Genomic DNA, 144,179 nt, shown 5'->3' with positions numbered 1-144,179 from the left:
TCTTTCACTGTGCTTATCATGTTTCACAGTGCCTTATCATGTTGGCCATGGTGAAACTACCAAGGTGAGAATTTCAAGTAGGTAGGAATATATAGGGATTAAAAAACTCAATGGAGAGACAAATATTTGAATCACTAAATTTAGAAATAAAGTCGGTAAAGGAATTTTTGGATGAACAGTGTGGCCCTATAAAATCATCCTTTATCCCAGATTTTCCTCTAAAGTAAATAGTTATAATCACAAATGATAAGGATTATTGAGATATAATGGTTATTGAGATATTTTTTTCAATGTTTTAATTTATTTTTTTTCGCCAAACTTGACAGTTGATCATCAGAGAGTTGATTTCTTCGGATTAATTTCAGAATTCTTTGTCATTTTATGGTTTTGAATCTCTAGGATTTAGCAACTATTTTCTTTAAATTGTGTCATATTATTTTGTATGAAGAAACATTTCACCATTTGGAGACCTTTTCCTCATAGAATTCTGTGAGTTAAATTCCACTGATCATTTTTTTCCTCAAATTATCTTTGTAACTTATATAGAATATTAGTCAAAATATTTGCTCAGAAAATAGAGTTTTGCAAAGGAGAAACACTAAAACTTTAAGTACCACAGATCAGCCTAACTTAAAACAATGACCTAATGTAATTATTTAAGAAAGAGTGTAAAAATATTTTAAAAGGATAGGATTGGTAGGAAAATTTCTATTAAGTCTAAGGTTTCTCTCTAATATATTTTCCTTATAATACAGGCATCACAATTCCTGATTTCAAACTTTATTACAAAGCTATAGTAATTGAAACAGTACTGGCATAAAAATGGTTACATAGACCAATGGAACAGAATTGAGAGCCCAGAAATACCCACACTTATAAGGTCAACTAATATTTGACAAGGGTGCCAATAATATTCACTGGGTCAAGGTTAGCATCTTCAATAACTGGTGTTGGGAAAACTGGACAACTACATGCAGAAGTGTGAAATCGGACCTCTATCTTATATCATTTACAAAAATCAACTCAAAGTGCATTAAAGACTTAAATGGGAGACCTGAAATCGTAAAACCCCTTAGAAGAAAACAGAAAAAAAGCTCCTTGACATTGGTCATGGCAATGATTTTTTGGATATGACACTGAAAACACAAGCAACAAAATAAAAACTAAGTGGAGCTACATCAAACTAAAAAGCTTCTGCATAGCAAAAGAAACAATCATCAGAATAAAAAGAATGGGAGAAAATATTTGCAAACCATCTGTCTGATAAGGGGTTAATATCCTAACGTACCTAAAGGAACGCATAGAATTCAACTAGATAAAAACCAAATGGTCTGATTAAAAAATGGGTGAAGGACTTGAATAGACTTCTTTTCCAAAGAAGACATATGAATGGCCAAACAGGTACATGAAAAGATGCTCAGCATCACTAATCATCAGGGAAATGCAAATCAAAATCATGAGGTATCACCTCACACATGTTAGAATGGCTATTATCAAAAAGACAAAAGTTAACAAATGTTGGTGAAGCTGTGGAGAAAAGGGGACCCTTGTGCACTGTTGGTGGGAATGTAAATTGGTGCAGCCACTATGGAAAACGATATGGAGGTTCCTCAAGAAATTAAAAATAGAACTACCATATGATCCAGCAGTTCCACTTCTGGATATATATCTGAAGGAAGTGGAGTCAGGATCTCAAAGAAATACCTGCACTCCCATGTTCACTGCAGCATTGTTCACAGTAGCCAAGATATGGAAACAACCTAAGTGTCCATTAACAAATGAATGGATAAAGAAAATATGATGGAATATCATTCACCTATATAAAAAAGGAAATTTTGCCTCTTGTGACAACATAGATGGACCTCGAGGACATTATGTTAAGTAAAATGTCAGACAGAGAAAGACAAACATTGTATGTTCTCACTTACATGTGAAATCTAAAAAAGCTGAACTCGGAAATAGAGAGTAGGACGCTTGTCGCCAAGGGCTGGGGGTGGGGTGAGGAAAATGGGAACGATGTCAGTCAAAGGGTACAAACTCCCAGTTACAAGATCAATAAGTTCAAGGGATCTAATGTATAGCATGGTGACTATAATCAACAACACTGTATTATGTATTTGAAAGTTAAGAGAGGAAATCTTAAATGTCATCACCACACTCGTGCACACAGAGAGACAATTATACGAGGGGACGGAGGTGTTAACTAACCTTACTGTGGTATCATTTTGTAATATATACATGTGTTAAATCATCACATTGTATACCTCAAAAGCTTACATAAGTTGTATGTCAATGTCTCAACAAAGCTGGAAAAAATATTTCTCCATTCCCTGGTTAAGTATCATCTACATGTACCTTAGTGCTATCTCTGCATAATATAGGTCTGATACTGAAAGGTTTTTCAGTATCAGTCTGATACTGAAGGGTTTAAAAAAAACCCTTCAGTGGTAGCTTATTGCCTGGGTCTTCACGTTTTTGATTGTGTACTCCATCAGTAAAAATTCTGAATATGGACCCAACTTGTGTCTTTTTCTTTATAAATTACACACACACACAGACACACACACACATACACACATTACACTCAACAAACACTCAAAATTAAAAAGGATGAGAAAATATAAATACAAATAGATGTTCTGGTTTTTTCCTGAATTGGTTTGCATATGCTCTGGAGTGAGTGCACCCCACTTTGGAGACTACTTGTCTAGAAGATAAAATGCAAATTCTTTGGTGGAGAACACAAGACCCTTACAGACTGGCACCAGTATCCAGTTATCTTCCACACTTCCTGCACCCGCTTGGTGCTTTACACATTGGACTGCATACCATGTTTTCCTTGTTTGCTTCTTTTGTGCATGATGAGTTCTTATTTGTCCTTAGACTAAAATGTCACCTTTTTTTAAAGATCTCTTGACAATCTCTCCTTTTTTCTTGCTCTAGTGTGTGTTGTCCATACCTTTATTATAGCACATAGTGTTATCTAAGACGGTTTATAGTGTGTGGGTCATTCCTTGAGAACAGGGACCTTGACTTACTTATCTTCCATTCCAGCTCTAAGCAGACAGAACAGCTTAAGAAATATTTACAGAGCTTCGTATTATGTGTGAGGGCCTGTGCTGGGTGCTATGAGAGTGTATGAGATGAACAAACATGATTTCTGCCTCCAAGGAGTTTATAAGTAAAATGTACCTTGAAGGAAATATTTCTTAATTACTGTCCAAGGGAAGTCTAAATATTTCTCTAACAATTAGGAAAGTTAGAGGACATATTTTTAATTTATATGTTCTAGAGAGCCAGTGGTATATGATTAATGTATTCGAGAGGATGAGTGATAGTATTTTTAGAAAGGAATTTCAAAAACGAACAGTCTGGGCATACTTTCCCATATCCTGTTTACTTCAGGCGGCTGTACTGACAGATGTCCTCAGGCGGCTGTACTGACAGATGTCCTCAGGCAGTGATCGAAATATAAACAAAATAAGGCAGGTAAATGTGAACAGTTTTTCGTCATGTTTATGTGAGAGCGTGCACTCAATTATTTTTATAGCAGAGTTTAAATTTCCTCAGTGCTTTTCAACCTAACAATTGAGTAATTATTGTAATGTACCCACAGACACATGGGAATTATAACTATTTTAACTAATGCATGGCAATTGAATGAAGTGATTTGTCCAAGATTAGTGAGAGCCACTATTACAATTCAGATTTATTGCCTTTTCTAGAATTCAAACCCGAGGATGGTACTTCTTCATAATTTTCTTGATTTTCTACATCTCCTGTGTTACCCTTGCATCTTAAAACTCTTAAAAGTTTTGAGTACAATTTGGCTTAGTCTTGGAAGTCATTTCAATGATAGGTATATGATATGTAAAGTTAGTTGCTGATTATAAATTATATGGCATTTTCTTTGTCAGTTTCCTTTCACTGTTTTGCTATAGAGAAGCTGAAAAAGCAGTCACTTAAAAAAGAGATATAAGTAATTTTGCCTCTGTGAAAAGCCTGGAAAAGACAGATACGTAAAATTTAAATATACTGAAAAATTTAGAAGATATGTCGTAGTTTTATCTCTTCAACTTCAGGGAATTTAAAATACATCAATTTTTGCAAATGTTGTGAATTATCAGTGAAGCAGATAGTGAATCAACTGGGAAAATCGCACAAGAAGAAGAAGAAACAGGATGACCTTCAGAACTAAGCTAAAACTGCGTGCAAAGCAACTCAAAATTGAATGACTCAGGCAGATTAGAAGATTAAGGTTCAAATCTGTTCTTCTAACTAGTACGTGAAGCCACAGTGCTGTTGAGTCAGTCCTCCTGATAATCCCTCTCGGTCAGAATTCTCTCCACATATCCGTTCCTATTTCCTGACTAATGAAGGATATACTGGCTTAGAAACGTTGTTGTTTTATAACAGAAAAAATAATCTGAGATAATGGGATCTGGATAGTAGAAAGTGTTACAACATCACTATAACTATAACACAGAAGCAACTTATTTTTCTGATGGTTGTATTCCTAAAAGTTTTATATAAATTCAACCATATTTAAGATGACACATGAGAGTTTGCTGCTTTTTAGAGAAGCTATGATCAATCCTTTTGTAGAGGGATAGCTGAATTTTCATTCTTTAGGTTTTTTTTTTTTTTTTTTGGCTGCGTTGGGTCTTTGTTGCTGTGCGTGGGCTTTCTCTAGTTGCAGCAAGCGGGGGCTACTCTTCATTGAGGTGTGTGGGATTCTCATTGCAGTGGCTTCTCTTGTTGCAGAACACGGGCTCTAGGTGCGTGGGCTTCAGTAGTTGCGGCTTGTGGACTCAGTAGTTGTGACTCGTGGGCTTAGTTGCTCCGTGGCATGTAGGATCTTCCCAGACCAGGGCTTGAACCACTGTCCCCTGCATCGGCAGGTGGATTCTTAAACACTGCGCCACCAGGGAAGTCCCAGGTATTCTTCTTTTTAGATGTTGGGGGTAGGAGTTTATTAATTAATTAATTTATTTTTGCTGTGTTGGGTCTTCGTTTCTGTGCGAGGGCTTTCTCTAGTTGTGGCAAGCGGGGGCCACTCTCTATCACGGCCTCTCTCTATCACGGCTTCTCTTGTCGCGGAGCACAGGCTCCAGACGCGCAGGCTCAATAGTTGTGGCTCACGGGCCTAGTTGCTCCGCGGCATGTGGGATCTTCCCAGACCAGGGCTCGAACTCGTGTCCCCTGCATTAGCAGGCAGATTCTCAACCACTGCGCCACCAGAGAAACCCCCAGGTATTCTTTTTAATAGGACACATTTATAGTTGTTTTCTGTACCAGTAATTTAAGTAAAAAGAAAAATGCAGTTATGTTGGGCTTATCTTTCTAATTGAGTTCCTCAGGAATAAAAATCGCAATCTTACAACTCACTAGTTAGAATGCTAATAAAACACAATATTAAAATTTAATCCTTTCTGTGTTTAAAAAATTCCATCAGAACTGGTTACATCAGTTGGTGAGGTGTTACCAGTCTCCGTCAATAGACCCCTTTTGGTTTGTCTACAAACAAGCAAGCACCAAAGGACAAAAATCCAAACAACTAAAGCAAAACTGAAACTCAGAGTTTTAGTGATTGATTAATCCCTCCAACTCCAAGTAAAAACCAACATCAAGATACATAATTAATAATGCTATGTAGTGACATCCTTACATATAAGTGAAAGCAGTCAAAGTAGGTCACAGTTTTAACTTACAAGATGTGGCTATAAAATAACGAGATTGTATGAAGAAATGGCTCTTACTAGAGTTTTACAAAGAAAGTTCCAAAAGTATTTTGAGGGATAGAGAATTGGAGAAAAGGCATTTAATCTGTTAAAACTTGTGTTCTCTTTTACATTAATTTGTGTTTATTTGAAAAAAAAATCCCAATAGTCTATTGTTTTATTGTCTCTCAAGTAGCCAAGCTGACAGCTAAGCCACAGTGATGTCCGCAGAGGTGGACCCCATACAACGCTTTCTGTGGAGAAGAGTATCAGTGAGTTGATAGGAAGACACGGTCTTTTATTGGGACTGCAAGGTGGAGCTGTGGGGAGGAATAATCTGAGGGAGAAGAGATGATCAGATTAAGGTCAAAAACTAAGGTTATTAACCTCCTAGAATATCTCTGCACCAACAGTGCTTGTGTGCTGCAACTTATGTGGTAACCCCCCCCCCCATTACCACTTTGATCCAATGTAATAGGATACACTGGACTCAGTACCTGTTATGTGTCAGGCACCATGGTTAGCACTGATGCATATTATTTAATCCTGAAAGCATCTATAGGTCTAGGTATCATTATTCTCACTTCATAACTAAGGAAACCTGAACTCAGAGAGAGTGACATTGCTTAAGCACAAAGATTAGAATGTCTCTGTTGCCTGTCTGGGCCTGACCCGGCTCAGCTTTCAAGATCAAGGGTGTTCGGGGTGGTATGGTTGTAGAGAGAATGTATGTCTGTCTTACTCCAAATCCCATGTTCTTTCCATGCTGCTATCCAGTAGATCACCTATGTAATTCTTCATTCACAGGGTGCTAAAGTTTTCTTGGCTTGGGTGTTAGTGCATTATCTGAACCCACCATCAATGGGAAGGGTCTGAGGATGAGGGGTAATTGGTGTGCTAGAGAGTGCATAGGGTTAGCACTGAGGAGGCCAGATTCCATCAAGTCCAAGGGGCTGGCAAAGGGAACTCCAAGAGGGTTAGAAGGCAGGTAGACACAGGATGCCAAAAAACAAGGATAAAAGAGCTTTTGATGACATTTCGTCTTAAAACACAACAAATGGCCCGGGAAGGACAATTTTGAAAACAAAACTCAGTCTGCACTTGGCGGGCTGTCCAAAAGTGGTGCACGTTTGGACTGGGGTAGGGTTCCTGGCTGCTGACCTCATTACTTCTGAGAGCTTTCATTGTGTTTCAGTCATCGTTTTCCTTATTGGCATTTTCTGATTACTTAGGCATAGGAATGAGTAAATAAAATGCTTTGATGCAGGTTTAAAAAAATGAACGCTATCCTACCTTTGTAAAGCTTGGAAGAGACTTTCAAGGCTAGCTTCAGTTGTGTCTGAGTCATTGTTGGCTTTTTTCTGATTACTTAAGCAAGGGAATGTATAAATTGAGTGCTATGATGCAGGTTTAAGGAAATTACTCTACTTTTGCATTAGACTGCCAATACATTAAGCTTGAAAATGAATTCCAGTTACTGCTTAGCTAAGACTCAGTCGTCCCCATACAGTCCCCCTTCATGGCTGTGCAGCAGGTAGTCCTAAACTGAAAACCCAGCCTACGTTCTAATCTACTTTGTTATGCCCTTTGGTCATGAGGGAAACAGATCAGAACGATCCTTAAAAAACATTTCAAAGTACATGCCTTAGAATAAACGTTTCTTTATGAAAAATTTCAAACATGCATGAAAGTAGAGAGAATAGAATAATAAACTACTATTGACAATTGATTCTGATGATTATCAGTATTTTGCCATGTTTGTTTCATCTATCTCCCATTCAACTAACTTGTGTCACCCTGGTCCCCCCCTTACTCCATAGCCATCGCCAGACTATTCTAAACCAATTACCAGACATCATTTCATACATTTCAGGTAAAAGGTTAAAAAATGATGATGCTGGGACTTCCCTGGTGGTGCAGTGGTTAAGAATCTGCCTGCCAATGCACAGGACACGAGTTTGAGCCCTGGTCCGGGAAGATCCCACATGCCACGGAGCAACTAAGCCCGTGTGCCACGACTACTGAGCCTGCATGCCACAACTACTGAAGCCCACGTGCGTAGAGCCCGTGATCCACAACAAGAGAAGCCACTGCAATGAGAAGCCTGCACACCACAATGAAGACCCAATGTGGTCAAAAATAAATAAATTTATTGAAAAAACCCCCCAAAACCAAAACAAACAAAAAAACCATTAAAAAAAATAATGATGCCATTATCACACCAAAAGCACAGTATTCTAATAATAATATCATCTAATACTCATCCATATATAAATTCTCCCAGTTGTCTTTTTCCCAAATAGGTTAAACTAAAATTGGCTGTCTCCATAGATCAATGGCACAGAATAGAGAGCCCGCAGATAAATTCACGTACCTATGGTCAGTTAATCTAAGACAAAGGAAGCAAGAATATACAGTGGGGAAAAGACAGTCTCTTCAACAAGTGGTGCTGGGAAAGCTGGACAGCTACATGGAAATCAATGAAATTAGAACACTCCCTCACACCATATACAAAAATAAACTCAAGCTTGTTTAAAGACATAAATGTAACACATGACTCCATAAAACTCCTAGAAGAGAACAGAGGCAGAACACTCATTGACATAAATTGTAGCAATATTTTTTTGGATCAGTTTCCCAAGGCAACCGCCCCCCCCAAAATAAACAAATGGGATCTAATCAAAGTTAAGCTTTTGCACAGCAAAGGAAACCATAAACAAGATGAAACAACCTAATGGAGTGGGAGAAAATATTTGCAAACGACGCAACAGACAAGGGGTTAAGATCCAAAATATACAAAGAACTCATACAGCTCAATATCAAAAAACCAAACAACCCAATCACAAAATAGGCAGAAGACCTAAATAGACATTTTTCCAAAGAAGACATACAGATGGCCAACAGGTACATGAAAAGACGCTCATCATTATTAATTATTAGAAAAACGCAAATCAAAACTACAATGAGGTATCACCTCACACCAATCAGCATGGCTATCATCAAAAAGTCTACAAATAATATGGGACTTCCCTGGCGGTCCAGTGGTTAGGACTCTGCACTTTCACTGCCATGGGCCCAAGTTCAATCCTTGGTCAGGGAACTAAGATCCCACAAGCTGTGCAGTGCAGCCAAAAAAAAAAATGCTTTTACTTAAAAAAAATTAAAAAAGAACAAAATAATGCCATTTGCAGCAACATGGATGGACCTAGAGATTGTCATATTGAGTGACGTAAGCCAGACAGAGGAAGACAAATATCATATGATATTGCTTATATGTGGCATCTTAAAAAATGGTACAAATGAACCTATTTACAAAATAGAAATAGAGTCACAGATGTAGAAAACAAACTATGGTTACCAAGGGGGTGGGGGTGGGGCAGGGATAAATTGGGAGATTGGGATTGAAACATACATACTACCATATATAAAATAGATAATCAACCAGGACCTACTGTATAGCACAGGGAACTCTACTCAATACTCTGTAAAGACCTACATGGGAATAGAATCTAAAATTGCTGGTGGATCCAGCAATTCCACCCAGATATATATGGGTATATAACTGAAAAAAACAAAAACTCTATTTAGAAAAGATACATGCACCTGAGTGTTCATAGCAGCACTATTTACAATAGCCAAGACACGGAAGCAACCTAAGTGCCCATCAACAGACAATTGGCTTAAGAATATGTGGCATATACGTATATACATATACGTATATGCCACATATATATTCCATTATATATAATGGAATATTACTCAGCCATATGTAAGAATGAAATATTGCCGTTTGCCGCAACATGGATGGACCCAGAGAATATTGTGGTTAGTGAAATAAGTCAGACAGAGAAAGACAAACACTGTATCACTTATATCACTTATATGTGGAATCTTAAAAAAATAATACAAATGAAGCTATAAACAAAATAGAAACAGACTCACGGACATAGAAAACGAACATCGTTACCAAACAGGATTGGGGTGGAGAGGTGGGGAGGGACAAATTAGGAGTATGGGATTAACAAATATAAACTATCATACATAAAATCAAGGCTTTACTGTATAGCACAGGGAATTACACCCCATATCTTGTAATAACCTATAATGGAATATATAATTTACAAAAAAGTACACTGAGTTACTATGTTGTACACCTGAAACTAACACAATATTGTAAATTAACGATACTTAAATAAAAAAATTAAGAACACAAACAAGGGGTGTTCTTTGTTAAAGAAACCAGACCATTTATGTTGTAGAATCTTCACATTCTGACAGAATCATGATGTGTGAAGTACATGCCTTTTGGATATAGGTTTAGTTTCATCTTCATGTTTGAAAGAGAACACACACAAAAGATCCTATTGGATGGAAAGACCTTAAGATTCTACTATATTTTACATACGGACAGTTCAATTTAATGTTTTAAAATATAATGCCTACAAGGGATAGACAGGCATTATGTTCTCTTGGAATCCCTCACACATTTCAGATGACAGTTTTCTTTTTGTATAATTTATCTGATTTTATATTAACTGCTAGGGTTAAAAAAACCTCTGGCCAATGCAGAGTTAAGGCTTTTCAATTCTTTTCAGTGGTGTCTGTTTCTAGGACTTTTAGTGCAGGTCAAAAGACGTTTTGAAAATATAATTTTCTAAAAATGCTTTAGGCCCAGTATCCATTTTGGAGAAGCCATGTTGTAGCTCTCTTCAGGAATAATGAGAACTCAAGGGAAATGTCTGATTTACAATAGATTTAAGGGGGTTCTATCAAAGCATCTTACTTTCTGGCTTACAGTTGATGTCTTGGCCATGATATTTCCTGTCCCTTGAAGCAACAATGTCTCTTGACAAATAGAATTTTTTTTAAGTGAAGGGTCTGCAACCCTATGGCTTATTACTCCTTAATTTCTGTGTTTTAAATGGTAATGTGGAAGGTATTGTCAGTGTTGTTGGTGATCTTTGGACCTATGTACATAACAGATTGAAAATTGAGTTATTAAGGAGCAGATTTCTTGTGTTTTTTAAAAATACACATTTTATTTGTTTGGAAGCAACAAACTACTTTAAAAAATAAAGATTTCATTTAGTGAAGACCATAAAACATAATGCATATTGTTATCACTAAACTTCCCGTGTCGTATGTATTTTTGGAGATTGACAATTTTTTATCGAGATGTATTTCTGGAAACTATCCTTCAGTCTAGGCAAAACTGCTCGTGCTGTTCAGACCCACTCCTACACATAAGGGGGTCTCTTAAGTTCTTTACCCCGTTTCAAATGAGGGAATCAGTGCAGTCTGCTGTCTCCTAACCAGGGTTGATGTATATTAATTAATTAATTAACGATTTAATCATTCAGACCCTGCATAAGTTCAAAATGTTATGAAAATAGTGCCAAAGCATTTAGTACAGATAAATACTTGGGACTTTAGTGTTGTCTAAGGAAACTCTGCATTTCTATAACTGGATCCTTACTTGGGAGTGAATGGAATTGCTGGAGATAGTTTCAGGTGTCCTGAGGTAACAAGATCACACTAGCAATTATCTCCTCAAACTTTAGAAACCTTTAAAACTTTCTGACAGGAGCTGGGGAAAGGCAGAGAAAATATAAATCTTTTCCTTTCTAATAGTTCATTATAAACCCAACATGTGTGAAAACCAACAATCTGGGTCACCTGAAAATAGACTTTGGAAACTCACTAGCATTTCATTTTATTTTCCATAGTAATCAATGGAACAACAGATGTTAGTTTCTGGATATGGCTCTAACTGTAGATTTTTGATGTATTCTTCTTGGCTTTTTAAAAAGGTTGTAGTGAGCTTACAATAATTTACAACTGATATTTTTATCCCCTGTAGAATGCGATTAACAGCTGTCTTCAATTTTATAGCTACTACAGTTTATTCTGTGCTAGGTTCTTTTTCTCATTTAATCCTTATGGCCCCCCTCCAAGGTATTATATCCACTTGACAGACAAGGATCTTGAGGCTTGGAGATGTAAACAATTTACTCAAGGATATAGATGGTGTAGGGGATCTTGACCAATTCACAAGTTTTTATTCAAACTTTAAATAACATACAACATGGCAACATTCCTGGAGCATTGTAGTGTGCCAGGAATGTTTATTTGCTTCCTTTCTTTCCCCCTTAGATCATGGAGAGGAGAGACGCCCCCTTAATGTGCATTTTCCTCTTCCACTCTTTTTTTTTTTTTTTTGCGGTATGCGGTTCTCTCACTGTTGTGGCCTCTCCCGTTGCGGAGCACAGGCTTCGGACGCGCAGGCTCAGCGGCCATGGCTCACGGGCCCAGCCGCTCCGCGGCATGTGGGTTCTTCCCGGACCGGGGCACGAACCCGTGTCCCCTGCATCGGCAGGCGGACCCTCAACCACTGCGCCACCAGGGAAGCCCCAAGCTGAGGCTTTTGATGGTCCATTTCTATGAAGTTTAAGCAAGTGACATTGAAACACTTGTCTTAGGTACACTCTTAATTATAACAAATATAAGAATTACATTTCTTATCTTTTCATAAGAATTTTCATCAGTAATTTTTTTGCCATTGTCACTTTGTAACAGGAACGTTTACTTTCCTCGCCTCCTTGGTTTGACCCAGAAAGCATTTACTCTGAGGCACAGAAAAAGATGAGGTCATACTATTCAGATCATGTGGTGATACCAGTAACACGTTGCATCAATTGTTATGACCATTAGGTGGCAGGCTGATGCAGAATGACATCGCCCTGGGAAACTGGACAGTACTCAATGTCTGTCTGGCTTCTTCTCTGGCCAGAGGGGCAAGTAGGCTTTTCCTGGATTCAGAATGCAAGCTGGATGAATTCAAGCCTCTGTCGCCTTATGAACCTATCACCCCAATTACCATTCCTCCTCATTTCTGCTTTTAGGCCTTCAAACACAAAAGACTAAGCGTCCTATTCCAGGTAAAAGAGTTATTTCCATACTATCGTGATGTGACCCTAGGGCCCTCTTAAATAGACATCTAGAACTCAGAGGGGTCACACTCTAAAATTTTGAGTCCTGTAAAGAAAACTTAAAAAACACCAAAGAGGGCTTCCCTGGTGGCGCAGTGGTTCAGAGTCCGCCTGCCGATGCAGGGGACACGGGTTCATGCCCCGGTCCGGGAAGATCCCACATGCCGCGGAGTGGCTGGGCCCGTGAGCCATGGCCGCTGAGCCTGCGCGTCCGGAGCCTGTGCTCCGCAACGGGAGAGGCCACAGCAGTGGGAGGCCCGTGTACCGCAAAAAACAAAACAAAACAAAACAAAAACAAAAAACACCAAAGAGGACTTCCTTAGTGGTGCAGTGGTTAAGAATCTGCCTGCCAATTTAGGGGACAAGGGTTCGAGCCCTGGTCCGGGAAGATCCCACATGCCACGGAGCAACTAAGCCCATGCGACACAACTACTGAGCCTGTGCTCTAGAGCCCGTGAGCCACAACTACTGAGCCCACGCGCCACAACTACTGAGCCCACGCGCCACAACTACTGAGCCCACGAGCCACAACTACTGAAGCCTGCACGCCTAGAGCTCATGCTCCACAACAAAGAGAAGCCACCGCAGTGAGAAGTCTGCGCACCGCAACGAAGAGTAGCCCCCGCTCGCTGCAACTAGAGAAAGCCCGCGCGCAGCAACGAAGACCCAATGCAGTCAAAATAAATAAATAAATTTATAAACAAACAACAACAAAAAACACCAAAGAACCCAGAAGTGGTGATGGGAATTTACAAAAAAAAGGGTTTATTAACTACAGTCCCTGGAGAGACATAACTCGACAAAATTACCTCCTTTTTCAGTGGTTATGAGAAGTCAAAAAGTTTCAGTCTAAATTGGCATTCAGGGCTCCACCGCTGGTGGGGATCCAGGTCTTTTCTCTCTCATTGTACTCTTTCCTGCTCTGAAGTGGTAGTGCCTACTGGCGCTCAGTGTCTCAACCAAAACAAAGCAACTCTGTCCCCATGTTTCTTCAGATTTGACAAAATCTAGTTTTTGCTCAAACCTGTCTGCATTAAATGACCTCCACGGGAGTGATGTTTTTGTCTGGTTCAGTTACTGCCTCTGATGCCTGAGTTACTCCAGACCCCGTGCTACCTTCCCCACTCCACCTCAGCTCCGTTTTCAGACCCTACATGTGGCTCTAGTGCTAGCACGTCCCCTGGGGTGTTCCAGCTTGTATCCTTGCTCAGAATTCCAGCTCTGCTTTGTTAATCCTATCACCACATTACTGATCAGGCTCTACTACTAGCACCTGAACTTCTTGCCTATACTATCCTAAACCTGTTTCAAGGCTCTGATGCTGTCACCATCAAGTCAGTTAAACGCTACTTTTTCATGTCCCTGTGGTTGCTTGATGGAAACTAATTATAATTGTCCCTCAGTTCCATTGGGGATTGGTTCCAGGCACCCCCATATCAAAATCTGGGGATGCCCTTATATAAAATGGCATAGTATTTGCATATAACCTATGTACATCCGCCCTTATATACATTAAATCACTCCTAGATTACTTACAATACCCAATACAATGTAAATATTATGTACATAGTTGTAAATACAATGTACTTCCTATTAAGTAGTTGCCAGTTCCTGGCAAATTCATGTTTTGTGTTTTGGAACTTTCTGGAAAATTTTTTTCCAGTATTTTCAATCTGTGGTTGGTTGAATATGTGGGTGCAGAACTTGCAGATATGGAGGGCCAACTTAAAAATACTTTTTAAAATTGAAATATAGTTGATTTACCATGTTGTGTTAGTTTCAGGTGTAGGGGGAACAACTTTTAATAGAAAATTCAAGAGATTCTCCAGAAGACTCTTGGAACTAGTAAGAGTTTTGCAGGGTTGGTGAATCCAAGATCAACATACAAAAGTTAATTGTATTTTTTATACCGTCAGGAATGCATTAGATAATGCAATTTATTATTTAAAATTTTTTTTCACATCTTTATTGGAGTATAATTGCTTTACAATGTTGTGTTAGTTTCCGCTGTACAACAAAGTGAATCAGCTATATGCATACCTATATCCCCATATCCCCTCCCTCTTGAGCCTCCCTCCCACCCTCCCTATCCCACCCCTCTAGGTGGTCACAAAGCACTGAGCTGATCTCCCCGTGCTATGCAGCAGCTGCCCACTAGCCAACCATTTCACATTTGGGAGTGTATATATGTTAATGCTACTCTCTCACTTTGTCCCAGCTTCCCCTTCCTCCCCTGTGTCCTCAAGTCTGTCCTCTACGTCTGTGTCTTTATTCCTGCCCTGTCACTAGGTTCATCAGTACAGTTCTTTTAGATTCCATATATATGCGTTAACATACGATATTTGTTTTTCTCTTTCTGACTTACTTCACTCTGTATGACAGACTCTAGGTCCATCCACCTCATTACAAATGACTCAATTTCGTTCCACTTTATAGCTGAGTAATATTCCATTGTATACATGTGCCACATCTTCTTTATCTATTCATCTGCCGATGGACATTTAGGTTGCTTCCATGTCCTGGTTATTGTAAACAGTGCTGCAATGAACATTGTGGTACATGTATCTTTTTGAATTACGGTTTTCTCAGGGTATATGCCCAGTAGTGGGATTGCTGGGTCATATGGTAGCTCTATTTTAGGTTTTTTAAGGAAACGGCCTACTGTTCTCCACAGTGGCTGTATCAACTTACATTCCCACCAACAGTGCGAGAGGGTTCCCTTTTCTTTACACTCTCTCCAGCATTTATTGTTTCTAGATTTTTTGATGATGGCTATTCTGACCAGTGTGAGGTGATACCTCATTTCCATAATATTGATTCTTCCAATCCAGGAGCATGGTATATCTCTCTAACTGTTTATGTCATCTTTGATTTCTTTCACCAGTATTTTATAGTTTTCTGAGTACAGGTTTTTTGCCTCCTTAGGTAGGTTTATTCCTAGGTATTTTATTCTTTTTGTTGCGATGGTAAATGGGACTGTTTCCTTAATTTCTCTTTCTGATCTTTTGTTCTTAGTGTATAGGAATGCAAGGGATTTCTGTGCATTAATTTTGTATCCTGAAGGAAAACTTGAAGGGTATCCTGAAACCGTACCAAATTCATAGATTAGTTCTAGTAGTTTTCTGGTGGCACCTTTAAGATTTTCTACGTGTAGTATCAAGTCATCAGCAAACAGTTATGGTTTTACTTCTTCTTTTCCAATTTGTATTCCTTTTATTTCATTTTCTTCTCTGATTGCCGTGACTAGGACTTCCAAAACTATGTCGAATAATAGTGGTGAGAGTGGACATCCTTGTCTTGTTCCTGATCTTAGAGGAAATGCTTTCAGTTTTTCAGCATTGAGAATGATGTTTGCTGTATATGGCCTTTATTATGTTGAGGTAGGTTCCCTCTAAGCCCACTTTGTGGAGAGTTTTTATCATAAATGGGTGTTGAATTTTATTATTATTTATAGTAAAATATACATAACATAAAATTTGCCACTTTAACCACTTTTAAGTGTACAGTCCTGTGGCATTAAATACTTTCATACTGTTGTGTAACCATCACCACCATCCATCTCTAAAAGTTTTGAATCTTCTCAAACTGAAACTCCCTACCCATTAAACAATAAATCTCCATGCCCCACTCTCCCCAGCCCCTGGCAACCACCAGTAAAATGTACTTTCTATCTCTATGAATTTGACTACTCTGGGTACCTCAAATAAGTGGAATCACACAATATTTGTCCTGTTGTGACTTGTTTATTCCACTTAGCATAATGCTGCCAAGGTTCAAACATGTTGCAGCACATGTCAGAATTTCCTTTCTGAATAATATCCCAGTTGTACAAATATGTCACATTTTGTTTATCCATTAATTCATCAAGGAACACTTACATTGCATTCCCCTTTTGGCTATTATGAATAAGGTTTCTACGAACAAGGGTGTACAAATATATGTTTGAGTCCTTGCTTTCAGTTGTTTTGGGTGTGTACCCAAACGTGGAATTGCTGAATCATATGGTAATTCTATGTTTAATTTTTTGAGGAACTGCCATGCAGCTTTTCACCATGGCTGCACCATTTAACATTCCTACCAGCAATACACAAGAGTTTCAATTTCTCCACACCCTTTCTAATGCTTATTATTTTCTGTGGTTTATTTATTTGATAATAGCTATCCTAATGGGTCTGAATTGGTTCCTGTATTATTATTATTATTTTTTTGCGGTATGCAGGCCTCTCACTGTTGTGGCCTCTTCCGTTGCGGAGCACAGTCTCTGGACGCGCAGGCTCAATGGCCCAGCCGCTCCACAGCATGTGGGATCTTCCTGGACCGGGGCACGAACCCGTGTCCCCTGCATCGGCAGGCAGACTCTCAACCACTGTGCCACCAGGGAAGCCCCTCCTGTATTGTTTTGAAGCAAATCCCAGACATCATAAATTTTACCCACAATTATTTCAGTATGTGTCTCTAAAAGATAAAAACCCTTTCAAAAAGTATAACTCCAGCCTAAAGAATTAATAAAAATTATTTAATATCATCAAACACCCAATCAGCATGCACAATTTCAACTGTTTAGAAATGGAACAATCCAGGGTTCTGTTTGGATCAGGAGCCAACAATGCTACTAATTGTTGTCTTTTAAGTCTCTTTAAACCTATAGTTTCAGACACGGTCCCCCCGCTGCAGTGTTGGTACAGCCATGTCTCACAAGGAACTCTGGTCTTCAAGTGCTGGGGTCAAGGCCTCTGCACGCAGTACCCTGTGGACAAGTGAAACTACACTAAGCACAAAGGAAAAGAAAGAAAGGCTGGGGATGAGGCTTGAGCTCCTGTGGTGGGAACGCTTAGTCCAAGCCACTGGACTAGCAGAGAACTTCAGGCCCCAGGGAATATTAATGTGTGAGCTCTCCTCGTCTCTGCACCAAGACCCGACTCCACCCAACTGCCTGCAAATTCTAGTGCTGGACGCCTTCGGCCAAACAAGCAGTGAGACAGGAACACAGCTCCACCCATCAAAAAAAATTAGATGACCAAATATATGGTAGAGATGAAGGAGCAAGGTAGAAACCCAAAGGACTAAATAAATGGAGAGGAAATAAGCAACCTACCAGAAAAAATTCAGAGTAATGATAGTAAAGATGATCAAAAATCTCGGAAATCAAATGGAGGCACAGATTGAGAAAATACAAGAAATGTTTAACAAAGACCCAGAAGAACTAAAGAACAAACAACCAGTGATGAACAACACAATAACTGAAATGAAAAATGCAGTTGAAGGAATCAGTAGCAGAATAACTGAGGCAGAAGATAAGTGACCTGGAAGACAGAATGGTGGAATTCACTGCCGTGGAACAGAATAAAGAAATAGGAATGAAAATAAATGAGGACTGTGTCAGAGACCTCTGGGACAACATTAAATGTGCCAACATTCAAATTATAAGGGTCCCAGAAGAAGAAGAGAAACAAAAAGGGTCTGAGAAAACATTTGAAGAGATTATAGTCGAAAACTTCTCTAACATGGGAAAGGCAATAGCCACCCAAGTCCAGGAAGCACAGAAAGTCCCATACGGGATAAACCCAAGGAGAAACATGCTGAGACACATATTAATCAAACTAACAGAAATTAAATTCAAAGAAAAAATATTAAAAGCAGCAAGGGAAAAGCAAAAAATAACACACAGCAGAATCCCCATAAGGTTATCAGCTGATTTTTCAGCAAAACTCTGCAGGCTAGAAGGGAGTGGCAGGATATATTTAAAGTGATGAAAGGGAAAAACCTACCACCAGGATTACTCTACCCAGCAAGGATCTCATTCAGATTTGACGGAGAAATCAAAAGCTTTACAGACAAGCGAAAGCTATGAGAATTCAGTACCACAAACCAGCATTACAACAAATGCTAAAGGAACTTCTCTCAGTGGGAAACACGAGAGAAGAAAAAGACCCACAAAACAAACCCAAAACAATTAAGACAATGGTAATAGGAACATACATATTGATAATCAACTTGAATGTAAATGGATTAAATGCTCCAACCAAAAGACACAGACTGGCTGAATGGATACAAAAACAAGACCTGTATATATGCTGTCTACAAGAGACCCACTTCAGACCTAGGGACGCATACAGACTGAAAGTGAGGGGGTGGAAAAAGATGTTCCATGCAAATGGAAATCATAAGAAATCTGGAGTAGCAATAGTCATATCAGATAAAATAGACTTTAAAATAAAGAATGTTACAAGAGACAAGGAAGAACACTGCATAATGATCAAGGAATCAATCCAAGAAGATGAAATAACAATTATAAATATTTATGCACCCAATATGGGAGCACCTCAATACATAAGGCAAATGCTAACAGCCATAAAAGGGGAAATTGACAGTAACACAATAATAGTGGGGGATTTTAACATCCCACTTACACCAATGGACAGATCATCCAGACAGAAAATAAATAAGGAAACACAAGCTTTAAATGACACAATAGACCAGGTAGACTTAATTGATATTTATAGGACATTCTACCTGAAAGCAGCAGAATACACTTTTTTTCTCAAGTGCACACGGAACATTCTCCTGGATAGATCACATCCTGGGTCACAAATCAATCCTTGGAAAATTTAAGAAAATTGAAGTCATATCAAGCAACTTTTCCAACAACAACACCATGAGATTAATTACAGGAAAAAAAAAAAACTGTAAAAAACACAAACACATGGACGCTAAACAGTGCACTACTAAATAACCAAGAAATCACTCAAGAAATCAAACAGGAAATAAAGAAATACATAGAAACAAATGACAGTGAAAACACAACAACCCAAAACCTATGAGACGCAGCAAAAGCAGTTCTAAGAGGGAAGTTTATAGCAATTCAATCTCACCTCAAGAAACAAGAAAAATCTTAAATAAACAATCTAACATTGTACCTAAAGCAACTAGAGAAAGAAGAACAACAACAATGGAAACCCAAAGTTAGTGGAAGAAAAGAAGTCATAAAGATCAGAACAGAAATAAATGAAATAGAAATGAAGAAAACAATAGCAAAGATCAATACAACTAAAAGTTAGTTCTTTGAGAAGATAAAGAAAATTGATAAACCTTTAGCCAGATTCATCAAGAAAAAATGGAGAGGATTCAAATCAATAAAATTAGAAATGAAAAAGGAGAAATTACAAACATCACCACAGAAATACAAAGGATCATAAGAGATTACTACAAGCAACTATATGCCAATAAAATGGACAACCTGGAAGAAATGGGCAAATTGAACCAGGAAGAAATAGAAAATATGAACAGACAAACCACAAGTAATGAAATTGAAACTGTAATTAAAAATCTTCCAACAAACAAAAGTCCAGGACCAGATGGCTTCACAGGCAAATTCTATCAAACATTTAGAGAAATGCTAACACCTATCCTTCTCAAACTCTTCCAAAAAACTGCAGATCGAGGAACACTCCCAAACTTGTTCTATGAGGCCACCATCACCCTGATACCAAAACCAGACAAAGATATCCCCCCAAAAGAAAAATTACAGACCAATATCATTGATAAATATAGATGCAAAAATCCTCAACAAAATACTAGCAAACAGAATCCAACAACATATTAAAAGGATCATACACCATGATCAAGTGGGATTTATCCCAGTATATACACAAGTCAATCAATGTGATTCACCATATTAACAAACTAAAGAATAAAATCCATATGATCATATGAAAAGATGCAGAAAAAGAGTTTGACAAAAGTCAACACCCATTTATGATAAAACCTCTCCAGAAAGTGGGCATAGAAGGAACCTACCTCAACAAAATAAAGGCCTTATATGACAGACCAACAGCAAACATCATTTTCAATGGTGAAAAACTGAACACATTTCCTCTAAGATCAGGAACTAGACAAGGATGTCCATTCTCTCCACTATTATTCAACATAGCTCTGGAAGTCCTAGCCACGGCAAGCAGAGAAGAAAAAGAAATAAAAGGAATACAAATTGGAAAAGAAGAAGTAAAACCATAACTGTTTGCAGATGACATGATACTATTTGTAGAAAATCTTAAAGATGCCACCAGAAAACTATTAGAGCTAATCTATGAATCTGGTAAAGTTGCAGGATTCAAAATTAACGCACAGAAATCTCTTGCATTCCTATACACTAACAGCAAAAGATCAGAAACAGAAATTAAGGAAACACCATTTACAATTGCAACAAAAAGAATGAAATACCTAGGAATAAACCTACTTAAGGAGGCAAAAGACCTGTACTCAGAAAATTATAAAACACTCATGAAAGAAATCAAAGATGACACAATCAGATGGAGAGATATACTGTGTTGTTGGATTGGAAGAATAAATATTGTGAAAATGATTATACTACCCAAAGCAATCTACAGATTCAACGCAATCCCTATCAAATTACCAATGCCATTTTTCACAGAATTAGAACAAAAATTTTATAATTTGTATGGAAACACAAAATAGCCCAAATAGCAAAAGCAATCTTGAGAAAGAAAAAACAGAGCTGGAGGAATCTGGCTCCCAGACTTCAGACTGTACCACAAAGCTACAGTAATCAAGATAGTATGGTACTGGCACTAACACAGAAATATAGATCAACGGAACAGGATAGAGAGCCCAGAGATAAACCCACACATCTATGGTCATCTAATCTATGAAAAAGGAGGCAAGAATATAAAATGGAGAAAAGACTGTCTCTTCAACAAGTGGTGCTGGGAAAACTGTACAGCTACATGTAAAAGAATGAAATTAGAACACTCCCTTACACCATACACAAAAAATAAACTCAAAATGGATTAAAGACCTAAATGTAAGGCTAGACAGTATAAAACTCTTAGAGGAAAACACAGGCAGAACACACTATGACATAAATCACAGCAAGATCCTTTTTGACCCACCTCCTAGAGTAATGGAAATAAAAACAAAAATAAACAATTGGGACCTAATGAAACTTAAAAGCTTTTGCACAGCAAAGGAAACCATAAACAAGATGAAAAGAAAACCCTCAGAAAGGGAGAAAATATTTGCAAACTGACAAAGCAAAGCAACTGACAAAGGATTAATCTCTAAAATATACAAGCAGCTCAGGTAGCCCAATATCAAAAAAACAAACAACCCAACCCAAAAATGGGCAGAAGACCTAAACAGACATTTATCCAAAGAAGACATACATATATATGGTCAAGAGGCACATGAAAAGATGCTCAACATCACTAATTATTGGAGAAATGCAAATCAAAACTACAATGAGGTATCACTTCACACTGGTCAGAATGGCCATTATCACGAAATCTAGAAACAATAAAGCTGGAGAGGGTGTGGAGCTAAGGGAACCCTCTTGCATTGTTTGTGGGAATGTAAACTGATACAGCCACTGTGGAGAAAAGTATGGAGTCTCCTTAAAAAACTAAAAATAGAACAAGCATATGACCCAGCAATCCCACTAGTGGGCATATACCCTGAGAAAACCATAATTCACAAAGAGACATGTACCAAAATGTTCATTGCAGCTCTATTTACAATAGCCAGGTTATGGAAATGACCTCCATGTCCATCGACAGATGAATGGATAAAGAAGATGTGGCACATATATACAATGGAATATTACTCAGCCATAAAAAGGAAAGAAATTGGGTCATTTGTAGAGATGTGGGTGGACCCAGAGTCTCTCATACACAGTGAAGTAGGTCAGAAAGAAGAAAACAAATATCATATATTAACGCATATATGTGAAATCTAGAAAAATGGTGGAGATGAACCTATTTGCAAGGCAGGAATAGAGATGAAGATGTAGAAAATGGATGTGTAGATACAGGGGTTGAAGGGAGGTTGGGATGAATTGGGAGATCAGGATTGACACATATACACTCCCATGTGTAAAATTGATATCTAGTGGGGACCAGCTGTATAGCACAGGGAGCTCAGCTTGGTCCTCTGTGATGACCTAGATGGGTGGGGTGGGGGGTGTGGTGGGACGGAGGTCCAAGAGGGAGGGGATATATGTGTACATATAGCTGATTCACTTCGTTGTACAGCAGAAACTAACACAACATTGTAAAGCAATTATAACCCAATTTAAAGAAAAAATACCTGTAGTTTCTTTCACTTCTCCTTATTTTTCCTTGCAATTTAGTTGTTGAAGAAATTTGGTTGTTGGATAAAGTATTCCACAGTCTAGATTTTGCTAATACATCCCTGTGGTATTTAATATGCATTTATTAATTTCCTTGCATTTTTTTTGTCCTTTTATTTTTTTTCCTATACTGTATTTCCTTGCAATTTTTTAAATTAAAAAAATTTTTTATTTTGCAGTATGTGGGCCTCTCACTGTTGTGGCCTCTCCTGTTGTGGAGCACAGGCTCCGGACGTGCTCCGCGGCATGTGGGATCTTCCTGGACCGGGGCATGAACCCGTGTCCCCTGCATCGGCAGGCGGACTCTCAACCACTGCGCCACCAGGGAAGCCCTCCTTGCAAATTTGAATCAGATTCAGGTTCAGTCTTTTAGGTGGTTCTGGGTTCTTCTCTAAGGAGACTTAGAGTATCTGTATGTTTCCTAGCAGTCCTTTATGATCATTGTTTCGGTCTGCATAACCCAATATGGTAGTCACATGTTGCTATTTAAATTTAAGCTAATTCAAATGAAATAATAACAAATTCAGTGTCTTGGATGTACTGACCACATGTCCAGTACTCAACAGCCTCATGTTGCCCATGGCTACTGTATTAGGGTGGATATGGAACACTTCCATCCTTACAGAAAGTTCTATTGGGCAGCACTGGTCTAGATCTATTAATTCACCAAGGGTTGTGATATGGTGCTATTCTGATTCTAACATTTATTTTACATTTTACTAGCTGGAAAACTTCTAAAAAGAGAAATTTCCCCGTACCTACTATTTGCTTACCAGTGATACAGTTCATGTAGGAAAGACAGGATAGAGTTGAATACTTTCCCTTTAACGAGATTGATTCTATCAGTTATAAATAAGTAAACCATGCTTACGTCAACATTATATAATTATTGTTCACTAGAGAGCCAACTAATGAATTATGGTTACACTTCCATTTCTATCTATTTTAAAAAAACATTTGTTCATTTATTTACTGTTGGCTGTGTTGGGTCTTCGTTGCTGTCCGCAGGCTTTTTCTAGTTGCGGCGAGCGGGGGCTACTCTTCGTTGTGATGCGTGGGCTTCTCATTGCGGTGGCTTCTCTTGTTGTGTAGCACGGGCTCTAGGCGCACGGGCTTCAGTAGTTGTGGCACACGAGCTCAGTAGTTGTGGGTCACGGGCTCTAGAGCGCAGGCTCAGGAGTTGTGGCTTGCGGGCTCTAGAGCCCAGGCTCAGTAGTTGTGACGCATGGGTTCAGTTGCCCTGCAGCATGTGGGATCTTCCCGGACCAGAGCTCGAACCCATGTCCCCTGCATTGGCAGGCGGATTCTTAACCACTGCACCACCAAGGAAGTCCCTTTTTTTAATCTATCTATTTAGTTTTCTTTTCTCTAGAGTTTCTAAATTTCCTTCCCTTCATTACACAATTTTATATTACCATAGTCTCAAGTTTCTCCCCCAGTTTTCCATTACATTTATCTTTTCTACTAAGGTCCTTTTTTCTCTTCGAGGCCTTATTCCTGGAATTCTTCCTGTTGGAACATTGGCAGGCGGATTCTTAACCACTGCACCACCAAGGAAGTCCCTTTTTAAAATCTATTTATTTTTCTTTTCTCTAGAGTTTCTAAATTTCCTTCCCTTCATTATACAATTTTATATCACCATAGTCTCAATTTTCTCCCCCAGTTTTCCATTACATTTATCTTTTCTACTAAGGTCCTTTTTTCCCCTTGAGGCCTTATTCCTGGAATTCTTCCTGTTGGAACTTCTGTCTTCATTGCTCTCTGGGGTTATATATACTTTTTCCTGAATCTCATGTCTTCCTTTTTCTTGGATTATTTCATTTGTTTGCTAAATATGTCCTCCAAAAGTAACTTCCTGAAAAGAGTTTGTTGAAGGCAAAGTTTCTGAGCCATTCCATTTCTGAAAACATTTTAATTCTATCGTCATTCTTGTTTGATAATTTAGTTGGACAGAGAATTCTAATTTTAAATTTTGGACACTCATACAGAAAGTTAAGGACAAGCCTTGTTATTATTATTCCTAGTTAATTTCAGTATCATTCCTTGTCTTCCAGTGGACAGGGGTTTCCTCTGTTCTGGGTAAAAAAGATTCTGGTGTTCTGTGCAGGACTCTGTCTAAATAGGTCTCAAATAGATGATAAATTTAAGTAGACGTTCATTTCATACATAATATTTCTGAAATTTTATACAGTTTGAATGTGTAAAAAATCAAACAACAGACTTGAGGATACGGACTGTGCTCTAAATCAGCAAGTAATGTTTCTCTCAATGCTTCTCCCAAAACCAGCCTCACTGATCTGAGAACAGAGGGTGGAAAAGAGGCACGAATAACGTTCAAAGATACTTGAGGGATTTTATATACTCTTTTGCAGACAGGGTAAGTTTGTTTTCCGTTAGATGAGGGATAATTGCTTCATGTTGGGGAAAGCATGATTTTTCTGTTTTTTGTTGACGTTAAGTATGGTTAAAAGGGGTATATACAGAGGCCTAGTTGATGACGCATGGACTTTGGTAGCTTTGTACTGTGCCGACTTATCTAAGATGAAGCTAAATGTCCTAGAATTCCCCTCCCTGTATGGTTATGAGTTAGTGTTGGCCACAAGAGATACTTTATATGAATTTGGAAGCCAGCAGTGAAACCGAAGTCATATTTTTCACTCTCTGAAGGTCAGTGCAGGGCTCTAGGCGTTGGCCACTAGCCCAGATTGCTGCTGCTGTGTTAGTTGACTTGTGGGTGTGGGGCGGCAGTGGGTCCCGTAGCCCCTCCAGTTCTCAGGGGATCTCCTCCTTGAGCTTTTCTGAATGCTGGGCTAAGTGCATATGCAGCCGGCTTCTCCTGCAGGTTGCCCATGACGTCCGAGTTGGAGGTGTTAATAGAGACATGGGTTCCATGTCTCTTGCCCTCATGCTTCCTTGTTCTGGTCCACATGTAGCTTTTCTGCCCTGGCTGTCTTAGAGTGACTTAGACTCAACACTAGGTGCACAGTCAATGGCTGCTCCCACAATCGCATAGGATCTATCTCCTACAGATTCCTCTTTTCTCAATGAACCACACCCTAAGACATGTCCAGAAGGGACACGGGAACAGTGTAGGGTTCTTATGCCAAAGGCCATTCAGTCTTCATAGGGGGAACATATATAATTTTTTTGTATCAAAACTCATGAATTTTATTCCAAAGAGTTTCTAAGATGCTCCCTTAAAGACTACTTGCTAAAACAATATCATTTTTATTGTTTTCTTTTTAAAAGAAAAATTATTATATATATGTTCATTGTAGAAAACTTGGCAAATCCAGGTAATTACCTGGATACTGATAACATTTTCCTGAATACCCTTCCAGTTTTCCTTCAATGCATATATCTATAATGTATATGTATACATACACACAATTTATTTTTATAAAAATGGAATCATTTAAATTCTGTTTTATAAAAGACTCCCCCCAACAGCATCAGGAATATTTATCTTTAGATAATTAAATAGTCTCCAAAACAAACAAAATAATAGAGTCTCCAATTCAAGAATGTAATTTTAAATTGCTTCACAGTGTTCTGTTGCATAGACATACCATAATTTATTTAACCCCATCTCTTATTGTTACTATCAGACAACTTTAAGTTTTTCTTACTTAAAAAAAAAATCTACGAAAAAGATTTTTTTTTTTTTTTTTTTTTTTTTTGCGGTACGCGGGCCTCTCACTGTTGTGGCCTCTCCCGTCGCGGAGCACAGACTCCGGACGCACAGGCTCAGTGGCCATGGCTCACGGGCCCAGCCGCTCCGCGGCATGTGGGATCTTCCCGGACCGGGGCACGAACCTGTATCCCCTGCATCGGCAGGCGGACTCTCAACCACTGCGCCACCAGGGAAGCCCAGAATATTTTTTATTAATCCTTTTAAGCAGTTTTCCTTTCTGTGCAAATCTACATGGTTAAGTTTTTCTTGTGTATTGCGAGAAGGAAGGCATAAACAGGGAGGCTGCATCAATTTAAAATCTACACAGATGTCATTTTACGAAACAACTAGGTGGTTCTAAACCTTTCTAGAAGACTTCTTGGAATGCAACATTATCAACTAATCTTTTGGAGTGCTTTTTACATTTTCCCGCCTCTAGAATAAACCTGAATTTATTGATCCATCTTACAAAGTGAAGCTTGGAAAGAATTTTCTCCAGGTTTCCAACTTCCTTTTCTCATCAAAGAGAGCGTTTACCTGTAGACCCTCTGTGGCCCACAGTATGTTGAAATGAGGCAGAATTTCAGTCCCTATCCCGGACCTGCTGAATCACCCTCTGCATTTCACTGTGATTCTCATACACATTAGAGTTGGAGAAGCGCTGATTTAGACTTTGACAGAGCCCACACTTGACCCTGAACAACAGAGGTGAGGAGACCAGACAGGCAGTAACAGCTGTGTCAGGGACACAGGATGTGTACCCAAAGACCCACTTGAACCCTTTTCACTTTACCCAAGCCCTGCCTGCACAGGAAGTCGGCCACTAAAGATAGGAGTGCGGAGGAGACAGGAGGACATAGGGACGTCTGCTAGCTGTTCAGCAGGGTGAAAAAGGGTGGAACAGGAAAGGGAGGAAAGCGAGTTCCTGGACTCCAAAACCACAGTTGGTCTAGGTGCTACTTTCCCCCTTATTTAGCACATAGCTTTGTGAGGAGACACCCTTGGCTGACCTCTTTTCTTTTTGCATTTTGTCCCGTATTAAAATGTGACCATCCAAAACTTTTCTCCATGAATTAGAAACTTTAAGTTGTTAGGGACTGAATGCGCCTGTTTTCCAACAGTTGCTGGCAGTTCCCTGTTTTATGGTGTAGCCATGGTGAAACCTGGGTCATCTGAACATGGTGACAGCACCAAGCAGTGGGGAAGGAGCTACAGACAAGCCAGGACGCAGGAGCTGGAGCTCAGCAACTGCTGGGCACCCTGGGCCACTGGTCTTCCTAAGGATAGGAGAGCCACCCGAATTCTAACGTGTTTACACGAATTGCTCCAGCCTTCACAGTGCTAATGAGTACCTTCTGTAGCAGAAGTGCTTAGCGATAGCCCACAGTATAACGCATCTCCCCCGACAGTTGTTTCTCAGAGTTCTGAGGAGCAACACCTAACTTCCGCATGTGTCAGAATTTTCTTCCTCTTCTTTTTTTTTTTTTTGTCGGTACGCGGGCCTCTCACTGTTGCGGCCTCTCCCGTTGCGGAGCACAGGCTCCAGACGCGCAGGCTCAACGGCCATGGCTCACGGGCCCAGCCGCTCTGCGGCATGTGAGATCCTCCCGGACCGGGGCACGAACCCGTGTCCCCTGCATCGGCAGGCAGACTCTCAACCACTGCGCCACCAGGGAAGCCCATTCCTTTTCTTTTTTTAAACGGAGAAACCACATTTTTCCTGGAGAGGTAAACGATATACTTGAGTTTTTGTTTCAAGGGAAAGAAGTTTTTCTCTTGTGCCTATTCATTCGTATATATTGAACAACTACGAGAAAATACACCCCTGTTTGGCGTGTGTGTGTGCGTGTTTGCCGTTTCTCTAAAATTCTGACTCATCGTCTGGACGACAATGACTGATTTTTTTCCACCTCACAAGGTTGCTATGAACATCTCCGTACAAGGATGGGCCTGTTCATGCACCCCGGGCACGGGCGGTACAGCGCTAGCATAAACAGCCCGAGGAGCCGGGTGGCCAGGGCAGCAGGGCTGCCGCCCGGGGTTTGCGGTGCGGCCCGGGGCGCCGAGCAGCGCCATTGCGATGCGGCGGGAGGGGTGGCGCCGCCGCGATCCGGCTCATTGTAGAGCCCTCGCTCCGCTCGCAGGCGCGCCCAGTGCAAACTGCTAAGCCTGGAGTCGGGGAGATCCGGGAGGAGGTGGAAGGCCACACCCCGCGCTGCCCGCGAATTTCCTCCGGAGCCCGCGGTCGCCGGGCAGACGCCGCCGAGATGCGGGGCCCGCGGCTCGGGACCGCCGCCCGCCTCTTCTGCGTGTGGAGCGCGGCGCTGGCCGCCGCCCCCAGGTAGGAGCGCGGGACGGCGGGCGCGGGGCGGCGGGCGCGGGGCGGCGGCGATCCCCAGCCGGACCCCGGCCTGGAGATTTGATCATGCATCGCTTCCCCTCGGTTCTTCGCGGGACAGTTGCTCCCTCCACCCGCGAGGTTGTTTAAGCGCCTCTGGCCGTAACTACTTCCTAAAGACAGCATTTTATTTTTAGTCCACGTTGCCTCTGCGTTCTTCTCAACTTTTAGCTCCCAAATAATGTGACTTCTTCTTTTAAACACACACACATATATATATTTTTTCTAAACAAGATGCCTCAACTTGTGACCGAGGTAGCTGAAGTATGGGTTTAGGTGCAGACATCGTGGGAAGATGACGAGTGAGACACCTAAGTAGTGGAAAGCACTCCCCCGCTTCCCCCCAGAGGTTTTTGCCCTTGAGCCCTAATCCCTAGCTTGGGCAGGGAAAGTGCTGTTTCAGCGATTTTTATGCTCTGCTCTACCTGGAAATGTCAGCACTGATAGTTTAATTTCAGATGGTATATTTTAATCAGTGGTGTTGATTAGATGATGTTTTCTTGGGTAGATGCCCAAACATAAAGGTTTCAATAAGAAACAAGCAAAATCCGTGTGTGTTAGTGTGTGTGTGTGCGTGTGTGTGTGTGTGTCTTTAAGCCAAGAACAAAAAATTACGCTGGGATGATGTCTTCTGTAAAGGAGTTTAGAGGCTTGTACTGATACTTTGCCAATAACTTCTGCGTGTCCCAGTGTAAGCCATCCTGTGCTATTTGTGGTTTATAAAATGGAAATAATAACACAGGCCAGTCCTCTAACAGTGCATGGATTACCGCATTAAAATTGACTTATGGGATTGTATCAATAAAACATGATAAATATAATGAACACTGCTGTATGTTATATATGAAAGTTATGAAGAGAGTAAATCCTTAGAGTTCTGACCACAAGGAAAAATATGTATTTTTTCTATTTCTTTAATTTCGTATCTATATGAGATGTTGAATGTTCACTAAACTTATCGTGATAATCATCTCATGATGCGTGAAAGTCAAATCAATTCTATCTCAATAAAACTGGATAAAAAATGGGTTTATGGGGATTATTGTTGTTTCAATAGCATTTCAGTGTAGTTGCTAAATGGAGCAGTGAGGCAATATTAATTGGAACAGTTGCAACTGGCACAGTATAGGGAGCCTATGAAATTTGAGGATCTCAAAAGAATGGAGATGTGACGGTAAGAAACTTTGTTTTTCCCTTGTTGTTGGGAACTCTTTAGGCCCAAGTTTCTGGTGACAGCCCCTGGGATCATCAGGCCGGGGGGAAATGTGACCATTGGGGTGGAGCTTCTGGAACACAGCCCCTCACAGGTCACTGTGAAGGCGGAGCTGGTCAAGATAGCCGCGAACCTTGCCGTCTCTGTCCTGGAAGCAGAAGGAGTCTTTGAAAAAGGTAAGATAACAGCAGAGTCTTAACTCATCTGCAGTAATGGAGTATGTTAATAAAGCCACGTGCTATGTGATGTAGTGGAGAAGCCCCCCATTTTCAGTGGCTTACACAATACCCTTTTATTTCTTACTCATGTGGAATCCAAAATGATGTTCCTGGGATGCTCTTCCAGGTGGAGATTGTGAGGCCCGGGTTCTTTCCCCTTTGTGGCTCTGTCGTCACCAGTACGTGGCTTCTAATCTGCAGGGGAAGAGCGTGGAGTGTCTCCTGTGGGAGGTCTTTATGGGCCAGGCCTGGACGTGGCTCATATCGTTCCTCCCTCCTCTGATGGCCACGTTTAGCTGTACAGGAGGCTGGGCATGTAGGACAGTGTGTGCCCAGAAGAGGAAATGGGCGTAGTTAACAGTCTGGCACAAAACCATATTTACGTATGGTTTATGCAAACCAGGTATGACCATATTTACTGGATGCAGAGGATTTTACTAAGTAGGCCTGTGGGTAGGAAAAGAAGAACTAAAGTTAAAATCTAGTTTTATGGAATATTTTTTAGTTTTTTAAGTAACAGGAAAAAAGAGAAAAATAATGTAAAAGAAGTCGGAGGCATTTGTAAAAGAACCCACATATCTTGTTTTAAATTTGGGTTCTAACCAGGCCCAGGATTAAATTGGGTCAGTGAATGTCTTCTTTTTCAATACTAAGGGCAGAATAATTTGGGGGGTAAATAGTTAAATAGCTAAACTTTCTTTCACATTAAAATGAACATTTAATTTTTTTCTAATTGAAAGAGTAATATATACTCAGTGCTAGCAACCTGGCAAATACTGGAAGTAAAGGGAATAAACCAAAATCCTACCTGTAATCCTACCACCCAACTGTAGACACTGTTAACTAGAAGCATGTTTAGATGTTCAGTCAGAGGCCAGAAATTGAGGCATAACTTCCTATAATGTTGAGTTATCCTTTAAAAGAATCATTTAAGGGCACAAAATGAAGGCTGGATGAGATTCCACAGTAGCTCATTATATAAATGTTTATCCTTTACCAGCATAGAGAAATTAACACCATAATGAAATGAGATCAAATCAAAGTTTATCTACATCCGAGGTTCTTTCTCCGTTGGGAAGTTGACTGACTGGGTGGGTAAGTTTGGAGTCAGGAAGAGGTGATGCGTGCAGGGGCCAGGCCACTTTGTCTTTCATAGGAGTAGTGTCAGGAAAGCGGGAGGCCTTGTTTCCCTGGAGAAGCAATGCAGTTAGCGCTTAAGATCTGAGACTGAGTCTTAGCACTAGCTGTGTGATCTTGGGCAGGTTACTTAAATGCTCTGAGCTTCAATTTCCTCATCTATAAAACGGGGATAATGTACTTCCCAGGGCAGTTATAAAGTTAAAATCAGTATCTAGTACCTATTAGGCACTCAATAAACAGTAGCTCTTAATATTGTAAATAGGAATACTATTGAAGAAGATGCAGGAAGCATCATTTCCTTTTTACATGGGGGCAGATCTCTTACTTTTATTATCGAACTACTTATTCTGAAAATGAATGAATCTTGGTCTTGTGATAATGGCTAAAGAAAATATTGAAATACTAAGTCACGGCAGACCACACTTAAGGTAGTTCCACATTCATTATTTATTCATTAAGAATTATCATTTTGGCTCTACTAGTGTGACAGTTTTACTACAATGCAAAGGTCCAGAATAACAAGGATGATCTTGATAAATACTTGGGCTTTGCTCGGACATTTGCGTGTGCCTATTCTAGAATTTCTCCTGTGTTGTCTTTTCTGCAGTCTCCTTCGTCAGTCTTGTTTCTTTTTTTCTGCAAACAGCACGAACACTGAGGTGCTTGTTACTGTGGCTTGGTTTTAAACTTTATTCTTAGATTTTTCCTTTGGGAGGAAAGTTCGTCATGCTTTTGGGTAAGGCTGAAGTGGGTCAGACGACACTATCCTGGGGGCTTAATGGATCTTTGAAAAAGAAAGAGAGAAAATGCACTACTTTTAGGGGCTGTTTTGGACGCAGTTGACATACAGTTTCATTGAAAATACCATTGCAACCCTTCTCCCTCTTTCAAAGGAGAATGTTAACTTTGTTATCAGGGGCTGTGGGTCATTGTTCTCAGAGCAGATGCTTCCTGTAAAGTTAGGACTTAAGGACCAAGACATTTCTCCCTCCCTGTCCTTACATCCTTTGCTTTATCTGATTTCTCCAGGTGTAACAATATGTAGATAAAGGAGGACTTTCTAAATTAGTGGGGTCTGGATCTTCCTAGGATTCACTTTTTCCTTGCCACATAAACACAAGCAAATAAATACATTTTAGGTCTGATTATTTCATCATTTTCTTATGATGGACTCCAAGAGGTCCTGCCAAGGAAAGATTGGTTTTAATAAAGGTCTGCCTGCTAGCAGAGCTGGGTAAGGAGGGGGATTGTTTCTGAGTGGCTGTTTCTAGCAGTCCTGCTGTTCTTAGAAATTCCTGGGGCAGGGCGGTGTTTCACCATAACCAGAATGCATTTCTAGCTTAATTTGTGTCAGAAATAGTAATAGCTAAAGCATTAGAATTGCAGCATATACCTTCCTTAATAAAGGCAGAAAAGTATGGCTTGTCCTCAAGGAAAAGTTCATTTATTTGTTTGGCAGATATGGGAAAACTTTTGTTTACATTCCCATCCTTGAGGCCAGTAGCATGGGTTGCAGGACAGTTAGTTTATTCATGTTTAAATATATTAATTTTATATTTATTGGGATCAATTAATTTTTATTTATTTATTTTTGGGTGAACAATAGCCCTTGAGAAAAAGTGTTTCTAATAAACTTTGAGGAGTTCCCTAAGGGTATATTAATGCGTTTTTAGTGGTGACATTCAGATATTGAAGTGTACTTGTCATTGTCACGAACCCCACTCTCGTCATCCTCTATGGTGAATAGAACTAGGTCCTAATCTTATCTTCTGTTGTACAGAAGAGTTAGTTAAGTAGATGTAATTGATAAAATTCAGCAGGTAGTAATTACCAGAGAAGATGGAGCATCTGTTGGCGTTTGAAATCAAGTCAGACTGTCTGTTGGTTGGAGAGTGAGTCTGTCCCCTTATTTCTTAGCTTCCTGGCGTTTACCTCTTCCTTTACTGTGATGGTACCCTGGAGTTCCATGCCAAATCAAGAAAAAAACTGAAGAACATTGGAATTCACAGGTCATAAATGAGAGCCATCTTCCCATCTTTTTTTTTTTTTTTTTTTTTTTGCGGTACGCGGGCCTCTCCCATTGTGGAGCACAGGCTCCGGACGCGCAGGCTCAGCGGCCATGGCTCACGGGCCCAGCCGTTCCGCGGCATGTGGGATCTTCCCGGACCGGGGCGCGAACCCGTGTCCCCTGCATCGGCAGGCGGACTCTCAACTACTGCGCCACCAGGGAAGCCCTCTTCTCATCTTTTAAAGTGTGTGAAGGAATTGAATCATTTCTGATATCCTGGAAACCATAATTTCTGCTTTATTTCCCGATCTCTTTTTACAATTTGAAATGTTCATTTGTAAACTTTCATTGTTTTTCCTGAATGAAATGTACTTCAAATAGTAAAGAATACACCCCTTTCCTCCACTGATGAATTCTTTGTCGCTGGTTTCACATATACCTGATATAAGATAAAAACCTAAGGAACCACCATACCGTTCTCCATAGTAGCTGCACCAATTTACATTCCCACCAGCAGTGCAGGAAGGTTTCCTTTTCTCCACACCCTCTCCAGCATTTATTGCTTGTAGACTTTTTGATAGCACAGGGAACTCTGCTCAGCATTCTGTAATAACTTAAGTGGGGAAAGAATTTGAAAAAGAATAGATACCTGTATATGTATAACTGAGTCACTTGGCTGTACACCTGAAACTAACACAACATTGTTAATCAACAGTACTTCAATATATTTTTTGATGATGGCCATTCTGACTGGTGTGAGGTGATACCTCATTGTAGTTTCGATTTGCATTTCAATATAATGTAAAATAAAATAAAATTTCTCCCCCCCCACCCTCGGCAAAAAAAAAAAAAAAAAGAAAGAAAAAAACCTAAACAGAAAATCTCAGCTGCAAACTTGGGTGCAAGGCAGAGCATCTCCTGGCCTGGAGGCTCTTCTTATTTATTTATGGCGCTGAGCCTGCTTCCATCTTCCCACTGAAGGGTTTGGGTGAGGTGAACTCTCTGTGTATGTCTGTATCCTTTAATAACTTGCCTTTTCTTCTTGCCCTAAAATCTTGGAGAGCTAATGGGGTGTTTACCTTCTATTCTTTAAGAATGAAACATTCTTCTTTGTCTTTATTGTCTTTTTATCTCTCTCCCATTGACTATGGGGGTACTTTATTTTCTGTCTTGATTCAGCAAGGATGGGAAGTCAGTATTTTATAATTGGAAATATTAGCTGAAGAACTTAAAAAACTCATCCAATTCAGTTTGGATGGCTTTCTGGTGGAAACAAAGCTCCTGACATACATTTCATGGCTTGTAGATCAAAATCAGTAACTGGTTTTTATGAGCGTAGATGAATTAGTATGCTCTGTGTGCAGGTCTCCCAGGGAAGGTTTGCACGGGCAGCTGTGCCAGTAGAGCTCATTTTGAACTTGCAGTGACATGAGAATTATTTTTAAAGGGTGTGGGTTCTTTCACATGTCTTTGGTATTGTGTGTAGTATATATTAGTAAGAAGGTGGGACCTGAGGATAAAGGACCAGAGTGTAGTCACGATGAGCGTAGGCTCTGAAGCCAGGCTACCTGATGCCCTTCCATCCGTGGTTGTGGGCTGTCACCTTCTCACCAGGCTTCAGTTTAATCATCTGAAGAGCAGTGGTTTCCGCCTTGTACAATTATACGGTTAATGTGAGGGTGAAATGAGGTAACGTTTAAAGCACTTAAACACATAGGACTTACTCAAGAAATTGGTACCTATTGTCATTAGAAGATGATGGCAACAGTTATGTCAGAGGCAATTCTTAGTCACCTGTTGGGATGATCTTGAACTGGGGACTCTATAAAAGACACCTCACTAGGAGGGGATGGGAAGGAACGTAACGTATTAAATATTGAGTTTCCTTATAGTGCCAGGGACTTTATGCACAATTTTTAACTTCAATAACCCTTGGAGGAATGCACTATTATCTTCATTTTAGAGATTAGAAAACTGAGGCTAAGAGAGAATAGCTTTCCTGGGATAACACATTAAATGGTATAGCCTGAATGTGAAGTTGGTTCTGTTGATGGTTCTGGAGTTGAAGGTTTTCCACTGCCTGAAAGAGCATGAAATACTTTTTGTTTGCGATATCGATGCAGTGTGGCATCAGTCTTCCTTGAAAATCATTTTCTCGTTTGCTTGTGGTAGTTCAGAGCTGGATCTCATGAAATCTAACCTGGATCTGAGAGTTGCAAGTTGCAATGCCAACTCTCCTCCTAATTTAGTTTGGGCTTCGTAGAATTTTGGAGCTGGTTGGGGTCTCAGAGATAAGCCAAATCAATCAGCTAGTTTATGGCTGAGGAGACTGAGGGGTGGTGTCTGGTGACTTGCCCAGGGTGAAACGCCTTTTGGTGGTAGAGCTGGAAACAGATCACAGGCACCCACATTTGCAGCCGAAGCTACTTCCGTTATACTCTAGGAAACTCTCCGAACATATGGGGAACTCTGTGTGAGACTTAGGGTATATTTGCGAATGTTGCTTTATCTGATACGGAAGAAAATAAGGCTAACTAAGGAGTTTAGAAATGCTTACCTGCATTTTTGTGCCAGTTTCTTGTTTCAGCTCAAGGTGGAGTTGCTCTTTATGGACTAACGGTTCTGCAAGGGGTGGGAGTGGGTGGCTAGGCACCTCAGATCTTTTCTAAAACTAAATTCTGTTGCTGTGTTTCTTAAAATGTGAGTCATACTTATTCAAAATGCAGATTCATGGTCACCCTATCAAGACATGGGTAAGGTCTGGGAATCTAAACTTTATTTTAAGCAGTCATCACAAGTGATTCTCAGCTGCGTTAAAGTGAGAACAACTGCCCTTCGGTTAGAAGGACTCTCATGGATTGTTCCGACCAAGTACCGGAAAACCTGAGGGTGAGAGGCAAGCCTTTGCAAGTTCTGTGATGATTCAAGACAGCTGAAGGTCCCGCCCAGATTTCCATATTTGCCTTTCAAGTGGCCCCTAGCACGTTGGTGTTAATGTAAAGCAGTGGAGAAACAGGTCTTGGGGTTTGATTATCAATCAGTGATAGAGTGAAGTTGAAAGTGAACAGACTGATTCTTTAAACTCCAAGCTAAACATGTACCGCTGCTCTCTAAAGGGGAATGAGTCACTGAGGGCTTGTGGTGGGAGCAGAAATCAGATCCTGTAAGAATCTGGGCGGGGTTGCTGTTTGAGCCATTATGTTGTTAAGAAGGATTTACAATGCTGGAACTCCTTGTTTCCCGGATGACGTTTCCCCCCATTAATTTATTATTTATTGATTATTTGCAGTATGTGACACATGAATGAATGGGGGGGTGTGACAGAAGAGGAAGGAAGGCATTAGAGAAGGTTCAGAGGTTTCAGAAGGATAGGTATAATGTTAAAAGTCCAGAGGCTGGAGAGTTTTTATTTCTTGTTTGTGTCGAAAATTCAGTGTGGTTGGTAAATAGTGCTGCTTTTGTGTGACCCTGTGCCTGGTACTGTTACCTTTTACACCCAGAGCTGTACAGATGTCCATTCATGAGTGGTCCACCTCTGCTGATGTATTTGGCATTTTGTGGGAACAGTTACTTCACATACGAGAGAAGGGAAGGGTGTGCCAGAGGAAAAGAGCCCAGGGCTGGGAGTGGCAGACATGAGAAGGAGACAGAGCTTCGTGTGTGTGTGTGTGTGTGTGTGTGTGTGTGTGTGTGTGTTTTCTGAAAAGATGTTACATTCTGCTTTAGATGTAAGGAGGCACCCAGGTGGAGATATGCAGCAGATAAGTTTGAAATTGTAACTAGGGGTAGAGTTGAAGGCGTTGTTTTCATAGAGGCAGACAGTATTCGAAGTCTTGGAGGGAAGGCCTGGATTGTACAGGAGGCAGCGCTTATGGAAAGAACAAGCCTGATGACAGGAGCTTGCGAGGAGGGAAAGAAGTCAGTGAAGCTTCTGGCCCGTGAGCAGCAGGGATGGATTGGAGACGCTGAGATGTCTCAGAAGCCAAGGGAAGGAAGAAGACCAAGAAGTTAGGTCTTAACAGTATGTAGTGTCCCAGAAGGTCAGAGAAGAGAAGAGGACAGGAAAAAGGGCACTGGAGATCCTCAACTGAATGGTTTTCAGTTGATTGTCGGGAGCCAAGTTTTCAGTAATAAATAGGTGGTGAGGAAATATAATCAGAAAGTGTAGCCCACTCTTTTTAAATTTTTATTTATTTTATTTTTATTGCATCGTATTTATTTTATTTTATTTTTTGCAGTACGCGGACCTCTCACTGCTGTGGCCTCTCCCGTTGCGGAGCACAGGCTCTGGACGCGCAGGCTCAGCGGCCATGGCTCACGGGCCCAGCCGCTCTGCGGCATGTGGGATCTTCCCGGACCGGGACACGAAACTGTGTCCCCTGCATCGGCAGGCGGACTCCCAACCACTGCGCTACCAGGGAAGCCCGACCACTCTTTTTTAAAAAAAATTACTGCAGTAGCCTCCTAGGTTATCTTTTTTTTTTTCCTCCCTACACTTATGGCTCTATAGTCTATTCTCAATCCAATGGCCAGAAAACATAGGCCAGATTTTGTCACTCCCCATCTCAGTATCAGCCAATGGCCTTCCGATGGCCTGTGAACCCTATGCAATCTGGCTCCCTTTGATCTCGTTTCACACGACTCCCACCTCACTCCCCAGCCTCTCTGGACTTCATGCAGGTCCTACAACACACCAAGCATGCTCCCATCTCAGGGCCTTTGCATTTACTCATCTCTCTACCTCTAACGCACGACTCAGATGTCTTCACGACTCAGCTGCTTCAGGTTTTGATTCAAATATCACCTTTGCAGTAGACCACTCTGTAGAAGTTTCACGGTTGAAAGGAGAGAGGTGGATTGTCTCTTAAAAAACACAGCAGAGGGCTTCCCTGGTGGCGCAGTGGTTGGGAGTCCGCCTGCCGATGTAGGGGACACGGGTTCGTGCCCCGGTCCGGGAGGATCCCACATGCCGCGGAGTGGCTGGGCCCGTGAGCCATGGCCGCTGGGCCTGCGCGTCCAGAGCCTGTGCTCCGCAACGGGAGAGGCCACAACGGTGAGAGGTCCCCGTACCGCAAAAAAACAAAAACAAACAAACAAGAAAACACAGTAAAGAGGTAAAAGGGTTGATGCAAAGGGAAGGGGGTGGATAACTCAGGGTAAGAAGAGAATCAGGTTCGAGAGCACGGGTGAGTGGATTATCGTTAAAAAGTACTTTTTCCTCTGATGTAAGAAGAAACAGAAGAGAAAGAAATATTTTGAAGTCTGAACTTGAGATGAATAAAATTGAAATATGATTTTAGAAAACCTTGCTGTAGTTTCCTCTAAATTGTGCAGATCTGTCATCTCTCTGTAGGAAGTGGGGATAAACGTTAAAAGCAGTGGCTCCCTGGGGAAAGAAACAGAATTGGATATATTCCCTGGTGCTGCGCTAACCTGGGTCCCTGCTGGATTGTGGGCTATTGGGATGCAAGGGCTGACACCCATACTGGCATCAGGGGAGGGCACACAGGAGAGCGGGGAAGGGAAAGGGACTGTTCATGGTGGACGTATGCCTCACTTGAAGCTTGAGGGGATGGGGTAGAGGCATTTTATTATCACTGTGGTTGTAAGTGTGAATAAGAAGTGGAGTTGTAACTCATCACATCTTGGTCTGGGCTAAGAGGTCCTCATATCAAAGGTACAGTGACAGAACTGGAGGAGTGGAAATTGTGGGGGTCCTCTGTCCCTTCTAGTCTTCACTTCCCTTAGGAAAACCCCGTGACCTGACTTTCTTCCTTTGCAAGAGTGAGGGTGAAACTGATCAAAGAAGATTTGGTGGAGGCAGTGGAGTAGGGAGGTGGTGGGCAGGTCTGTGGGTCCTTAGTTCTGAAGAAGTGATTCATGAATTAAAATCTGAAAACCAGAGTGGTAAAGTGCTTGGAAATAAACAGGGAGGAAGGTGTTTTAAGAGCACCGGGTAGGGCTTCTCTGGTGGCACAGTGGTTGAGAGTCCGCCTGCCGATGCAGCGGACATGGGTTTGTGCCCCGGTCCGGGAGGATCCCACATGCCGCGGAGCAGCTGGGCCCGTGAGCCATGGCCGCTGAGCCTGCGCGTCCGGAGCCTGTGCTCCGCAATGGGAGAGGCCACAGCGGTGAGAGGCCCGCGTACCAAGAGCACCTGGTAGCTTCTTTTGGCAGGACGACGTTAGGAGTTAACATTTATGAAAATGTAGCTGGCAGAAACGGTTTAGTATTATAAATTTAAATTTCACTGAAATACGTGTTCCATCTCCTCAGGAAGAGAGGTAAGATTTACTATTTTGCGAATTCCAAACGTTCACCAGGCACCAACTTGTATGTGGCACAATATTGGTGGCGTAAATGTTTGGTGACCACACAGAGTTCCTGTCCTTCTGTTCTTTACGAGGAAGCAAAGCAGATTTCATTTCATGTGCCAACTCAACTTGACTGTAGAGGCTGCTCGGAGTGCTGTGTTGACGGTTTCAGGTCAAGTCTGGGTTTACTGAAATAGTGGTTGGATTAGCTGTGTCTGCCATGCATGGGAACGGGGAGTGTGGAACAAATGCTGCAAATGAGCCTATTGCGTTGAAGACGGATGGTTCCCTGGAGGGCTACATAGGTGCTTGAGGCAATAACAACATGGATAAGAGAAAATATGGAAGAGTGGGTGTGTCCAGATACCAACAGTAAGTGCAGTAAGCTACAGAAGCGTCACAGGAGGGAGTATGGGGTTTTTTGGGACTGATATTGTAGAAGGAATTAGCTGGGTCTGCCCTATACAGTTTGGGAGACTCTGGAGCCGCATTGGAACTGGGCCCTTAGCACTACTTCTTACCACCTATGTGGCCTTGGGCAGGTCGTTCATCTCTTCTAGTCTCAGTGTTTTCATCTGCATAAAAGCAACAATAATAGTACGTACCTCGGAACACTGTTGTGAGGATTAAACGAGACAGTGCTTTAGAGCTGCACTGTCCAATATGGTAACCACATGTGGTTTTTGAGCACTTGACATGTGGCTCGTACATCTTAAGATGGGCCGTGAGTATAAAATACACACTGGATTTTGAATACTTTTACTGCCAAAAAATACAGCAAAACTCAATAATTGTTTTATATTGATTACAAATTTTATGGTAATATTTTAGATACATGGGATTAAATAAAAATGTTATTAAAATTAATTTCACCCATTTCTTTTTCCTTTGATTTTTAAATTTTTATTCTTTTTCCTTTTTGTAATGTACTGCTTTAGGACGTTTACCATGGTACCTAGCACACAGTAAACACTTGGGAATGTCAGCTATGTTATACCGCGCATCTCCCAGCATCAGACATAGCCCTGATGCCTCCCTCCTGAGCGCAAACCTGTGGCATGAGGCTAGGTGTCTGTGTTTTAGCTTTTTTTTTTTTTTAATGCCGTGTGTCTCTATTGATGGCTTTTTGATTCTGACTGGAGTGGGCCTTCAACCTTACTCCTCATACCTTGAGGAAGGAGGATGTCTTCCCAAAAAGAACCCCATACCATAAGGGTCGGTAAACTGTTTCCATAAAGGGCCAGATGGTCGACACGGTAGGTTTTGCTGGCCTGTGGTCTTGGTTGCAGCTACTCGGCCATTGTAGCGTGAAAGCAGCCATAGATGGTGCATAACAAGGGAGCGTACTCGCGCACCGACAGAAATTTATCTATGGACCCTGAATGTGGAGTTCGTATAATTTCCACGTGTCACAAAATATGATTCTTTTTATTTTTCCCAGCTATTTAAAACCATTTTTAGTTCATGAACTGTACGAAAACAGGCATGGGCCAGACTTGGCCTGTGGGCTGCAGCTTACCGACCCTGCCATAATAAATGCCATGTACATTTAGCGGCCCAGAGCCTGGCTCGATTGGTTTTTCATATGTATAGAACCTAACATTTAGTTTATTTTTTTTTATTTTTCTTTTCTTTTGCTGTACGTGGGCCTCTCACTGCTGTGGCCTCCCCCGTTGCGGAGCACAGGCTCCGGGCGCGCAGGCTCAGCGACCATGGCTCACGGGCCCAGCCGCTCCGCGGCATGTGGGATCCTCCCAGACCGGGGCACGAACTCGTAACCCCTGCATCGGCAGGTGGACTCCCAACCACCGCGCCACCAGGGAAGCCCTAACATTTAGTTTATATTGTACCATTTTATTTATTTTACTTTTAGTGGGTTTTCATTTGACCTATTTTATACTCAGTGGTCTAAATGGAACAAAACGTTTTTTATGAAACTGTTATTTATTGAGATATTTGTAAGCAAGGGGAAGCAGGAGAGAAAAAAACTTAAAGGAGTATGTAGGGACCCAAGGAAACTTTTTTGTTTTGTTTTGTTTGAAATACTTGTGTTTTCTGTATGGATGGAATTCACTGAAGAGTTCCTTGGCTTAAAAATGACATTAAACCACGAAGCAGAAACATATTTTAAGGTTTTGTCTTCCGTGGATCTGCGGTGGAAACCCCATTCCCCACTTTGTCCATCTGTGATGGAAGAAAATGCTGAATAGTGAGGGTATTGATGAAAGGATATTTAATAACTTGGTAAAGAGGTCGAAACTTTTAGTTGCAAAAGTGATTTCCTTAAGTTAATTATTGTACATTACCGAACAGCAGAGAGCTGCCAAAAGTAATTAACCAGTAAATACTAAGCCAGGTACATATATGGTGGAAAATCCTTTTTTTTCCCGATAGAGAATACTTCTGGACCTCGTTGGATTTCCAATTACACACTCTCCTTCCCTTCAGGGATTTTCTGCAGAGCTGTCTGGTGAGCACAGATGTCAGAAGAGGCAGCATATGGCATTATGGAGTGTGTTTAAAAAGTTAAGGAAAGGTTAGTTTTTGTGTATGCTTATTACACAACTTAAAAATAGCTTTGACTCTATTTGTAAATCAAATGACGGCCAGCTCTCAGGCCTGTGCCAAGTGTGAAGCTTTAAAACAAGGTTTCTTTTGAGTGGCTTTGGTGGCATTGGGAAGGAGGAAGCACTGCAGGAATTTTAAGATCTACTTTCTCTGGTTATACACAAAAATAATCTGAGTTTTACAGAGATTATCTGCAGTAACATTGAGAAGGACTTCACAGAACAGAGTGCGTCTTTAGTCAGTGATTAAGAATGCCGTACAGCATTTGAAGAGGTGGTGACTATTTCCCTTGTCTGCGTAGAGCCCGGAGCTCCGGCAAAAGGGAGAAAAAAGTGTTCACAACAATTTGCAAATACAATCTATTTCATCCCCAACCTAGCAACCACTGAGAATGAGATGACTATTTCTCATCTGCACTCCTACCACCCTGCCCCCGATTTTATATTTTGATGCCGTAAATTACTGCTAGAATGTTAGGACGTTCAAATAAGACTTTACTAGTGCCTAGGAAATTCCAAGCTGCCCTTGTCAATTTAGAGGGAAGACAAGTTGCAAAAAATGTCAAGTACTTCAAGTCGACCTTTTAATAAGGACACGTGAGACAAGTGAGCGGACTTTAAGTTGGATCTCTCTGCACATCCTTTGAGTCACCCCCTGAATCCAGCAAAAATTAGGGGTTTGTGGGAGCCTCTCTGCTCCTACACCCCAGCTTCTGGGGGCAGCTGTGTGTTTCTTGGGTCTGTGATGGACACGGTCACATGTCAGAGCAGTGAGACCCAGGCATGCAGTCTACCCCCTCTTCCAATTTCTCTTTAATGAGAAAACCCCTCAAAGCTTTGACTCTATGAAGAGTCCCATTAAAAACAGAAGTTCTGTGATTGGGATCTCCGCACTTCACATCTGGGTAGCTGGCTTGGAATCGCTGAGATGCTCGCCCTTCAGTTGATCAGCCTACTAGGTTTATTCGGATTGGAGACTCGAAGCTGTTTTTTACTTTCTCCTTGCTTAGTGTCACTTAGATAAAAATGAATTACGCCCCCTTCCCCAACACACACACAGATTCACAGACAGACAGACACAGAGACACACAGACACACACGCAGACACGCAGACACACACACAGTCTTTAGTCTGTGAGATTGCCGGTGATGGGAGGTAGCCAGTGTGTCAGGCCCCAAGGAAGCACATTGTCTCCTCCAGTCACTGGGCTGACAAAATAGTCAAGCCCGATGGTTTATCCTAAAGTCACGAAAAATCAGTGACTCTCAATAATCGAGGGCGCTGTTTTGCTGGGGCCCAGCTCCCTGCAGTTTAGTATTTCTGATTTTATTCCACTGTGGGACGGTGTGGTGGGTACCATGCTGTACCACCCGGAACCAGCCTGTCGGGGATGAAGACTCATTCCCTGAAGCTGCTGGGAATGTTGCAGCCCACCGCCCTCCAAGCCAGCTTCCTGGGGGCTGCACCGCTAGGGAGACTCACCCTGCCCCAGGGGAACTCCTCCTTGGGTGGAGGTCCAGCCCCTCCCCACAACTCAGGACAAGTCTCAGGGGTCAGCGCTGCTTCTGAGGGTGCCCCGTGGACGCGGCTCGAGCCTGGGTTGAGGCTCTTCCCCTCCCCTCATCCCCAGTCCTGCCTCTGCATCCCTCCCCTTCTCTAGGTGCTGGTCCCAGGCTCTCGCCCTGCGCTTGAATCACCGTGTCCGAGTCAGCTTCCCAGCGTACCCGACCTTAGACGCGTGTGGTTCTTGTTTCCTTTGAAGATGGGTTTTTCCGATCTTGAAATTAGCTTCAAACGTATGAAAACGGTGTAGTGTGAAGAACTGATAAAAAGAGTTAAGAAATTTTCTAGCTTTTATATCCTTTCCAGAAGTTCTTGTATAACACGAATTGTTTCAATTAGCTCCACCATTGCAGCGCCTATAGTGTAACTAAGGGCTGGGAGAAACATCGTGGAAGAAGGATCTAGGTTCTGGTGATGACTAACCTAGAGCTGAGGAGAGCCCGGAGTCCAAGGGGATTGCGATGTTGAACCTGTGTGACTGAGGCAATAAGGGTGTCAACATACACAAAGAGGCTACACAGGCTGTGCAACTTTTATAATAATCAAAGGTGGGTAGAATGCAAGAACAAAAGTACAGCTGCCGTTCTTCTACTGAGAGGCAGTGGCTTAGAATCTTAGCTCCGTTACTTCTTTCCTGTGTGACCCTGGGGAAGTCACTTAATAGCTCTGTGATTCAGGTTCTCATTTGTAAAATAAGGATAATAATACTTAATATTGCTAGTTAATCGTTTTTATTTCAAACGTGTTCCAGTTATCTTTTGCTGTGAATGAACCTCCCAACACTTAGTAGCTTCAAACAGCAGTGGTTTATTATTTCTTACGAGTCTCACTCAGTCCACTTGTACACACAAGTTTGATGATTATTTGCCTGAATCAGTTATTACCATTATTGTTGTGGAATTTTCTAATTCCATGATTCCTATACGTTTATTTATTGGAATTCTATGGTAAAGAATAACTTTTTCTGAATATATATATATATATATATATGTAGAAATGAATCTGTTTGCTGTACAGCAGAAACTAACACAACATTGTAAATCAACTATACTTCAATGAAATAAATTAAAAATTGTAAAAAAAACACCCCTTTTTCTTCTCCTTCATTTAGTCATCTATTAAATTATATATCAGCACAAACTCATACTCTTATTTTATTCAGTAGGTTATAATCCATTATTTATTTGAATGTTCAAGTTATCTGACCATTATCATAATAATGTTCAACTTGAACGTTCAAATAATTAAAAATATTTTTTTCAGATTTCCCATATTTTCCCTGTCCACATGCATGGATAGCCTTCCCTATTATCAACATCACCCGCAAGAACGGCACATTTTTTTTTTTTTTTTTTTTTTTACCAAGGATGCACCTGCAATGATGCTTCATAATCACCCAGAGTTCATAGCTCATGTGAGGGTTCACTCTAGGTGTTGTGAATTCTGTGGGTTCTGATGAATGTGTCATGACATATGTCCATCATCATAATATCATACAGAGTATTTTCACTGCCCTAAAATTACCCTATGTTCTGCCTGTCAGAGATCAGATGACAGTATTTATAGGGTCTATTTCTGGGCTGTCTATTCTGTTCCATTGATATATTTGTCTATTCTTTTGCCAGTATCACATGGTCTTGATTACTGTAGCTTTATAGTAAGTCTTGAAGTCAGGTAGCATTATTCTTCCAACTTTGTTCTCCTTCAGTATTACGTTAGCTACTCTGGGTCTTTTGCTTCTCCAGGTAAACTTTAGCATCAGTTTGTTGACATCCATGAAATAACTTGCTGGGATTTTGATTAGGATTTAGGATTGCATTGAATCTAAAGATTGAGTTGCGAAGAACTGATGTCTTGACAGCTAAGTTTCTCTGTTTATGAACATTGAATATCTCTCCATTTATTTAGCTCTTTGATTTCACTTATCAGAGTTTTGTAGTTTTCCTCATCTAGATCTTGTACACGTTTTGTTAGATTTATGCCTATTTCTTTTTTTTTGGTGCTAATGTAAGTGGACCTTGTAATTTAACTTCAGGTTCCACTTGTTCATTGTTGGTATACAGTGACCATAATATTTTTAGTTGAGAAAACACTCTGTCCACAAGTGCTGAGCTACCTGGTAAAATCAGAGAAAACTCTGATGTGTGGAGGGTATTCTCAATTTCAATTTTTTCCCATATTGAACTGTTTATGTGTTTCAGCCCAAATATTTTGCAGGGTCTGCCTATGCCTCTTCTCAACAAATATTTTTACAAGACAGAACTTGTTAGTTGTCTCTATTTATGGTTCTTTTGAGTGTTTCATCAAGTTTAGTTGCTGCACCACTATGGGGCTTCTCAATTTCCTTTCAATTCAGTATAGTATATGCCTCTCCCATTAAAAGCAAGAACTTAATGAACAGAAGTTTCTTCCCCCAAATGAAGATGTTCTCAAAGTATGATTATACAATTTCAAAGTTAAATCTTGTGCAGGTTAAACCCATCTCATATTAATATTTTGCTAAACCAAAAAAAGATCCGGGACAAATACTCAATCAGAATGCGGGGATAACAGTGTGACCCAGACCATTCTGGTGAGGGCTCGCCTGTCTAAAAGGCCTTTTGTGGTCTGGTCCAGCCTCATCTCTACTGCCTCTCCTGCCTCTGGTCGTGTCTCACACAGCTCTTCTCTTCAGTAGACTCCATGCCTTTGCACTTGTTGCTGCTCTGCCTGGAAACTGGTCCCCTCCATTCTCACCTGGCTCGTTTTTCCTTATCCTACAGCCCCAGACTGCATCATTTCCTCTAGGCGCCTCCCGTGGCCCCTCTGAAGTGCCCTCCCCCGCCCCTATTGCAGCCGTTCCGTGTGGACCTATATCTGTTCAATTGTTCTTCCTCCTTCACCTTTTCAAGACATTCTTTGTCCTGTGTCCTAATTATTGAAGAGCGCTGCTCCTTGCTTCCTAGGGTGACAGCTGTTAGATAAACTGATCTGTGCTGTGTGATCAGTGACTTGATGAGTTGCTTATCTGCTTCTGAGAACATACTTGTAGTTCACTGAGGCCCATTGGGGCAGTGGTCAAAGTGGGGTGCACACATCTGGGAGTCACAAGACCATTTATAAGGGAGTAGGTAGAAAATATACTAACTTTTATTTCCATTATTTTATTGAGAAAAACTAAGAAAGTCAGGTTTTCTAATATTTATATTTTGGTTGAGAAAGTGCGTGCATATAACTTTGTAAATCTAACCTGACATGGTACCATGCACCAAATATTTGTATTGATTGAGTACTCCATCATAAACATCTGAAGCCCACTGCCACAGAGGCACACTGACCTGCCAGTGGGTGACTCTTCAAGCTTTCTGGCAGTCTAATGACATATTTATCAAGTGTTTCCTACACGCCAGCCACGGTTCTGTACCCTTTACGGGGATTGGCTTACTTATTCCTTACAGCTACCTTGTGTGATTGCCTTCATTTTGTGGGTGAAAAAATTGAACCTGGAGAATCAGGTAACATGTTCAAGGACAGGGCTAGTATGTGGCTGATTTGGGATAGAACCTGTGTGGTCTGATTGCAGAGGCCACTTGCTTAACCCCCGCTCCATACTGTACCTGTCTGTTCCCATGGGGTGGGCACATGTGGCCTCCAGGAGGAGAGGGACCATGTCTGTCTCGTTCACTGTGGTACCCTTATAAGTGTTTCTTCAATGAATGAAGGAACCGAGGGCCTGTCACCACCTCTGAATTCATGTCCCTTAAATGGGAACTTTGAATAAGTACTCTTTTATTTTTAACTTGAAACATTTTTTCCCTTGCAATAAATAGAGTTGATGAGAAATTGACATGGGTTAAATTAGCAGTCTTTTTAAGGAACTTACATGAAAAATGTCTGCATCATTTTAATACCAATGGTCAGTTATGAGTCCCAGCTCACCCCTGATGTGACTAATGCCTTCCTCTTTTCCCTTTATCATGAGTGTATGAGAAATGAACATTAGAAATGAACCTCAGCTTCCCTCTGTGCACTGTATGGAGTGTCCCTCAAACAGGTACAGCCTTAAAAGGGTAACAAGGCAGTAGCAACTTACACATGGAAAAGAGAAGCAGAACGTAACTAATTTTGGGGGAGAGGTTTACCCACTGATCGCCTTTTAAGTCTTAATTCTTTGGCACAAGGATACGTAATAATCTCTCAGGTGTTCTGGGATTTAATAAAATTGTTTAGGTTTGGCTAAATAAGTTTGTGATTCTGTAAGTCTGATTCCCTCTACATCTGAAAGAGTATTAAGAGAGTCTTACGAGTTTTGTATTATATCACTGTATTTAAATTATGACTGTTTTCTTCCCCGTTTTCCTTTTAGGCTCTTTCAAGACACTTACTCTTCCACCCGTAAGTATTTATTAAAAAATTTGGTTTCAGAAATATACACTGCGTCCGTGAAATAAATGGATTAGTATTTTATTGGCTTTTATATTAATTTACATTCCTTGTGAGTTTGATGGAGTTCAGTTCCACCTTCAGATTGTTTAAGAATAATATTACTTCAGGGAGCTTGGATATTAGCCTCTTCAAACTCACAGTGGAGATTTTCCTCTCGTAAAATGGAGAACTTCACTGAGGGAGACTGGCCTGGACTGTTAACATAGGTACCTGGGCGGGTTTGGTCCCGCTTCTGCCTTAACAAGCCTTCCAGTCTTGGGTGTGTACTTAATGCTCCATCCCAGTTTCTTTGTCCTGGAAAAGGGCAGTGCTTCACTGAGCTGAACTGTACCCTGAGGCAAAATAAAACAACAGTAATTGATACTGACCCTGTCTTTGTTTAAAATTTTGATCTTTTGTTTCATAATTTAATTTTTGCATCACGTTTGCTATTTAAAACTATTGAAAATATTCAAAAACTTTAACTGTTGATTACTGAGTTTTTTTGGCACGCTCTTAAATTTTGCAGTTGAGACAAGTGCCTGGCTCACCTCACCATGGTCCCGGTCCTGGAGGAGGGGATAAAGGTATAGTCTGTTTCATAGGGGTTACCTTGGAGGTGAAATGAGATGTGAACACGCTGTAGCATCTGCTACAGAAGTGGAAAGGGTTATTATTTTGTTGAGAGAGTCATAAAACCTGTTTATTAAATATTGTTTGTGAACTAGTCCTGTGTCTCATGGCTTTAATTTGGAAGTTTGTGCTTTTATTACTGTTTTGTTTTGGAGCTTCACACATTTAATATACAGTCGAATAGAACATAGCATCCACCAAGAGGACAATTTGGTGTACTTTTCTGGGACTAGATGACTGATGACTTTGACCTGACACTTATGTAAGGTTGACATTTCCCGATGAGCCAGGTTCCCCGTTAACTCTTGAAGGTTACTTATCAAGCACATTCAGAAACCACATTCATTTTGGGGTTCTTAGAGAATATAGTGCTCCCAAACTGTCCTTTATAAAAATTACTTACATTCTATAACTATTATGTTTCTTACCTATTTTTAAAAAATATTGATTTATTTACTTGGCTGCATTGGGTCCTAGCTGCAGCATGTGGGATCTTTTATTTATTTTTTGTGTTTTAAAAAATTAACTGTGTTCTTCCAGTGTCTTTTTATTTTATGTTTTGATATTTATTTTATTTAATCTTTAAAAAATTTTCGGCTGCATTGGGTCTTAGTTGAGGCACGCGGGATCTTCACTGTGGCATGCAGGATCTTTTGTTGTGGCGCACAGGCTTCTCTCTAGTTGTGGCATGTGGGTTTTCTCTCTCTAGTTGTGGCACATGGGCTTAGTTGCCCCGTGGCATGTGGGATCCCTGACCAGGGATTGAACCTGCATCCCCTTCATTGGAAGGCGGATTCTTTACCACTGGACCACCAGGGAAGTCCCAGTGTGGGATCTTTTAGTTGCGGCATGTGGGATCTTTAGTTGTGGCATGTGGGATCTTTAGTTGTGGCATGTGGGATCTAGTTCCGTGACCAGGGATCAAACCCGGTCCCTTTGCATTGGCAGCACGGAGTCTTAGCCACTGGACCACCAGGGAAGTCCCTGTTTCTTACTTATTATTATGTTTGTACTTACCTTACTAACAAATATACTGTTGTGATAATAGAAAGTGGGGTTGGGGGGAGGGAAGCCCTGAGCAGGCAGACGTGGGGAAAAAAACCCAATCTTAGTGACAATAAGATGTTAGGCTGCATTAATGTGACCTCAGACATTAGGTGCTGGCCCACCGGTGTCTGTGTCCATAACTCTGTTGAAAAAGTATTACAGTAAGAAGATTAAAATAAATCCTGTGTAATATAATTGTCTGATAGCAGAAGGGGTTGAGATTTCAGTTCAGGAATCACAGCTCAACGCATAATAACTGTCTGCTTTCCTCAAAGACGTCTGCAGTGGCATGGCCTGGAGTGTAGCAAGTCTGGAAGGGGCAGGCATGTGGGCGGACGAGGGCACTCTGGCTGATTCCCGTAATGTGCCTATAAGCTGTACTTGTCCCAATTAGCTACAAATTTGGCTACTATTAGCCTTAAAGTCTTAACCATGTGGAATACTAATCCCAACGTCTTATATTTGTCTTTAATATTATGCCATTTCTATTGTATGTAGATATAGCAATTATTTATTGAAAGATTTACCAGGAGTTATATTTAGGACTAGATCCCTTTTTAGTAAAACAAAATTTTAAAGGCTTAGTCATAAAGTGTCTGGGAAAATTTAATAACTCTTGGCAAAAATAGAAGGTTCTGCATTTTTACGAGTGTTCAATTAAAATAGACCCATCTTTCCAAGTTCTCTAGCATTCTGATGCTTGTAGATGTAATATTTTAAATTATTTTTTAACGTCCTCCTGAAGTTTTGCTATAAAATATGAATATATTGGCTGCATTAAAACAAATATGTTTTTAATATCTGACTAGCTCATTGTTTCTGTTTTTGATACAGTAAAATCAGCCTTCAATAAGAAGTAAATAAAAAACAGAATTTACACTTAACATAAAGATTATTGATTGTACAAAACGTGCTAGAAAAAGTTTCTTTTTATTCTCTTTGTAAGTAAATCCAACTTAAAACGAGGGAGTGGTTTTTAAAATTAGCATGCCTAAAAATTTTTTTTAAATTTTATATTGGAATATAGTTGATTTACAATGCTGTGTTAGTTTTAGGTGTACAGCAAAGTGAATCAGTTATACATATACATATATCTATTCTTTTTTAGATTCTTTTCCCATATAGGTTATTACAGAATATTGAGTATAGTTCCCTGTCCTATACAGTAGGTCCTTGTTGATTGTCCATTTTATGTATAGTAGTGTATATATGTTAATCCAAACCTCCTAATAAAATTAGAATGCTTTTAAAGTTTAATTACTAATATATTTTAAAATAGCAACTATCATCTTAAATTTCTCAGTTTTATTTTGAAAGTTATTTGAAATTACCATTACTTTTGGTAACTGGAGTTATTAGTGAAATAAGGTAGGCTATTGTGTTGTTTGTTTCCTTAAGACAGTTGATCTTTCAGAGAAGATGGTTTTAGACGGCCCGGATTAGAATAAGGAATCCATTTATTGTCCATCAAGAACCTTTCTGAACATGCCTCTATCATCTACCCGGAGAGTTTGCGTTTATGTATACACAAAATAGACTTAGCCTAACTGAGAATCAACCGTGCTCAACTCAGATACTCGTTGATATTTTGTTGATCTAAGCCCTGGGTATCGTGTACCCCCAGACTCTTATTCTGCTGCTAGACAGAGTCTGTATATGGGAACTACATCTTTTCCCAGCCCCGTGACCTCAGTTCAACGCGTAGGATCCAAAACCTCTGTGGCTAAATAATTGGTTCTTGTGTAAGACATAAGGAAGTCTCTCGTTAGGGAACCCCTTTATTACTAATTCTGGGAATCCTTTTCGGTAATTGTGTCCCCCAAGAAGGTGGAAAGCAATTTACCAGCAGAGATTCAGGAGCTTATATCACCTTCTGGGTCCTCTCCACTGTGGGAAGCAGGTTACAACCCACCGCAGGTCTGGCACAGAGAGAATCTTTCATAAAGTTTGCTTAACATCCCCAGTATTTTCTCCAGTCTCCCTCTCATTATGTCCCTCTACTGTTCCCAGTGGATGACCAAGGTCTCTACTGACAGCCAGAGTCCATGGTGACACGCTAAGCTGTGCGGCGATGCCTCATCGTTCATGGGGGCGCACCAGGTCCACTCTGACAAGTCCATATCGTCACCCTAGACTTTCCAGCTCTAGAACTAGCACCGAGGCTCTGAGGATCCCAAATCACCTAAATTTTACATTGGGAGAGGTGGGGTTTCTGACAGGGGAGTGTTGAAAACGAGAATTAGGGTAAGTGAAAGGAGCAGAAAGATAGTACCATCTCCTCTTGTGTCAACTCCCTGAAGGAGGATGGAGTGGGGGACAGAGTAAAATGTTTTGGACACTTTTGTGTTAATTCTAATTTTCTAACTCTTTGACCTCCTCGTGGTTAATAGGTCTCTTTAGTTTCAGACCTCTGCATCATTAATTTGACGTCAGTCTTAAATCTACTCTCTGTTCTGGGGCCTCTGTGCCACTAAAAATGATCCAACGATATCCAAATCGTAGAGAGAAATTCCATCTGATATATTTTTTAAGCACGAACTGTTTATAAGTCTGTGCTGTATACAAGCAAATGATATGCTGGTTCCTGGCATATATATTTTCCTGCTTGCGGTATTAAGGACTCTGTTTAAAAGAATCTGAGCACTGAAGCATCGTTTGAGAGAATAGAATATAAGGATGCAAGTTCCAGGCTAGATTCTCAGCCCTCTAGGGCGTACATCTTTGGTTCATGTTGAATCCCAAGCACCTAGAGCAACCTGGAGCCCGAAGGTGCTCAGTGAATGTTTATTTATTAAAGGAAAGCAAACATCAGTACTAGAGGTCATTTGAAGGTGAGTTACTGATTGTTTCTCCTAACAGTTTACTATGAAAGTATCAAATGTCCAAAACACCTGAAAGAGTTTCATAGGGAACACTCCTATAACCACCGCTTAGAATCTGCTGTTAACATTTCCCCACACTTGCCCCATCACATACTTATGCATCTACTCATCTCTCCGTCCATTAATTGATCTTATTTTTAAAATGTATTTCCAAGCAAATCGCAAACACCAGTATTCTTCTCCCTATTTCCTGCTGGCCACTGTATCGGTGGTTTGTTACGTTTCCTTCATATTCTTATCCATGTTGCTGGCTTTTTGGTGGCTGCTATTTCTGGGAAATCTCCTTGGAGCTCTCTGTGGACAACTCTTATTTGCAAAAAAAGGAGGCAGAACTTTAGTTTCAGAATCTCAGGTTTATGAGTATGAAAATGAACTAAAATTCAGGTGTGCTAGTGATCGATCCTTGTGGAACCTGTTATCCCCAAACTCTGGCGTGAAGCAACCACCAACTTTTATTATTTCCCACAGTTTCTGTGGGTCAGGAATTTGCGAGCCATGTCGTCGAGCAGTTCTGAGCTGCCGAAGGCTTCACCAGGCCTGGGGGTCCTCAGTGAGGTTGCTCTTCACGTGGCTGGCAGGTGGGTGGTGGCTATTGGCTTCTGTTCCTCCCACTGCGGGCCTCTCACAGGCCTCTCACAAGGCAGCTGACTTCCCCCAGAGCGAGGAATCCAAGAAAGAGAGAACCAGGCAGAAGCTATCCTGTTAATGACACAGTCTCATTCTACTATTGAGAGGTGAGTCACTGGGAAATTAGGCTCTACTTTTATTTTTCTTTTTAAATTAATTTTTATTGGAGTATAGTTGCTTTACAATGTTGTGTTAGTTTCTACTGTACAGCAGAGTGACTCAGCTGTACATATACATATATCCTCTTTCTTCGATTTCCTTCCCATTTAGGTCACCATAGAGCACTGAGTAGGGTTTCCTGTGCTATACAGTAGGTTCTCATTGGTTATCTATTTTATACGTAGTATCAATAGTGTATATACGTCAATCCCCATCTCCCAATTCATCCCACCTCCGCCCTTTCCCCCTTGGGATCCACACATTTGTTCTCTACATCTGTCTCTATTTCTGCTTTGTAAATCAGATCGTCTATACCAATTTTTTCAGATTCCACACGTATGTGTGAATATACAATATTTGTTTTTCTCTTTCTGACTTACTTCACTCTTTATGACAGTCTCTAGGTCCATGCACATCTCTACAAATGACCCAATTTTTTTTACTTTTTATGGCTGAGTAATATTCCATTGTATATACGTGCCACATCTTTATCCATTCGTCTGTCGCTGGGCATTTAGGTTGCTTCTATGACCTGGCTATAGTAAATAGTGCTGCAATGAACATTGGGGTGCGTGTGTCTTTGTGAATCGTGGTTTTCTCTGGGTATATGCCCAGGAGAGGGGCTCTGACTTTTGAAGGGAGGAGGGTCAGAGAAATTTTGGACATATTTTAAAACCATCACATGAAGGCTCTTGTGAGAGTAGTATATAGTTCATCCCGGGTTTGAATCTCAGCCAGTGACCTGGAGCAACTTCCTTTACTCTTCCAAGCCCCAGGTTCCTGGTGTGTAAGCTGGTATTAGTTAAGAGCACCCACCGGAAGGATTGTTGTGAGGTAGAATGACACGGTGTGCGTAGGCTGAGTGTGGCTTCTGGTCTGTTCATGCTAGAAGGGAGGATTTCCACTAGTGACAGGAACAGTAAAACAACGGTGCCATCAAACTTATCGGGACTGTGACACGATGCACAAGATGCAGGAAGAGAGTGCATCCTAGAACAGGTGAGAGGTCCTGGAGAGGGTATGGCAAGAAAGCAAAGCCTGTGCAAATGTGCCTTTCACCCGAGGCACGGAGGAGAAGGGTATTGTGACCCACAGTGACTGTCAGTGCGGAAGAGTTTGTGCTTGGGATAGGAAGTGACAAGGTGACTGCTGACAGAGCTGTGGGACGTGGTTCCTGCAGTCCAGGAACCCTGTGGTTTAACTGGAGAGCAAACTCCAGGATGTCGAAAGAGAGAAAACAAATTGTTTAATTTTGGTGGTTAGGAAGAGGGATGCATTTTTCAACGTCGCGATTACTTTTGATAATCCTATGTATCTAAAATTTCAATTCTCACTTACAGTTACAAACATTTTTGAGGTAAAACAATGAGACTTTGATACATCTGATGTCTTTTTTTCCCCCAGCTACCTCTGAACAGTGGTGATGAGATTTATGAGCTCCGTGTCACTGGACGTGCCCAGGATGAGATTTTATTCTCGAATAGTACGCGCTTATCATTTGAGACCAAGAGAATGACTGTCTTCATTCAAACAGACAAGCCCCTGTATAAACCAAAGCAAGAAGTGAAGTTTCGTGTTGTTACACTCTTCTCAGATTTTAAGCCTTACAAAACCTCTCTAAACATTCTAATTAAGGTGAGTGCCAGACAGAAATAAAGCTGGGGGTTCAAAACCATCTCACTGAAGCTCTCTTGGAAGTTCTGCTCACATTGTTGGTACTGGGATGTCTTAGGATTCACGTGGCTAAGCTTCCCTCCCAAAGTGGGATGGTTTCTCTAGGAAGGGGGATGGTACAGCACTGGGTTAACGGCTTAGGCTCCAGAGTCAAGCCTGCTTGGGTTCCGGTCCTGGCTTCTTCATTGATTAATTCATTTGTCAAACATTTATTAAGCTTCTGTGTCCTCGATACAGAAGGTGAGTCCCTGCTTAAATCGACTTTTCATTCCAGTGGGTAGTGGACAGACAATAAATAAACATACAGATATATAAAAAAAGAGTGTGTTTGTGTGTGTGTGTGTGAGAGAGAGAGAGAGAGAGAGAGAGAGTGTTTGTATTTGCTGTTTTCTATAGGGTTGTTAGAGAAGTCCTATTTGAACAGAGACCTATAGGAAATAAAAGAATGAGCCTCCACAAACAGAGGGAATAGCATATGCAAAGGCCCTGAGGTGGGAACTTGTTAGGTGCATTGGGGGGAACTGTTGCCCAGGAAGTGAGGGGACAGATATTAGGGAGATAAGATCAGGTATAGGTAGGTCAGCTGGATGAGGGGCTATACAGGATTTTCTCGGCTCTGATATGGACTTTGGATTTTACTGTGAGTGAAATGAAAATTCACTGGAGAATTCTGAGGAGAGGCATGATGTGATCTGAGTTAACATTTTAAAAGGATCACTCTCTGCTCTAAGAAGAATAGGTGCTAGCTCTGTGACCTTGAGGAAATTAATCAACCTCTCTGAGCCTCGGTTTCCTTATTTGTAAAATGTGTAAAAATAATAATACCTTGTAAAGGTTTTTGTGAGGATTATGTGATATGATTCAAGTAAAGCATTTAGAACTGTGCCTGGCACATAGAACATGCTCACTAAACATTAGCTATTGTTGTACTAGGAGCCCCTCTGGCAGGAAATCTTTTGGCGTCCTCTGCCTGAGTACTCTGGGCTCTGGAGGCAGCACGGTTGGCAGACTGAGTGCTTCCAGTGAGGGCCAAGCTGGAGGCAACTGACATCCGGCTGGACCTGGTTTTCTACGTTTAAGCTGAGGAGAGTATTAGACCTTTGACCAATGACATAGAAATAGGGTGACCAGTTTGCTGGGACTCTTTTGATTTTAGTACTGGAAAATCCCCTCAGTCCCAGGACATTGGTTGGCATGGACATACATACACTACCAAATGTGAAATAGATAGCTGGTGGGAAGCAGCCACATAGCACAGGGAGATCAGCTCGGTGCTTTGTGACCACCTAGAGGGGTGGGATAGGGAGGGTGGGAGGGAGACGCAAGAGGGAGGAGATATGGGGATGTATGTATATGTATAGTTGATTCACTTTGTTATACAGCAGAAACTAACCCATTGTAAAGCAATTATACTCCAATAAAGATGTTAAAAGCAAAAAAGAAGATGTGGCACAGGAAAAAAAAATGTTCTGAGGAATAACAGAATGGAAGGCAAATTTAGGCTTTTTAGTTCAGTATCTTCCTATTCTTAGTTTTTGTTGTTGTTATGAGCTAAACAAACACACAAACAAAAATCAAGCAAACGTGTGTACATATAACTTCAAGCCAAGATGCGTTTATAGCAAATATCACGTTGGTTGGCATGTTTCTTGAATGGAACTGGTATTATTTCAGAGTCAGCAGCTCTGTGAACGTCTGCCTTTGCTGTGTTGGAATAAAGCAGATCGCCATAGTGAATAGCATTTCTAAATTCATGTAACTCTCTGAGCAGTTTAGGGATGCCATTCATACGGTCCTTCAACATTTATCCACAAATACTGAGAACTTACTAGACGCTATGTGTAAATGGAGGATTTAGAAGTGACTGTCTGCCTGTGTCTGGTTGTTTACAGTCGATCTGCCTCTTTCTGTCTCAGGCGAATAAAGATCAGCCCTGGATCAATTGTCTGTTGTAAGCGTTAACCCAGAACGAACCCTGCTGATTGTGATTTGTGGATTCTTTGGGTTCCTCTCTCCGATTTTGGACTTCGCCTGTCACATTTGGCTTTCCCAGAAGTGCACATTTGGCTTTCCCAGAAGTGCACATTTGGCTTTCCCAGAAGTGCACAGAGAGCCCTTCCTCTTGCTGTTTCTGGTCCCGAGGGATCCCGCTGGCATGGCGGCTGGGTGGTCCCCTTGGCCAGGGCAGGAGAGTTCTACTCGGAACCCGCTGTGTTTGGGACCAGTGAGTGAATGCACATGTGGGTGCCGTACTCACCACAGTACTCGTGGGTCAGAGCGTTGATGTGAATGCCCACACCCTGTACTCCTCCATCTGAAAAGAGCCCTTTGGGCCAGGGTTCACCAGACTGTGATGTTTTCTTTTTCTACATCTTTCAGTATGGGACAGGTGGTTTCTTAGAAAAACTTCCCAGAGAAAAGTGGGACTGTAGTGTAACGAGAGCCCCTGACTTGGACGAAATTGTACTCTCTAGCACAGCACCACCTGCAGGCAAGTGTGGAGAAGGCACCTGGGAACAGCACCACCTGCAGGCAAGTGTGGAGAAGGCATCTGGGAACTACAGGAGGCCCGCTTTTTGGGGCCCATCTTGCCCAGCCAAGAATGACTGACTGTAGGATGTGGCTAAAATATTGATCATCACAGCATGTTCAGACATGTTCAGTGTTTTTTTTTTGGATCATTGGGTGTTTTCCCTGACCCAGTAACTGACCTTCTCAGGAAGCAAAGGGGCTTCAGGGACTTTTTTATGGTGGAATAAACCTCTTCCCCTAATTCTGGCTTTCTGCAGCCAGTCTGTCCTTAAACTACGGAAGTAAGTGTCTCCAATGTGTGATGTCAGCTGGCACGCTGTTTTCTACCCTGGCTGCCCTTCCTGAGAAGTTGTTGCTCCTGGTATAGGTGAGTGATCTTGTGGGCACAGCTGCTAGCTTGGGGTCTGCCCTGTGCCTGTGCTCTGACACTTTGGCCTGGAGCAGTGGTGGCACCTCATTTAAGCGATTTGATGTCTTTAATTCTACATGCTAGGCACACACCTTGTGCATAATCCAGGACTCTGGGGACTGGCAGAAATATTTGCCTTCTCCAGCCAGGGAGTTTATTGCTTGAGGTGGCTGACACAGGCACCTGATGGAGAGCCCAGGCTGTGCAGAGGTGACTCAAAGAGCACGAGGGGCCACTTTCCCAGTGTCTCCAGCCACGTGGCTGTTCAGGCTGTGACAGGGGCACTGTTCATATCATACTTGGCTGTCCTGTGTGCATCCCAGTAGCAGGTGACCACATGCAAATGCTGGGCTCTGCTGTGATGCCACCATGCGTCACCTGTTCAGATCCTCATGTGCTCTGTAAGGACTTCTGGCATTTCTACATTCTCTGTCTCTTCCTTGTGGGTGATATGCCCAGGTCCAAGACAGGCTTGGGAAACGAGGGATTTATCTCATTCACTCCCAGCCCTGCATATCCTCCAGGTCATCGAAGACTTCAGTTTGGATTTCCTTTGTTTGTAGGGTTGTGGGAGAAATGTGTACCTTCACCAAAATAATACATCGGTGGACTATGTACATTTCTCTCCCTACATTTTAAGTGACACTGGGAATTATTATTATCATTTTTTATTTTTGTCAGCGTGATGGAAGAAAAATGGCCTTTCATTGTTTTCATTTGCATTCCCTTAATTCTTAGACAGCATATATTTATTAGCTCTTTGTATTTCTTCATTTGTTTTTGATCCTTTGAGCTCCGTAGCCATCCCAGTCTTGACAGGGGCAGGAGAGCCAGCTCTGACTGCACTGCCTGCCCCAGGGCTTGCCAAGGATGGTGACCCGCTTATTCTTGACCCACTTGTGGTCTTTGGTTTTTTTAAAAAATTATTTATTTATTTTTGGCTGTGTTGGGTCTTAGTTGCTGCATGTGGGCGTTCTCTAGTTGAGGCGAGCGGGGGCTACTCTTTGTTGCGGCGCGCGGGCTTCTCATTGCGGTGGCTTCTCTTGTTGCAGAGCACGGGCTCTAGGTGCATGGGCTCAGTAGTTGTGGCTTTCAGGTTCAGTAGTTGTGGCTCACGGACTCTAGAGCGCAGGCTCAGTAGTTGTGGTGCACAGGCTTAGTTGCTCCGCGGCATGTGGGATCTTCCCGGACCAGGGATTGAACCCGTGTGGCCTGCATTGGCAGGCGGATTCTTAACCCCTGCGCCGCCAGGGTAGCCCCCTGGTCTTTGGTTTTAACAATTTGTTTCTGCCTTCCTAGACCACTTCCTACTCAGTTCTCAGCATTGTACTTACCCCGACTTACACAGTCTCCCCCGCTTGCGGAGGGAGGTTTCCTCTGACTTCTAATAACCAGGCCAACCCACTACCTTGAGTCAGAGGGTAGAGATTAGGAATCAGGGATGGTGGTGGGATGAACTGGGAGCCTGGGATTGACATGTATACAGTAATATGTATAAAATGGGTAACTAATAAGAACCTGCTGTATAAAAAAATAAATAAAATAAAATTCAAAAAAAAAGAATCAGGGAAAAAATTTGATCCCAGAGTTCATAATCCAGGGAACAAAGAAACACCAAAACCAAAAAGTAACAGTGGGGCTTCCCTGGTGGTGCAGTGGCTGAGAATCTGCCTGCCGATGCAGGGGACACGGGTTCGTGCCCCGGTCCGGGAGGCTCCCCCCTGCCGCGGAGCAGCTGCGCCTGTGAGCCATGGCCACTAAGCCTGCGCGTTCGGAGCCTGTGCTCTGCAACTGGAGAGGCCACAGAGGTGAGAGGCCCGCGTACTGCAAAAAAAAAAAAAAAAAAAAAAAGTAGCAATGACAAAAAACCCAGATAACAAATGATAACCTTAAACAGTAGTACATGTTAGGGGGGAAACAACGGGCGTATTGGGGTTTCTCTAGGGAGTGGCCACTCCTGCCTCTTGGAGGCATGTGTAGAAGGCAGGAAGTTGGAGCTTATTTCACCATCTGGACAAGGAAGGAAGGGTCTTCCATGCAGCAATGGTAGAGGCCTAGGTGCATGGGCGTTTGGGGCGAACTGCAAACAAGTCTGTCTGTTTGGAGGAAGATGTGCGTAGAAACGTAGATGGGGTCAGCTGACTAAGTCTTGTAAACTACGCAGAGGAGTGTAGACCTCATTCTGCTGGCAAACAGAAGTCATCGTCACCTGGTGGTCTGATATACTGGTCATAGCGAGTGTTTACTCATTGCTTGTAATTTGCCAGGAACGGTGTCTGGTGCTTCAGCCACTTTGCCTCAACCACAGGTTTGCGTTTGGCAGTGGGGAAGATGTGTTGGCGGGGGCAAGACTGGAGGAGAGAGGCTAGTTGCGATAGTTAGAAAATGGTGGCTGGACGTGAGATGTTAGAGGGACAGAGTTGACAGGGCTGGGATGGGATTGGATGGAGGCAGCGTGCTCTGGGAGAGCCTGGGAAGACTCAGGTGTTCTTCATGCATCCCCTTGGTTAAGCACCCCCGTGACACAACTTTTGTTGAGTCAAAAGACACGTGGGTTTGAATCCCGAGCTCCATCGTGTGTTGGTGCTGTGACATTGGACCAGCTGTTTGTGGTTGAGGGCTTACCTACCCGCTCTGGGCGCCCGTTTCCTCAGCTGTAATGGGAGGCTAATCCTGTGCTGTAGGGGAATCATAGTGACTGAGTGACGTGTGAGTGGTGGTGATACGGCAGAGTGCCTTTGACACAGGGACCTGTTATCCCTACAGCGGGGGTTTCTCTCAGCTGTAATGGGAGGCTAATCCTGTGCTGTAGGGGAATCATAGTGACTGAGTGACGTGTGAGTGGTGGTGATACGGCAGAGTGCCTTTGACACAGGGACCTGTTATCCCTACAGCGGGGTTTTCTCTCAGCAGCACCACCCGCAGCAGCGTAGGTTTGGTGAGGTACACGTTGTAGTGTTTCACGTAGCAGGAAGTACGTCCCAAGATTTAAAAGGTGGAGCAGAGTAAAGATGGTCTCAGGAGAATATGAGAGAAGAAATAATTTTTATTCATCGTCTTTGGTAGTAGAGAGCTGACATTTTCCAAGAACTCCCTCTGTCCCACACTTTGCATGCGCCTGGGAGTACTGCAGGGCTGTATTCGTAACCAGGTTGGATCCACATCAGACGGGGGGTTTTACGTCGTTAACACGCATGGTTTTCATTGTAGGATCCCAAGTCAAATTTGATCCAACAGTGGTTGTCAGAACAAAGTGACCTTGGAGTCGTTTCCAAAACTTTCCAGTTATCTTCCCATCCAATGCTTGGTGACTGGTCCATCCAAGTTCAAGTGAATGTGAGTATAAATACATTTTGAGGGGGAATGTTAAAATGTTTTAAATAGGTCCGGTGGGGAAAATATCTCTGAAGTCATTTATTTAGTGAACAGAAAAACATTAATCTGAGTATCTAGATAATTTAAGTGGTTTTATTTTTAATTTACTTTTGTTAGCAATGGGTTAGCCTGTGTTATAACATGTTAGAGTTTTAATCGTTGTCTTTTTCTATAATGTAACGTTTAAAGGTTAAGACATTTCACATTTTAGTATAAAGCTGATTAAATATTTATTGTACTTAGTTATTGTACACATTGAGTATTTTAAAACTAAGTAATGAGTACATAGCAATTATTTGGCAAATCTTATGTCTCAGAGTAATGACTTCTGATGAGAGATTGGTCTAACCTACTTTATCTTTGTTTTAAAAACTCTAGTGACCTTCAGGTCTTTAATCCATTTTGAGTTTATTTTCGTATATGGTGTTAGGGAGTGTTCTAATTTCATAAGGCCAGACACTATAAAACTCTTAGAGGAAAACATAGGCAGGAAACTCTATGACATAAATCACAGCAAGATGCTTTTTGACCCACCTCCTAGAGTAATGGAAATAAAACCAAAAATAAACAAATGGGACCTAATGAAACTTAAAAGCTTTTGCACAGCAAAGGAAACCATAAACAAGATGAAAACACAACCCTCAAAATGGGAGAAAATATTTGCAAACAAATCAACGGACAGAGGATTAATCTCCCAAATATACAAGCGGCTCATGCAGCCAACAAACACATGAAAAGAATGCTCAACATCGCTAATCATTAGAGAAATGCAAATCAAAACCACAATGAGGTATCACCTCACGCTGGTCAGAATGGCCATCATCAAAAAATCTACAAACAATAAATGCTGGAGAGGGTGTGGAAAAAAGGGAAGCCTCTTGCACTGTTGGTGGGAATGTAAATTGATACAGCCACTATGGAGAACAGTATGGAGGTTCCTTAAAAAACTACAAATAGAACTACCATATGATCCAGCAATCCCAATACTGGGCATATACCCTGAGAAAACCATAATTCAAAAAGAGTCATGTACCACAATGTTCATTGCAGCTCTATGTACAATAGCCAGGACATGGAAGCAACCTAAGTGTCCATTGACAGATGAATGGATAAAGAAGATGTGGCATATATATACAATGGAATATTACTCAGCCATAAAAAGAAATGAAATTGAGTTATTTGTAGTGAGATGGATGGACCTAGAGACTGTCATAAAGAGTGAAGTAAGTCAGAAAGAGAAAAACAAATACCATATGCTAACACATATATATGGAATCTAAAAAAAAAAAAAGGTTCTGACGAACCTAGGGGCAGGACAGGAATAAAGACACAGATGTAGAGAATGGACTTGAGGACATGGGGAGGGGGAAGGGTAAGCTGGGACAAAGTGAGAGTAGCATGGACATATATACACTACCAAATGTAAAATAGATAGCTAGTGGGAAGCAGCCGCATAGCACAGGGAGATCAGCTTGGTGCTTTGTGACCACCTGGAGGGGTGGGATAGGGAGGGTGGGAGGGAGACGCAGGGGGAAAGAGATATGGGGATGTATGTATATGTATAGCTGATTCACTTTGTTATAAAGTAGAAACTAACACACCAGTGTAAAGCAATTACACTCCAATAAAGATGTTAAAAGCAAAAGCAAAAACAAAAACAAAAGTCTAGTGACCGTAACAGCTACATCAGTCTTCTGCTCCCCTATGCTTCATTCTGCCCAGCTCCCCCGCTTACTTCTTGTATTTGCTGCCAACTCCCATGGCTCCGAGGTCTAACAGGGCAGGGGCACTAGAACGCCCTCCGTGTCTCTGCCTCGGGTTTTCTCTGGTGCATCACTCTGTGGTCTTTGAAGATTCATTGAATATTTCTAATTTTTTTTGGAATTTATTAAAATGTATATACATGAGAGCTTTAAAAATTCTGTTAGAACAGGGCTTCTCACTTTTGACATTACGGTAAAAAATTCTTTGTTGCGGGGCTGTCCTGTGCACTGTGGGACGTTTAGCAGCATCTCTGACCTTAACCCACTAAATGCCAGTAGCAGCTGTCCCCTCCCTCCAAGTCGTGACAACCAGAGATGTCTCCAGATGTCACCAAATGTCCCCTTCGAAAAATGTCCTCTCCTTCCTCCTTCGAGAGCCACTTAGTCATTCATTAGCGGGTGGCCTGAGGTAAGATAAAAGTACCAAGTACCTAATAAATTAAAACTTAAAAATTTTTCCTTTAGTTAGCATTTTCGGGGGCCACATTTTAAAAGCAGAACTAGGTCCCCTTAGCACATGTTTTTTGAGCGTCTGCGTGAAGACGAGGATCACGCTGGGCTCGTGGAGAGTTTGTGCCACAGAGGAAGTGAGACAGCGTACAAGGAGTTATGGGGGCTGAGAGCGGGGGTGATGAACGCCGGGGGGACCAGACATTGGAGCTTGTAGAAAAGGCGGACAGAGTAGGTGCTTGTGAGACGTAGGAGAGAGGAGGGTTTGTGTCGAGGCAGGGAAGGTGGAGGAGAGCCCCGGGGTCTGGGGACTGGGGAGAACGGAGGGATTGGAGCACGTCGAGGATGCTGGGAGGTGAAAATTAGGAGGCATGTTGTGAGTTTTAAGGAGTTAGGATTTTATTCTCTGTTCCCACGTTTTGGTTTCATTATCATTTCCCCAGGAATCAACTGTTTGTTCATCCATCCATCTATCCATTCATCCATCCACCCGTCCATCCATCCATCTAGCATCCTCCATCAAATATGTGTTGAGGGCTTATAGTGCGGTGATAGGATACCAGGAAGCTTAACATCTGATCTCTGTCTTCAAAGACTATTGTGGGGAGATGACAATTATGACAAAGTTAAGTGACGCAAGGGTGACAGAAGAACACGAGGTGGTGCAATAGCAGAGGACTTGTGAGGCGCTCAGTCAGTGAGGCCTGTCAGGTGCCTCCAAGGAGCGAGTCTCTCTCAGGCCGCCTGGGGATAAAGATGGTCTGTTGTCAGCATGAGCGCCTGTGCTTTGGGGCCAGTGGCTTCCTCTGTCCTTGTGGTCGGCCCCATTCCCTTCGCTTCTGTCCAGCCCCTAGGGTGTTCTCTGGTCCAGATCTGGACTGAGCGCACTGGCTTAGCCTAATAACCATGTCCTCAGAGTACTACAAGCAAGCCTCTGCATGGGTGGCTGGCAGCCTGCGGATGGGTCACTGGGTCAGATGTCCATCGCTGGCCCATTCCGAGGCCACTTCTACACAGTGACCAGGTCTCAGCCTTGTGGGTAACAGCCTCTCTGGGATTCCTTTGTTCGGTGAGTGGTACACAGAATATGTACCAGGGGAGAGAGGAGACTAGAATAGTGGAGAAAGGCTGGGAGATGTGAGACTGCAGGGTGAAAAAATTACCGGATTTCTCATGTAGTAGTTTGTGGACTTGACCTGTCCGATTGCTTTAATAGGAAAAAAAGATAAATGCTCTTAAGGAAATTCAAGTGCTTGAAAAATAAAAAAAAAAAATCACAAAATCTGGTCGTTGCCCACCTCTTTGGCCTTGTTAAGGGCCACCCTTACCCTTGAACTCTATGCTTTAGATGTATTAGTACTTAAGTTTCTTAAACTCACCAGTCCGTCCTGTCCCAGAGCCTTCCACGCAGGCTGCTCCCTCTGCATGGAACCCTGTTTTTCTAGCTCCTTGCTTTTGTCCTCAGGCATTATCTTCGATGGCCTAGCGCCTCTGGACGTTAGCGTAGCACACTGTGCTTCTCTTGGTCCATTGCTGTTGCTTGATTGGCAGGACCTGATACGCAGAGTCCGTATGAGGTCTGTAGGCAGAGTCTTGTTCCCCCGTGTCTTGGAGACTTAGCGCGGTTCTTTGCACAAGGTAGAAGTCAGTACTTGTTAAATGAATGCGTGAAGGCTATACCATAGTCATTGGTCTTGAACTAAATATAATGTCCCCTTTTCCACATTCTATAAACATCTTTATCTTTTTGAAGACAGGCATATTGATCAGGAACCTATTAGTGGTGATATCATGGTTTTTCCTTCCAGCTTTACTGAGATATAATTGACAAATAAAATTGTAAGATATTTAAAGTGTACAATGTGATGATTTAATATACGTATACATTGTCAAAGGAGCCCCCCTAGGTGATACAATGTGAAGGCACACAACTAAGGGAAAACAAGCCCCGTTATTAAAAAAAAAAAAAAAAAAAAAAAAAAAAAAGACTCCTCCAATGGCCACCAGAGGTCAGTATAGTCAAAGAAATGTTATGACAAGCAGCCTGGATCCAGCCTTGGTCTCTGGTTTATCTTTCCTTGACTCTCGCACAGCATTCAAGGACTCTATATTGTTTATTATTAAACTCTTTTCCTTTTAGCTGTGAATAATTAGTATGGAGGAAATATATTTATCATTTAAACTATCCACCATTATAGACCATATTTTTATTTTCCCAAGGCAGTGACCATGCTTAGTATAAATTTTAGGGAGGGGAAAATAATTATTTTCAGGAGACTGTTTTGAAATCCCATTTTGTCTCTAGAAAAAATATGGCCTGATTTTAGTATTACTACTGAAGGACAATGTATACAGGACTTACCAGGGCTTTGATTTGTAGTGACATGCAGGTAATCAGAGTGACATTATTATAAAGCAAGTCTTGATGATGATTATTTTTAAGCCCTCTTAAAGTTAGTAAAATTTAGTAAGAACTCTGACTTTTTGGTGTGCTATTTATGCATATACTTGTGTATTTACTAAGGATTAGCTCGCTGTCACCTGGCAGACTGTATAATCTTGGTATTATGAGCCATAAGATTAATTTTTTTTAATTCTATGACTTTAATTTTTTTTTTTAGAGCTGCATCTTTTTTTTAAATTGAAGTGTAGTTGATTTACAATGCTGTGTTTGTTTCAGGTGTCAGCATAGTGATTCAGTTATGTATACGTATATATCCATTTTTCAGATTCTTTTCCATTATAGGCTATTACAAAATATTGAATGTATTTCCCTGTGCTATATAGTAGATCCTTGTTGTTTATCTATTTTATATATAGTAGTGTGTATCTGTTAATCATGAACTCCTAATTTATCCCCCCCCCCCCATTTTCCCCTTTGGTAACAATAAGTTTGCTTTCTATGTCTGTGAATCTGTAAGAAGATTAATTTTTAAAAGAACTTTTTGTTTGAGGTAGATTCACAGAAAGTGCAGAGAGGTCCTGGATACCCTTTATGCAGTGGACCCAATTATTTTATCTTATTATTGTACAACCTCAAAGGCAGCCACTTGATACTCATGTGATGTGTGTGTAGTCCTGTACGATGCTTACTTGTCAGTGACATAGAGGAGATCTGTAACTCACTGGACTCCAACTGCTGGCGACAGCACACTGGGTACCAAGGTGGAGCCTGAAATGAGTACTGAGGCGCTGGGTGGAGTAAGAAAAGGAGAAATGAGCAGCAAATGGAATTATTTTGCCTCAAGGGTGCCTTTCCCATTCAGTACAAAGCTGTAGCTACACTTCTGCTTTTTCCTCTTGCTTGAGTTTGGTGCCCAAGAAAGCTGGTCATGTTGCATGTCTTTGAAGACCTCAATTCTTTGCACTTTCAGTAGCAACAGAGAGGGTTAAATGAGTGATTTTTGTTTGTTTTTAAAGAGAGCATGCTTCTAGTTCGTACTTTTCTACTAAGGAAACCAGTTTGTCCCTTGTACAGCATAATGTATTTGGTGCAAATGGTGAAACTTCTTAGGGTGTGCATGTTCTTGTGGTATAGGATGCCTGCACCAGGCTCCTTCCACCTGGAGCCCTGTGTCACAGACAATATAGTCTGTGTCTTGGTTGTTGGTTAGATTCACTCTTCCCAAGTCCTCTCACTATGAGTAATTATCGGGTATAGAACAACTTCAGTTCTTTGGATGTTTAGCTCCAGTCTTGATGGGTACCAGAATATTTGTGATTCTTTCTAATGAGGGAAGGGATTCAGGAAAATGCTATCTTCTGGGGAGATTCTGGTTTCTCCATCCTCACTCTCGGTAGATAATCTCCCTTTCTACTTTGTAAAGAAAACACATGGCATCAGATAGGAGTTTCTTTAAATTTCTCTGCCACATTTACAGATCTACCTTGTCTGCACCCATCTCATGCTTATCCTTTTCTTTTACAGAAAAGATGTAATTCTGCATAGCTAAGACCAAAACCTTGATCTCTTCACGGGCTTTCTTATCCTGCTTTATCAAAAACCTTACAGTCTCCCAACTACCACGCTGGAAACCTCAAAATCTCAAAAGATATACTGAAGCATATTAAAAATTTTGAGTTTATTTGAGGAGAAATCGATTGGAATTGGCAGTGCCAAACTGGAAGTAGTTGGAGAGTCCCCTCAGACAAGAGGTGGAGAGACTTTATAGAGAAAAGGTGGAAGCAAAGAAAGGAAATCATAGATTGACCATAGCTTAAAGCCTAGGTGACTGTTTCTGATTGGTTGTCCTTAGCATTTTGATTTCATAACCGTGAGGCATTCACAGGCTTAGATCCTGGTTTGTTTACGTAGGGCACCCACGGCATGAGAGCCCCATCAGTCCAATGGCCTCCTTACTTAATTAACTTTAACCATGGGTCACTTGACAAATGGCTGTGCCTCCTCAGGGTAGTCTGAAGGTTATTTCAATTTCTTGCAGGAGATGCTGTACAATAACTGAGGCTAATCTGATGAGCCTCCGGTACCAGAACCAGCCCGGGGACAAAATTCAATGCGTTCATTCATTAATACATACATTCATTCAATAAACCTTGAAAGCATGCTGAATTAGGTGCTGTGCCCCCAATGACTTCATAGTCTGTTTCCGGTGATGGGCACAAAGCAGATAATTATAGTATACTGTGTAAAGTAAAGTGATAGAGTTATACACAGGGTATTATGGGAGAGAAGGGGCTCTAACCCAGCACGGGGAGAGGCGATCAAGAAAAGGTCCCTGGTGGAGGCTGAACCCAGATAAAGGAGTTCAGGATGTTCTGTAGAACATTCAGGTAGAGGTGTCCCGAAGGTGGATTTGAGTCTGAATCTCCAGCTTGAGGGATGGCCAGAGATAAAGGTTTAGGAGTGTTTAGCGTGGAGATGACAGTTAACACCATGAGCGTTGATGAGCTCACTTATCAAGAGCATTGGCTTCAGGATACGAAGGGCCAACACTTCTGGATCAGAAAAGAAAGGACCGTTAACGCAACAAGTCAGAAAGATAAGAGTACCAGGAGAACAGAAGATGTGACAGTGTTTACAGACTGAATGAAGGGGAGCAGACTAACCAGAGAGACGGAAAGTCTAGGAATTGTCAGGGATGACTGGTAATGTAGGAGGCAGGAAGGGAGAATTTTATTTCAAATGTAAACTAATGTAACTACTTGTTTGTTAAATAATTGCCTAAAAGTTGGTTTCAAGGCTGTTGAAAGGAGGCCCAAACAAATTAGTTGATTTTCCACGTTTGCCAAAGCTAGCACTTTTTATTCAGTCTAATACATGTTATTTGAGAACTTTTTTGGTATCAGGCAGTCTGTTAGGTTGGCAACTCAAGGGATAAACTATGAAGGATAAAAACACGGTGTAACATGGACCTGGCTCTCAAAGAACTTACAGCAAGATAAACCATGTACCTAAATATTCAGGATACAGGGTGAAAAGTGACAAAGAAAGGAGGACTAAAGTGCATGGAGGCATAGAGATTACTTTTAGGTTGGGGATCCAGAGACGCAGTAATATTTGAGCCAAGTCTTGGAAGATGGGCAGAGGTGGAAGTGTGTTTAAGTCGAGTATAGGGGAGAGTGAGAGAAGCACAGTGCATGGAACTCCAGGGCACTGTCAGCCTTGCAGTATTGCACTGGAATGTGTCTGCTCCACCTCTAGACTGAAATTCTGATGCTGAGAACTGTAATTAACCTTTACAGAGCCTCACCTGGTGTTTTACATGTAGTACCCTCTTGGTGTTTGCTCTACGAACTTAACTTGAGGAACAGACATCATCGTTGTTAAATTCCTTATTCCACAGCCTTACCTGTGCCTTACCTCACTTGTAAAGCAAAAAGTAATGTAAAGACCAGAATTCTTTTTTTTAATATTTATTTTATTTTTATGTAGTTGTTCATTGGGTTACGTCGGGTCTTAGTTGCGACATCTTTTTGTTGTCACGCGTGGGCTCCAGAGCACGCAGGCTCAGTAGTTGCGGTGCATGGGCTTACTTGCCCTGTGTCATGTGGGATCTTAGCTCCCCGACCAGGGATTGAACCTGCGTCCCCTGCATCGGAAGGCAGATTCTTAACCACTGGACCACCAGGGAAGTCCCATGACTAGAATTCTTATGTTATCAGTAAAACAGGTATTAAAGGTAGACTGCCTTCTTGATTTAATTTTTGAGGATGACAAATCAGAACTTATAAATGAATCAAAGACATGTAATTTATAACATTCCTTTATATGACATGAAAACACTTTAAGATAGAAGTGACAAATGTGGAGATTCTTAAAGACTGATCAACACAAGTTCTTTGGGATCTACTTTAAATGCCAACACTGAAGCCAGGTTTTAGACAATTATTTTGTTGGCATATAAGTAGTTATATTTGTCTTATACTTGAAATGAACTGTATCCTTCTTTTAGGATTAAAAAATAGTTTGCTGGTGTACAGTTTATTTATTAAAATTTTATTTACTTTTTATCGAGGTAGAGTTGATTTAGACTATCATGTTAGTTTAGGTGATGTACAGTTACTTTAGGTTAAACAAATATGATTTAAAAAAAAAAACCAATATCTTGTAGCTGCATCTGTGTATTTGCTTTGATAAACTTAGGGAATCAGAATTGGAATACACATTTCATTGGTGGAATTTCTTAGCTATCTTGAAGTGGTTCTATTTAATGTGTTACGTATGACTAGGAACGGAGAAATAGAAATATGAGGAGTTGGAGAAAAAAAGATATTCTAGGCCACACGTTTTCTTGTTGACACTGGAAAAGGAAATAATTAACAGTAGCTGTTAAAATAGGGTAGAGTGGGCTTCCCTGGTGGCGCAGTGGTTGAGAGTCCGCCTGCCGATGCAGGGGGCGCGGGTTTGTGCCCCGGTCCGGGAAGATCCCACATGCCGCGGAGCGGCTGGGCCCGTGAGCCATGGCCGCTGAGCCTGCGCGTCCGGAGCCTGTGCTCCGCAACGGGAGAGGCCACAACAGTGAGAGGCCCGTGTACCGCAAAAAAAAAAAAAAAAAAAAAAAAAAAGGGTAAAGTGTACTGATTTAAGGGTTACAGTAGAAAATACTTCAAGGAATTAGGAAGATAAAGGGTGGTGGTCCATGGTGATTTTGCATTCTTGACTCTTTTATATATTCTTCATTGGTTTGCTTTGATAGGGATACACAAACCAAATTTGAAGTCATTTCCTGTTAGTTTGACATGTGTTACCCTTGCTTGATAAATTCCTAAATTATCTAATTTAATCTTGTTCTCATTTCACAAATGAGGGAAGTCAGGTTAAGCGGTTTGTTTCAATGACCTGCAGTGAATTAAAGAGACAGGTCACCTTGTTATGTTAGTGGATTGTTAAGAAACACTCATGAAATTCACAGACTGCATGTTGCAGATAACTGAAAATAAACGTCTACGGAGTTAAAATAAATTGTTTTGTTCGTTAAATAATTATAAATGTAATAAAAAATGTTTTCTAAATGTTTTTGTGAGGGAAGCAAGCAAGCAAAGTAATTAAATAAGAACTCATATATTTTCTTGTCTTTTTCTTCTTCTTCCCAATAGGACCAGACATATTATCAGTCATTTCAGGTTTCAGAATACGGTAAGAGTTCTTCAACTTATTTTGATGGAAAACACATTTATTACTTTCCACAGAGATAAGAGAAATTTCTAAGAGATGTACTATTTAAAGTAAAAATCCCAGTGGATTTTTACCAGGTAAAATCCTAGTATTTCCTATAGGTCTGAACATTTTTTCTTTATAAAGAGTAAAGTAGGAATAAGATTGGCTGTAGTCCCATTATCCTGCTCTTTGTATGTATAGTTATTCTGTTTTTCTACTTTGCTGTGATCATAACATATTTAAAATTTTGTACGGTGTTTTTTTTTTAAAGCATAACCACAGTCATTTCCCATATCTTTCACTTGGTCAACACTGGTGAAGACAGGGTTTAACTTGGGTAAATCCTCTTCCTGCAGGTGCCACATTTGTAATATCGCATTTGGAAACACGTAGATGTAAGCAATGTGCGACCGCAGTGTTTTGTTGGTGGATGGAGAGGAAGGAAATCGGAGAGTGAAGGCATAGGACCCACAATTAGTTGTACTTTGAACAGCTGTTTTGAGGTTGCACACAAGCGTTTTCATCTGATTTGTGTTACTTTTTGAGTTTGTGTCTCATTCAGGCAGTAGAAATTCTCTGGAAAGTCGTTTGCTTGCACCTTTGTGGCTCCGGTCCGTGAATCCCATACAGCATTGTCACAGCGCAGCCTCACGATCACCTAGAACAGGGAGCAGCAAAGCTTTTTCCTGTGAATTGCCAGATAGTAAAACTTTATGCTCTGTGGGCCACATGGCTCTGTCTTAACCAATCCACTTTGCGGCTGTAGCACGAAGCAGCCGTAGACAGTATGTAAGTGAAAGTGGTTGTGATCCAATGCAGTTTTATTTATGGACGTGGAAATTTGGATTTCATATAATTTTCCCATGTCGTGAAATAGTCTTCTTTTGATTGTTTCCAACCGATTGGAAATGCAAAACCCATTCTTAGCTCACGCTGGTCATTGTTTACTGACTCCCCCATCGGGAGCTGTGTTGTCCGGTTCAGGGGTCGCTCACCACGTTGGCCGCTGAGCACTTAAATGTGGCTGGTCTAAATGGAGATGTGCTCTAAGCATGTAGAATGCGAAATTTTGAAGACGGTATAAGAAAAGTAAGAAAAATAACTCATTAATAATAATTATTTATATTGATTACATATTGAAATGATAATATTTTAGATATATGGCTTTAGGTAAAAATATTACAAAAATTAATTTCACCTTCTTCTTTTTCCTTTTTAAATGTGGCTACTAGAAATTTAAAACTACACCATGTGGCTCAGATTTTGTTTCTTTTGGACAGCCCCGATCTAGAGGAGTAAATCAGAGGTGGCTGAGGCTTCTATAGGCTGTTTTTATTTCACACAGAGGCGGTGCTGGGTGCATGTATGTTGTTGAAGGGGGTATGTAGTGGAGGGGCAATTGATTGCCAACCTGTGATGTTTGAGGAGGGGACATTTTAACTTCCTTGGTCTAAGAAAATTCCACCTCTGAGTGGCCAGGACCTTGGAGGAGGGTCAGAGTCCTGGAGTGGTCTCGGACCTCAGAGCATCTTGGCACTCCAAGGGTCTTTAGCCTGGAGCTGGAGGTCTGTCCTGTTCTGCTGACTTATTGGTCGTCTTGATTCTTCTCTTGCGTTAACTGAATGGTGAGATGCCTTGTTATGAGATGGATCTATTTCATTGGTCAGTGAAGTTAGAGAAGAGGAATATTTCTATAGATTGGAAGGAAATGAAATTTTTTTTTACTCCAGTGAGGTGCTTTATATTAAATAATATTACTATTTATAAAATATTTCATAGCCTAATTATATAAAGCCAACCAAAGTAGGGGTTTCTAATTTTAGGGTTACCTTCGGGAACCAGTACCTGTTGCACAAGAAAAGCATCATTACTTTGTAGCCATATCTCAGTTCTTAACTAGAAATCCTAGGACACAACTTCGTAGTAATCCATCGCGTTAGACTGTCACCACATTTACCTTTGATGGTCTCAAAGGACGTGGATTCTCTGTGACTGCATGTGTGTCACCCTGAAGAGAAAGGAGAGTCTTAGGGTCTCAGGATGTGCTTTTCATAACCAAATTGGAAAAAAGTCCTAGGGAAGGGGCTGCTCAGAAGTAGCTATTTACCGAGTGATATGGAAGTATTTTAACAAGCAGTAAGTGCACACTGGTGGGTGACAGGTGAGTGAAAACCCTGGCCTTCTGGCACTCAGATGGCTTTGCATGTGGATACGGTTTAGATTCTACCGGTGGGAGGCTTCACAGACCCGAGTGTCCATAGCAACTCCCCCATCCCCATCGCTCTCTAGTTACCAGCCTTGTAGGGTTTCTGATTTTGAGTGGAATGAAGTACTTTAATCTATGTGTTAATGTGTACTTGGAGCCTAGTGAATCTAAGTGCCAGTGGTACCATTTATCAACTCCCTTAGAGCAGTTCTGTTCTCTAGTTTGTTAAGTTGTAAAATGAGAGGTAAATGGATTGTTTAAAATATCCTTGCTTTTCTTTTCCAGTATTACCAAAATTTGAAGTCACTTTGCAGACACCATTATACTGTTCTTTAAATTCTGTGAGTTTAAATGGTACCGTCACAGCAAAGTAAGTATCATATTGCTTTCTATGACCTTAAACTGTTCTGAAACTGTATGACAAAGAGCTCATTATATACTCCAGAACATTAGCACAATATGTTGTTTATTAAAATACCCCAATGGGCAGGAAACAAGTGTTTATAATAAATAATGAAGCACGGAACATGTCTGCACAGGTCTTTGCACCCATGTCTCTGCTTCCAAGCTGATCCAGTCCTAAAATATTCCCCATAGGCTAGTGTCTTTCTAAGGCTAGTCAAGGGTTTTACCTGATAGATTGTGCCAGATTGAAAAAAAAGCTTTATTTAGTCCTCATTCAGCTGTCTATAATGGAGGTTGAGACTTGGGGGAGGGGTTTGGTTGCCTTATTGCAATTCACAGATGAGTCAGTGATCCACATTCATCATCCATTTCAGCTTTTGGACACAGGGGACTTCCAGCCCCGCCCCGTGTAACTGCTGTCTGGTGGCTTTCATGATTTTGATCCAATGGCTCGAACATCACAGCATTTTGTTTTGCTGAGGCAAAAAGCGTCTTCAGAGTTCCAGACCACTGGCTCTCAAACGTATAGGCTGGGAGTGCCCTCAAGTAATTCCAGGACCGATTTCTTGTAGCATTTTAAATTAAAAAAAATTTTTTTTGTCCCTCCCCATCCCCCGGGGTTTGCTAGGACTTGGATGCGGTGACACCTGTGACGCACGTCCCTCCTCGGCCGGAACCTGTCAGTGGGTTGGAGTTGGCCTGGGTGACTAGGCCTCCTAAGGAGAGCAGCCTGCGTGCGGGCTGGGTGCCAACCTAATCCTCTAAGGGGCCAGGACCTCGTGGAGCATTGCGGTGCCCTTTCCCTGCTCAGCTGTCCCTCCTTGGTGTCCCCTGCGCCTCTTCCAACCAGAGAAGGTCTTGCTGTGGGCCCCAGTAAACCTCAGCACACTCCCCGTGACCTCCGCAGCCCTTATGGAGAGGTGCTTGCCTTTTCTTCCCCAGGATGGGTGTGCCTTGTAGCATTTATTTTTTAAAATTAATTAATAAATTTATTTTTTCGGTACGCGGGCCTCTCACTGCTGTGGCCTCTCCCGTTGCGGAGCACAGGCTCCGGACGCGCAGGCTCAGCGGCCATGGCTTACGGGCCCAGCCGCTCCGCGGCATGTGGGATCTTCCCGGACCGGGCCACGAACCCGTGTCCCCTGCCTTGGCAGGCGGACTCTCAACCACTGCGCCACCAGGGAAGCCCTGTAGCATTTATTTTTGATGTGTCAATATCTGTGCTGTTTGTGAAATTTATTTAGCTTCAGAATTTATTTGTAATAGCTGGTAAAAACTGGACCCCATTTCACCACTCATTGCAATATTCCTCTCCTGGTGAGGGTTTGTGGCAGTGGCAGTCAATGGGCAGTGAGTCCACGCACCAAAACGTCTGAGGACTCCTGCTTTAGATTCTTTTGGCAAACAAACCATGTGACACCCATGTGACATAAAGGCAAAAATGTGTCTACCATTTGTATACCAAGTTAGTTCAACTAAGAGGTAGCTTACCATGTGAATTTGGGTTCTGTGGCTGAATTTATGGTTTGGAAAACACATAAATGCCCGCTTTGTCATAATTATTTTCCTGCCCTTGGTCTTAGCTGAAGGTCAGGCATTCTGTCTGCGTTTTATTTTGAGTTCTTTGACTAACGCTTATAAAACTTAGTGACTTCAAATCCGCATAAACCATCAATGTCCACATGGATTAGGTTGAAAATTGATACTTTCTTTTTTTCTGTTTTTAGTTTTCAGGGGTGTGCCAGGGATTTAGCATAACCAGTTAAAACAGTGGTTCTTAAACTTTGGTAACTCTCTAGGAAATTTATTGTACATCTAGGGAATTTATTGTACATTTTCAGGGGGTGTGGATCCCCTGAAGCAACAACACTGACAGCCTCTTCCCACCAACTCCGCAGTTTCATCCTGATTCTCATTTGTGGAGCCCCTTTGAGATGCTAATGGCTGAGAATGACATGGCAATTGTGACGGTCCCCAGGCAGTTCTTTAGGGCTCAACAGGTTGTGTTCTCAGCTTTTTCTTTAGTATGTGTATCAGTCGAGCTATAGCCAGAGAAGTAGAAGCAGCAGGAGGCATATATTAAGAGATTTACTGCAAGGAGTTGGCTTATTTGACTGGGGGGACTAACTAGGGAAATCCAAAATCTGTAAGGCAGGTTGTCAGGAAGGGCGGCTAGAGCTCTCAGGTACGGGCTGACGTTTCTGTTCACAGGCAGGATTTCTTCCTCTTTAGGGAATTGTCAGCTCTGCGTTAAGGCTTTTCAACTGATTAGATCAGCCTGATCAGATGATCTAGGATACTCTCCTCTACTTAAAATCAACCGACTATAGACTTTAATCACACCTATGAAATACCTTCACCTTGACACCTAGAGTGTTTGATTAAGTGACTGGGGACGACGTTAGCCTAGACACATCAGAAAGCCCATCTTAGCGTTTGGTTTGTCTGTTCTAGGTAGTGAGACAATTGTTGCCAATTAAAGTTCTCAGACATGGCTAGTTCTCATAGTACAGGCATACCTTGGAGATTGTGGGTTCAGTCCCAGGCCACCGCAATAAAGAAAATATCGCAGTAAAGAGAGTCACGTGAAGTTTTTTCGGTTTCCCAATGTGTATAGAAGTTATTTTATTCTAGATCGTAGTCTATTAAGTGTGCAATAGTAAAGCCGAATCTGGCCTCTGTGCCCCGGCACCGAATTAATTCTCGGAGACAGAGTTATGGGTGAAGTAAAAAAGAATAGCTTTATTCCTTTGCCAGGCAAAGGGGATCAGGTGGGCTAATGCCCTCGGAACTGTGTGTCCGAACCCAGGGACGTTTGTGAGGAGTTTTATAGTCAAGGGGCGGGGTTGCTGAAAAGGATCAGGGGACATGCAGGGCTTGCATTCCTTCAATGCAGGGGTCATCTGGTACCAGGTGATGATGGGCGAACTGTGACCTCTGGAATGAAGCGTGCTTCATCGAGTACTTAACATCTTCCATTTGCTGGGGGTTTTAGTTCTGCAGAAGAGCTCAAAGATACTGTTATGTGTATCCTTTGCGGGGGGGAACCAGGACCCTGCCCCGAGGCTGCACTATTGTTTCCTGACCGCTCCTCCCTTGTCTCTGCATCCCCTCCCTTCCCTGATTAGCAACTGTTTGAACTTGTCCTTTGGAACTCAGTGAAGGGAACACAGAAAGGCTTTTGTGCCCGGCAGTCCCACAGGGTCCTGCTCGGCTTCAGTATAGTTATGTCTAAAAAACCAATGTACCTACAATGATTAGAAAATACTTTATTCCTAAAAAAGACTCACCACCATCTGAGCCTTTAGTGAACTGTGATTTTTTTTTTTGCAATAGTAAACTCAAAGATTGCTGATCACAGATCACCACAGCAAATTTAATAGTAATGAAAAAGCTTGAAATATTGTGAGAATTACCAAAATGTGTTACAGAGACATGAAGTGAGCAAATGCTCTTGGAAAAAGGGCATCAATAGACTTGCTCATCGCAAGATTGCCACAAACCTTCAATTTGTAAAAATCACAGTATCTGTGTGTTTACTGTGCAAAGCACAATAAAACGAGGTCTGCCTGTAGTCCGTTCCGAGTATTTCCTTCCTATTAAATCTTCTTCCTTCAGGTTTCAGTTGCCTAGGGATGATGTCCGCTTTGGGAGCAAAGTAAGGCGGTTCTGTGCCAGGGCAGCGCAGATCTTGTGTGTGAATTCAGATGAGCAGATCCCGACAGGGCCGAGGCCCTTTCCCCAGAGGCCTCCTCCACCCCAGCGTTCATGAGTTCTGGGCCTATCAGTGCATTTCAGGGGGGTCTTTTTTTTTTTTTTTTTTTTTTTTTTTTTGCGGTTCGCGGGCCTCTCCCGTTGCGGAGCACAGGCTCCGGACGCGCAGGCTCAGCGGCCACGGCTCACGGGCCCAGCCGCTCCGCGGCATGTGGGATCTTCCTGGACCGGGGCACGAACCCGTGTCCTCTGCATCGGCAGGCGGACTCTCAACCACGGCGCCACCAGGGAAGCCCCAGGAGGGTCTTTTTAAATTCAGATTGTGGATATAATTTACAACTTTGCAACAGATTCAGGAAATCTTTTGACTAGCAAGGTCTCTTATCAGTCTCTAAAAATCGGTGGAGACCTATTCTATAAATACCGTGTCCTGGAGAAGATGGAAGTGATGATGGTGAGGGTCTGTCTATGTCTCTCCTCCCTTCAGGCTGATCCTTCCAGTTGGGCCTTGGATTCACTCTTCTGTCTGGAGAATCCCAGGCCCACTTCCCCTCTCACCTGTGTCTTGATTTCTTCCATTTGGTATCTTTAACCTTTTGCTCTTTATCTCTGTGTTCAAACGTTTCTGTCATTAAAGGAAACGAGCCCTCCCTGACCTTCATGCCTCCTCCTAGCTGCTGCCCTGTCTCTCGCCTCTTTGAAGAGTTGGAGCTGCCTTTTCCCCTTCTTCACATCCTGTTCGTTCTTTAGCCCCCTGCGTTCTTCCTTTCTCGCTCACCGTGATATGGAAACTGCTTTCACCACCGCACAAAGACCTCCTTGCCTCGCCTTGTGTGTACTTTCTTAGGCTTTTACAACTTTTTTCTCCCTTTGCAGCATCGGACATTGCTGTCCTCTCCCATTTCCTTTCTGGTTTTTCTCCTTTCCCTTAGGCTGCTCCTTTGAGACTCTTTGCAGACAACTCTCTTCTGATCACATTGTAAACGTTCTTGTTCCCTAGAGTTCCAGCTTTGGCTCTCTTTTCTCTTTTTACACATTTACTCGGAGTTTTCTTCTCCATGGCCAGGGCTTCTGCTGTTTATAATTTGATGAAACCTAAATCTGTATCGCCAGCCCACATTTCTAGCTTTACAGTCAGATCCCCATGTCTCGCTGCCCACTGGACATTGCCCACTGGATATCCCACAGATATATATATATATATTTTTTTTTTTTTTTTTTTTTTTTTTTTTTGCATGTGGGATCTTCCCGGACCGGGGCACGAACCCGCGTCCCCCGCATAGGCAGGCGGACCCTCAACCACTGCGCCACCAGGGAAGCCCTCCTACAGATATTTTAGTCAGTCATCTTCCCCAAACCTGGTTCTCGGCATCCCTCTCTTGGGTGGACTGCAGGACACTCTCTTTAGCTGGAGTCAGCTGTGCTTGTCTGACTCCCTCAACCCCCATAGCCGGTCAACCTCCAGTGCTGTTGGGTCTCGCTCCTTAATATCTCTCAAATAATCCATCTACCTTTCTCCACCGCCACCTCCTTGATTCAGGAATGTCACCTCTTCAGCTACGGTTGTAGTTTCTTAAAACTTTTTCCTGCCTCTATTTTTACCACATCCAATCTTCCCTCTACTTTGGATCCAGACGTCTTGTTGTTTCCTCTTCTTGTTGGCCTTCTCCGCCTTCTCTCTTTCTTCACCACCTCATCCTAACCACCCCCCCCCACACCCCCTTCTGCCTTCTTCTTTCAGACCATTGCCTTGAGGGTGAAGTTCAAACTTTTTAGTGTATCTTACAGAGTTCTTTTCTAGCTTCATGTCTTTTGAAACACCTCACCCAGCCCCTCATCTACCCTCCCAAAGTCTCCTCCCAGATCTTACTTGTGCTTCCAAGAATGCAGAATGCTTTTGCTGACCAAGAGGCCTTTACATAGGCAATTTCAAGGCGTGGCTGCTTGCCCCTAACCCTCTATCCTTATAGCTCACACAGCACTAAAAACGTGGCTGTTCCACCCTTTTGAGGTTGTGTCTGTGTCATGGTTACTACCGCACCTGGGTGCCTAGCACAGTGCCAGTCATGGAGAGGGCTTCCAATAAATGCTTATTGAAAAGAACAAATGGGTAAGCAACGTAACTCCTAAGATTTCAGTTTCAAGCTGTGTGTAGCAAAGCAGAGTCCTCCGTACGCAATCAAAAGCCTGTCACTTTGAGTGAACCAAATTAAGGTGTATGGGCAATAGTTTTGGTCTTGTCATGGAATTGGGGGTAAAGAGTAGGACTTGAAATCCAGTTGTTCTTTGGGTGTACTTTGAGAGATGAATTCTGTTGTCTTATCACTTGGATGGTGGTTATTAAGTTATAGATATGATTTTAAATATTTATTTGTATTAGCCATTATGGTCATCTCTGTGAGTAGATGATAACAATTTTGGTTACTTTTGCTAGAAGCCATCTGTCCCATGAAGGCATAGATAATGTGCAGAAGATTACTGGAAATTTCCTGGAGCACAAGGTTAACACGCTCATTTTAGTTTTGAAATCTTTAACTGAGATGAATAAAAATCTGCATTTGTTTATTAGCTTTGATGTGAACGTCTGCTCACTATTCCCACCTCATCAAAATAAATAAAATTCGCCACGGCAAATGCAATTTCAACTAACATTTAAAAATATTCAAGAGCTACAAAGTCTCCTGGGCATGCAGTTAATGGGCCAGTCCAGATTTCTAAGAATAAAAGATTTTCATAATCTTTTAAAAATCTTTTGATGGGAAACTGTCACTTCCAATTATGATCAGATTTTCTCTGGAGTCTCCAGAGGGTGGGTAAAGTGTGTATTATGAACTGTTTTTGAGGTATTGTAGTTAAAAGTCTTCTCATTTTGGAGACTTAATATCAAGGATCACCATTTATTAAGCACATTTCTAACTATGTTTTAGTTTTAGAAATTTGTAATAAGTGTATGTTTTTAATACAATTCTTTTAAGTTAGGCCTCGTGTATTATTTTTCAGGTATACATATGGGAAGCCAGTGAAAGGAGACCTAACACTTACATTTTTACCTTTATCCTTTTGGGGTGTGAAGAAAAATATTACAAAAACATTTAAGGTAACTTTTGCAAATATCTTATAACTTGTAATGGGGAAAAACTGTAAGTGTACTTTCTCTAGAAATAAGATTTTATACTGAATCAACCAAAAGCTGAGCATAAGAAAATCAAGAGCTTTCTATCATTGAACAAATGAGAATTTACCCTTTTTTAAAAAAATGATTAAAGTGGAAACAGAACCATTGTGTCGTTGTGACTTAGTTTGGGTTTTATTTCTAAAATTTGAAGTGCTGAAGTGAAGAATGACATTGAAAATTTTTTTAACAAAACAGATAAATGGATCTGCAAACTTCTCTTTTAACGATGAAGAGATGAAAAAGGTAATGGATTTTTCGGATGGCCTTTCTGAACACATGAATCTGTCTTCTCCTGGACCGGTAGAAATTTTAGCCACAGTCACAGAATCACTTACAGGTTTGTAGACTTTTTTTTTTTTTTTTTTTGGCGGTACGCGGGCCTCTGGCCTCTCCCGTTGCAGAGCACAGGCTCCGGACGCGCAGGCTCAGCGGCCATGGCTCATGGGCCCAGCCGCTCCGCGGCATGTGGGATCCTCCCGGACCGGGGCACGAACCCGTGTCCTCTGCATCGGCAGGCGGACTCTCAACCACTGCGCCACCAAGGAAGCCCCAGGTTTGTAGCCTTTGAAGTGAAGGTAAAGCTATTTCTGTTGTGCTGCTCTGTCATCTCTTATTATAATCGGTACGTTCATTTGAGGGCACTGTTGCCTAAGGATGCTAGTTAATGCTGAGATTGTCGTGACTGTTAGTCTAACTTGCAGAATGTTTTCGTAATGAAGGGGAAACTTATTTTCTTTGAAAGGATGTACCTCAACCACCTGTGATAGGTATTTATAATTTTTTCCATCTCTCTTTTTTTGTTTTTTCCAAACTGAAAACTATATGGAAGGGCTACCTTTTCAGCTGACTAACCATCCTCCTTTTTTTTTTTTTTTTAAAATAACATCTTCTGAAATCTCACCTGCTCCTAGACAGTTTTCTCGTTTAATAATAAAATAAAGGTTAATTACTTGGATCTTTCGGTGGCTGTTTTTTAATGGCTTTCACCAATCCCCGAAAGTGCAAAAAGACTATTCTGTCAGTGGCCTGATCTCTGGTGCACATGTCATTGATTGGGGAACACTAATGGTGCTCAGAAGGGATCCACAGAGGACATGTATGGTCCTCTTTGTGGCCAAGCCAAAGAGGCTTCTGTGTCCTGATATCCTAACCCCTTTGGGAAGTAGCTCAGATGGAGAGATTTGGTGGATAGAAGCTGTTGGTGATATATTACTTTTACTTTCTAAATGGTGCAATTTCCAAAACAGGTATCTCAAGAAATGCAAGCTCCAATGTATTTTTCAAGCAACACGATTACATCATTGAATTTTTTGATTATGCTACTGTCTTAAAGCCATCTCTCAACTTCACAGCCACTGTAAGTTGGCATATTTATTAATTGTCTAAAGCAGTAAGTTCAGTTTAGTGAAACAGAATGGGAAATAGTACTTTCAATGCTTTTCAAAAAATTTAAGCCCAAGGTAGGTAGATTACTTTTCCCCTTTAGATATATGAGGCACACAGAATTGTTTCTAAATGACCTTTATCTAATTTATTTAAAAAAGTAGTTTCCAAAAAATTTTTCCTCAAAATATATTTAATAAGTAATTCAAGTTAGATTTGAATTGCGACATTGAAGTTTTTATAAATTAATTGAAGGATTTAGATGGTAGTCAAAAAATTTCAATTTCAATTTGATTTTTATAATGACTGATTTTAGTCCTAGCAAAGATGTAGCATTAAAAAGTATCAACTAATCTACTCAATTTTTTGAGAGAATACTGAATTAACATTTATTGACTGAGTCAATAAGTGGGGCTTACAGACCTAAGAAGGACCCAGTCTCTACCCTGGAGTCACAGTGTTTGTGATGGTGACAAGAAAATATACACATAACTGTAATTCAAGGCAGGATAAATCAGTGTCATGAACACATTCCTGTAGGGATTTAAAACAGGTGTTGGCAAACTTTGTCTGCAAAGGGCTAGATAGTATATATTTTTAGCTTTGAGGGCCATATGGTCTGAGTCACAACTGTGTGACTCTGACGTTGTAGCATGAAAGCGGCCACAGCCCCTTGGTAACCAATCGAGGGTGGTCACGTTCCAATAAAAACTTCCTTCCAAAGAGACTGGATTTGGCCTCCCTGCCTGTCATAGTCTCTGGCCCCTGCTTTAAAGAAAGGAGGGTCACTTCTTGTTGAATAGATCAAGAGAAGTTTTAGAGTTTCTAGATTGGTGGCTATGTGGAGATTTGGGGGGCAGGGATGCGCTCAGAGAGGGTCCTGTCCTGATACCTTGCCCTAAACATCTCTTCCATCTCGCTCAATATCTTTTTACAATAAACCAGTGATCTAGTGAGAAAAAAAAGTTTTAGATAGCTTCTGATTTTAATAATCTTATAATTTAGACAGTTTGAAAAGGTAGTTAAGAAAACCCCCAGGAATCTGCAAATGGTAACTTGCAAATGAATAGAGGGAAACAAAGAGAGTTCCGGGAGGAGGAACTGGCTGTAGGACAGGGATGGGGGTCACTCAGGGATGCTTTATGGAGAAGCAGAAGATTTAGGTTATTTGTTACAAGATCTGCAGCATTTTCAGTGTTGGGACGTGTGGGTGGGGAACGAGATGAGCTGAGATGTCTACACAAGGCGAGAGCTTTGGTTGGCAAGCCAGGGTGCCTTCAGGTGACAGTGACTGGACCGGGGCAGTGACAGCAGAGAGCTCGTGTCCAGGAAAGGTCAGAGAGAAAGCAGGAGGCGAAGCTTGGGGATTGCAGAGGGTCCTCCGTGTCTCACATGCTCTAAGCAGTGAAGATCTTGGTCCTTATGAACGTGGGAGGGGTGTGGCGAAAGCAGCGTTCCAGGGGGACTGGTGGGGTCTGTGTGCAGGAGTGGGGCAGCAGCCCGGGGAACGAGGCCAGCAGGAGGCTTGCGCAGCTGACTCTGGGTGGAGAGCATGTAAGAGATGTAAGACTTGGTGTGCATTGGATTTGGAAGGTGGGGAGAGGGAAGGGAAATTCAGAGATGCTAAGTCTGACGGAATTGTGGGATTAGCAAAAATAGGAAAGGCGAGGCGGTTTCTCACCTTTAGATGTACTGAATTTGAGATGACAGGGATGTACAAGTAGAAATTTCCTGCAGGGGGTTGGAGGTGTTGAGTATGAGCTCCAGAGCCAGATCAGGATGGCAGCAGGAGTGCTGAGACCTTTGAGGGTAAATGATAATGAGGCTTTGACAAATTCCCACATTTAGGGAGAGGGAAGTGGGATAAAAAAGGACACCGAGAGGATGTAGGAAGAGGGGTATGCAGTGAAAGAGGTGATTGTGGAGCCGTGGAAGGCAACAGGAGGCATAACAGCCAGACGGGAGGGGAGGCCGCCCAGAGAGACCACGGAACCTGGAGGTTAGGGGGCTGCCGATGATTTTTGAGAGTTCAGTTTCATGGGAACAGCACAGATGGAAACTGGATTCAACGAAACTTGAATCCTTTGCTTCTCTTGTTTGCCTGATTTCAAAATGTTTTCTTTTGACAATTAGGTGAAGGTAACCCGTTCTGATGGCAATCAACTGACTCCTGAAGAAAGAAGAAATAATGTAGTCATGACGGTGACGCAGACAAACTATACCGAGTACTGGAACAGATGGGATGGTAGAAACCAGGACACAGGGACTGTCCAGATCGTAAATCATACTGTCCCCCCAAATGGAATCTTCAAGATTGAATTCCCAATCCTGGACGATTCCAGCGAGCTACAGTTGAAGGTGCCATCTGTTTCCCATCATTATGTTACCGCAGCAACCTTAAAATTGTCATCTTGTGGTAGGCACTCAACCTGTTGGGAGGTCACTTTGGTACACAGGAAGTGGACACATTTTTATTTTAAAAGAAGGGGGGAAAGGGTTAAAAAGTGATTTAATGATAGTAACTGAGAATTAGACTGAATGCTTCCTTGTAAATTCATTTTGAAGAGCAAGGTAAAATAGTGATCCGAAGAGATGACGGAGAAGCCCCCAAACTCCCAGTCTAGGTGATTTTCAGTCATTTGAAATGGTGTTTTGGCAGGAGCTGAGATCAAAGGGGAATATGTTTTTTACATTTACACTCCTTTGCTGGACTGAGGCCCCCAGCCATTCCCGCTCCCTTTCTCGTGGTCACTCAGCCCTGTCAGTGTGGCCTCTGAGTTTTTCTCTCACCAGTGGTAGATTGAGTGAGCTGATATGATTTCTTGCTTATAGTTGAGTTCTGTATTGTGGGGGAAAGGATTCCTTTTCCATTTCCTTCTTTCTTTCAGTGTTTCCTGATAATACACCTTTGTTTCGGAATTAAGTTAGGACCGGCCATACTTTTTTCCTCTTAGATTATGACCATGAAGACCATTTTACACATTTACAGCTATCCCCTTCTTTATAGTATAAGCTGTAAAATGATGAAGATGCCATGTCTGGGGAATGTATTGTTTCCTGCGTGAAGAAAAGTGAAAGTGAATTTGCCTTTCACCGATTGTCCAGCAGGTAACATCCTTTATCAAGGTGTTTCTAAAGATGAAACTTCATGGTTGCCTTTTCTTTTGTTATAGGCCTCTTTTCTTGATACTGTGAGTAGCATGGCTGTTCATGATATGTTTAAGTCTCCTAGTAAAACGTACATCCAGCTAAAAACAAGAGATGAAAATATAAAGGTAATGATTACAATCACTTGTTAATTATAATTGGGCTGTCTTGCCACTGATACGTATATATTAATTAAAATATTTTTTTTCTAGGCGGGATCACCTTTTGAGCTGGTGGTTAGTGGCAACAAGCAGTTGAAGGAGTTTAGCTATATGGTAATCTCTTACAGAATCTAAATTTATGATCTATTGTAGAATCGTCTGAAATAATGTCTACCTGAATTTGAAACTGAACTTACTGATTTTTAAAATTCAGCCTCACACTTAAAAGAAACGATTATATTTTAATGTATTGTATGTTATACAGGCACAATATGTAATATTTACATCTGTTCTTACAGTTTTCTTTTTTTTCTTTTATAAATTTATTTATTTTTGGCTGCTGGGCACGGGCTTTCTCTAGTTGCAGCGAGCAAGGGCTACACTTCGTTGCGGTGCGTGGGCTTCTCATTGCGGTGGCTTCTCTTGTTGTGGAGCATGGGCTCTAGGTGCGCAGGCTTCAATAGTTGTGGCACACAGGCTCAGTAGTTGTGGCTCACAGGCTCTAGAGCGCAGGCTCAGTGGTTGTGGCGCACGGGCTTAGTAGCTCCGCAGCATGTGAGATCTTCCTGGACAAGGGCTTGAACCCGTGTCCCCTGGATTGGCAGGCGGATTCTTAACAACTGTGCCACCAGGGAAGTCCCTCTTGCAGAGTTTTTTATATCTAAGTTATATATAAATTTACTTTGCAAAATTTTACATTTTTTTCCTTTACCACAATGGATTATTATAGGACATTGAATATAGTTCCCTGTGCTATATAGTAGGACATTGTTGTTTATCCATCCTATATATATATAGTTTGCATCTGCTAATCCCAATTCATCCCTCCTCTACCTTCCCAACTGACAACCACAAGTCTGTTCTCTGTGTCTGTGAGTCTGTTTCTGTTTTGTAGATAAGTTCGTGTCGTATTTTAGATTCCACATATAAGTGATATCATATGGTATTTGAATTTCTCTTTCTGACTTACTTCACTTAGTATATTATCATACTAGGTCCATCCACGTTGCTACAAATCAGCCTCACGCCTTTTTAAGCTGTCCTTTTCATATTGAAATCAAACTTTTTTTCTTTCTTCACCCATATTTGCATTTCCAGTTTAAGATGAATAATGAAATCTTGCATTTTGTTTAAAATTTAAAATTCTATGAGATAAGCCACGTATGTTCATTATAGAAAATTATAAAACATAAGGAAAACAAAAACAAATAAAAATGCTCCCCATAAATTGTAGTTTTGCTAATCTAGCTCTCTCAGTGGTGCTCTGCATCCCTTCCACTCAGAAATAGATTCTTGACCATCAAGCTGCTGTTGGCTCAATCACGGTTGCTTTATCTTATCCTTTTCTAATTACCAGCGTGTACTCTCTGTGTTGGTCAGGGAGGTTTACTTTTGTGTGTGTGTGTGTTCAAAAAGGATTTGAAGTTGCTTTAAGTCAAGAATTTGCATGTATGCTTAAAATTATGATAAACATAGCTGCCATTGAGACTCTCACTAGCTTTAACATAAAATAAAACTCATGTACTCTTCTTTTCAGGTAGTGTCCAGGGGACAGCTAGTGGCTGTAGGCAAGCAAAATGCAACAACTTTTTCCTTAACACCAGAAAATTCTTGGGCTCCAAAAGCCTGTATCATTGTGTATTATATTGAAGACGATGGGGAAATTATAAATGACGTTCTGAAAGTTCCTGTTCAGCTTGTTTTTAAAAATAAGGTAAGATTTAAGGTAATGATATTTAAAAGAAAACTTCATATTAGCAAAGTCTGAGAAATGTAATATTTCTTTAGAAAAGTGTCATGAAACCAAATTGGTTAGAAATTTATATTCATTTCTAGAGCTATGGATAAACCTCTTCATATTTAATTACTGTGTATCTGTTTTCACCTGTGGAATTATTGGACACTGTGCGTCTTCTTTGTAAGTCATGGTTCTTGGCTTTAAGACTTTAATTCAAATCCAGGCTCTTTCAGGATTTCCCAAATGGGGGAGTCAATATTGCTCTGGCATGGAATTCCAATGGCAATATATGTGTGGTGTTGCTATTTGTGTGGGAGTGAAGTGAGGGGTGTAGGAGGGAGTGAGGCATCTGCAGTGATGTGTGGAAGCAGAGCTGGGCTTTGGTTTATCCATTTCATCAGTCTGGAAACTAACCCAGGACAAATTTACAATGAGCTTGGCTGCTTTGCACGTGGAGATCTCTGTGGAGTTTTGTCTCCACACACAGCAGTGATTTTTTATCACCAAAGGTGTGTAGCTTGTGTAGGAAACACTCCTGGGCCCCAACTCTGAGAAGTAACCAGATTGCAAGATTGACAGGTGGAGTTCAATTTTCTCATACATATTAAAATGAGCCATTGTTCTCACTAAAGGCTGCTGCCGTCTCAGGACCTCTGAAGCAAAATAATCATTATTATTATTACTATTATTTTTAATATTTATTTGGTTGCGCCAGGTCTTAGTTGTGGCAGGTGGGCTCCTTGGTTGCAGCTCCAGGGCTCGTTCGTTGTGGCTCACTGGCTTCTTAGTTGCAGCACATGGGCTCTTTAGTTGTGGCATGCAAACTCTTAGTTGCAGCATGCATGTGGGGTCTAGTTCCCTGACCAGGGATCGAACCCGGGCCCCCTGCATTGGGAGCGCAGAGTCTTATCCACTGCGCCACCAGGGACGTCCCCAATCATCATTATTTTCAAGTAGTGATTTGTAGAATACAGTTCTGGTAGCATTTTCCCCCTGAATCTGTTAAAATTTTAAGAAGTAACAGTTGTCATCCATGCCTTTTTTATAGAGAACTGTTAACTCTAACTTTGACTGTCAAAATATAATACAAACTTCTATTTTCTGTCTTATGAAAAGAATTTTTTAAAAGGCAGTGCTGTATTCTGTCAGTTTCAGAGCACAATTTTTGACTTCTAGTGACTCCATTAATTCCCTGAGAAAGGTGAATTTTTTTTTTAACATCTTTATTGGAGTATAATTGCTTTACAATGGTGTGTTAGTTTCTGCTTTATAACAAAGTGAATCAGTTATACATATACATATGTTCCCATATCTCTTCCCTCTTGCGTCTCCCTCCCTCCCGCCCTCCCTATCCCACCCTTCCAGGCGGTCACAAAGCACCGAGCTGATCTCCCTGTGCTATGCGGCTGCTTCCCACTAGCTATCTACCTTACGTTTGGTAGTGTATATATGTCCATGCCTCTCTCTCACTTTGTCACAGCTCACCCTTCCCCCTCCCCATATCCTCAAGTCCGTTCTCTAGTAGGTCTGTGTCTTTATTCCTGTCTTACCCTGTCTTAGGTTCTTCATGACATTTTTTTTCTTAAATTCCATATATATGTGTTAGCATATGGTATTTGTCTGAGAAAGGTGAATTTTAAAGTAGGAGTAAGGCTTAAACATAGAGGCACACATCTCTGAAAGTGAGAGCAGGTTCTAAAAAAAGTTGCTGTGTAAAGGCTTTGAGGAAGCAGACTGTATAAATAACTTCCAAGAAATTTCTTAGATATGAGAGACAAGAAATTAGTTTCAGTTGTGTTTGCAAAGATAAGTCTTCCATTTTTATATGATAATGTTTACCACATTTACTCTGAAAGAAACTGCATATTTGGAAATAAAATATGTTTCAACACAAGAACATTAATGAATCTTCGTTGATGTTCAGTAATGACTGTGGAATAAATGAATGAGATGTGGAAGGGGCGAGAGATGTAGTTTTAGAAATCATCCACACAGAAGTGCAGGTTGGAGCCAGGGGGTCACTGACGTGCAGAAAAAAGAATGAGAAGTGCAAAGTTTGCATATGATGCAAACTGAGTTACCTTAAACAAGGGGTAAGGAAAGGTATTCTTTCTCTTTAACTCATTTAAGATATAAGTGGAGAAGAGTAAACTAGATACAATGGCTCAAGAGGCATGTGAAAGAAAGATGGCATCAGACAAGTTAAACAGGCAAGGAAGACTTTGTTCAAGACATTTGCAATAGGGGAGAGAGACTGAACTCAACTCCACTGAAACAAAAGGCAGGAGGGTTTTTAAGCACTGGTGTGAGTTAATGGAAAAGTACTGGGAGACCCTGGGGGAGGGGTTGGTCTGCGTGATTAGGCCATCTGGTTTGGTAACTGGAGTTTATAAGTTAGGCTTCTATTCCTCTACAGAGACTGGGAGATCAATCAGGGCTCTTTCTTGATGATGACACTTCAAAAGGATGGCTCCCAGGTCTTTGAGAGAGACATTCCTGCTAGTAAAACTGGCTGGAAGCCGGGAGAAGATTTACATCTCAAAGGGACAGAGAAAACATTAACAATTGCACATTTTTTAAGAAAAGGGAAATTAGGTGCTTAATGTCAGGAAGAAGCCTGTTTCTAAAGTTCAGGCAAGCTGAGGGGGACATGAAGGCCATCTTGATCAGGTGGTACAGTCACTGGGGCGAGGGATTGTTGAAACAGAGCTGGGCAAGATGAACGTTCCTAGTAGGAAGAGGCCTTATAACAAAGCCATTGGGTTCAGCCGGGATGAGAGGATGGTTGGTCTTTAAGAAGTACAGGTAGGACTGTGCTTTGCTGAGTGTAATGACAGAGGAAGTTCAGGCGGCCACGGAGGCACAGAGCATGGGGCCTGACTGGTGTTGGTCTGATGCCCTCGTCCTGGGGAAAGACACCCCTGCGCAGACCAGCCAGTTCTGGGAGTCCCCGGGGCTCTCACTTGTACGCACTCACTTCTGAGTCCAGGAGGCCAGTGTGCAGGCACTGGCAGCTTCTTTCCTCTTTCCTGTCCCCCCTCTTGAATACTGGCCCTCCTCACGTACGCCAGACAGTGTCTTCTCTTCAGCACTGGCTGGCGGCTGTGGGGTGGGAGGTGGAGAAAGGGTAGAGAAGTGAAGGAAAACTCTGATTTATGCCACAGTGAGAGGTTCCATGACTGGCCGACACTGTGGGGATGAGGTTTCTTTTCACTCCTTTCCCTGGAGAAGGCCTGTGTATGGTTTTAGAATGGTCCCCGGGCCAAGGTAAATGTAGAATCTTTGCTAGATTTTGTCATTGATCTGCTATTGGTAAGACGTAAGAAATGCTTTGAAAAAGTGTAATGTATCAATCCTGTTTTCTCCCTTTCTTAGATACAGCTATTTTGGAGTAAAGCCAATGCTGAACCATCTGAGAGAGTCTCTCTTAGGATCACTGTGGCGCAGCCAAACTCAATAGTTGGGATTGTAGCTGTCGACAAAAGTGTGAATCTGATGAATGTCTCAAACGATATTACAATGGAAAATGTGAGTTTAGCTATTTTCTCATTACAAAAATACACATTAAAAGAGAAAAAAAGTGGAGGCTTCCCTGGTGGCGCAGTGGTTGAGAGTCCGCCTGCCGATGCAGGGGACACGGGTTCGTGTCCCGGTCCGGGAAGATCCCACATGCCGCGGAGCGGCTGGGCCCGTGAGCCATGGCCGCTGAGCCTGCGCGTCCGGAGCCTGTGCTCTGCAACGGGAGAGGCCACGACAGTGAAAGGCTCGCATACCGCAAAAAAAAAAAAAGAGACTTTGTGTTACTTCAGGTATCTAAAGGAAATTTCATTAGTTCCTTTTCAAGCATAAGTCAGTAATCAGTAAAGCTTCTGAATGAAAAGGATCTGCATTCCAGTTGTTAATGTTGGAAAGAGGCTATTGTGGTCAAGTGTCTTTGCTGTCTTACATGAGAAATGCCACTTAGAGTCTTCCCTCATTTTCATACTGTATTTTAACTGAAGACTCTTGAGAAAGTACTAGGAGATGGACTTGTACAATTCTGAATGACATTGGAGAGAGCTTTAGGTAATTATGAAGTACTTTCTATTTTGGTTGTATATAATGGTTATAAATAATTACAGTCCCCATTGAATCAGGAATTTGCAGTATATTGAGGGAGTGAAAAATCATGTTAGCCTGCAGAAAACTTACAAACCAAGAAATATATGAACATCTAGTGTTATATAAACTAATCACCTATTCCTTAGTCATTTCATTTTTATTTGTAAGCTCTTTTGTTTTGAATTTCATTTTATTTTTATACAGCAGGTCCTTATTAGTTATCTATTTTATACATTAGTGTATATATGTCAATCCTAATCTCCCAATTCATCCCTCCCTCCCAACCCCCCTCTTTCCCCCCTTGGTGTCCACATGTTTGTTCTCTACATCTGTGTCTCTATTTCTGCCTTGCACACTGGTTCATCTGTACCATTTTTCTAGATTCCACGTATATGCATTAATATGTGACATTTGTTTTTCTCCTTCTGACTAACTTAACTCTGTATGACAGTCTCTGGGTCCATCCATGTCTCTACAAATGATCCAATTTTGTTCCTTTTTGTGGCTAAAATTCCATTGTGTACATGTACCACATCTTCTTTATCCATTTGTCTGTCGATGGGCATTTACGTTGCTTCTATGACCTGGCTATTGTAAATAGTGCTGCAATGAACGTTGGGGTGCATGTGTCTTTTTTTTTTAACATCTTTATTGGAGTATAATTTCTTTACAATGTTGTATTAGTTTCTGCTGTATTACAAAGTGAATCAGCTATATGTATACATATGTCCCCATATCTCCTCCCTCTTGCCTCTCCCTCCCAGCATGTGTCTTTTTGAATTACTGTTTTCTCTGGGTACATGCCCAGGAGTGGAATTGCTGGGTCATATGGTAATTCTATTTTTAGTTTATTAGGAACCTCCATACTGTTCTCCATAGTGGCTGTATCAATTTACATTCCCACCAACTGTGCAAGAGGGTTCCCTTTTCTCCACACCCTCTCCAGCATTTGTTGTTTGTAGATTTTCTGATGATGCCCATTCTAACTGGTGTGAGGTGATACCTCATTGTAGTTTTGATTTGCATTTCTCTAATGATTAGTGATGTTGAGCAGCTTTTCATGTGCTTCTTGGCCATCTGTATGTCGTCTTTGGAGAATTGTCTATTTAGGTCTTCTGCCCATTTTTTGATTGGGTTGTTTGTTTTTTTTTAATATGTAGCTACATGAGCTGTTTATATATTTTGGAGATTAATCCTTTGTCCATTGATTCATTTGCAAATATTTTCTCCCATTCTGAGGGTTGTCTTTTCATCTTGTTTATAGTTTCCTTTGCTGTGCAAAATCTTTTAAGTTTCATTAGGTCCCATTTGTTTATTTTATATTTCCGTTACTCTAGGAGGTAGGTCAAAAAAGGTCTTCCTGTGACTTATGTCAAAGAGTGTTCTTCCTATGTTTTCCTCTAAGAGTCTTATAGTGTCTGATCTTACATTTAGGGCTTTAATCTATTTTGAGTATATTTTTTGTGTATGGTGTCAGGGAGTGCTCTAATTTCATGCTTTTACATGTAGCTGTCCAGTTTTCCCAGCACGACTTATTGAAGAGACTGTCTTTTCTCCATTGTATATCCTTACCTCCTTTGTCATAGATTAGTTGACCACAGGTGTGTGGGTTTATCTCTGGACTTTTCTATGCTGTTCCATTGATCTATATTTCTGTTTTTGTGCCAGTACCATATTGCGTTCATTAGTGTAGCTTTATAGTATATTCTGAACTCAGGGAGTCTGATTCATCCAGCTCCATTTTTTTTCCCTCAAGATTGCTTTGGCTATTTGGAGTCTTTTGTGTCTCCATACAAATTTTAAGATTTTTTGTTCTAGTTCTGTAAAAAATGCCATTGGTAATTTGATAGGGATTGCATTGAATCTGTAGATTGCTTTGGGTAGTATAGTCATTTTCACAACATTTATTCTTCCAGTCCAACAACGTGGTGTATCTCTCCATCTGTTTGTGTCATCTTTGATTTCTTTCATCAGTGTCTTATAGTTTTCTGAGTACAGGTCTTTTACCTCCTCAGGTAGGTTTATTTCTAGGTATTTTATTCTTTCTGTTGCAATGGTGAATGGGATTGTTTCCTTAATTTCTCTTTCTGATCTTTCATTTTTAGTGTATAGGAATGCAAGAGATTTCTGTGCATTAATTTTGTATGCTGCAACTTTACCAAATTCATTGATAGGCTCTAGTAGTTTTCTGGTGGCATCTTTAGGATTCTCTATGTATAGTATCATGTCATCTGCAAACAGTGACAGTTTTACTTCTTCTTTTCCAGTTTGGATTCCTTTTATTTCTTTTTCTTCTCTGATTGCCGTGGCTAGGACTTCCAAAACTTTGTTGAGTAATAGTGGTGAGAGTGGACATCCTTGTCTTGTTCCTGATCTTAGATGAAATGCTTTCAGTTCTTCACCATTGAGAATGATGTTTGCTGTGGGTCTGTCATATATGGGCTTTATTATGTTGAGGTAGCTTCCCTCTTTGCCCACTCCCTGGAGAGTTTTTATCATAAATGGGTGTTGAATTTTGTTAAAAGCTTTTCTGCATCTATTGAGATGATCATATGGTTTTTATTTTTCAATTTGTTAATTGAAATGGTGTATCACATTGATTGATTGGCATATATGGAAGAATCCTTGCATCCCTGGGAAAAATCCCACTTGATCATGGTGTATGATCCTTTTACTGTGTTGTTGGATTCTGTTTCCTAGTATTTTGTTGAGGATTTTTGCATCTATATTCATCAGCGATATTGGTCTGTAATTTTCTTTTTTTGTGGTATCTTTGTCTGGTTTAGTATCAAGGTGATGGTGGCCTCATAGAATGAGTTTGGGAGTGTTCCTTCCTCTGCAATTTTTTTTCTTCTGTTTTTTTCCTCTGCAAGTTTTTGGAAGAGTTTGAGAAAGATGGGTGTTAGCTCTTCTCTAAATGTCTGATAGAATTCACCTGTGAAGCCATCTGGTCCTGGACTTTTGTTTGCTGGAAGATTTTTAATCACAGTGTCAATTTCATTACTTGTGATTGGTCTGTTCATATTTTCTATTTCTTCCTGGTTCAGTCTTGGAAGGTTATACCTTTCTAAGAATTTGTCCATTTCTTCCAGGTTGTCCATTTTATTGGCATAGAGTTGCTTGTAGTCGTCTCTTATGATGCTTTGTATTTCTGTGGTGTCTGTTGTAACTTCTCCTTTTTCATTTCTGATTTTTTGATTTGAATCCTCTCCCTCTTTTTCTGATGAGTCTGGCTAAAGGTTTATATATTTTGTTTATCTTCTCAAAGAACAATCTTTTAGTGTTATTGATCTTTGCTATTGTTTTCTTTGTTTCTATTTCACTTATTTCTGCTCTGATCTTTATGATTTCTTTCCTTCTACTAACTTTGGGTTTTGTTTGTTCTTCTTTCTCTAGTTCCTTTAGGTGTAAGGTTAGATTGTTCATTGGAGATTTTTCTTGGTTCTTGAGGTAGGATTGTATTGCTGTAATCTTCCCTTTTAGAACTGCTTTTGCTGCCTCCCATAGATTTTGGACCATAGTGTTTTCATTGTTATTTGTTTCTAGGTATTTTTTAATTTCCTCTTTGATTTCTTCAGTGATCTCTTGCTTATTTAGTTACGTATTGTTTAGCTTTCATGTGTTTGTGTTTTTTACATTGTTTTCCCTGTAATTTATTTCTAATCTCATAGCGTTGTGGTTGGAAAAGATGCTTTATATGATTTCAATTTTCTTAAATTTATTGAGGCTTGATTTGTGACCCAAGGTGTGATCTATCCTGGAGAATGTTCTGTGTGCACTTGAGAAGAAAGTGTAATCTGCTGTTTTCAGATTGAATGTCCTGTAAGTATCAACTAAATCTATCTGGTCTGTTGTGTCATTTACAGCTGTGTTTCCTTATTAATTTTCTGTCTGGATGATCTGTCCATTGGTGTAAGTGAGGTGTTAAAATCCCCCAGTATTACTATGTTACTGTTGATTTCCTCTTTTATAGCTGTTAGCATTTGCCTTATGTATTGAGGTGCTCCTATGTTGGGTGTATATATATTTATAATTGTTATATCTTCTTCTTGGATTGATCCCTTGATCATTATGTAGTGTCCTTCCTTGTCTCTTGTAACATTCTTTATTTTAAAGTCTATTTTGTCTGGTATGAGTATTGGTACTGCAGCTTTCTTGTGATTTCCATTTGCATGGAATATCTTTTTCCATCCCCTCACTTTCAGTCTGTATTTGTCCCTAGGTTTGAAGTGGGTCTCTTGTAGACAGCATATATAAGGGTCTTGCTTTTGTATCCATTTAGGAGCCTGTGTCTTTTGGTTGGAACATGTAATCCATTCACATTTAAGGTAATTATTGATATGTATGTTCCTATTACCATTTTCTTAATTGTTTTGGGTTTGTTTTTGTAGGTCCTTTTCTTCCCTTGTGTTTCCCACTTAGAGAAGTTCCTTTAGCATTTGTTGTTCCTTTAGCATTTTTTGAGCTGGTTTGGTGGTGCTGAATTCTCTTAGCTTTTGCTTGTCTATAAAGCTTTTGATTTCTCTGTTGGATCTGAATGCGATCTTTGCTGGGTAGAGTAGTCTTGGTTGTAGGTTCTTCCCTTTCATCACTTTAAATATATCATGCCACGCCCTTCTGGCTTGTAGAGTTTCTGTTGAGAAGTCAGCTGTTAACCTTATGGGAGTTCTCTTGTATGTTGTCATTTTTCCCTTGTTGCTTTTAATAACTTTTCTTTGTCTTTGATTTTTGTCAGTTTGATTACCCTGTGTCTTGGCATGTTTCTTCTTGGGTTTACCCTGCCTGGGACTCTCTGTGCTTCCTGGACTTGGGTGGCTATTTCCTTTCCCATGTTAGGGAAGTTTTTGACTATAATCTCTTCAGATATTTTCCTGGGTCCTTTCTCTCTCTATTCTCCTTCTGGGACCCATATAATGCAAATGTTGGTGCGTCTAATGTTGTCTCTTAGTCTGTCTTCATTTCTTTTCATTCTTTTTCTTTATTCTGTTCTGCCCCAGTGATTTCCACCATTCTGTCTTCCAGGTCACTTATCCGTTCTTCTGCCGCAGTTATTCTGCTTGATTCCTTCTAGTGCATTTTTCAATTCAGTTATTGTATTGTTCATCTCTGTTTGTTTGTTCTTTAATTCTTCTAGGTGTTTGTTCTTTAATTCTTCTCGGTCTTTGTTAAACATTTCTTGCATCTTCTCAGTTTTTGCCTCCATTCTTTTTCTGAGATCCTGGATCATCTTCACTATCATTATTCTGAATTCTTTCTGGAAGGTTGCCTATCTCCACTTCATTTAGTTGTTTTTCTGGGGTTTTATCTTGTTCCTTCATCTGGTACCCTGTCCTCTTTCTTTTCATTTTGTTTGTCTTTCTGTGAATATCGTTTTCATTCCACAGGCTGCAGGACTGTAGTTCCTCCTGACAGGCTACAAGATTGTAGTTATTCTTGCTTCTGCTGTCTGGTGGATGAGGCTATCTAAGAGGGTTGTGCAGGCTTCCTGATGGGAGCATCTGGTGGTAGCTAGAGCTTGGTGTTGCTCTGTTGGGCAGAGCTCAATAAAACTTTAACCTGCTTGTCTGCTGAGGGGTGGGGCTGAGTTTCCTCACCATTGGTTGTTTGGTCTGGGTGACCCAGCACTGGAGGCTACAGGCTCTTTGGTGGGGTTAATGGTGGACTCTGGGAGGACTCTTGCCAAGGAGTACTTCCCAGAACTTCTGCTGCCAGTGTCCTTGTCCCAGCGGTGAGCCACAGCCATCCCCCGCCTTTGCAGGAGACCCTCCAACATTTGCAGGTAGGTCTCATTCAGTCTCCTATGGGGTCACTGTTCCTTCCCCCTGGGTCCTGATGTGCACACTACTTTGTGTGTGCCCTCCAAGAATGGAGTCTCTGTTTCCCCCAGTCCTGTTGAATTCCTGCAATCAAATCCCGCTAGCCTTCAAAGTCTGACTCTCTGGGAATTCCTCCTCCCATTGCTGGATCCCCAGGTTGCGAAGCCCAATATGTGGCTCAGAACCTTCACTCCAGTGGGTGGACTTCTGTGATATAACTGTTCTCCAGTCTGTGAGTCACCCACCCAGCAGTTATGGGGTTTGATTTTATTGTGATTGTGCCCCTCCTACCCTCTCATTGTGGCTTCTCCTTTGTCTTTGGATGTGGGGTATCTTTCTTGGTGAGTTCCAGTGTCTTCCTGTCAATGATTGTTCAGCAGTTAGTTGTGATTCTGGTGCTCTCACAAGAGGGGGTGAGCGCACGTCTTTCTACTCTGCCATTTTTAACCAATCTCTGTAAGTTCTTTATATGTACTTGTCAGTGAAATCTAGACTGTATATCCCACATCCACTGATTGATTAACTACAGTGATTAATAACAAGTCAGAAAGAAAGATATATATGTATAGGCTAATTTGGTCATCTTGTTGTAAAATCAATCCATTTGAGAAAAATTATACATTTTTCTTCAGTCTATGCAGCAAACTTTTCTCATTCCTTTTTTAAAAAAACTCCTTTAAAACCAATTGGTCACTTTTTTTCTCTTGCCTTCACTTAAATTCACATTATATTCTAAAAAGTCTGTAGCATTTTGCATTTGATTTAAGTGAATGTAGCATCCTTCATTTTACAGCTTGCTAAATATCTTAATAAATATATTATTTCATTTTTCCTTCCATATATATGTGTACACACACAAATACACACACACACACACGCTCTCTTTGTCTCTGTCTCTATATCTCGCTGTACGTTTACATTAAATTTTGTCAGCTATTAAGATTGCTATCCCAGATTTCTTTTGATTCAAATATACTTGGCTGGTATATTTTTCCATCTTTTTATTTTCAACCTTTTGTAAGTTTTTGTTTTACCTATATCTTGTAGATAGCATATTATTATATTTTGCTTTTGTTTTTTTAAATCTAATCTGATAGTGTCTTTTAATAAGCTTATTTAACCCACTTACAAATTAGTCCTTGCTCTAATTAAGACTTATTTCTGCTTTTTTATTTCATATTTTAAAATTTAGACGACTTCCTTTTTGTTTCTTTTTATTCTTTCTGTGGTTTTGGAAGTTACACATTCTAGTTTTATTTCCATGATAGATGCCCTTAACTCATGAATTGTGCTTATATTTATTTATCCTTATTGATTTCTTAAGATTATCAATATTTGTATCTTCATCTGAGAAGGCAAGCATTTTAGTGTGCTCTCATATTCTTATGCATTCTTTTTGTGTCTCCCTGACTGCACCTCCTTCCCCAACCCTGGCCAGGTCATGTTGCTGTTGTACAGAATTTTTGCCCTTTCAATATATACTCTCCCTTCATTTTTTTTTTTTTTTTTTTGCTGTACACAGGCCTCTCACTGTTGTGGCCTCTCCCGTTGTGGAGCACAGGCTCCGGACACGCAGGCTCAGTGGCCATGGCTCACGGGCCCAGCCGCTCCGCGGCATGTGGGATCCTCCCGGACTGGGGCACGAACCTGTGTTCCCCGCATTGGCAGGCGGACTCCCAACCACTGTGCCACCAGGGAAGCCCCTCTCTTAGCTTTTTGTTTTATGTTTTTTGTCTCTTTTGTCTTTTATTTATTTCTTTGGGAGAGTTCCTCAATTGACTCTTTCTGCTCACTGATTATTCATCAGCTGTATCTGATGAATAATCAGATATCATTGATTTGATGGATATCCTACTTTTATATCAGCTGTTATACTTTTAATGTGTATTATTTTCATTTGGTTCTTATATTTTTTCTTGTTTTATATTGCTAATATTTTATCTTACCTATATTTACTATGTTTATTTTAAAGTCTTGAGCTGACTTTTCAGTATTCTGCTTCATACGTTGTATGTTGTCCAGCTGGATGTCTTTTACGGAAATTATACTCATTGGATGGCTAGTTGATTTGGCTGCTACTCTGATAATGTCTGTTGGGGAAGGCTGAACACCAGGTTCCAATCTGTGTATGTCTTGTGAATTTAAAGAGAGGCGAGAGGTTGAACTTCAGGGACTTGAGAACTACTCTTGATCCTCCCAGTGTGCTGTCCCCTTCCACTCAGCGGTTCACTTTTAAGCTCTTAGGGAAAAGCAGCCCAGGAAGCCGTGGTCTCCTGAGGTGATGACCCCAGCTCTGAGGGTTTGGAGGAGTAGAGGAGGAAGAGTGAGTGCTTGAAGGCCAGAGGTCTGTTCACGTTTCCTCACCCTCTCACACCAGAAGGGCAGAGGTGCTCACCTGGTATTATCCTGGCCACACTGCCTGCCTGCTGGCTGCTGGTTTTGGCAGTGAAATTGCAAGGAATGATTGTCCTGAGGCTACCTTCTGAAGAGAAGCACGAGCAGAATTTAAAAACCTCCCTCCAACCGTCATCTGACTGCTATTTGTAGCAGCTTTCTGCCATCTGCTTCCTCCAGCACTCCAAATCGAGATACCCTTCCCTCTCCTGTGGGCTTTCTTGTTCTACTCATCCAAGTTTCTTGCTTGCTTTTATTGTTTCTCCAGAGTTGGCTCTGGAGGAGGGAGTCAAGAGCCTATGATAATAGACTGTTTTGGTTTCTTTCATTCTTGTTAAATTTATAGGTGATACCCAGAGACTCTTGAATGCCTTGGAATAATTTAAGTGTCCTAGATCTTCCAGGACTAATTTTCAGATACCAGACTTCTCTTGCTGCAGCTTTGACAGTGCCTTTTACTGAGCCAGTGAGAAAAGGAGGACTCCTTTATGCAAGAGATGCTTCTTCCTAGATAATTCCATAGATTTGCACCTGAATGTCAGCAGAAGGACATCTTGCACATATTGGTGTTCTGTGGCAGAGTTGGAGTTATGGAACGAAAACCTTTTCTCTCCATCCTATCTGGCTCTGGCTCTGTTGTCTATAGTTGAGCTAACTATATTGGCTAGCTTGTTGAGATATTATGAAATTTTCTGTTTTCTCATTCCGTTATTTTCTCCTTGGTACTTGTTCTAGCACCATGTTTACTTAACATGGATGTAGCAGTGGTATTGTTAGTATAGCAGAAGCAGTGGTTTGGGTGTTTAATTTTAAACTTGGTGTGTTTTTAAACTTAACTTAGAACCTTTAGTAATTTTCCCCCATCTTTGTCTTAGTCTGTCAGTCTTAATGCTAATGTAAATAAGGGAAATGTATCAAAATAGTTACCAAAAAGCGTATAATATCTTAACTTTTTTTTACCGTAGTAAAATATATATAACATAAAATTTGCCTCTTTAACCATTTTCAGAAGTACAGTTCAGTGGCATTAATTACATTCATAATATTGTACAACCATCATAACTGTCTATTTCCAAAACTTTCATCACTCTAAACAGAGACTCTGTGACCATGAAGCAATAACTTTCCATTACCCGCTTCCATTAGCAACCCTGGTAACTGCTAATCTACTTCTGATTTTCTGAATTTGCTTATTCTAGATATTTCATATAAGTGGAATCATACAATATTTGTCCTTTTGTGTTTGCCTTATTTCACTGAGCACAATGTTTTCAAGGTGCATCCATGTTGTAGCATGTATCAGAACTTTATTTCTTCTTATGGCTGAATAATATTCCATTGTGTATATATGCCACATTTTGTTTGTTTATTCTTCTATTGATGATACTTAGGTTGCTTCTACCTTTTGGCTATTGTAACTAATGCTGCAATGAACACTGGTGTACAGATATCTCTTTGAGTCCCTGTTTTCAGTTCTTTTGGGTATATATGTAGGATTGGAATTGCTGGGTCATATTCTTATTCTGTGTTTATATGTACCAATTTTACTCACTCTTTTAGCCTATTTTACTCACTCTTGCTAGCAATGAGTACTGTTCTTAAAAAGTAGCATTGCTAATCAGATACATGCAAATATCTCGTTATTGAAGAGCTATCTCATTGATGTAATTTGCATCACTTTGATTATCTATAAGGTTGAATATTTTTCTGCTTATTCATAATTTGCGTTTCCTCTTTTGTGAGTTGTCTCTTTGTGTTATTTTAAAGAATTTAGTTAACTGACTTTTTAAAAAAAATTTTATTTATTTATTTTTGGCTGCATTGGGTCTTCATTGCTGTGTGCGGGCTTTCTCTAGTTGCAGCGAGCGGGGGCTACTTTTCGTTGTGGTGCGTGGACTTCTCATTGCGGTGGCTTCTCTTGTGGCGGAGCACGGGCTCTAGGTGCGCGGGCTTCAGTAGTTGTGGCACGCCGGCTCAGTAGTTGTGGCTCGTGGACTTTAGAATGCAGGCTCAGTAGCTGTGGCACACTGGCTTAGGTGCTCCATGGCATGTGGGATCTTCCTGGACCAAGGCTCGAACCTGTGTCCCCTGCATTGGTAGGTGGATTCTTAACCACTGTGCCACTAGGGAAGTCCCTAACTGACATTTTTTTAGAACTTATGTTAGCTATCAAATTGAACCCATTTATCTTTGTCAAAAGTATGAGTCATGGCTTAGGTGCTCCATGGCATGTGGGATCTTCCTGGACCAAGGCTCGAACCTGTGTCCCCTGCATTGGTAGGTGGATTCTTAACCACTGTGCCACTAGGGAAGTCCCTAACTGACATTTTTTTAGAACTTATGTTAGCTATCAAATTGAACCCATTTATCTTTGTCAAAAGTATGAGTCATTTTTAATGCTGATCTCTATGTGTTGGTCTTGTCAACAAGCCCACACTTCTTAGGCATTCTGGAATGCTGAACAGAATAAAAACAAGTTTAAAAAAGAAGTGTAATTTTGGCTGATTGAATTATGAACATGGCAGTTACATATTCATTATTCCTCCATTTGTGTCATTTTCAAATTTGATAAGCATATGGGCTGTCTCTTACCTAAGGTATATATCAGAACTGTTGAGAGGGCAGAACACGTTGATATGATTGCATTCATTCCGTATATTTTATCTTTCCTTAGGTGGTCCATGAACTGGAACTTTATAACACAGGATATTATTTAGGCATGTTCATGAACTCTTTTGCAGTCTTTCAGGTATGTTTAGTTTGCTATAATTTGAAAAGGTATTAATATATTTTACTGCTGCAAAGTTAATTTCAGAATTAATTATCTAAATTTGGAAATGTTAGCTTCTTATTCAATTTATTTAATTTAACCTTTTATTAAGTGTGTTATATAAGTGTAATTTGAAATGGAAAGATAGTCACCCTTCCAAGTTTTAAAAGCAAATGAATAAATTCACCATTAGACAAATAATGGAATTTGTCATTATAATTTCTTTCTTTTATATCACTTTCCTTGACCTGGAAGTGTCTCTTTTTTCATGTGAGAGAGAGAGAGAGTGTGTGTGTATGTGTGTGTGTGTGTGTGTGTGTGTGTGTGTGTGTGTATGTCTGTGTCTGGGTATGAGAGAGAGAATGTATACTCATGTATGTACCTAAACTCTCAAAAATGAGCAGGAGTTAAAAAAGAAAGGGAACTACTTTCACATGCTACACAAAAACAAATGAGCAAGGGTGAGTGAGTTAGGAGTATGGGAGTCTGACAATTTAGAGGACATTTAAACTTTTATTTTAAAAGAAAATTAAAATTATTCTTTCTAGGAGTGTGGCCTCTGGGTGTTGACAGATGCAAACCTTGTGAAGGATTTCATTGATGTTTGTAAGTGAAATCTGACAAAGTGCTTTTAAAGTAATTAAGTCTTTCATCTCAAGTGTTTATCGTTACTTATGTAAGTATGAATACTTTCTGGCTGAACATGAATATTGTAATTTTCATTTTCTGTTCTCTTATCCTACAGTGTTTGCAGTTTAATGTACTTGAAAGTACATCTGGACCATGACATGGAGTGTTTTTCACCTCCTGTCTAGATCTTTGTAATGAATGCTTTCCATTTGCTCTCTGTAATTTTTTGACATGGTTATATTTTTGGACATATTGGAAGATCTTATGCCTCCAATTTGTGTTGTAAACTGTGGTGTTATTTTGGAATCAGTTAAAAGGGGCAATGTAGTTTTGAAACATTTTTGTTCTCTAGCTTTTTATTGTTCACCTAGAAAATAGCCCAGATGTCATAAAGTGTGCTGTCGATACACACACACACATACACACGCCCGCACGCACTTGTCTCCTCAATCTGAGTTCTTTGCGGGCAGAGTCACATCTGTACATCCTAGTTCCCTGGATTGCTAAATAGAGTTGACCACCCAACTAATTAAAAGAAGTGTGCTTTTAGGAAGGAGTCGTAAAACATTTTGACTGAAGGAAATGTATAAATGAGGATGATTAATTCTAGAAGTTGTTCTCTTTTCTTTCAGGTAAAATCATACGAAATCATCTTGAAAGGCCACAGAGCTATCATAGTTTCTATCCATGAATTCCCCGTTTCTGTCACATGTTCCCACTCATTCTATTGTTAGTAATACTTATTGTAATCTTTACCTTTTCTGAGACCCTTCTACCTTCTCACTGTAACAGAAGAAGCCTGATACTCTTACTAGCATATTATCTTGCTAGAAACCTTCAAGTGATTGAATTCTTCCCTAGTCCCTTGTCCTTGCATGACACCTTTCCCATTAAACTCAACTCTGGAACACCCTGACTGTTTACCTTACCCCTGTTTCTGCACCCTGATGCCCCCAAAATAACCTTAACTTTGATATGTCACAAAGCATCACTTTTCCCTAATATGATTTGGCTGATATATGAGCTCTTGAGTTGATATGATTCCACATCTCTGTTAATGAAATTATCATCTACCCACATGTCTGCATCAGAAACCTGGAACTCATCTTTAATTCTTTCCTCTCTCTGTCAGATGTGGAACAGCAGAGTGGTTAAGAAAGGAACTTGCCGTTAAATACTTCTGACTTTGAATTCTGGCTTTGTGATCCTGAGAAAATTCATTAAGGTCCCTAAACCTCAGGTGTCTCCCTGAATTAGAGGAATAATAATATTACCTAGATTACAGGGTTGTGAGGAGGTTACATCCAAAAGGATGTAAAATGCGTAGCACGTGTTTGGCACTCACAAGTCTGCAATTACCTACTGTCTTATCCCTCAGATCCAGTTTGTTCATTATTCAGTAGATGATATTAATTGCATGCCTGACGTGTAGGAGGCAATGGAGATTCCAGCTGGGTCTAGTGGGGCAAGCCAGCACACAGAGGAGTATGCTGAGGTACAGCCTGCCCGTGGGTGCACACAGAGGCCATCCAGCTGAGAGGCAGAGCACGGTCGTTTCTCAAGGCTGTCCTTCCTCTCCTCTCGCTCAGCAGCGTGCCTCCTTGGGTGCCGCGGGAGCCCCCTGTTTCTCCTGCCTCATTCCCCCCAGCTCTAAACCACTGTTCGCACTGAGACCAGAGTTACCATTATAAAACATGGGTTAGATCGTGCTTCTAATTTGTTTCAAAACCTTCAGTAGGCCATCATTACTTAAACGATCAAGTCCAAATCCTTCAGCGCGGGATAACTGATATTTAAAAATCTGGACCCAAGCGTTTGTTCTGTTCTCATTTTATGCCACTCTTCCCTAACACACATTGTCATATTCCGGACATGCCTTGGTACTTAGCTTATTTTTTTTCTCTTGTATGAGATACTCTTTATCCGGAGGCGTAAGGAAATGGAATGTAGAAGACAGCGCAGAATGGGTTTTCTCCCCTAGCCGTACCCTGTCCACTGTGCAGAGGCTGTAAAGTCACCTGTTCTCTGCACGGTGGACACTTGGCCTGTGTGCGCTATCGCTCTTAGCATGTATTTGTCCACCTCCTCCATAGACAATGGGTGGAGCTCATCACTTTCATCTTGGTATCTTTGGTACCTTCTAGAGTATAATTTTCTTTTTACACTTCATTTTGAAATAATTTTAGGCTTATAGAAAAGTTGAAAGAATAGAGATAGGTATGTCTATACGTCAGCCTGCCTCTTTTATAAGAAAGAAGCTAATAAACTGGATGATTTTAGCGTCTTGTGGATGGTGTAGCCAAAGGCAATCAGCACTGGGGATCTAAGAAGAGGAGAGTAGCAGAATTGGAGATAACTTTAAAAATGTGATTTAGGTTATTTCTTAGCAGCTGAACTGTAGGTAGTTTTTCAGGTATTGGTTGTAGGGCCATCAAACTTTTTTTTTTTTTCTGGCTCTTTCATAGTGGCCATGTGACTAGGGTAAGTCACGTGACTTCTGTGGGTCTCAGGTGCCTCTGTAAAACGAGAAGATTGGACAAGACAAACTCTAAAGGCCCCGTCAGCTGAGAGGTGCTGTGATTCTGTGGACTGGGTTTATGAACATTGTCTACAGTGACTTTTTCCTGACAGTTGTCTGTGTTTATTTTTAGATGACCATATAGCGTTTTTGGAGGAAAATGAAGGATACTTGGTAGATTTTCATGACTTCTCTTCGGGTAGCAGTCCACGTGTCAGAAAGCATTTTCCAGAGACTTGGATTTGGCTAGACACCAGCATGGGGTAAAAGTTTATAAAGTTCTTTGCCCATATATATTTTGTGTGGCCTTAGTTTTAAGTAAGTTTTGCCCTGTTTCTGATGCTTAGGTACAAACATAGAGTGGTAAAGAACTGAATGGACCAAGAGTTTTGTTTTTAGAACGATATTTATTGTATTTAAATATAGTACTTAATAAAGCTGCATGTGAATTGTGGCAGTGAGAGTACCATCGTGGAGAAGACTGGCCTTTTGCTGATGAAGGGTGATTTTAACTTCCCTGAAGTCTTGTGGTTCTCTTTGGGGAAAGATTGCTGAGAATCCCTTTGTTGCCTTGGGATGGGAAGCGCTCATGGTTATTCCCCCTGCCTTGTGGCTCCTCATAAAACATCCCCGTGAGCCACAGGAAGTAGGGGTGTGGATGCTGAAAGGGATTCAGCTTAGCTGACAAACTCTGTGCTACCTGGCGTGATGACTGAACGGTAAATCATGAAATCTACACATATCGTGAGTCAACTATTTACAGAAACTCGAAATAAGTCAAACCTCAAAAAACAAATAACAGCGTAGACTAGGATAAAGAGGGGAACTTTTACGCATATCGAGAGAAACAAATTGGAGTTAAGTTTGAAAAAGTATATTTATTATCTATACAAAATTTATGAAAAATGATATTTATTCTGAAGATATAGACATTGTAGAAAGATTTTATTGGAATACGGATCAGTCTGCAGTGTTATGACCTTATTATGACCTATTCCTTGAGAACTTGGGGTGTACTGTTTTAGGCTTAAACCTTTAAAAAAATTTAGATATGTAAATGATTTGGAAAATTAAAATTCTTCCTAACCATGGTTTTAGGTTATGTTGGCCAGTTTTGAAATGTGTCAGTTCTCGGTTTTGTGACTTTTATGTTTATCTTGGCTTCAGTTCCAGGACTTACCAAGAATTCGAAGTTACTGTACCTGATTCTATCACTTCTTGGGTTGCAACTGCTTTTGTGATCTCTGAGGATTTAGGTCTCGGACTAACAACTGCTCCAGTGGAGGTAGTGTATTAAAGGGCTGCTGATAAATGGTACAGTGCCACGAAGCGAAGAAAGTGTCGGCTCCTCGATGGATTTAAAACAAGTGATTGCTGATGATGTAGATCACAGTTTAGAGATTCCTTGGCGTTTCCTTCTTGTTTTTCATCTGTTTTACACTTTAGAATGTGAGCTGTATTAAACTGCTAAACATGCTAGCTCTGTATTAAGATTTGGATACAAAGTTTATTATGGACTGAGTCCAACCCCTTCCAGAGGCCAAGAAGAGAGAGAATATTTCCGTGCATCCCTCTTTAAGGACAAGCAGAACTTCTCAAAATGTCCCCTAGCAAACATTTCTTCACATCTCTTCGGTCAAATTACATCTCATGTCGCTTCCTAAACCCGTCACTGACAAGGGGAATGTAATGACCATGACTGGTCTTAGATCAGTAGCTTTTACCTCTGTCATACCTGAAGCCAGCTTTTTATAACAGCTATGCTTTTCGTCCCTCTACCATCTATGCAAAATGAAATGCATGGAAAATATAATATACCTGCACACTCAATTTTTAAAAAATCAATAAGATGCCCTAAGTGAAATAGTGAGGAGAAATAAAAGGAAAGTAATGTATAATAAAATAATATACTTTTCAGTATGTAAGTGACCGGGCCTAGTTGCACTAGAAGGCATAGTAACATATGTGAATATTTACACTGTGCATAGAATCACCCTCTGTGTAACAGTTGTACATCCAGTTTGATATACGTGTATTGTTTTCGCAACTCAGAACCTTGAGTGGCGCTGCCTGAGGTGATGTAAAGTTTTGAAATAGTGAACAAGTTTTGATAAAGTTCCAAAACAAAGTGTAGTTTCCTCTTGATTTACCAAATAGTTGTACATTGACAGGTGTTTTGGGTTTACGTATATGTTGGAATTAGTTGTAAGCCCAGGTCATTATAAGCAGGTACTTCATCTACATGAAGGAACATTCAAGAATCATGAGGGACACGGAACAATTCTTCCTTTTCTGGGACTGTCCTGAGCACGCAGACCTTCACCCACTAAGTGCCAAGAGCCCCCTATGGTGACAGTCTGACACTTCCACAGATGTCCAGATAAACCTCTAAGCAGGGATTAACTGCTGTCAGTGAGAAGCTCCGCCGATGCTATCAGAGTTGGGTGACCAATGAGGAAGCACAGGGTAGCAGGCAAACCATCGGTTAGACTTTTCACATGAGTCTAAACCAGATGCTGTTTCATTCGGCCAGTGGCTTTAGAAGAAGAATGGTAGAATCAACGTGGCAGAGTAGAGGAAGAGAGACTTAGCTGTGGCCTCAGACATGCTGGGATCCAGTTCTGGCTCCTACACTTTGCAGCCGTGTGAACTTGTACCGGTTACAGAGATGTCTGAGCTTCAGATTTCTTTTCTGTAAAATAGGATCAAAACACCTGCCTACATAGGTGTAATGACTAAATGAAATAATTTGTGTAAAGTCCCTGGTTCCTAGTAGCCATTTCATAGAATGTAGTGGGTACTGTGTTAAATAACATAAATCAGTGTGCCCCCGTTCGTTTGGGGTAGGTTGCTGTTTGCTTTCTGTTGGTAGGCAAGTGGACATTTCTATGTGAAGTTAGTCATAAGCGTCACAGGTTTTGTGAGATTTGCTTTTAATTGCGTAAAGCGTGAAGCACTTGGACTTGAATAAAATCTGTATCCATTGTGTTCTTTTCAGCTCCAGTCCTTCCAGCCGTTTTTCATTTTTTTGAATCTTCCCTACTCTGTTATCAGAGGTGAAGAATTTGCTTTGGAAGTAACCATATTCAATTATTTGAAAGATGCCACTGAGGTAATACGCTAATCATCATTTACACTTCAGGAAAAAATGAAGAAAACATGCGGGGATTGGGTTATGTAGTGTTTGGGCATCTAAGCGTTCTATACATTTCTGGGAGATTGAAAATAGCCATACTTTGCCCACAATTTCTTCTGCTTGTTAATGTCGAAGGATATAGCTAGCGTGCCCAAGCATCCTTGCCTTAATTTCTAGCACGGGTTCTCTGCTTTAGTCATGCAACTTCATCTCTGCGGCATGTCTTTCTCTTTCCTGCCCCACCCCCCTGCATTTTTCCCCTACTCTCCTCCCACATCTACAATGTGTTGCCGCTTCTCGCTGCTGTTCTGTGCCCACTGCAGGTGGCAAGAATGGATTCCTTCCAAGACCCGGTTTGAAACTAAGGTGTCTTTCCTGAGGAATCTCACCCATGCTGTTGTGCTTATCCCTGTGTTTATATTCTGTTTTCAAGGCTTTGTCTTTTGAGTCATGGCCCGGTGTCTCCTTAGCCAAGTCAGTTCCCTGTAAGGCAGGGGTAGGCCCACTGTTTGTACTGTGCCTGCAGTGGTGTTAACGAAATGATTTTTCCTCCCGGAGTAGGGAGGGATTGTAATTAACCTTATTACCTGAAAATGCCATAATCTCTTTAAGCACTATGTCTAGAGAGTAAACTGTTTCTTATTTTCTAATTTTATTGATTTATTTTTTTGCGGTACGCGGGCCTCTCATTGTTGTGGCCTCTCCCGTTGTGGAGCACAGGCTCCAGACGCGCAGGCCCAGCGGCCATGGCTCACGGGCCCAGCCGCTCCGCGGCACGTGGGATCCTCCCGGACCGGGGCAAGAACCCGTGTCCCCTGCATTGGCAGGCGGACTCCCAACCACGGCGCCACCAGGGAAGCCCATAACTTAACTGCAGTTTACTCATCTGTCAGGTAGGAAATATTTTGAGAAACAGATGAGAAAATAAATGGGAAAACAATTCATAAAATCTAAGACCCAGAGAGATGGGATTCTTGATAAGCCTGGCAACTTTGACATATTTTATGAAAGTTTACAACCGACATGTGTTTCAGGACTAGTGTCTGAGTCATACTTTTCTTGGAATAATTTTAGCAGAGGCTCTCAATGAATGTAATACCGTTTCATCCTGTTTGCCTCAGCCTTTTCTGATGGGACTAGTGTCCCAGGATGACTTAGATGAGTCAGGCTGGTGGCAGTACCATGACATGAAATAACCTTTTTGGGTACACCCTTACCACTCAGGCTTTGAAAAATGAGAGAATGTAATGTTAGTGGGAGTTTAATGTTAGAAATGGCACTGAAGAATGCCATTTCCCCACATGTCTTGAGGTAGATGGAGGAAGCGTAGGAAAGAAACTAGGTTTTTCCTGACACCCTTTCACCCTCTCCTTGGCTGAACCTTTCTGTCTTATTTTTCTCTAGTTTCAGGCCTCATAGATTTATCTGCACTTAGAGCCACATTTTACTGGGGAGCAATTTATTATACAAGACCTTTGATGGTTTTTTCTTCCAGGTTAAGGTAATCATTGAGAAAAGTGACACGTTTGATATTCTAATGGCTTCGAATGAAATAAATGTCACAGGACATCAGCAGACAGTTCTGGTTCCCAGTGAGGATGGGGCAACTGTTCTTTTCCCGGTCAGGCCAACACGTCTGGGGGAAATGCCCATCACAGTCACAGCTGTTTCACCTGCTGCTTCCGATGCTGTCACCCAGAGGATTTTAGTGAAGGTAAATACTTGAAGTCTAAATAAATAGAATGGAAATATATAATTGAAAAGGCAACAGAAGGTGGTTTTTCTCTTGGTTAAATTTGTTTTCAAGACTGACTAGGTCATCTTTTCCACCCTCCTGGTAATGCCTAATGGTTTTCTCATCTGAATGTAAAAATATATCACGTATGTTTTTAAAGGTAATTGTCAACGTCTTCTTTAAATTTATAGTACGACTCTAAGGCAAGTTACATTTACAGTCTGTGTGACATTGGGATCCTATTAAATCATGCCAAGTTGATACGTAGATTTTGAATTTTGGAATTCCTCAGTACAGGTAGAAGAGGTTTTGGTAGGTTTTTACAGAGAAGACAGTATGCACAAAAAGACAACTCAGCACAGTAGATAAGCACTTGCGTTCCGGAGTAAGACAGCTCCGGGTTTCATCCCACCTTTGTCAAGGGTGCCTTTGCACAAGGTATTTAACCTCTGTCTTTGGATAATAAAAGGACCTACCTCAGAGGGTTTCTCATCGCCTTTTCATCTTCTCCTTTATCATTTCCATTGCCATTCTATGAAATGTTTTGACTAATTTAATGAGAAAGGGAACATTTGTTAACAGATTTGGAGCGATAATCCAGACACTGTAGGTACTTACCTAACCATATACAGGCCAGATGATTGACTTATTATCTGCATATAGTTCTCTGTAAGCAGATGAGTAGGGACCATGTTAATTGTGTTCCTTTTTATCAACAGGCTGAAGGAATAGAAAAATCATATTCACAATCCATCTTATTAGACTTGACCGACAGCAAGCTACAAACTACTCTGAAAACTTTGAGTTTCTCCTTTCCTCCTCATATAGTGAGTGGTAGTGAGAGAGTTCAGATCACTGCAATTGGTAAGAACAGATTATATCACCGTCGCCACTGGTTTATTTGTATATGATACTGTATATTTTTCATTTATTTGTAGGTATATTTTCTTTTTTTAAATACTTTTTAAAGTTGAAGTATCGTTGATTTACATTGTTTCAGGTATATAGCAAAGTGATTCAGTTATACATATATTCTCTTTCAGATTCTTTTCTGAAAAAGAGTAGTTTATTACAAAATAGTTGATAGTTTATTACAAGATATTGAATATAGTTCCCTGTGCTATAAGTAGGTCCTTATTTAGGTGTATTTTCTTATTTAATCCTAATGAGAAGAAGTTGCAAGAAGTTTTTAGTTGGTGCCAACCACTGATTACGGTAGGAAGGCAAGTGAGATGTGTGTCCTGGACCAGTTCTTCTGTCTTCAAGGTGCATGTGAATCACCTGGGGAGCTTGTGTGAAGGCAGATTCTGGCTTGGTAGGCCTGGGGTGGGGCCTTGGATTCTGCATTTCTAACAAGCTCCCAGGTGATGCCGATGCTGCTGGTGTGCAGACCACTCTTTTTTTTTTCTTTTTGCGGTACGCGGGCCTCTCACTGTTGTGGCCTCTCCCGTTGCGGAGCACAGGCTCCTGATGCGCAGGCTCAGCGGCCATGGCTCACGGGCCCAGCCGCTCTGCGGCATGTGGGATCTTCCCGGACCGGGGCACGAACCCGCGTCCCCTGCATCGGCAGGCTGACTCTCAACCACTGCGCCACCAGGGAAGCCCGGAGACCACTCTTTTGAGTAGCCAGACCACACTGTCGTATGGCTGTTCTGTCTCTGTGGCTCTCGACCACTGGTGAATATCCCTTCTGTGGAGCTTTGGAAATACACAAATATCTGGGATCCACTCTCGAGCTACTCAGTCAGAATCTCTTGGGCTGTGGCTAGGGCATGTATGTTTTGAAAAGGTTCCACGAGTGCTTCTGGTAACCAGAGGTTGAGGACCACTGCCTCTAGCAGTTCCCTGTGCAGACACAAATACCCTTTACAGTTTGAAGCTACCCACTGACTAAGTCACCCTCTCCTAGTCACCTTCTGGTAACCCCAAAGTCCTTTCAACTATTAGACAGAGCTTCCACACAAATGGTTTATTTATGTGGTTGTGCTTTGCAAATAACTGAAAGAAATATTTAGATGAATGACATCTAAATATCGGGTTGGCCAAAAGGTTCGTTAGGGTTTTTCTATAAGATGTTATGAAACTTTTTGGCCAACCCAATAGTTTAGATCTTTGAGGTGTCAGGACCTAAGGCACTTTTTCAGAGGTTCTTTTAAATCTCCCCTGCAAGTGTAATGCTTTTTATTATAACCTCAAACAACCAGTTCCTCTAGAGAGGACGTTTTTTGGGAGACTTAGATATAATTCTTAAAAAGAATTAAATAAGCTTTCTATTTAGGGGAATACATTCTGCCTAAGAATCTCCCACAGTGCCAGGATGCTGGGAGATGATGTGGTACACACACACACACACACACACACACACACACACACGGAGGGAAGAAACCTTGAAGTTTAAGTGTGTACCATCGCTCCTTATGTTGGAATGAATCTGCTATTGTTGTTGAAGTGCTCTTAGGTTTAATCTTAAAGCTTGATTTAGATAATGGTTTTTCAAGTGTTTTTTTTTGTTGTTGTTGTTATACGCGGGCCTCTCACTGCTGTGGCCTCTCCCGCCACGGAGCACAGGCTCCGGACGCGCAGGCCCAGAGGCCATGGCCCATGGGCCCAGCCACTCCACGGCATGTGGGATCCTCCCGGACTGGGGCATGAACCCGTGTCCCCTGCATCGGCAGGCGGACTCCCAACCACTGTGCCACCAGGGAAGCCCCTCAGGTGTTATTTTTATATGGTATTTATATATTTAAAAAAAACCTATTTGGTAGCCCAGATGTGTGAATATTAGCTTGCTTCTTTGGATTTTGAGAGTCTAAGTTTATGTTCACTTTGAATATTAAAAACATAACCTACAGTTGTAATAAAAATAAAAAACATAACCTGCAGTGGTATTTATTTCTCTGTGTTAATATCTAAAGTTTGAGACATCATACGCTAGCATGGCTGCAGCCTACCCACCTGAAGATCTTTTTTGGATTCATTTTTTTTGGAGCAGATTTTTACTAGGTATTTGGACTTTGGTGTAAGTTTCTAAAATAAACCACATTGACGAATATTCTTCCCTATACAGTTCAACCATAGTGAAGTCAGAATTAGAACTCAGCCTTTACATTTCTAAATTCTTACTTATTTTCTTGAGTTATGGTGTTAGACTGTGGTTAGAGGAATGTGGGTAAGCGTGTGTTTTGTTTCGCTTTATATTACTAACTTTGAAGAATATTTTTAACCCTTTTGATCCTGAGATTTATTGAAACGCTTATACTTGTTAGTTCTACTTTGTTGTTGATAAATAGAGCACATTGAAAAATACCACAACCCTGCCCTGAAAAGCATCACTTCTCAAGAATTTGTAGTGTATTAGTAAGGAAATCAAAATAAAGTTCTATTTCTGTGAAGAATATTAATAATAAAACATTTCTTTCCCATGTAAGAACGATGGTTTCCTAATGCAATTCCTGACATTTTTGTTCCGAAATTTTATTTTAAACTTGGTTTTTGCTTATCTGTACTGTATCTTTGAGCTAAGAGTCTCCTAATTTGTCACATAATCTACAAGTTCAGTACCACTGTATTGTCGTTTATTTGACCAGTCTTCCTAAAAGCTTGATGTAAAGTTTCTATAAATACTATGTTCCACACAGTGGAATAGTAATATTGCTTCAAATGCTTTCTGCTCTCAGTGGACACCTCTCTGCCACCAGGAGGTACAGTTACCGAGGATTTGCTGAATGTAATGAACATCTTGTGCTTTCAGGAGATATTCTTGGTTCTTCCATCAGTGGCTTAGCCTCACTCATTCGAATGCCTTATGGCTGTGGTGAACAGAACATGATAAATTTTGCTCCAAACATTTACGTTTTGGATTACCTGACTAAAAAGAAACAACTGACTGAGAATTTAAAAGAAAAAGCCCTCTCATTTATGAGGCAAGGTAAGCATTTTAGAAACATACTTTTATGTGTAAAAATACATTTATTCTTTACTTTTTTTTTTTTTCTAGACCGTATTTCAGCATAGACAGCTTTTGCCTTTGCTCTGTGATTGTGGCACTAGATGGTGTGGCATGTGCTAGAAGTGTGAGCCGTGGGACGTCGTCGCCACTCGTCCTCAGCTCAGGGCTCACTGATTGCTGCTAAGATGTTTGTTAAGGATTTTGTTCCTGGAGGGGTTTGTATTTTCATAAGGGATTGGAAATTTAAAGCCACTTAAAGATCTGAAGGAATGAGTATTCATTCCACATTTCTAGCGCATCTCTTAGGGCCAGGGTCACTTCCAGTGCTGAGGAAGCAGGAAGTCAGGCCTTTCCTCCCAGAGAAGTCCCTGTTCAGTGGAGAAAGTCCACTGGTAAACACACGAGGCTTCCTGTGGTGGGGACCTTCTCAGCGCCTTTAACATTTCAAGTAGTTGGGGGGGTTAGGAGAGAAGGGTGTGTATGGCGGCCCCTGCTGGCCACTCGGGAAACGCCACACCGGTGAGGACTCTGCCCTGGCTCCTGGAGAGGCTGATACTGTTTGCAGACGCCAGGCTCTGTGTCTACAAGTTGCTAATAACAACAGATAACATCGGTGGATGCTTACTGTGAGGCAGGCAGTGTTCTAAGCACCTTCCATAATATCTCACTTACTGGTCGCAATCGGTATATGCTTATCATCCTCCTATTTTTACAGAGGAAGCAACTCAGGCACAGAAAAGGTACCTAACTTGCTAGGGTCACGTAGCAAGTGATGGCAGAGCTAGGATTTGAACTCACTCTCTGGCCCCAGAGTCCATGCTCTATTTGTGTCCATACTTAGGAGAAAATGGACCGTTGTGAGGCATTTTTAATAATAATAATAATGTAGACTTGATTTCCTCGGATATTCCAAAAGCCAGCCACCCAAAGTCACAGTTTGGAAGCTTTGTGCTTCCATTAGGGGACCTCTAGCAAGATCTCTGTGTGGCTGAGTTTACCATTCTGCACAGTCTGGGGTACCTGCTCTCCATCAAACTGGTAAAGATTCGAACGGTTCAGGCAATACGATAGGAAAATGCTTGTTCAGTATAATCTACAAATTGAATCAACACTTTCCACCCTAACTTTTAATTTTGTTTTATTTATTTATTTTTACAATGAATGGGTTAAATGCCAATAGAGGCAAGCTGTTAGTGGTTTGGCTAACTTTTCCACAGTTAAGAAGGAGAAAACTTAGTAAAGACATTATTTTAACGTGGCCTTTTTTTCTAGGTTCCCTCATTATCCTAAACTAAATTCTATGTAATAATGATAATAACTAACCCTATTTGTTGTACAAATGTTTTCATTTAATTCTCACAAAAACCCTTGGAGCTAGGTGTGCTGTTATTATTTCCCTTTTGCAGGTGAGGAGACTGAGGCACAGGGAGGCTAAATAACTTACCCATGGTTCCCCTGGTGGTCTGACTCTGTAGTCCATGCTCAGAACGCCATGAGATAGCGTTACTCTGCAACGTTCTTAGGTTGTTGGAAGCAATAGGGGAGGACGTAGGAGGAGTCGGAATTGGGCCAAGATGCTTCAGTGTGACCAAGGCGCAAGAGGTCTCAATGGGTGTTCTGATAAAATAGTAAGAGAGGACCATGGGTCCTGTAGGGAAGGAGAAACCAGACGTTAGAATCTGGGTGTCAGGTTAGACCAGAGGGAGCTGTAAGATGTTGGGTCCAAGGGGCTGAGCTGCAGTCAGTGTCCTGAGTGCCCCCTGGGCCAGGCTGGCAGACAAGGGCTGAATGCAAGTAAGGGAGCTGCGAGTCAGGACTCGCCTGCTGTGTGGGAGGCCAGCATTGGGATCAGGGCTGGGTGTGACCCGAGTTCTGCTGTGTAGGAGATAGTGGTATAGTTCCCCTCAGATTAGAGCCAGGCCCTGCAGGCCTTTATGACATCTCAGGCCCAGGTCCTTAAGTCCTCTAGGAAATTCTCAAAGATCTAGCAATCGGTACTTTCTATACTGAGCTGCCCATTAAAAATTATTCTCCTTTCTGCGTATGTTTGTGAATCAGTCATTTTTTTTTCAGTTTAGCTATTAATTTATTTAAAGAGAATGGTAAAAAATCAGATGTTTTATCATATTCGTAGAAAACATACGTTATTAATTTTTCGAGAAAAATGGTACTTATGTACTAAGATACTTCCCCTGTGATTTCCAGGTACTCATGTCTTCATGTAATGCACCTTTGCATGTCCTCTACCTGGAATGGTCTTCATGAACTGTGAACTATATTTGCTTGATAAAATCTACTGATTATTAAAGCGAATCAGTCATATTTTAAGTATGTAAATACAAGAGCTGCTTTTTCCAGGTTTGGTTATAATTAAGTTTAAGCAGTGGTACCAGGGGCTCTGTTTGGTGTGGTGTGTGCCACGCTAAAATCAGGTGAGATCTTGGCACACTGCCATATATTTAAAGAGATGAGTAAAAAATATTTTCACAGTTTAATTCAGCACCTTTTTAAGACAAGATTCTGACTTGTATTTGAAATTTAGGTTGGCTAGTTTCAGGTAGGGAGTATGTAGGACCTAGACTGGTGCTTTATAACTTGATACACATCCTTTGGGATATTTTAATCAAATAAAGTAAAATATTTTAGAAAATGCCATTGATTGCATATTTTATATGCTTTATGAACTATATTTCAGCAAGTAAATTCTGTCCATTCTATCTCTAAAAACAAGTGTGAAATTTCCCCACTCTCTCCATCCCAGGCTGATTGATCTACTCTGACTTGCCATTGCTGACCTGGCTACTCCAGCAGCTTCCTAAATAGACCCTTTGCCAATATACTCACCCTCCTTCAATATAGTCTCTGCATATTTTATAATAAAAGGGATCTTTTGATAATGTCAGAATCATCACATCACTTCCTTAAATTCTCCAGTGGGTTCCTCACCTGGGCCTGCAAAGCCCTGAGTGAATGCCAGGCCCCATCTGTCACCTCACCTGAAGCCGCCCCCTCAGGGCTCTGTCAGCCTGCGTCTGGCGTGCTCTCAGCTCCATGGCGCTGAGGGCCTTTGCACCTGTCCTGCTTGCTGGATACTCTCCCCCCAGATCTTCCCAGGGCTGGTTCCTTCTCATCATCCAGATGGTGTTTTCCTCAAAGTGGCCTTCCCTGACCTTTTAGCAGCTCTCACTTAAATTGTTCCATCGTATATTCCTCATCACACTTAACAGTGTTTAAAATGTTCTTGTTTTTCTGTTATCTGACTGTCTCCTGCCCTAGAAGGTAAGCGCCCTGACAGAGGGGACTGTGTTGAATCCCTTCTCCATGGGATCACCATATGGGCCCCTCAGTAAGCGAAGAATGGCTGAATGCACTCGTATCAATATTAAATTCTTTGGGCTTTAGGTTGATCGTCCTAATGTGGAGATCGGGTCTAGACGATCTCTCGGGTGTTTCCACGATGCATGGCTTTTTCTCTAAACACCAGAGTTTCTCCCTGGCTTTGGCACATTTTCAGGAGCTAGGAAATGTGACCTGAGGTTTCAACGTGTTACCTTTTGAGCTGGTGAAATGGCTGATGGGAATCAGTCCAATGAGCTCCTCAAAATGTATCTTTTCACATGCGGAACTCAATTATATTTCAAAGGAGTGGACAAAAACTTCTCAGCGTCATGATTTTCATTATGAAATCGGTGTCTCATTTCAGAGACTCTGTTTTTTCTTTTGCTATCACATTTGCCAAAGTTTTTTTTTTTTCTTCAAATATACTGTAATTGTTTTTATTTTTTAAGGAATTGAAGTGGCTTTGGCGCAAGTCATGATTTATATTACTTAAATGTCAGTTGTGAACAGCGCATGGTTTTCCTTAAATCATGCTTGGCCCAGGAGCCCAGTAACCTAACTTATTGTTTTTCTGGTCAAAACAATAGCTACATCATTGAATGAAGTGTCTTTCACTGTCAAAAAGAAAAATAGAACCGTAACATGGAAACTCTTTTTGACAAGGACTGGAAATCCCAGACCTGTTAATTGGAGATTTTAAACCACTTGTTTTTCTCAAATATTTAAATTGCAGTGCATGTGGCTCAGTTTTTCAAGTAAGACTCGGACCAAACTCAGCTGAAAACACATTATATTTTCTCTATTGGAATAAAAACAGGAAAAAAGTAGGTTTCAGAATTCTGATGCCGCATTTGGCCATCACGAGAATGGCTAGAGGCAATAGTGAAGATGCTGAAAAAGAAAACGTTGGTGAAGTTCTCACTTTCCATTCATGTCAGAGGGAGTAAGGAAGTTGATAACAAATACTCTTCTTTTAGTACAGAGAATATTTTTATCAGCTTTTAACCAGAGAAAGTGATTGGGCAGCCAATTTTACTTAATTTATTTGTATACAATGTTGACACTTGTGGTAAACTAAGTCAAATTATGTTTAGAATGTTAGTTTTCTATGTGTTTCTATGAGTGCTACTTGCCTCTTTATTGTGATAAATTGTAAATATTTTCCATTCATGGCTATTTCAAAGAAAATGCACCACCCACTAAGTATGTATCTTGTCCGACTCTTTATAAACAACATTTCATGAATCATTATTTTAAATTTTAGAAGTGTCTGTTAATTCTGATTATGCTGTTACTTTGTAACTCAGGAGCTATTCATGAGACTATGAACTTGAAGGCAGTACTCTAATTTCCTCATAAACTTTTGGAGAAAACCATCTTTTTGCCTATCTCGTCTATCATGATGCAGCCGAGGGTTCTCTAATGATGCATGTCTGGCTTAAGACAAGGAAGGACACCTCACGGGAGACCTACTTGGTTTGGGTTCCCTCCTGTTTTGCCCAGGGAGCAGAGCTGGAGGTTTGGATTTTCAGTTTCATCTAAACCAGCTCAGGAAATGTACTCCGTACCTGGAGACTGTGTCTGCAAGTCCCCTTCTCTGGGCTCGTTGCTCCTGGTGGAAGAACTGTGCTAATTGTTGATATTAATGGCAACTCTTGGAGGGCAGCCACCTGAAGGGTAATTTCCATAAACACTGATCTCATCTCCATGATCTCATCTCTCTGAAGGTTTCACAATAACTCATACTTGGAACTGCCATTGTTGATATGATTCAAGGCCTTGGAGGCACTTGGTCCTCACCTGAGGTTGGTCCATCTTCCCACAGAAGTACCTCCTCTAGTGATGGAGGGACCTGGAGCTTCCCTCCCCTCCCCTCCCCTCCCCTTCCCTTCCTCCTATGTCAGATTGAGTTCACACGTCAGCTCTGCTACCTGGTAGATTTACTCCTGAATTGGAAATTGAGGGAGAATGTCTTGGCCTCTTTTGCTCACTTCCTTTGTGAACATTAGAAAATTATTCTGCTTCTCTGTGATCCTTGACCAGCTCTGACAAAGGAAGAGATTATATGTTCAGTTTTCTTCAAGGTTAACTAAAACATGTTAGAGTGAACTAAGGTTGTGTTAATAGTGCCTGTCATTGAATTTTTTCCATTCTTGTTTATTTTACTTTTTGAATATGTAAAACATTAACGTGCTTCCAAAAGTCAAACTTATTCTAAACGGTGTATGCAAAGGGGTATCTTTCCCTCTCGGATCCCTTCTCCCTACCCTCTGGGGGTAACGTTCTGCGTTACTTTCTTGTTTAGCTTCTCTCTCTCTCTCTCTTTCTTTTTCTCTCTTAGCAGAAATTAACGTATGTTTTTTTATTTTCTCTTTTTCTTACACAAAGGGTAGTACACTACGTGTGCTATTTTAGACTTTGCCTTTTTCACTTAACAGTATATTCAGGAAATTGCTCTTCATCAGTTCAGAGAGAGTCCTCATTCTTTTTCACGGCTGCATGGTACTCCATTGTACACATGTACCACAGTTTATTCAACCCGTCTCCAATTTGGTGGCATTTAGGTAGTTTCCAATGTTTTTGCAGTTACAAATAACGCTGCAATCAGTAGTCTTCTGCATATATATTTTTGTGTTGTTGGAGGTATATCTTCAGATATATCCTTAGAAGTAGGATTACTGGGTCAAAAGGTATAGACGTTCTACCGCACAGGGGTTGTACCATTTGGAATTCCCTCTAGCAATGGATGAGTACTGGTTTCCTTACAGTCTCCCCAACAGGAAGAATGGTCAAGCTTTTGAATCTTTGCTAAAGTGGTGGGTAAGAAATGGTATCTCAATATGTAGTTTTCATCTGCATTTCACCTATTATGAAGTTGAACATTTCTTCCTGTCTTAAGGTCTGTCTTTCTCTCTTTGTTTTTTGTGAAATGTCTGTACTTGTCTTTTGTCCATTTTTTCTCTATAGGAGTTTTTATCTTTTCCTCTAAATTAAAAACATTCTTTATATAATCTATGTGTGAAGATATATAGTATTAATATATAAAAACATATACATAGACTTGTATAGTATTAATGTTAGGAGGATTAGCCATTTATCCATCTTATATGTTGCAAATATTTTCCTTTAATTTGTCATCTGTTTTTCAACTTTGTTTATAGTGTTTTGCCATGGAAAAGTTTGAAACAATTTTTTTGTAGTCAGTTATTTTTTCTTAAAAGTTTGGTGGTTAGAAAGTCTTTTTCTACACCTATGTTACGGAGTGATATCTGTTGTTTACTGAGAGAATGTAAAAGGTACTGTGCGAAGAACTTTTCATATATTAATCATTGAAAGAGCTCTATGAATTAGTAGGAAGCAGCAGCTTTGGAGACAGATTGACCTTGGCTAATGCCTAATTTCAGTTCCTATGAGCTGTGTGACCTTGCACATGATATATTCTAAGTTCAGGTCTCTTCATCTCTAAAAAGCAGATAGCCTCTACATCATAGAGTTGTGGAATTACCCGAGTTAATACCTGAAAAGGGCTTTGACCAGTTCCTGACACCTAGTCACAGTTGGATAAAAGTTGGCTGGTTAGTTACCATGCTGTAATATTTCAGTTTTAAACATAAAGAGTGTAACCTAACGCTCCCTTCTTCAAATTAAGAAAACTCTCTCATCACTTAAATGCTGTTTACATCTCTTTTACCATAGGTCTTAAAGATCACCGTGAAACAGTGTCTTGTTTTTTTATGCATTTTGTCTTACTGTAGCTTAAATCAGATACTCAGATCTGGCTGGGGTTTCTTGTGGAAAGGCTCAATGAGAAAAGTTTGGGACCTGGCAAGAGCAAATTCACGAATTTTAAATGACTAATACTCATATATTCTTAGTCAAATATGAATAATTAATTATAGTTATTGATGCTTCTAAAATGTGGTATTCATAAAGTAAAATGTTTTTGTTACTAGAGTTTATTGGGGATTGAATTCAACATTTCATCAGTGAGTATGTTTGCCAGGCACTACATGGCCATGCTGCTGGGTTCATTTTGTGTGCCCTCCCCTCCTGTAGTAGAATCCTGTAGTTTTCAGGAGGAATTCTTGGTTATCAGAGGATCACTGATAAAGCCTTGAGTTGGAAATGTTTCTGGCTTCTGCTTCTGCTTACTTTTTATTGATAAATTATGGCTAATATCATTTTTAGCGAGTTGGTTTGTTGGGCTTGTCTGGTGACTCTTTCAGTGTTTGGCCTATGATTTCTCAGTCACTGGACTTTGAGACCTGCATGCATTGCTTTGCAAATATGAAACATCTGCCTCTATTTGCAACCATTTATTTGCAAATATGAAACATCTGCTTTTATTAAAGCAGATCTGTGAGCCATAAGCCCTCCCCAATTTAGTTCTACACTGAGACTTCATTACCACCACCACGGTCTTTTTATTTAGTGAGAACTTAGAGTTGACGTTTGGGCGGACAGGTCAGTTTGGGGGTTTACCTCAGTTGGTCATGATCAAAAAATTCTAGAGCCACTGTGTTAGATTATTTAGCAATTTTCTCCCTTCTGCTGGTGGTCTAAGAGTAGAAAGTATTTTTACTTCTCGTTTTAGCTTTAAATTTTAATTATGATACTGTAGCTAGTATTTTTCTTAGGTAGCAAACAATTTTAGATGACTGAGCATTGAAACCATTGTAGTTTACACTACAGAGTTAAATACTCCGCTTTTTAATTTACTTGCTTTTGAATGGATAGAATTGTTGTCTGTGTGATGGTATTCTTCTGACTTTATTCCAGTTTGGGGCTATCGTGGTTCTTATTTTATGCATTCTACTTGAAACGTCCTGATGTTCTTAATCTCTCACAGCACACGATATAGAAAATATTCAACGTTAGTTGATTTCATGTCTTCTTTCCCATTCTCTGCCTATGTTTCCTCAATATGAAGTCATGATTAGAAACTTCCATTCATTGCAACTTGATTACATTGATTATCTGTCTATTTTGGTGTCTTCAGGTTACCAGAGAGAACTTCTCTATCAGAGGGAAGATGGCTCTTTCAGTGCTTTTGGGAATGATGACCCTTCTGGGAGCACTTGGTAAGTGTTTTTGCTAATGGAACAAATCCATGTCACTGAATGGGCTCTCACTAGGTCACGATGGCCATGAAATTGACAGATGTGTCTCTGTATCAGCTTGGAGGCTGCTTTTTCCATAGCCTGGCTTTAAAAGAGATTCTCCTTTTTAAATATGGTTTTAAAACACTAGTACATCAGACGTTTTTACTTAGAAAAGATAAGTCATAAATCCCCCTCTTTTTTGGTGGGAAAAGAAGCAATAAAATATGATGGTGCAGCTGGTAAGAAAAATTGGTTAGAAATATGGAGTATTGTGACATAGGTCTTTTTTAATTGGTTAGAAATATGGAGTATTGTGACATAGGTCTTTTTTTTTTTTTTTTTTGCCGTACAAGGGCCTCTCACTGTTGTGGCCTCTCCCGTTGCGGAGCACAGGCTCCGGACGCGCAGGCTCAGCGGCCATGGCTCACGGGCCCAGCCGCTCCGCGGCATGTGGGATTTTCCCGGACCCGGGCACGAACCCGCGTCCCCTACATCGGCAGGCGGACTCTGAACCACTGCGCCACCAGGGAAGCCCAACATAGGTCTTTTTTTAATCGGACACAATCAACACTAATTTTGTATTAATACAGTCAATGTAGTTTCTTGCTTTTTTTTTTTTTTTTTTTGAAGATGTTGGGGATAGGAGTTTATTAATTTATTTATTTTTGCTGTGTTGGGTCTTCATTTCTGTGCGAGGGCTTTCTCTAGTTGCGGTGAGCGGGAGCCACTCTTCACTGCAGTGTGCGGGCCTCTCTTGTTGCAGAGCACAGGCTCCAGACGCACAGGCTCAGTAGCTGACGCGCAGGCTCAGTAGCTGTGGCTCACGGGCCCAGCTGCTCCGTGGCATATGGGATCCTCCCAGACCAGGGCTCGAACCCGTGTCCCCCGCATTAGCAGGCAGATTCTCAACCACTGCGCCACCAGGGAAGCCCCAATGTAGTTTCTTTAAGGTTATTTTTTTGTGAAAAAACGGTGATGAGGTTAAGTAATGAACCTCCAGAGTTTCCTCCAGAATGAAATCTCCACATGGCTGATTTTGGATGATTGATTACTCTCTCCTTGTACTATCTTCAGTTCATTTTTCACCCAGAAAAAGATTGGCTAATTGTGGCAGTAGGATTAGATAAGGTGCGCCGTGGTAACAACCCTCTAAATCTCAGTGGTTTATTAACAAAGGTTGTACTCATGCTGCACTTCCACTGTGGCTCAGCAGGGGGCTCTGCGGTCTTTGTTTCAGCCACCAACTCACCCTGAGCCTCTAGGCTTGCTGCAGCCTGGGGACAGAGGGCTGGAGTATCCAGCAGTGGCGGTTAGAAGCTTCAGACCGGTATAAGATTTCTTATCACTTTTCCATGACGGGAGCTGGCCCCATGGCCACGCCTCACTTCAAGTGGGCAAGGAAGTGAATTCTTCTGCGTACCCAAAGTGCAAGAGAACTGCATCATATTGAATATTAGTAATGTTTGCCACACTAAATCTTTTATAGGATGAAACAGATCTGCTTCATATTTTCTTTTGGCACGAGTCAGGATGTAGATCCATAAATAGAAAGGTTTCAGTGTTTTATTGCCTGATGTTCTTTTCACCTCAGTATTTAATGTTCTGTAGCAGACATTGACATACTTTTTCTTTAAAGGGTCAGATAGTAAATATGTTAGGCATTGCAGGCCCCATAGAGCCTCTGTTGCATATTTTCCCCTTTTCCCTCCACCCTTTCTTTCTTTTTAAAAAATAAATGTATTTATTTATTTTTGGCCGCGTTGGGTCTTCGTTGCTGCACGCGGGCTTTCTCTAGTTGTGGCGAGCTGGGGCTACTCTTCGTTGCGGTGCGCGGGCTTCTCATTGCGGTGGCTTCTCTTGTTGCGGAGCATGGGCTCTAGGCGTGTGGGCTTCAGTAGTTGTGGCTCATGGGCTCCAGAGCGCAGGCTCAGTAGCTGTGGCTCACGGGCTTAGTTGCTCTGCGGCATGTGGGATCTTCCTGCGCCAGGGATCGAACCCATGTCCCTTGCATTGGCAAGCAGATTCTTAACCACTGCGCCACCAGGGAAGTCCCCACCCTCACTCTTTTTCTCTGTTTAAAAACTGTTCTTAGGTGGAGGTTGGGGGCTGTGCAGTGGGGAGAGGCACATATAAACAGACTGTGGGCTGTGTTTGGCACAGATAGATTTGGCCTACAGGCTGTAATTTGCTGATTCCTGTCCTATAGGAGAGAAAATATCCATTTCTTCTACTCAAAAGCACGACAGTTTGATTGTGAACTAAACATACTTCATCCACTGCTTTAGGGTCGAGCTAAGTGTGTGATGAGATCTTCCTTGGTAAATACCCGGAACAGTCCAAAGATGAATAACCTTGGACAGTTTAACTCTCTCTGAGTTTCGAATTCTCAACCTTTAAAATCAAGAGGCGGGATTAGATGATTTCTAAGTTCTTACCAACTCTGCTCTTTTGTGAGTTGACCTGGAATTTCCCAGCCACACCCAAGGGGAAGCCGTGCCCACTGGCCCAGCTGAGTTGTTCACTTTGTTGTCTCTTTGTCGTCTTTCTTCCTTTTGTTCTATCTTCAGTGATTGGCCCTTTGGTGAATCTTCTGATGGGGGAAAAGGGTTGTTATTGCTGGTGTGTTTTATTGCTCAGTGTAATTTGGAGGACTGTATAAAGTGTATTTTATGTAATTTTTCCCCCCTTTTCACCAAGGTTGTCAGCTTTTGTTTTAAGATGTTTCCTCGAAGCTGATCCTTACATAGATATTGACCAGAATGTGTTACACAGAGCATATACTTGGCTCAAAGGACATCAAAAATCCAATGGTGAATTTTGGGAGCCAGGAAGAGTGATCCACAGCGAGCTTCAAGGTGGCAATAAAAGTCCAGTAACCCTTACGGCTTATATTGTGACTTCTCTCCTGGGATATAAAAAGTATCAGGTATTTAATCTTTAATAAATAATGGGTGGAAAATCACAAGGAAGGTAGGTCTTGATGGGTCAAATACATGTCTGGAAACTTAAAGGATTTTGCAATATTCCATCACATTTGAAGTCTCGAATTTGAGTACTCTTCTGCTTTGCATCTGTGGCCACATCCCAAGAGCTGAGAATATATACTTTCTCCTCAATTTAGAGCTTCAACACCTGAGGTCATATGAGAGAGGTATCTTTCTCAGGCTATATTTTATGCCCTCATCTTAGTTCGTGATAGCCAATGGGAAAAACACTAGCAAAAGCTGCACTTCTTATTTTTTATTCCCTCTACGGAATGGTGCCTATTTGCTTGTAGAACCTGAAAAGCAATGTTATTGTAAAAATACATGGCAGATCATTAAACGTCAGTGATCGGGGGTGATTCCCATTGCCTAGGACAAAGGCGGGTGCTTAATAGACACTGAAATGGTTTTTGAATGAATGTTTGAAAATACTTTTTATTTAAATATGTTGGTGACAGGTTATTCTGAATAGTAAAATATATATTTTTTCTTTCCAGCCTAATAGTGATGTGCAGGAGTCTATCAACTTTTTGGAGTCCGAATTCGACAGAGGAATTTCAGACAATTACACCCTGGCTCTTGTAACTTATGCGCTGTCATCTGTGAGAAGCCCTAAAGCCAAGGACGCTTTGAATATGCTGACTTGGAGAGCAGAACAAGAAGGTAACGTGTGCAACCCGTTCTGCGTTATGAAATGTGTAAATGATATGAGAAAGTTTTGAACACCAGGTGCGAAGTTGATTACATTTATGTCTTCTGAATGGGATGAAAATGAGATGCAAGTAAGATCAGGAAGGGTTGACATGGCCATTCTGCTGCTACTCTCCCCAAGAGTTTTCTAGAGAACTTGGGGCCTTGGGTTTTTCCTTCTTTTAGATATGTTCTGCCACGTGTCAGTTACCCTTTGAATCGTCTGATGCCATTTCTGGTTTGGTGGCCTTGAGTGATCGTGAAGGCCTTGGTTTTTGGAGAGACTTGGGCTCAAATTCTGGTTCCGTTAGTTACCTTTAGGAGCTTCAGTTTCCCTGTCTTAAAATGGGAGTAACAGCTGCTTTAGGGTTGCTGTGAGGATTAAATGAGATAAGGTGCAGGGCTTACTTACCACGTCGTAGGTGTTCGAAAATGTGAATTAAAATGCTGACAGAAATGCAAATGTCAAAAAATGCTGTTAGTGAGCTGTATGTTTTTTTTACAGTTTTGGAATGGGCACTGTGATTTTTTAATCATACAGCTGCTTATGGGCTACAACAGGACAAAAAGTACAGGTGTTATTACTTTCCAAATGGCCTCTGTGGGGCAGAAGGGCTGGGTGGGCAGAAAGAGTTTTAGGTCATGTCAGTTTATTTACAGCTCTGTTAATTCAAGAAGGGGTGATTATGGAAAGTGCTTAGAGACTTCTGAGACTGTAAAAAAGAGTGTGTTATTATTAGCAGTAAGTTAGCTTACATCCTTTTTACCTGTTGCAGTGCTGGGGACTAGAAGATTACTGCATCGAGGCTGAAGTAGTCCTTGACATTTCTGCTTCTCTGCTTGGCTGAGTGGTAGTTATTTCACATTCCACTGAAGTGCAGTCATCATCTAAATAGTAATATTTGAGAGAATGGGGAGGGGGTACCACATAGCATGTTCATCTGGGGGCTAGCAGGAATATCTCTAGGAAGGTTGTTAGGGTGGCCAGGGTCCCTCATTTTTTCTTGGAGTCTTGGATTTTTGAACTTATAACACCACCTTTCAGATAATGAAAAAAGGAGTCTTTCCCGTTAGGGCTGGTTAATGGCAGATTCCCAGAACAGGGTTCTTTCCAATGTGTCCTAATATATTTTGGGATGGTCTGGAATAGAGTATGGTTTTTTAAAAAAAATAATTTATAGCTTTTTGGTCTTGAGCCAAACATATGGAATTTCTCTTGGGAAAATATTTTTATCAAAATGTCCTCAAATATAAGTAAAAGGACAAGGATGAAATTTTATAAGTTTTAATAGTTTAAGAAGTGACATGTAAGTACGTGTGTGTGTGTGTGTGTGTGTGTGTGTGTGTGTGAGTATGTGTATATTTGCTTGGCATCTATATACACATGTAGAGAAATATGTATACTTTTATGCTAGTCAAGGAGAACTTGGACCAGTGTAGGAATGTTTAATGGTATCAAGTGTAATTTTTCTGTATTTGGCCAGACCATTACTACTTTTCTCCCGCAGGAGACATGCAATTCTGGGTGTCACCGGTGTCCAGACTTTCTGAATCCTGGCAACCAAGCTCCCTGGATATTGAAGTCGCGGCCTATGCAATGCTCTCACACTTCCTGCAGCATCAGATTTCTGAGGGAATTCCGATTATGAGGTGGCTAAGCAGGCAGAGAAATAGCTTGGGAGGTTTTGCATCTACCCAGGTGAGTGATGATCACTTTAAATTTCTTTATAAAAATAATTATGTGTGTAAAACTATTTATAAAATTAAATCTCTCTCTCTCTCTATATATATATGTGGTTGCTTTATTTCATGACTTCATACAATTACATGGCAGTTAAAAAGTTTAGTAACTTAAATCAAAGGTTTAAGTTACTAATTTTAATTTTTTCTCACCTTTGACATAAACATCGTATCTGATACCCATATGGGATAAATTAGTTCCCTGTCTCACTAGCCATTTGTCGTCTCCGGTACCTGGTACAATAGGAGCTCAGTTCTAGTCAGCAGGTGTTTTCTGAGTCTTCCCTGGACTCCAGGTCAAGCAGATTCAAAGGTGAATCGAGGAGAGTTCCACTCCCAAGGAAGGTGGATGGTATCCTACCCGTGGTATCCTTTACTCTTTGGCGGCCTTAATATAGCCTTATGTGCACACATCTTTTTCTTTTCCCAACAGGACACCATTGTGGCCTTGAAGGCCCTGTCTGAGTTTGCAGCCCTAATGAACACAGAAGAGACAGATATCCAAGTGACCATGGTGGGGTCCGGTTCACGGAGTCCTGTGAAGTTTGTGATTAGCACACAGAACCGCTTTCTCCTCCAGACGGCTGAGGTGTGGACAAGGGCGTGCCTCTCCGAATGTCTGTGTAGATGCTTCCTTCTGCCGGAGTACCGCTTTATTTCCTTTCTGTTGACTTCAACAAAGACTTGTTCCCAGAGCTCTGTGCTGGCAGGAAGGAGTACCCTCCTTTGGTTGAATTTGCTGAGCTGGGGAAGGGAGGAGGGGTTGAGAACTTTGGACAGGTTTGGAAAAGGAGGAAACGTGGGCCCTGTCTCACTGGGAGAGGAATGAATACCCGTTGAGCTCCTATTCTTTGCAGGCCCTGTGCCAGATTTCTTGACATGTGCTATTTATTGCATTTACTTCTCAGACCAAGTACCTCTATCCCCACTGTACATATTATAAAACTGAGGCTAAGAGAGTTTAGCTGACTCTCCCAAGATCATGGTGCTAGTAACAGTAGAGCTAGGATTTGAACCCATGATTTCGAAGACCATGTTCCTTTAGGCTGCATCACATGTCCTCTTAGGTGAATTGATAGAACCAGTAGTAGAACTCTTTCTTTAAAATGGAATGAAGGGCTATGCTAAACCCTAACTTTTTTCCCTTGGTTAACTTTGTAGGAAGTTGAGGGTAATGGGTGAAAGCGGTAACTTTAAGGCTAGAACCTGAGGGAGAGGGGTGATGGCAAAGGAAAAAGAAGGAGGAGTGTTGGTTCCAGTCAGTGATGGTGTGCCATTGTGTTCTCAGGAAGGCCAGCGACTTGGATGCTGAGGGAGGCTTGAAGAGGGAGGAATGACTTTCATTTCTTGTCTTTCATGCTACAGCCCCTACAGAAGGGCAGACCTGTCCACAGCACTAACGTGTACTTCCTCAGCCTTCACCCCCCTTATCTGGTTGACCCATAACTTTTGACATGTGAGGCATGTAAAGTTCTTAGAACTTCACAGCGCACACAGCTTACACTCCCAGTGAGGGATAACAGCGGTCTCTCGTGCCGGCTGGAAGGACGTAGGTATGGACAATTAGCCTTATTCACCTTTTTCCACCTTTATTCAGCTTGCTGTGGTACAGCCAACTGCAGTTAATATTTCTGCAAGCGGTTTTGGATTTGCCATTTGTCAGGTATGCAATAATGTTTATTTTTGTTTTGTTAAATAGGACTTGCTATACTAATTCTTTGGTTTGGGGCACTGCTAAATCTTTAACTTAGATGATATAAAATTCGTAATGATTTACTTCTATGACTTAGACAAGATAAATCACTATCTTTAACAAAAAGTGTTGGAGATGTTACTAGCTAGTGAGTAGACAGCAACTATATAGTTTGATAATCTGTAGTTTGATAATATTTCTTGAGTATTATATGCTTTTTGAAGTAAGGATTAAAATCCTCCAATATGATTCATGTGAATTGTTGGGAACTCCCACCTTTTGTAAAAATACAGCTTAGAAATTGTAATACTGGGTAGAGTTTCTACTGTGACTTGATAACCATATAGCATTTTACTTACCATTTCTTAATATTCATTTAACGATATAAAGGTCAACATGGTTTTATAAGTAATTGACTTGAAGATAGGAAATGTGTCCCCTTGCTGTAAAATTTTATATTGTAGTAAATAAAACAATTAGAGCATGAGATGTTCAGTGCTCTGCTCTAGGAAGAAAATCTAAAGAAATCTACCCTTTATGGTGTAATTGGGATACAATAACATGGAAGTAGTATATAAAATACTGAATGGAAGTTACTATGCTTAATAATACATGAAAATCATGGGGACCTAAAACCATGTTATTGGGATGCAAAATAATATGTGATAGTACTAAAAAAGATTATGTGCTTGGTTAGAGAAAACAAACCAAACAAACCCTGAAAGATTTACTGAGAAAGTTAAAAAAAAGAGGCTATTATAGAGAAAAAGTACTTTTTCAAAAACCAGTACAACTATTCTAGTTGAGAGAACAGATGTACTTTCTAAGGCACAATGTGAAGGGTACATGGTCAGGTATAATTTGGAAACTTAGAAATAATGTGAAGATTATTTTGTACGATACTCAAAACACAGTAAATGTTTTTTAAAATCAAGGAAAACTCACAGTTAAAAAGAACGGTATTCAATGAAAAGGACAGAAAGACAAGAGTGAATAATTTGTATTGGTCTTTTTTTTTTTAAAAAAAAAAGTCTTTGTTGAATTTGTTACAATATTGCTTCTATTTTATGTTTTGGTTTTTTGACCATGAGGCGCGTGAGATCTTAACTCCCCAACCAGGGATTAAACCCGTACCCCCTGTGTTGGAAGGCGAAGGCTTAACTACCGGACAGCCAGGGAAGTCCCTTTGTATTGGTCTTTACTAACAATGACCATGTGAAAATTCTCACTCTCAAGCTGTCTTTTTATGTGAAGAGTAAATCCAAAAGTAAATACATAAGATATTTTAGATACGATTGAAAAATTTTATGTACTTAAACCACCAAATTGGTTGGAACTCATTCTTGATAAACCAAGTGTAGATAAGTTACTGAAGTCAGATGATTTTTATTTGAGATTTGAAGGACACAGCAGTAAATATGGTACCTAGTGGTCAGAATGTTCACCAGTCCTATGTTGCATTAACATGCAGAAAATGAAACGCAGGGACCAATAGGTACTTCTTGTAATGGAGAAAAAATTTGCAAAAAAGCTGGTCATCCAGAAATAGGTATTGACATTTCCTTTAGTTGATATTTTTGTAAGTGCTCTGGAAAAAGGAGGGCAAGGAAAACTCTCAGGTTTGCAATAAATGATAAAAAGCAAAGCTATTGGAAATAAACTGCAAGATTTCTTGACGTTCTCTGAGTGAGAAGTTCAGCTCTGTTGTGGACCAAATATAAATGCTAACACTTAGTTATAGATGAATATTAATTATGACCCAGGGGACAAATCTAGTAGTCGTGTTTGTTCTGTGATGAGATTGGTCTCTAAAGGAAAATGCGTGCCACGGGAAAGGGGGTAATGAAAATCACGGAGACTGTCTCTCCAATTGATGGAACCATTCTTCAACCGCTCCAAGAACACTCTACACTTTTAATTGTAGCTTAAGAAAAAGTTGGAGAATGTCCAGACTGAGATATTCCAGAATGATCAAGGGGAGGAAGGATTATATGATGTAGGTGTGGCAGAATAAAAAGTTGGAACTCTTAGGTTTGAAAGATGATTTGAAAGATGAAGGCTTAGAGAGAGGATTTTTTTTTTAAGTATGTAAATCCACAGTAGATACTACACGTTTAGGTCAGAGGGGCATGTGTGTGTGTGTGTGTGTGTGTGTGTGTGTGTGTGTGTGTGTGTGAGATTTAAGTATTAGCAAAAAAAAATACAGTATTACATATAATAGTAAGGTTTATGAACCTTAGTATCAAAAAAAGCGGAAGGGGTGAAGAATTTAAATAGATCCCGATTCGACTTGACATGAGGCAGGCCTAGGAAATTTAGAGGACATTCCCAAGCTTCTGATCTTAGGGTCCCTTTGAGGAAAACACTGGTCCTCACACCTCCTCAGGGTCCCCACAGTGCCATTCACATTGGTGGTGGGCACAGAGTATATGCTGAAAAAGACCCAGTTGACTTGAAATCCATCATTTGTTTCATCCTCTTTGAAAAACATGGTGTGATCGAAAAAGGCGGCTTAGCAGTTGAATAGGTTTTTGTTCCACCAAGGCTCTTGGGCGAAAACATTTTGATTTATCTTACTGATAGTTCCAGCTTGTGAAAAATAACTCCAGTTGGGCAGCAGAGCTTAGAAATTAGTGGATGCTTTCAGGAAACTTGGCAATAGTTTAACTTTTTCCCTCAAGGGAATGTTTTACATTATTTGAAAAAAAAAATGCCCATGAATATGGTCCACGATGGTCTCTGATACTTGGGATATTACCTAACAATTTTCTCAATTTTAAACATCATCGTTTATAAACTTTTATAATTATATTTGTTAATGATACTTCATTAGCTAGTAAAACTAATTCTTTTTTAGGTTGAAGATTACCAGTCTAGTTGGGTTTATCCCAAAGAGAATCATTACCTAATATTTAGGATACATAATGAAGGCAATTTATTGCTAGTAACTTATTATTTATGCTTATTTGTTATTTATTACAGCTTAATGTTATTTATAATGTGAAAGATTCCAGATCTTCCATAATCCAAAGATCTATCCAAGACCAAGAAGCCTTTGATTTAGACATTGCCGTAAAAGATGATAAAGATGATATCAATCACTTGAATTTGAATGTGTGCACAAGGTTGGTATCTAAGTCCCTCCTTTTTCTCCTTCTCCTTAAAAAAATAGATTTGAAGGCTTAATTAAATATATATGGTTGTTTATATATTTAATTATATTCAATATAACTCTGTATAGTTATTGAACTATATCAACGTAAGGCGTTCCATTTAACAAAGATTTCAGTTATGCATTACACTTCAGATTACAAACTAGAAATACTGCTAATTGTATTTAAGCATTTCTCAGCATGCCCAACTTGCTTACAAGTTTTCCTTGTATTTATAACAAGTCTGAATATAAAAGTTTAATAAAACTCAGGTTTAATTTAGAAAAACTTTAACGAATCATGTTGAATACTGCAAAGTTGATTATTTCTTTCTGTTGCTCATTTTTCTGTGAAGTGATTATTCCAGGTTCATATTTAACGTTTAGTTTTGTGCACTTAACTCAAAACTTCATAAGCGTGTGCAGGTTCGATGAAGAGCATAGTATTTTTTTTCAGACACAGTGAAAAGGTTCCAGTTTAGAAGATCCTTGCATTGGATAATTAGGCACTTAACAGCTTCTGGGAGTACTTAATAAGGTGGCTATTAAATTTGCTCTGTGTCCAGAGCATCTGAGGATCTTGTTAAGTCATAAGAGAAAGGTATCCGTTTCAAGACTACTGACTTCATAGATTCAGGGTCTGTGAAGCCGCCTTCAGCTTTCTTGCTTATTCTAACGCACACATAAGTTTGAGAGCAAGTCCTTCAGAAAGTTCTTGAAGCAAGAGACTAAAATTTCTTCCTTGTCAATCTCCCCTCTTAGCTCTGCATGATTTGGTGTCCAGCTGGGTGTTGCTGCAAGATGCACTGGTATTGGGGAGCTGCTGCCTGCCCTTTTTAAATATCCCGTAGCGTCTGGTTGACCTTGGGCTGTTGTTGGGCTGGAGGTCACTGATGTGGCCCTGAGCTGCCAGATCCTCCCAAGGTCATCTGTAGGTGTTTCTCCAGATGGTCAACCTTCTTAGCCATTGCCTGAACCCAGTCTCCTCCATTGCTGCTACCATCCCTACTATCTTGGGCCTTTTTGTTCCTTTTGTTTTTTGGAAAGTATTTTAAAAAATATTATTTATTTTGGCCACGCCAGGTCTTAGTTGCGGCATGCGGGATCTTCTTTGAGGCATGTGGGCTCTTAGTTGCAGCATGTGGGCTTCTTGGTTGCAGCATGTGAACTTCTTAGTTGCGGCATGCGGACTCTTAGCCGTGGCATGCACGTGGGATCTAGTTCCCCGACCAGGGATTGAACCTGGGCCCCCTGCATTGGGAGTGTGGAGTCTTACCCGCTGGACCACCAGGGAAGTCCCAGGGCCTTCCTGTTCCTGATTTTGGTATAAATTGTCAGTGTGTTTGCCCCTTTCCTCACCTGTTTGGGCATTTTGAACCAGCAGCTTGAGGATATCAGAATCTCTGCAGTAGCTTCCTTTTCAGCTGAGAAGAAAGTAGGACTCCCATTATACTTTACTAAGATTGCAACTGGGCTCTGTTCCAGAATAACAACATCAAGTTATTATTATTTAAACAGCAACCACCTACATTTATCACAAACTTACATGCCAGGCATTGTATCAGTGACTTGCACACATGTCTCATTTAGTCCTTAGAATTACTCTATAAAGTAAGTGCTATCATTATCCCTGCTTTTCTCATTTGCTCCTTCAGTCATTCGTTCGCTCAGTAAATATTGGTTTAGTCTCCATTCTGTGCCAGACACAGTGTCAGGATCTGGAATATAATGGTTAGCCAAAAAGACACAACCTTGTCTTCACAGAACTTACTATTTGGAAGAGGAGACAGAAATTAGTAAAAATAAATCCTGAAAACGACGTTACCGAACTGAGGTCTGGCTGCTTGCCGCTCGAAAGTCAATAACTGAGAGGCAGTTGTTGGTAGAAAGGAAAGATGCTTTAATCAGAAAAGCCGGCAATCTGGGGAGAAGGTGGACTCATGTCCTGAGATCAACTCTGAAGATTCAGTCCAGCTGTGACAGTTTTTAAAGGGAAAAAAGAGAGTAATCTCAGTTAATCGTTGAGATGGGGGGTCAGAGCCATTGCCATCCCCCCCCCCCGGCCCCCGTTTGCAGGCGTGTGGACTTCTTGTGATCTTTCTTTAGATGTTATCTTGTTCACACAGTTTGTGTATAAGATTACTAAAGGGGAAGCTGGGGAAGAGATCTGGCCATCTGTTAATTACTTATTCTTCATTTCTACTTTTTTGATCTACAGAAAGAACCAACAGGTTAGGCAAGGTATTGTGTGATCAAAAGATTTGAAAAGTGTGCTTGGGCTGGAGATGAGTAGAGCACGGGGGCGCCTGGTTTAAGGTTAGTTACAATGTAGCTTTGCTAATGTGGCAGGAAAAGGGGTTTCCTTGTGAGAGTGGTTTCCTGCAAAGAGCTGCTTATAGCAAGTCTAAAATTCTGCTTTTGAAAAGGGCAAAGAAGAATAGCGTTATGGAGCAATGAGAAGGATTTTACCTCTTAGGGAGGTCAGGTAAAGACACAGAGGAGGAAAATGAGGTGAAACTGAGATTCAGACCATAATGGGGTTTCACTGTTTATAGGGGCTCATGTAAAGATGCAGGATTCCAAGTCTTAATCCAGCATCAGGGAATCAGACAGGCAATAGACTTTGCTAGGTAGAGGACATCTATATCTTTTTCCTTCTTTCTTTTTTTGGAGGACCTGGAGAAGGGAAGTGTTTTAATGTCAGGGCTGGGAACTTTATAAAAAGGATTTAGATGTTGCTACTAGTTTTCTGAGAAAAATCTGCTATGAAATACAAACTACATTTTAAATGAATTCTTTCAATGGCACTTTATAAAAAGAATAGCTGGTGTTTCAGGTACTTTATTCTCATCAGTTGGGTCCAGGCCCTTACTCACCTCAGAAAAGGTTTCTCTGTGGCCTAGTAATTTAACAAATTCTGCCCCTGGCTGGTGGAAAGACCAGGTCAACCAAAGCACTTCTGATGAGGCACTAAAGTCATCATATCTGAGCAGGTGGGCTGTTTTTCTCATCTCTAAAACCCCTCTAGTTTTAATGCCCGTATTGGTTTTCAGTAGCATCTCTTCTGACTGAGTGCCTCACCAGCAGATGGTTTCAGCTGCCCGGCATCACCGAGCCCACTGCAGTCAGCACTTGTACTGTGTGGCTTTTCAATCGCGTTTGGCAGGCATCAGTTTGCTACTTTAAAAAGCAAGATTTTGGGCTTCCCTGGTGGCGCAGTGGTTGAGAGTCCGCCTGCCGATGCAGGGGACACGGGTTCGTGCCCCGGTCCGGGAAGATCCCACATGCCGCGGAGCGGCTGGGCCCGTGAGCCGTGGCCGCTGAGCCTGCGCGTCCGGAGCCTGTGCTCCGCAGCGGGAGAGGCCACAGCAGTGAGAGGCCCGCGTAACCCGTCACCCACCCCCCCCCCAAAAAAAAGCAAGATTTTCTACGCGCCCTTCTTGCTTTTGCCATTTAAAGGACAACAGGAACCAACTGAACGATGCTAAGAGACTTTCATGTTGGAGACAAACTCCTTTCCATAATGACATTGGGCTGTTTCAGATCCAAACAAAAAGCTCTTGCCATCTATTGATTTTAGAAAAATAATTAGTTCAAAGGAGACAAAATGTTGTTGGTGCCCAGATGCGTTGATATTCACGACGTGTACAACAGGGTTAAAGAACGAGCAGTGTGATAAAGCTTTCCAAGGCTTGTCATTCTCCCGAGGTGGCTAAAGCAAACACAAAATGTGCTCCAAGTATTTGGGAGAAGAAAGGCAAGGACCTTGCCTACTGGTCTTCTTTTTTTCTAAAACCCGATGAAGAAGAGGTTGTTGATGACTTGGCCGCTGTCTCCGGCTAAGTGGGCAAGCGATGCCTCTTTTTCGTTTCCTAGCTTTGAGTTGGAGAGCTTAGGGCCATCAGCTTTCGGGAAAATGAAAAATGCAATGTCGTTTGGTATCAGCCGCTAGAAAACAGATTTGCCCACCGAAGGGGCAAAGTCTGCCTTTCTTAAACCCAGGGGCCCAAGTCTGCTGCATTGCAGGCATTTCATGCTGACTGACAAATGGATCGGTTGTTCTGTTCCTCATGTGGTTGAAAGTTCTAAGAAGTTCAGACTGTAAGGAAAGGATTACCTTTTTACAGTTTTCTGTAGTAATTTTTTATTTCAATGAAATGGTAAATATTTGGAATAACACTTGGCGGTTTTAATATTTATATGAAGATAGTTTGCCAACAGCTTTAGGTTTTTCCTAAAGGGTTCTCTTCTCTCCTCTCCTCTTTGATTTAGGTTTCTAGGCCCAGGTAGAAGTGGCATGGCCCTTATGGAAATTAACCTCCTCAGTGGTTTTACCGTGTCCTCAGATGCCATTTCCCCGAGTGAGACCGTGAAAAAAGTAGAACACGACCATGGAAAACTCAACCTCTACTTAGACTCTGTAAGTAGTAAAACCTAAGTTTCACATTGGTAACCACTGACAAAGCCACTATTTATTGTGTTCAAAATTACCTTTACTGGGCTTCCCTGGTGGCGCAGTGGTTGAGAGTCCGCCTGCCGATGCAGGGGACACGGGTTCGTGCCCCGGTCCGGGAGGATCCCGCGTGCCGCGGAGCGGCTGGGCCCGTGAGCCACGGCCGCTGAGCCTGCGCGTCCGGAGCCTGTGCTCCGCGACGGGAGAGGCCACGGCAGTGAGAGGCCCGCGTACCGCAAAAAAAAAAAAAAAAAAAAAAAAGTTCAAAATTACCTTTACTTTAAACGTTTTCTTTATGTCATTATTTTGGCTTTTTGTGTCCCTGAACAACTTTCACATGGCAACTATCTGTTGTCCTCACTAAAAAGACATTATTATAAAATTAGTTTAAGGAGAATTACTATGAATGGTGAGCTTGATGAAAGTCTTGATAACAAAATTATTATTTCATACCAGATGTTCAACAAAGAGAATTGCTGTGATATAATTTCCAAAATGCAGTCCAGATGTCAACTGGAGAACTCCTTAGCTTCAGGGAATTGCTAAACATATTTGTGTAAATGTGGCTGATGAAAAAAAAAATGCTGACGGTGAAAGCTGTAATTACATGTTTTAAAATGCTTTCGTAAAAAAAGGCTTTTAATATATCCCCAAAGGGTTAATATTCCTGCATTGAAAAGTTAGGTGCTTAAATCATAGAATATTCTCAGAGGTTTGGTCCTTACACAAAATTATTATGTAATTTTCATGTACTCTTCCCATTACTGTGTGAAAGCTACTGATCCAAGAATAAGGTGCATAAAATATGTGAGAGAAAGGTTAGTGTGGAATTTAAGACTCTACTTGTTATGTCTCAAAACTGCTGGCATGTAAGTTTATTCTTCTGACATCTATATGAAATTCATATGTGGAATCAAAATTGAATTCTAAGTGTTCTTAGGATTTCATGTTACATGGGGGGAATATGTATGTTTCTTACTCCAGTTTTGCCAAGTGTGAATCAATCATATTGTTTCAGCAGTGAATCTACTTTGAAAAATCTAGTTCCTTAATGTTCTTTTTGTTTTAAGACTTCAAAAACCACTCTGGTTAAAAAGCTGTTAAAACGAATTCAAAGTTTCTAGATTCTTTTGCTGTTCAGTGATTTGCATATATTAAAGACTGTTTGATAGCCATGGGCCTAATTTGGGGTTTGAAAAATACATTTAAGGTTTTTTTAAAATAATGTTATTAGGTTTGGAGTGTCCATTACGTTTTGACTGACTAATTTGTCTTTTCACTTACTGCTAATTGGTATGTAATGGAATGTTTAAAGGAATTTATCAATTTCAGATTCCTTAACCAGTATTATTTGCCAAATTGGCATTAAGTGTCCTTCCTGGAGGCAAGGAGGCTGGCCTTTTGTACCCCTGGAGGCAAGGAGGCTGGCCTTGTGTGCCCATATCAGTCAGTTATTGGTTGTGGGCCACACCTCCCACTCTGAGGTTACTTCACTTACTGGATGAGGTGACTCCCGTGAGCTGAGGGTGATTCTCCAGAGAAGGGGGCTGGTGTGAGTCAGTAGCAGCAACCAGGATGGGGTGCAAAGCTGAGACGGGGGATTTTGGTGAAGCACCAGGGCCAGGGACATGCACTTCTGGGCTCCTGCTTACTTCACCACTCTAATTCTCAGTATCCGTTTCAGTAAAATGGAAGTAAGGACAATACCGATCATGCAAGGACTGTTTTACAAGATAAATGATGTAATTTCTATACAATGCTTACCCCAGTACCGGGTGTGTAGAAATGCTCCCTAAGTGTTCATTTCTATAGCTGTTTGATAAAAGGATAAGAGATAGAAATGTCTTTTACTTTCTCTTGAACGCATAATTTGCCGCACCCTTAAAAGTCTTTTGTATTTTTCAAGGTAAATGAAACCCAGTTCTGTGTTGATATTCCTTCTGTGAGAAACTTTAGAGTGTCAAATACACAAGATGCTTCAGTGTCCATAATGGATTACTATGAACCAAGTAAGTGTGTCCTGGGGTTCGTGAGACTTTGGGAGTTACGCCAGGCACTCATTCATTCATTCACTCATTCTTTCATTCCTTCATTCAGAGTGGTCATCTGCTGGATTGGCTTTGTGAGGGGCGGGTGTTGTTTGGGGTAGTGAAAGAGGTGGCGGAGCAGAAGGTGAGCTTTACGTTTAAACGAAGACAGTTGATAATTTACAAAAAAATAATCACATGGTAGCATTTAGCACATATTAAAAAATGATGTTTTTGCTCATAATGTTTTAGGTTTTTAACTCCCAGCTACAAACTTTACAAAGAAAAAGTGGCACAGAGAGTCCATTTATGTTCAATTTCCAAGGTTCTGCTCCTATTCCAAGCACCCACTCTATCAGGTTCTGGTTTTAAAACAGGGCTTCTTCAGGAGAGAACATGAACAGCGTCTGCAGTGGATGAGCCTCAGTTGGGTGTAGCTGTTTCTTCACTGAGGGAGTCTTGTTTTGCTAAAATTTATTTATTGTAACAGATTTTTTTTATCATTTCAAGAAAACCATAGTCTGTTTGGAAAATAACTTGAGCTTCTTTGACTTTACTGGTAATTTTTTACTTTATAAAATGTTAGAAATTTAGGATGTGAAAGTAGAGATCTAGTCCGGAGATCATCTAAGTTGATCAGGACGAATCTCTGTTCAATCACAGAGTGACTTTTTGTCGGTGTGTGATCTTCAGGCTAATGTTTCTACTTGTCATCACATTCATCCTGAATAAGCACTCCTGGGGCTCAGAATCGTTAGAACACATGAGAATCATTAACATTTTCATGTCGTAGGTAGTTGTAGATAATTACACTTTAAAGTACGCGGAACCTGTCCTCGTGGTTGGGAGTGTTTGGTGGAGTATTCATGCGAGACAATGGTAGCACCAGCTCTCTCTCCTTCTAAGTCAACAAGCCAGTTCCTCTCATCTTTTGCCTCCTGTTGGAGTTCACCCCCAGTTCTTGTGGGACATTTTGGGGACACACTGATGCAGCACTTTTTTTCTGGTGGAAGGATAAGATCCACTGTGGAGACTCAGTGACAGTACCTAGTTATCCAACTTTGTTACATGATTGTTGAAACATTCTCCAATTTATGTTTCTTAGGTGTGTGGAGAACATTTTAAACATCTGAAAAGCAAAAAAGATTCAGTCTCTGAGATTTTTTTGTGGAAGACAACTTATGTATGAGGGGGTGCATTTAAAATGAAAACATGGGAAAGGTCGGAATAAACCAACCAACCCATTTTGAAGAACCCTAGAGTTAGAAAACGTACTTAAAATATTAAAAAAGTCAATGAAAAATTGCAAAGAAATTTGAAAATAGAAATTGTATTTTTTACAATTTTTTGTAAAAAAATACAATTGTATTTTTTACAATTTTTAAAAATTGTAAAAATAAAAATCATTTGTGCTTTATAGTAAGGTTACTGTAGTGCTATTGGTGCTTTATATAGTTTTTAAAAAATATTAGCTTGTACTATAAAATTTACCCAAGTTGGATAGTTTTAGAGAGCTTAACGTTTTAAAACACTGAAACAAGGCATCACATAGGTAGAGTTCTCTTCACACTTTTGCATTTTTAAATGAAGTCCATGGTAAACATTTCTCTTCAGTAGTTCCAATGAGTAGAACCTTACTTGAATGCATAGAAAATGTCACCCTAAAATAAATTCTCAAGGAGGTTAAAACATCCTCAATTTACAGTCTTTCCCGTTCCAGGAAGAGTTTCAGGTTGTGGTTGAACTGCGGCATGCAGCTGTGGTCTATTTTCTCTCTTTTAATGCTGGCCAGCTGCTGGAGGTACAGAAACTGGACTCAAAGCATTGTTTCTCTCTTGGACTTGGTAGTCTGGGCCCCTCTTGAGTATTTCAGTTGTTTCTTGTAAAGAAAAATAAAATTATGTGAAGAACGGAAAACTCAGAAAAGTGTATCGAAATGCTCTTAAGTTTTGGCAAAGTAAATGCTTCTAAACAAAGGAGGCATGTAAACCAACATCTGCTTCTTTGAACAGGGCGGCAAGCGGTGAGAAGCTACAACTCCAGAGCACAGCTGTCCTCCTGTGACCTCTGTGGGGATGCACATGCCTGCGGCCCCTGTGACAGCGTGGCCTCGGCCTCCCTTTCTCACCCTAACGCCTGTCTCCTTGTCTGCTTCATGCTTCTGTTCTCTTTGCAGTGTTGGCTGTGATTTATTTTTTTAAAGACTCCGCCTAACACTTTCATTTCTAGAAGTCACATGTGATTGTCTTGTTTTCATAAGCAAATATTGCCTCTGCTTTGAAAATTAATGTTTTTCTTTTTATGGGATGGGATGGGGGTGTACAACTGGTCCTTGTATGTGTAGCTGCATGGAGTTCTTCCCCTGACTTCTGTGTGGAACAAAAAATCAGAATTATTGCAGCTGTATTCTTTTATTTCCCCCTCTTAAAATCTTTTAGGATTCTTTTGGAGGTGTTATTTTCTCCAGAATAAATGTGTTATTTTAGATGATTCTTTTCATTTTCTAGAGGAAATGAGCCTGGGTTCTTAAGCACTGCTCTACATCAGTGTCTACTTTAGTATTAACGATGGATTTCCTGGGAACTGGGAGGAAACAAACCCATGGGAGGAGCTTGTTCTGTCCCTTCTGTATCCACCCTAACCCTCCGCCTACACCACCCACCCCAGTGGTCTCAGTACATCCTTCTTAATCAGATATAATTTCTTTCTTTAGGATGGAGGTGGTGATTTTTTTTCTTTTAAAGGGAAATGGTGTTGTTCCACTCCAGATGTAGTCACACACCCCAGCCCTTACTCTTCCTCTGTTTTCCCTCTGGAGAGAAGCAGAGAGAGACCGGCTTCTCTGTGTTGCCGGCGGCTCAGAGGTTGAGGTTGTTGGGAAGTACCCAGAGGGGCCCCGGGTGCCCTCCTCTGCGTCCTCAGCCCCACATGTGGGCTCTGTTCAGGCTGGGGGTCAGAGGGCATGGCAACACGTGCCTTACGTGACTTGGACCAGAAGATCCTAGACCAGGAGGCACATGTGAGTCATGGGGGATGCTAAGCCAGGGGCACAACAAAATCCTGTATGAGATGTAGCAGACTGGACCTCCCCATGGTCTGGGAAAGAAGCTGGGGTTTGACAGGGATCAGAGAGATGTGAAGTACTGTACGGTGTTGGCCAGGGTCCTGTGGAACCTTCTAGATTCAGGTGTCAGACCACCAGCTGTCCAGTGACATCTAACGCTTGCTCTGAATCTTATAGAAGGTTCTTGAATTTTGAGCCCCTGTGTCATGGGTTACCCTGTATTCGGAAGGATAATATTCGTTTATCTGGGTGAAGTTGTAAGGAAAGATTCCTTTCTTCCCCCTTCCCTGTTTTTCCTCTATTCTCACCTTTGTTTCATCCTGCCTTCCCTTCCCGTCTTCCTTTCTTCTTTTCATTTGAAATACATTGAAATATTTTAGATATATCCAAAAAATTTAAAGATTTTTTTACTAAATCTAAAAATTGGTTTAATTTCACTCCTGAACTCCGCATTTGTCTCAAGGGGATGTAGAAACGTAATCGTCATGGGCTCCAAAGAAGCTGCATTGCAGTATTTTCAACTGTTTAAAAATAAATCCAAAAATAAAATATGCAAATAATATATTTTAAAGTAAATTTTAAAAAGAATGTTTTTACTTTAGTAAACTTAAATTACAGTGGAGTGGATGTTCATGGAATGCTTATGGATATTTTGGACACAAAGGTAGGAATGACTAACATTCAGGTTTTTAAAGCTTGAAACCTAAATGTAGAAAATAGATCCTCAGAGGGTGGTCTATGGAGAGAGAGCAGTTGAATATCAAACACATAATTTTCTTGTATTTACTTTCAAGTGGGGAAAAGTTTTTCATTGTGTTACACCTTTGAAACAATCCGATCTGAAAAAGGCACTTGGGTTTGGGCTTTCCTGTGCGGGGTTTCGGCTTTTATATGCTTAGGACTTGTTCGGAGATGAAAGTATCTTAGAACGAAGTTGGAGGAGTGTGTTGGCAAGGGATACCCCCTCGCTGCCCAGAGAGCCTCAGACAAACCGTAAATAGTTTATATTCCGTAGCTTATATTCCGTTCATACCGGACTTCTAGTGTAGTATTTTAGGAAACGCCAGAATGGAAAGCCATTGGAAGACAGTTTGTAGGTTTTTTAAACCATGTTTGTAGCTTTTTAAAACCATATTCCCTCATTTAAAAACTAGAACTCTAATAGTTTTTGTGAATTATTTCAGATGAAAAATTCACCTTGTAACTCATATTGTAATGCATCTCTTTTTATTATAAATGTATTGAAAGAGAGGAGAAGGAAGGGATTGAGGAAGAAGAGAAGAAGGAAGGGGGAGAGGGTCAGCGCAGCTGGAGGTGCATGGGACATTGCGGACGCGGGCGTCTTCCTCTGTCACGCCTCTCAGAGCGCTGGCTCAGCTGCAGCAGTGCGCTTGGATTAAAAGGGACCAAAAAGCCACAGGCATTAGGCGGAAAGGA

General features: G+C 41.1%; 1 protein-coding gene across 1 annotated transcript; it reads left to right on the top strand.

Annotated features, from left to right (window-relative positions):
* Positions 1–28,793: 28,793 nt before the first annotated feature.
* CD109 (CD109 molecule) lies at positions 28,794–141,866 on the top strand. Its single transcript, XM_065888660.1, has 33 exons — positions 28,794–28,867; positions 30,141–30,313; positions 48,294–48,322; positions 55,105–55,335; positions 61,526–61,651; positions 71,461–71,500; positions 74,013–74,097; positions 80,847–80,943; positions 81,217–81,358; positions 82,269–82,378; positions 84,538–84,762; positions 85,578–85,679; positions 85,764–85,826; positions 87,250–87,426; positions 90,826–90,978; positions 102,436–102,510; positions 103,080–103,137; positions 105,813–105,942; positions 106,847–106,964; positions 108,678–108,791; positions 110,311–110,529; positions 111,270–111,414; positions 114,302–114,478; positions 122,838–122,919; positions 125,638–125,866; positions 126,422–126,587; positions 128,123–128,313; positions 128,788–128,943; positions 129,952–130,017; positions 133,030–133,172; positions 137,471–137,618; positions 139,558–139,660; positions 141,691–141,866. The coding sequence occupies exons 1-33, from the start codon at positions 28,794–28,796 to the stop codon at positions 141,864–141,866; spliced, it is 4,323 nt and encodes a 1,440-aa protein (XP_065744732.1).
* The last annotated feature ends 2,313 nt before the right edge of the window (positions 141,867–144,179 follow it).

This window comes from Phocoena phocoena, chromosome 12, assembly GCF_963924675.1.
Source record: "Phocoena phocoena chromosome 12, mPhoPho1.1, whole genome shotgun sequence".
Classification (NCBI taxonomy): Eukaryota; Metazoa; Chordata; class Mammalia; order Artiodactyla; family Phocoenidae; genus Phocoena; species Phocoena phocoena.
Note: the sequence above shows the minus strand (reverse complement) of the source record. Positions and strands in the feature narration are given on the sequence as shown.

Coding starts and splice junctions, on each gene's coding strand:
- CD109 (XM_065888660.1), top strand. CDS start 28,794: ATGCGGGGCCCGCGGCTCGGGACCGCCGCCCGCCTCTTCTGCGTGTGG. Junction 87,427..90,825: donor AGCTTGTTTTTAAAAATAAG/GTAAGATTTAAG, acceptor TCCCTTTCTTAG/ATACAGCTATTTTGGAGTAA. Junction 108,792..110,310: donor ATTTGAAAGATGCCACTGAG/GTAATACGCTAA, acceptor TTTTTCTTCCAG/GTTAAGGTAATCATTGAGAA.